We start from the raw sequence: 144,179 nt of genomic DNA, 5'->3' as shown, positions 1-144,179 counted from the left end.
GCCTATCTTCTTTTAGAATCGCGCAGATCTCATCATCTCACCACATTTCCTTTTCTAGTTTATAAATGAAAAGAAACTAGTGATACTGGAACTTTCTGTCCCTTTAGAAACCAACACAGAAAAAACACATGAATATAATTATAAAGAAAGAAAATACGCCCCACTCATTTCTGACATTGAATCCAACAGCTACTCAGTAAAATACTTTCCAATTGAGATGGGATCAAGAGGCTACATTACCCCGGATAACACAAAATGACTTAAAATGCTTTCAAATGAATTTGGCAAACCAACCCCTTACAAAATTTTCAGAGACAACCTTTCTAAATTGGCAGTGACATCATCTTTCGTAATATACTACTAAAAAAATAACGTCCAATGGGAAAATCAGATTCCTCTGCGTACATAGTGTAAAGTTGTACACATCAATTCAGAGTGTAATCATGCTAATGCATGAGTCCACATACGTCATGGTCTTATTTTTTTTTCTCAATGTCTGGTTTTTATCTAAAATGATTTTATCTACATGCCTATAATTACTTTAATTACAAATTAACTTGATGATTAACAGTTTATTATACTTTCACCGAATGTTCCATCTTATTTGGTATAACTGTAACATTATGTTAATCTGCCCTGCTTGTGTCAGTAATGTGACCATGTCCTGGGCTCTCTTTTATTCTGTAAATGTATATGTATTGTTGTCATTCTTACACTGTTCCTTTATTGCTTTTCGCACAATAAAGTGATGCAAAACAAATTTGAATATATTCTGCATTTCGATTTCGCATCCTGATAGATCACTTATTTCCTCCCTATAGAAACTGATGTTTTCCTTTTCAATTTTACACTTGAAATGCTAACTTAATTATTCTGTCTGCCTTGGCAGTTTTCTTGAATGTTCGTAATAAACAAGGTACTGTACATGTACTGTCATTTTTTTATGCATGCAGGCTCGAAATAGACCTGTTTTTTTCTCTTTCAGACAGGACAGGACAGGGTTTGCATTCCGAATGCAATTAAAAGCGGTTCACACAAAGACAAAATTGAGTCCATATAGCACAATAGACTTTCACATTTTCATGTACAGTATCATTTTCCATACATTTATTTTACATTGTCACTATTTTCATAAAATTTTGCCCACCTCCATGCTTGTACATACAGAGTAAGAACTCTCCAAATTTCAAATTAGCAAATCAATATTTATTTTACCTTCCTATTAATTTTAATCATGTGTATTTGCTTCCTTGCATTAGTTGCCATGACAACAAATACGAAGGTTATCTGTCAGTTGCAATTAAATTATGAGGCGCATTTCCATCTCCCATGTAATGGGATATTGATGACATTAATGTCTAGATAATTGAAAACATTTTTCCTACATGTATGTCAACAAATTCTTTTGTTGTGGTATTGTCTAAAGTGTTTACATACATGTACATAAGATAGGTCTTAAAAGTGGAATGATATTGATCCATTTTGTGTAGCTTTGATTACTTAGTTGATTTTCAATTGTTTCTGTTTTATAGCAACTGCATACGTACATTGTAGTACAGACCTTATTGGGCAAGGCCATTTTCTATTTTATTAGAGGGTGCATTACAGCATGAATGGGACAAAGTAAGCAAGGGAAAAACAATTGTCAAGTACAATGATAAAGGCATTCAGGCCAGTCAAAAGATCATCCAAGACTTCCAATGGCCTTTCATTAATTTAAAGGACAACTGCAACCCCAACATAAAGTTGATTTTAATATAAAACAGAAGAGAAAAATCCAATAAGCGTAATGCTGAAAATTTCATCAAAATCTGTTGTAAAATAAGAAAGTTGTGACATTTTGAATTTTAGCAGTATTTCACAAAATAGTTATGTGCACATCCTGGTCAGTATGCAAATGAGGGAACCGATGACATCACTCACTTTTTCTCTCGTATTTTATTATATATATGAAAAACATTTTCTCATTATCATGTGAAGCAAAGTTTTATTCCACCCTGAACATGTGGAATTACCATCGTTCTAACCTTTTCTTATTTGTCGTTCATTCAAGCTGGTCCTTGTTAAATCTGTAAAAATTGAAATATTGTATAATTCAAACAATAAAAAACAAAATAAATAGTATCATGGACTCTCTCATTTGCATATCATTGAGTTGTGCATATTAAACTGTTTTGAGAAAATATTCAAGTGAAACTTGAAAATGTCATAACTTATTTTACATCCGATTTTGATGAAATTTTCAGTGTTATGCGTTATGTTGAATTTTTTGCTATTTAACATTTTTCTGGGGTGGACTTGACCCTTTAAGCCCTGCATATTTTGTGGGTTTAATTGGCCTACATGTGTATATTGATAATTTCCCATATAGAGATTCATCGAGCTTATATGAGCCTAGTTAGTGAATTTTATAATAAACCACCTGTAGTACATGTGCATTGCCTTTGGGATGTAATGCATAGGAGATGCTCACAGTCCTGTTTATTAACATCCCCTAAAATTAGAGATTACACTTTTTATTTCAATTTTGATCTGTAACATGACATAGCGTTTAGGAATGTTCATTGCCATATGTATAGAGAATATTTACCTATATTAGCTATCAGCTATTCATACTGAAAGGATCTCTTTGTTGAGGCAACTATGTGCCAAGCTTTGAATACTACAGTTGCACAAAATGTAATCACCAAAAATGCAATATAAGTCACAGGATTTATCTATCATTCTATGACTATGAAATACATGCACAACAGCGTAAAGCCGGTTTGATGCATGTACATTTATAGAGTCATGAGTGATGTTATCTTGGCTCACAACCCGCATCAATTTTTTTTCAAAAGTTATACCAGTTTGATATCTACTAAAGATATCACAAATGGTATGAAATGATTAGCATTTTCCACACAACTCTTTAATAGTGCGTTATTAATCTGAATTTGTCAATAAACTTCACATACTTTTCACATGGATGTGTAAAGTGTAGCGACACAAAAGGTGATTTCAAACCGCCTCGATCACAAGAATCCCTGTTTGTTAAAATACAAGAACTTTTTCAGTCTGAAAAACACCTGTTAATCATTTTCTCACCTCCCCGAAACAAACCCTTTGGGATAAGTTCCTGAAGTTACGAGCATGCGCGGTATGGTCTGATAAGCTAGCAAGGCACGAGATTCAAAATCGCTAGTTCAGCACCTGCCCTTTTGACAAGTACAGGCTAAATAGGGGGTATTTTCTTTCATGGAGATTACTGGTAATGCTTTCACACTGCCAAAAATACCTGGAACTGACAAACTTCGAGGCGGTCTGAAACCACCTAACGAAAGTCAGCCGAGATGGGCCTGAATAATTCATGATGCATGTCACCCAGGCTAAAGCCCAATTTTGTATGGTTAACTCATCAACTCATCGCATATATCTTACTCCACCATCTCATCCATCATTCAGGCGGAAGAATTTAAAGGCATGACTAGAATAAATAAAAGATTTATGTCTCTGGAGAGAGGTTTAGAGCTTCATTTATTTATTTATTGTCCATTTGTTTGTTTATTAATTCTTATGTTTTTTGATTATTTATTTTTTCAGTCAAAAAAATTCATTTGATTTTATTCCTTTTTTCATGCATTCATTCTGTCATACATTCATCCATTCATCTATCCATCCATCTAACCCTCCATCCTTCATCCATCCATCCAACCTTTCATCCATCTATCCATCCATTCATCTGCCATCCATTCATCCATCCTTCCATCCAAAACTCCATCCTCCATCCATCCACCCATCCATCCATCTATCCAACCCTCCTTTCATCCATTCACCCACCCATCCATCCACCCATCCATCCATCCAACCCTCCATCCATCCATCCAACCCTCCATTCATCCATCCACCCATCTATCCAACCCTCCATTCATCCACCCATCCATCCATCCAACCCTCCATCCATCCTCCATCCATCCATCCAACCCTCCATTCATCCATCCACCCATCCACCCATCCATCCATCTATCTATCCAACCCTCCATTCATCCACCCATCCATCCAACCCTCCATCCATCCTCCTCCATCCATCCATCCTCCATCCATCTATCCAACCCTTCATCCATCCATCCATCTATCCATCCATCCATCCAACCCTCCATTCATCCACCCATTCTCCATCCATCCACCCATCATCCATCCATCCAACCCTCCATTCATCCATCCATCCATTCAACCCTCCATCCACCCATCCATCGATCCATCCATCCAACCCTCCATCCATCCTCCTCCATCCATCCATCCATCCATCCAACCCTTCATCCATCCATCCATCCAACCCTCCATTCATCCACCCATCCATCCATCCAACCATCCATCCAACCCTCCATTCATCCACCCATCCATCCATCCAACCCTCCATCCATCCATCCTCCATCCATCCACCCATCATCCATCCATCCACCCATCATCCATCCACCCATCCATCCATCCTCCATCCATCCATCCAACTCTCCATCCATCCTCCATCCAACCATCCATCCACCCATCCATCCATCCAACCCTCCATCCATCCACCCATCCATCCATCCAACCCTCCATCCATCCATCCTTCATCCATCCATCCAACCCTTCATCCATCCATCCTACATCCATCCATCCAACCCTCCATTCATCCACCCATCCATCCATCCAACCCTCCATCCATCCATCCAACCCTCCATTCATCCACCCATCCATCCATCCAACCCTCCATCCAACCCTCCATTCATCCATCCACCCATCCATCCATCTATCCAACCCTCCATTCATCCACCCATCCATCCATCCAACCCTCCATTCATCCACCCATCCATCCATCCAACCCTCCATCCATCCATCCTCCATCCATCCATCCACCCATCATCCATCCATCCACCCATCATCCATCCATCCAACCCTCCATTCATCCATCCGTCCAACCCTCCATCCATCCATCCAACCCTTCATCCCTTCATCCATCTATTCATTCATTTTTACTATTTGGTTGTTTCAGAACATTTGTGACTCATATACATGTACTTTTCATATTCATGGCCTCATGGGATACTACTGCTTTAACATCTTCTGCCCCTGAATACATGAAAGTACTACTTATTCCTATCCTCATACAGAATATGTATTTTTTTTGTACAAGCATAACATTTGGAATGCAATTCCATTTTGGCATCATTGCAGAATATTAATAGAAAATTATGCCAATCAGTGACTGATGTGTTAGCGCAGTTTATACTTTTTCTCTGCAGTTCTAGAAAGTTTGTCAAATTATTCATTAATCTAGATTCTCAAACTTTTGCACGCTATTGTGTTTTTGAAAGACATTTGCTACATGAATTTTGAATGGTTGGTTTTGTGATTTTTCACATCATTTGAGAAGGGATTCATGAGTACCACCAGTATTTCTTATGACTTAACTAATGCATTATGCATGTACATGTTTGCAAACATTGTATCTCTGCCATGTTGACTTAAAGAATGTTAGTTGCAGCAAACAATTATTTCATGAGAAAGTCTTTAAAATCAAGGTTAATTGTCACTGGTCATATTATCGATCTGGTACACTGATATAGACGTACCTTTGTGAAATCATGAAATCTTAGCTCAAAACAGATAATTTTGATTATCACTAACACAGAAATGCATATATGTGGGGCAGTGTGTTAATATGACTTGGAAAAATGCCTGACATTTGATGGAACATATCTCAGCAATTACACATTTACTTCCAGAACCACTTGGCATGTATTTTGTTCATACATACAAACACTAGGGTGGTAATTTTATTGGATTCTGTTCAAACTCATTATGAGGGTAAGTTGCCAATTCGTCCACTACCAACTCTTCAATTCACCACATGGTCTACATGTACCTTCATTTTATAGTTTAATGCCATTCCGTCCATCAACATTTCACCTTACAACCGTATTGTCCAATCATCACTTTGTCAAATCACCAGTCCGTCTATTACCATTTCGCCTAGTAACCAGTTGGTCTAATGCCCATTTTCTTTTCATTCATTTTGCACAATCAACACTTTAGTTCAATTAGACCAAATGGTATATGGACTAAATGGCTATTGGACCAATTGGTTATTAGACGGAATGGCATGAGACTATTATAAAATGAAAGTAGACCATGTGGAGAGTGGACATACTGAAGATAGACCAAATGATAGTAGACGAGTTGGCAATGGGACGAATTGGCATTAGATGAATTGGAAATAAACCATTGTGAGATTGTTGCCACAACTAGTATTTAATCTTTAACAGCCAATCCAAACTAATATTTTCCATACCATCAAGCAAGGTACTGGAGTATATCTTCCAATCCAACTATGAGAAGAAGAACTTCTCAAGTGTGAATGAGGGTGCGTTTATTCGACACTTTTTTACCCTAGAATCATGATTAGAATCATGATTCAAATCACGATTCTGCAGAATCACGATTGCGTTTAGTCGAAAATGGAAATAAACGTCTTTCAAATCACAAACATGAAACACGGAAAAAGGGGCGTTTGGAAAGACGTTTCTGTAGAATCACGAACGAAAAAGGTCGTATAAACGATATCGTGATTTGAATCATGATTCTATGACGTCATTGTGTCGTGCTTCTTCCGGGTTCGACTCAAAGGCGCGCGCTGTGTTTCGTGCAGGTTAATTTTCGTGTAGCAGTATTGCCAGTGTACTAGTACCGGTATATGCCAATTGTCACGTGCATTTAGGAATTATCATTCTGTGTATTGTACCCCCGGGGTTGTACTGTAGCGTCATTTGTATATTTCATTGTTTTCATCAATCATATCTTCAAGTTCCAAAGGCACAAATTGGACTGACGACGAACTCAGGGCTCTGCTTGTGCTTTGGCCTGAAGCAAAAGCATCCCTTACCGGGATTCACAGAAATAAGACGATCTATACGAATCCCTTTCAGCGGCGCTTGCGAGGGAGGGATTTCTACGGAGATGTGGCACCGCCTGTCGAGACAAAATTAACAGAATTCGTGCCCAGTACTACGGCTACCGAACACCATTTTCGATGAACCGACAAGATTTAATACAAGTAAACAAAAACAATACGAGGTACAATACACGGAATTCTGGAAGTAAAAGATTTATTTTTCGGAAGCCGAGTAAACGTTGCACAAACGATCGCGCGTTAGCTCGGGCAGCAGCAAAAATCTAGGAGCTGACTTGAAGTTAGAAACACGCGCGAAAATGTTGACCTATACTTCCTGGGTCAAACTGCGCACTGTGATGCGCACTGGATCGGCCCGAATTCAGGGAGAAACAGCGTTAGAAAGATGGTCGTATAAACGCTGATTCTGTCGGATCGTGATTCATGTTGCTGTTTTGAATCATGATTCAAATAGTGATTCAAATCATGATTCTGGGTTGAGGTCGCATAAACGCAGCCTGAGTGTAATCATCTTCCACATATACATGTACATGAATGTCAATGTATAAGACAGCTGTGTATTCATTTTAACTCTGCAAGTCCCAATGCTCGTGAAATAGAAGCATTATTAGATATCTGTACATGAAGGTCAAGTGCATCAATAACAGTCATTACTACTACAGGGGCCGCAGAACCACAGGGGCTGAGTGGGTTTCAACCGCTCCCCCTTCAGTTTTTTTTTTATCAGAAAACTTATATAAAAACACAAGATCTAATTCTTATTAAGATTATTTGCATGGTCAGCCCCCTCCCCCCATTTTCGCCTCAACCCCCCCACTTCCCTCTTCCCACTTACGAACCATTCCTCGGCCCCTTGTACTAGTACTACACACATGAAACTTGTTTTTGTTTACTGAATGACAAGATAAAAACAAGGCAATGTGCAAATCCAACTCCCCCTTCTCCTTTCTATCGCCTCTATTTGTGTCACACCTACCCACGCTTTAATCATTTGATCATCTCATCCATCGCTCTCCATCTCTGACGTAGGCTACCTTTGATGATTTCATCCTACTTCTGCATTGTAAAAACAAAATTAAACAACATGTATGAATATTATACAACATGAATAAATTCTATACTCCCTGGTATACTACATATATATTTACTAATACCATTCTTTTATGTTTAAAAAGAGTTTAAAGAAATGTTTTTTAAGTTTTATAACTACAATGTTCAGCAATAATGCAATAAATATTTGAAATTTGGCATAGCTATTAAAACATTGCATTTTAAACATTTTGTTTCAGATTTAAACAATACATGATCAGTTAAACCAAGTTGTTTATCAAGCATTTGCATTGTAAATGTACTTTGTTAATTCAAATGTGGACATCTACATATGTAGTTTGTATCGGGGCCTTTTCACACGGGAATCTTGAATCACCATTGTAATGGTGATTGCAATTCGTCTTTAGAATCATCAGACCTTTCACATGATCACTTGAAAACTGTGATTTGAGTTTATAAACTTAACTAGAATTCACCTCCGGACTAGAATTTGAATTTGTGATTAGCATTCCTAATTCTAATCATGTTCTGGTTTGGTTTCACACATGCTCAAAATTTGTCAATAGCCTTATTTTTGACGGGAATCATCATTCAAATTACAATTTTTTTTCCGTGTGAAAGGGAAGTAAATCTTAAATTTGTTTGAACTTGAAACAAATTTGTGGTTTTGAAAGTTGTATTTTTGGTAGCAGCATTAATGGGTGATGATGAAGATGGGAATGTAAAAGGTTCCATGACATTTGCTCCGGCGAAAATTGCTCAGATGGAAAGTCTGCATATTAAACGAAACATAAAACCTAACCTCCGAAACTAAATAACTTTACCCTAATCCTAATCTTTGCATTAGTCTGAACCAACACCTCTATTACAATCCTAGCTCTAATCCGATGCCTTCTGAGCTATTGAGACCGGAGCAATTGTCGCAGGAGCAAATGTCATGTCACCATGTACAAATATACAAGATGATGAATGTCATCGTCATAAATGATCTTGATGATGTGAATAAGGTTGGTGATGAGGATGTTGATTCTTTAGTTGATGATGATAATAAAGACACAACCAATTTTGTGATTGCCAGTTTTTCATTAAAAAAGTATGAAGAAAGGATGATGATAAATGAGAATTATGAGGGTGATAGTGGTGACAATGATGCCATTGTTGGTGGTCGTGATGATGATGGTGATGAGGATAATGGTGATGATTAGGGTAGGAAATTTCTATTTTTTAGGGACTATTTTTCTTTTCCACATTGGGGGGATTGCGGAATTTTGGGGCTGCATGTATTTCTTTCCCTTGAAGGGCTAATATTTAGGGGCAAAAAGTTAAATTGTGCAGTAAAAGCAAAATTTTTCTGCCACAGAATATTGATTTTTAAAATAATCTTGAATATTGTTTGAACAGATCTTGGGGCGACTCGGAAGAATGGTCGCTCCATTTTGGTGGAATTTTAGGGGCGATGTGGGCTGTCATGAGAGCGAAATTGCCCATCGCCCTCATGTATTCCCTTCGCTGGTGATTATGATAATGATGATAATGATTGTGAATGATGGTGCAGAATGGTGCACTGGTGATGATGGTGATTATGATGGTTATGATCATGGTGATGATGATGATGGTGGTGATGATGATGGCAATGACGATGATGCCGCTCAAACTATTCACTTATCTATCACTTCCAGAAACAATGGACATATTCCTGAAAATACCATTTTTCCTTTTAAATATTAAAGCCAAACCAGACTTGATTTTGATTTCAATGTCCCGATGATCCGCGTGAGCTCGTGCGATGTTTTGTTGGGAGCTCGTCAGCTTTGGGTCTTGAGCCGTGAATGATGCATGATCGCTATCAAGGCAAAGATAGAAGGAGGATGATGGAGTTGCCATGGTAACAGCACACTTGACACCCCTCTTATCCATCAACTGTGTTAGATGTGATGGTTCCCCAGCTGTGGTCAGCCCCAGAAGGAGGGGTGATATACCCTCTTGATATCATGCAGTAACAAGAGAATACATGACTTTTATTTGGTTGTCAATTTTGGGAGCATGGATTGTGATAACCAATTTCTCTTCCTAAAAATCAGCATCACTCTTGATATTAAAGGAGAATGAAACCTTTGGAACAAGATAGCATGTGTGAAAACAGAAAAATCAAAGAAAAAAGATCAACGAAAGTTTGAGAAATATCAGACAAATATTGAGAAAGTTATGAGCATTTGAATATTGCGATCACTAATGCTATGGAAATCCTCAAATTGGCAATGTGACAAAGATGTGTGATGTCACTTGTGAACAACTCTCCCCATTAATTTAGTATATATTTCACTTAAAAATCTTTAGAATTCAAAAACTTTATTTGTTATCCGATTTTGATCAAATTTTCAGCATTTTGCTCTGTGAATTTTACCTGTAAGATATAAATATCTTCAGCCTGGAGCATCCCTTTAATTATAAAGGATGCAAAAGTGCAGTTTTTTATGTCGGCTTTTGCTTCTGTACAAGACAAGTGCGTAGCATGCTATTACCCCGAATTTAACACAGCTACATGTACATGTACATGTATCCTGATCAGACCCTCGAGCATTCAAGGAATTCCTTCCTACCAGGTACCCATTTCCTACACCTGGGTGGAGAGAGGCAAATGTAGGTAAACGCCTTGCCAAAGGACACGAGCACTGTGGTGGGATTTGAACCCCAGACCTTGCGGTTCAAAGTCTGGAAACTGATCCACAATGCCTCTACAACAGTATGTTTTTGATTAGTGATTGTCTTTTCCTTGCCTTGACAGATGGTGTGAAATATATTTTTTTCATGACATTGGTTGTGCTCAGAAAGAGGCAAGATGTGATGTGAAATAGGATGGAAAAATTTAAAGAAATTGTTATTTTGTTGTGTATAAAACAAATAAAGAATTTTCCACAAAATTTGCCATTTTGAAGTACATTTGCCAATTTGAGGATCCCCATCGAAAGTGCAACTAAACTTTTTCAAATTTCTATATCAAACTCTTATATTTTACCGGTAATCGATTTTTGATAACTACTTTTATATTGATCCTCTTATTTTACTCATTCTTTGCCGATAGATTCTCTCCTTGTGAAATAATAGTGAGTAATGAACCAAAAGCTCTGGCCTATTAGCAGTGTCCAAGCTTCTCGATCGGACACTTTCAACTGTAAAACAAAGATGTCTTTTATAAACCGGAATCAAGCGAATCATGCGTATAATTCAGCAAGAAAGCAGGCATCAATTTGCCCTAGGGTAGATCAACATTGACGGTTACGTCTACACAGAGCTTCATTTCAGAAATGAAATGAAATATTGTGCATTTTCCTGAGTAAAATAGTAAAGTTATGCACTGTCTATTTCGGAAAGTAGGCATTAGTAGATAATGTACGCTGTATAGTACACATACTGATGATCTTGAACATACAGTTTTACATTCAAAGCTCATGAACTGATGACTTTACAAGCGAAAGTAAGGCAATGGCATCTTAATTCTTCATTTTAATCTTGATGTTAACAGCAAAACATGTACCGCATTCATCGGAATTCCTTGTATAAAAATCACATTAAAGGTATGTGTAAATTCTACAGTTGACAAAACAGTTTTATGCATTGTAAATCAAATAATTTTAATTTTTTGCACTTTAACATGTACCTTGTTTGAGAGTATCCCATAATTTCTATTACATTGTCTTCTTGGAGCATCATGTCTTGAGATAATTGTCCTTGTATGTCAGTCTTGACCTAGTATGCTATGTATGTATGGAATTAACAAACATCTCACAAGACTGACTTCAAACAGTTCGCCAAGTGAGCTCCCTGGGGGCCACAAAAGAGGATTTCACAGAGACATGTTCACATTAGAAGGGATTAGGATCGATTGATGGAGATCGGACCACTTCTAGTGGGGAAAGTACATGTAGCAATAAAAGAATCGACCTTCATCTTTAACAGTTCACTCTTGAGCACTTATAAAGATAGGCTGTAAAAGAGGTTGTGGATGTAAGGAAGTTGTTGTTATGACGAGATGAAGGTCAATCTAGATATGAACACCTCTAATGAGATGGGAGCGATGACTTTTGAACATTCTATGTACATGAATGTATGATGAAATCAACGAACATGAGACTTGTCTTATACCCCTTTCATAAACCCATCCTCCAATTAGCCGCCTATGAGTAATGCGGATAATTCAATAAAAGTTGCGTTCACAAACTCCGAAAATAATCCGCACCATTTTTACGAGCGCCCATCCTGAAAAAGGCGGATAATCGTCATGGCAACCGCACACACCCCCTCCGATGCAGTTGTGTTGGAAAAGGGTGATCTTGTGACTGCACCATGGCAATTATCCGCATTACTTTTGAAATGCATTCATAAAGTCAAAATCTGGTCCAGATGCTGCTATTATGCGGATAATTGCAGCATCAAAATAATGCGGATAACTCTGGTCCTCCTCCGATTTTACGACCAAATTATGCTGCTATTAGCCGCATAATTGGGTTATGAAAGGGGTATTAGAAAAATTGACCAAGTGAGCTCTGTGGGGTGCCCTGCAAAAGAGGATATCAAAGATACCCTTTTTAGACAGGCTAAAATTTCCTTAACCCAGTACTATTGGTGGGGCTAAATGGCAATTTAGCCCCACCTATAGTACGGGGTTAAGCTTAGCCCACTTTCGTTTTACACAGCGTTTTTGCAAAGTGGGCTAACCCCACCTATAGTACGGGATTATTTGGCCCTGCCAAAAAGCAGGGTTATCCCACCAATTGCGGTGCTAAGAGCAATAGTACGGGGTTAAGATCGCATGTGTAAAACGAAAGTGGGCTAAGCGCTCCCATTCATGCCCCGCAACAGAGCCGGCCCTGTTGTCCAATCAGAGGTAAGTATAATGAATATTCATGAACAGCGATCACGGCGATGAAAAAAAAAGCGCGTGCCAGAAGTCAGCGATTTTGGATATGACCCGAATGACCCCTCAGTGCGCTCGTGAATATTCATGAGCTACCAATAGTCCGGGGTTAGCGAGTTTCGTGTGTAAAAAGCAAGCATTCCTTATCCGGGGTTAGCAAAAACAATTTGGCATGTGTGAAAAGGAAAATAAATAGTACGGGGTTAAGGATAGTACGGGGTTAGCGATAGTCCGGGGTTAAGAAAATCCTGTGTAAAAAGCCTAAGAGATCATTAGAAGGGATGAGGATCGATCCAGATCTCACCAGAAAGCAGCGATGGCTTTTGAGAATTCTGTGAATATGTGTACATTAATGCATGAAATAAACCAACATCATATATGAGACTTGCCTTGAAAAAGTTGACCAATATGCTTTTCACACTGTACTTTTTTTCCCGGGCTGAGCTTAGCCCGCTTCATTTTCACACTACGTTTTAGCAAAGTGGGTTACATGTAGCATGGTAAATAGTACGGTACTATTTGGCCCTGCAAAAAAGCAGGGTTGGCCGGCTTATTGTGGTGCTAGCACCAGAATTGCAGTGCTAAGAGACGCATTGTGAAACAAAACCAGGCTAACAGCTAACCCCCCCCCCCCCCCCGAAAAAGAGGATTTCATAGAGATAAATTCTCATGTTCATGGGTTGAGAATTGAGATCAAGGTTGGATCCAGATTGGAACTCTAGTGGAAATGCTAGCTTGAGTGTGCTCTCTTTTAGCTATTAAAATTGGTACACTATATGTAGAATGCATTTTTAAAAATTGTTTCATTCTATTTGAAGGATTTGCATGATGCATCATTTATCTACCCACAAATATGAAGTCTTGTTTGGTCTGTTCAATCAACTTTGTTGTGATGAATATATGGGAAATGGGAATTAATCCATAAAAATGTTACCAGGTACATTTAAAAAAATTTAGCCGATGATAGCACTACAGTACCCCCTCTCTAATACCCTTTTCATAAACCTATCCTCCAATTAGCTGCCTAAGAGTAATGCAGATAATTCAATAAAAATTGCGTTCACAAACTCCGAAAATTTTTACGAGCGCCCATCCTGAAAAAGGAGGATAATCATCATGACAACTGGACACGTCCACTCCGATGCGGTTGTGTTGGAAAAGGGTGACCTTGTGACCGCACCATGGCAATTATCCGCATTATTTGGAAATGCGTTCATAAACTCAAAATCTTGTCCCAATGCTGCTATTATGCGGATCATAGCAGCATCAAAATAATGCGGATAACTCTGGTACTCCTCCAATTTTACGACCAAATTATGCTGCTATTAGCCGCATAATTGGGTTTATGAAAGGGGTATAAGACTCTGTTCTCATTACGCTTTCTAAAACTAGTTTTACTGGAAACCGGTTCAGGAAACAAGTCTGGAAGATCGCTTTGCTAGTGTACCCATTTGATCACACGAAAGTGGTTATCAAAATCACTTCACGTAAAGCGATCTTGTTACTATGGAAACGCTCTCAGTAGGGTGACACGATTGGCGCCAAATTTGAAACCGCAGCGTAGGCACTCTACACCTGTCGTGTGGAGTAGCACGCTCGAAATGTGCGATGATCGCTTCACAAAGAACGAATGTGTCCTCACTTGCTATAAAAACCAGTTTACTGAGGCAAAGCGATCTTGAAAACTACATCGCGAGGTGGTTTTCCGAACGGGTTTGGAAGATTGCTTCCAAGACCGCTTCGATCGTTCTCACTACACGTTAAACTAGGGACACTAAACTAGTTTCCAGTATAGTTTTAGGAATGTAGTGAGAACGGTGTCTAATATACTGAACCTCTTGTAGATGAAAGAGTCTTCGCAGTTGTCGAAGACATGGTGGCCTCTATCCCATGTACTTGTACATGTATATTGGTTTGTAGACTGCATCTTGAGTTTAATCAACAATTCATGATTTATGATGCTACGAAGTGGAATGATAAATATGTGCTTCTTTTGATTTATAGTGTATACAACTGACAGGAAGACAGTTAATTTGGTAAATGAGCTATCAAACGATGGCTTTTTCAATGTTATGAGAAAGTGAGAGAAGTGGGGTGGGGAGGCTCTACAGGTACAAATTTGCTCTTTCATCATGTGCACAGTTTTAAAATCACTCAAAAGAGCACCTTTTTTTCATTTCCTTTATTTACATGACGTGTTATTTCCCATATTTCTGAATTTGCTTGGTTACAGAACACCCACATTTCAATATCCATCTGGAGAATCTTTGTTCTGTTTATGGGGGGGGGGGTCGTGTGCCGCCACCTTGAGTTGCAGTTTCGACGCATAATGGCAGTTGTTTTTGCTGGATAACAGATTTGGGAAAGTTATGTAAATTTATACAGTAGAAACAGTGAAATCAAGACTTAGGTTTGCAGGAAATGTCTTAATTTGATCAAGATTGGCCAACTTACACAAACACTTTAGATGTCGAGGATAGATGTAAACTTGCCGTAGGGTAAAGGTTTTTCGTTGCTCAACAATTCAACCAAAACAGCCCCTATGCTAAAGGCCCTGCATTGCCTTGATTAGCATGTATTTGAGCTTCATGCATTTTTAATAGGTCAAAGAAATGACACAACCAGATCACCGTTTTTCAAGTAATCTTCTTTTTTCCCCTTAAATTTGGGGTGTGTGAGGGGGAGGGGAACTTGCTACAAGAAGGTCTACTTCATGTACATGCAGAATGTTATTTTGTTTGTAGAGAAATTTTGGTGAAAAAAAATAAGAGAATTATGATTGATAACAATAACATACATGTATATGATTTTGCATTTGTAGTTTTGTGATATAACATTTACAAGCTGCTCTTATCCTTTATATAGAAGATTCCATATTACTTTTGAAATATAAAAATGACATCTATTTTTTTCCACATTACGTCAATCCCTTTCCCAATTAAAGATTTCCACATCAATTACGTGTTTACAGCTCTCACTCACAACTTTCAAATGCCAAATCATCTCCTCGTTCATATTTTTTTCTGTTTCTTCTCTTGTGCAATGTTTTTGGAACTGTCAGGATCCGTGATGTCATTGGACATCATTTCTTTCTTTATTTGTCACTTTTTGTGTCTTGATCTGTATTGCTCAGTGTACTGTAAACAGGTGCAGTATAAGGTCGTGACTCGTTCTTCATCAGCCCAAGTTTATCTCAAGAGTCTCATCCCACATATATCAAGACATTTGCTCCTTTGGCGATTGCTCCTCCCCTATTTCTCTGGAGGTTAGAGTTGTTATCTATTTGGTTCAGAAAGATAGGGATTAGGATTAAGATTAGAGTTGCATGTAGGTTGTAAATTCAGGTCTATGTTTAGCTTTATAAAGTGTTTTTTTTTCGGTAGGAGCAGAGCAAAAACAAAAAGAGACCATTCTTCATCAGCCCAAGTTTGCTCAGTCTCAAGAGTCCACTCCCACAGAGCAAAATAACAAGTTATTTGCTCCGACAATTGCTCCTCCGCCAATTTCTCTGAAGTCTGAAGATGCAATACAGAAGTTAGGGATGTGATCTATATGTGGTTCAGAAAGATAGGGATTAGAATTAAACCTTGTGTATAGTTTTGGTAAATCCACCAAAATGCACCTATCACTATTCCAATTCATTGCTAGCTAATATGAATGGATATGCCCTATAACAGTTATGATGTGGAGGATATGAAATGAAAATGTGTTTTACAGGATAAATTTTGCGATTTTACATGGAAATTTAACTTGATCGGGTCACCCGATCAAATTAAAATATCCATGATATCTGTGTGTTTTTGTCTTTCAATTAAATCCTATTCCAAATCATGGAATGGGCTGAAACTTTCAAGATATGTTCTTTTTCTGTAACTTTTGGATATCTAATCACTAAATTTATAAGATAAGTGCTTGAATGCCCATTTTTTTAATTTAAAACAAGCACCGCCGAGAGAGGGCGCTATATATCCAAGATTTGAATATTTGAAATTTTCTCAGAGAAGTGCAGTTGGAAAAATATCTAACGGTCTCTATGCTTCAGTAAGACTGTCATATTAGATGATATTCGATTATCAATCACATTATTGACCCTTTACCAAAGCTATACACAGGCTTTAAGGTTAAAGTAAGGTTTAAAATTCAGGTTTATGTTTAGCTTGTTTTTGTCATTAGGCACAATGCAGGAGAAAAAAACAAATCATTCTTCATCAGCCCAAGTTTACTCTGTCAAAAGAGTTTGATCCAAATGTGGGTAACAAGATATTTGGTGACATGACATTTGCTCCTGCGACAATTGGACGGGCTTAATTTAATTTAAATGTAGGGTTATGGTTGCAATAGAGTTTTTGCTAGGTTTAGGGGTAGGTTTACATATCGGGTAGGGTATAGTGTTAAGCCAAGTGTTGAAGTTGGTCATTCGATCAACGTGTAGAATTTAGAGTGGAGCGATTGTCACCAGAGCAAATTTCATGGAACCAAATATTATGGAACCAAATATTTTGCTCCTGTGACAAATTCTCCACCGATTTCTCAGAAGATGAGATGTGAAGGTAAGGATTTTGTTTTTCGCCATATTGTAAAAAGCAGGGAATTTGAGAAGTTTGGCTAATGAAAACATGCCACATACGGTAACCAAGGAAGTCTGGGTATGCTTCAAATCCTTGGACTTGCCAATTTGTAAAGTAGAAGACAGATGATTGGGAGAATTCAAAATACCGCCGTTGTCGTGACGCCGCCGATGACAGTTCATCCAAGGAATGCACTTTACATTTGTCACTTTCAACTCTAAAGTTGAGTGATATGGTACATGGTGACATCTTTTAGAATTTTCAACACCTTTATTTTTTTTAGCTCCGTCAAATTATGAAAGATGATCTTGTCGATTATCTTCAGTATCAAATAAAAAATATGTAATGATAGTTTTTCACGAGCTTATAAAGCTCACTCCCTTTTTCTCACGTGGCAAATTTTTTCTTTGTGAAAGTGCTTTATAATAATACACAAGATTTTTTTGGCAAGTTGACAAATTTTATAAGCTGTAGTATATACACCAAGATATAAAGCCAGATATTCCCCCACACACTGAAATCGTGAATCAGACATCATATTTTCACCTTCAAGCTACATGTACACGTAATTTAAGCCTATTTCAGTGGCTGCGATTTCTGGCAGTATTACATTTCTCAGAGAAGATCCATTTGCCATGGATTAGAGATCATTTCATGTTTTTACACAAGAATTTTTAATGCACCCAGAGATTATAGAATACTATCATCTTTCATCGATCGACCGGATAAGGCTGATTATGTATTGACACACTCGCTTCATTTCATTTATACATGAAAAAAGTACAGTTTTGAAAATATATTATTCCTGATAGGGATCTCATACATATAGATGCAAGTCCATGGAAGCACGTACCCAGCGGAAGAGTTAACACATCTCTAGAGACTTGATGTGTGCCTAACAATCATTCCTTGTGGGTTTTGGATGGTACTTCAGGTCAATTTCTCCCTGTAGATTGGATTTTGGATATGATTTATTTGATTTTATATAGACAGTAAAAAACAACCGTTCAGTGCTATGCTTTTCACTCTGCATTTCATACTATCCTTAACCCCAGACCATCCAAAACCCCATACTATCTCTTTTTGGGGGGTTTAACACTGTCCTCCTGTAACCTTATGCTACTTGCTTAGCCGGGTTAATGCCTTCACCCCTGGCTATCACACAGCTCACAAATATTGATGATTTTATTGATGCGCAATTTTAACTTCTGTGATTGGTTAATGCTTCTCCCCTCTTTTCCTTTAATAGCCCGGTTTCGTTTCACACTGCATCTCTAAGCACTGCAATTGTGGTGTTAGCACCACAATAAGCCGACTAGCCTTCCTTTTTGCAGGGCCAGATACTAGTAGTACCATCCTATTTACCTTGCTAGCCCACTTTTCTAAAACATAGCGAGTGAAATCAACGTGGGCTATGCTTAACCCCAGGATATTAGTGGGGCTAAGACCCCCCCCTTAGCCCCACCAAATTCCCGGGGTTAAGGAAAATATGTGCATTAGGTGGTTTCAAACCGCCTCGATCACAAGAATCCCCGTTAAATTACAAGAACTTTTTAAGGCTACAAAATACCCGTTAATTATTCCTGCATTCACACCGCCCCGAAACACATCCTTCGGGAGATTAGTTCCCGAAGTTACGAGCATGCGCAGTATGGTCTGATAAGCAGGCAAGGCTCGAGATTCAAAATCACTAGCCCAGCAGCCTCCCACGCCGCCGCGCCCAACGACACGCTGGGCTAAAAGTTCCTGTAATTTGCTTTCACATCGCCAAAATACCTGCGACCTTGGAAAAATCCCCACGTAGGTTCTCGTAATTTCGCCAAGTACCTACTATTTAGCGGGTATTTTCCTTCGGGGAGATTACGCGTAGTTTGCTTTCACATTACCAAATTACCTGGTATTTTCTGATCGGGGTAAATTTCCCGATCAGAGAATACCTGGAACTGACGAACTTCGAGGCGGTCTGAAACCACCTAGTGTGAAAAGCACATTAGAGGCTGTTGTTACGCAAGGCCATGCAAGCTATGAAAAACAGTGCAAAATGAGAATATGAAAATGAAGCATGCATTTATATAGTACAAAATAGTACAAAAAGTACCCAAAGAAAAGAATTTGAAGCCAAAATGCAAAATAATAGTGATTAAAACCATAGGGAGCTAGGAGAGCATTCATCCGTCAAAATGTCATTAGAATAAAAGAGGATGTTCAGGGAGGAATTAATTGTTGTTTCCCTTGACAATGAGGAGAAAATTAGAATATTTCATATAATAAAATACAAAAGAAATAGTGGATGACGTCATCGGTCTCCTCATGTGCATACCAGCCAGGATGTGCATATAACTGCTTTGTGAAATTAAGTGAAACTTTAAAATGTCATAACTTTCTTATTTTCCATCCGATTTTGATGAAATTTTCAGTGTTATGCTTGTTGGATTTTTCTCTTTTTATTCAAATTAAATTTTTGTTGGGGTGGACTTGTCCTTTAAAGCTGATCCAGAGTAGCAGATCTAGGCAATAACTGGTGAAAGTTACCCCAAAAAATGAATTAAAAAAAAATTTGCCTGGAAGGCACATTCTCCCCTATTGATGTGAACATCTCCTTGCTCCAGTAAAAACTAAGAGAACTTTTTGTTTCATGAAGGTGTGAATGCCCTGTTGGTAATGTGAGGCCTGAACTGGGAATTTTTCTGATCGGGTGGGTGTGAATCCATTCCAAATCTGTAATTTAAGCATTTGAACAGACTACTTTCATTCCAACTTTTCAGGCAATAAGGACATCTCAGCCCTCTGAATGTGGGTTCATTCAATCCATGCATCAGCGTGGGACAATCAATGTAGCTCCCATATGCCCATTCCAGTATGCCAAGAAACCGATAAATATTGGAAGATTATTATCAATCGTATAAACCAACGTCAAATTGAAAAGGTCAGTGCGATATTGGTAGCAGAAAGTTGACTACTAGCTCAGACCAAATGCTATGGTTCTATAAAACCCTTCTATGAAAATCAGACTGTCTTTAACAGAGAACACTTTTGTCATATATGTAATTTTACTCATATTTATCACATTTTAGCTTGAATCAAACAAAATACATTTTTCATTACTCGGTAAATACTTTTCCAAATGAATTCAAAGGTGAAAAAAAAAATTTCTGCAGATTTTTCGAATTCCATACCAATTAACATATTTCCTTTTAAAAATTTTTGTTAGCAGCCTCTTAACTTGCCAACATGTGAATGGATGTGAAAATAAAACACTTGAGGCCCAGGGGAACAACCTCCAGACAAATAATTAATTTAGCAAATAACCCATGAGTGCGGTGTTACGTGACATGAAATAGCATGCAAAATTAATTACCGCCATGCTGCCCTGTACATGTAGATTGACGCAGTGATATTTGTTTGGAGCGTTGAGACTCTGGCATGTACATGGTACGTATGGATGGTAGATGTGTGTGCAAGTTGTGAGGCAAATCAATTAGGTGACCCATTTGTATAGGGGGGACCTGTAATTACTCAGTTTTCTTTGTGTTTCTGAATAGGATAGACATTAATTTAATTCTATTGCTGAAATTCCATGGAATCCACTCTTTTTTCTGTTGTTTAGGCCTACCAAATACCACTTTCATACTGACAGTCGAAGTGGCGTTACTCAGGAGTCCAGAAGGAGTTACTCCACTTTGGAGGGCAGTATGAAAATTCTAGGATTATATCGATCCGGATTCGAAGCAGATTGCTCAACCCCTCCAGACGAGGGTTACAAACGGAGTAAAGTCTGCACCAGGAGTACCGTATCTGTATCGTCTATCTTGCGCATAACTTCATCCATTTCCGCATGAGGGAAGATTCCTCGTGCCACACATGGCGCGAACTTGTTTGGAAACCTCAGAAACCACTGCGGATACGTCGCTGTGGAGCTTGCCAGTTTGAAAGGGGGTGCATGTAGATAAATGTCAGTCTGCAGTACAAGCGCATCAACTCCATCCAGAGTTACTCCGGAGTAACTTAACTTCGCCTTCAGTATGAAAACAGCCATAGAGAGATAGAAAGCGAGGGGGAGGATGGGGTAGTCTGTGGGCACAGACCCTTAATTTTCGCAATTCAATGCACAATGCAGAGTCTGAAGTAGTGAGACTAGATTCCCTCTGTCCTGTGGTTGGCTCTTGCACGTATTTGACAGAGAGGGAGAGAGAAAGAGAGACTTTTGAGTCTGTTTTTAACTCGAGACATGGTTTTAGTTTGAGTGTCAAGTCTGTGCTTTAAGACTAGGAGGGATGGGGAGGGGGGTGGGGAACATTAGGAAGACAGGGGAGGACTGTAGGGGTGTTTCAAAAAGATTAAGGATATAATTTTTCAAGTTTGTTATAGATGTTAGTTTATGAAAGGGGTATAATAGGATAGATATTAATCACTGATGTGGTGTATGGTACACCATGTGGAGTATTATAGAAACAGTGGATAGAAAAATAAATGGATAGGCGAAAAAGTGGAAATTTAAGAGTAGGGTAATCTTTTACCCCTTTCATAAACCTATCCTCCAATTAGCCGCCTAAGAGTAATGCAGATAATTCAATAAAAATTGTGTTCATAAACTCCGAAAATAATCTGCACTATTTTTACGAGCGCCCGTCCTGAAAAGGAGGATAATCGTCATGGCAACCGCACACACCCCCTCCGATGCGGTTGCGTTGGAAAAGGGTGACCTTGTGACCGCTCCTTGGCAATTATCCGCATTACTTTTGAAATGCGTTCATAAAGTAAAAATCTGGTCCCGATGCTGCTATTATGCGGATAATTGCAGCATCAAAATAATGCGGATAACTCTGCATGGTCCTCCTCTGATTTTACGACCAAATTATGCTGCTATTAGCCGCATACATGTACATGTAATTGGGTTTATGAAAGGGGTATTTCATGAAACCTATATTGCATGGTGTACAGCCATTGATCAGATCACGAAAGACATCTTCTTCATTCTCCCTCCTTACTGACCCAGAGCGTGCTGTGGCATCAAGATCAACTGTTAAACGATGGCAGCAAAACCAAATTGGCAGTAATTCACATCAGTCACAGATAGGTTGCTATAATTGCCACCCAAAGTGATGGACGTGATATAACGAGATTTATCTTGGCTTTGTGGATGTTGGTTGCAGATCTCACCAGCTTTGCACACAATATTTGTGAACTCAAGATGAGAATTTGATATGGAAATTGTTATTTTTGGATGGTAATCCCTGCATTTATGCTGTCTGCTGTGCAGAGGATTTAAAGCCCAGAGTTGATTGGGTGCCTAAAAGCCAATTATTAAAAAAAGTTAACAGCTCATTTACTATTCAGCAATCATGTAATAATATTACATTACCAAATGATGAAAGGATGTTATTTAGTTGAATATTGATTTGATTATTGCTAATTCTAAATTTTTGAAGGCCATAAAGTGACATTCTCACTGTAAAGGTACAATGTACCGGTAGTTAATTCCTCGGCACACTTCTACATGCCTTTTCTTTTTTTTGGTGCTGTCAATTTTACACGGTGAGTCTTTCTGTCAAGTTTGTACTGTGAATTCAACTTGACATCCAAAGCCTCTAATCGATACATACAGAAACGTTGAAGGCTGTATATTGTGTACGCCATGACATCCCAAAAGTTGGTCAGTCACATTATGCAAAAAGGACAGTCATGAAAAAAAAGCGACTGCTTACATTTTGATACATGTAGTTCTTCCAAATCAAAACACTTATACCAATTTATTACCTGCAAAACATTATGTGGAGGTCTCTAATAAAACATTGGGATTTTGTTAATAGCAACTTCAAGTTTCTTTTGTGGATAGAAAAACTCTGGACAGTTGCATTAACAATTAGTCGCATTACACTTTGTCCAGCACCACAAATTTGACATTTCTTTAAATCCTTCCCGCTGTTTATTTTTCAATATTTTCTTTTAATATTATGTAGAATGATAACCCTCAGATTTTTCAAACTAAAAATTTTCAAAACAATTGTTTTCTCTTTCATTGAAATTCAGTTAAAAATATATATATGTAGTCCCATATATATATAAAGGCATGGTCACACCGCCCGAGCGTTGTTGGAGCGGTCGTGGAGCAGAGAGAAAAAAAATCATCACCGCTCGCTACCGTTCACCATTTTCGATTTCGGTTGTTATTTTCTGTTTTCGATTTGTTTTCAACTTTTTCCCCAATTTTGTGAGCGAAATTCAGCCCTCTTTCCCTACTGCTCCACGACCGCTCCAAAAACGCTCGGGCGGTATGACCATGCCTTAAGTTCTTGTATGGTTCAGGTTCTCCTTTGAGTGTATGCGTAGAACAAATCTTTGAAGGTGGATTATGACCCCCCCCCCCCTTAGTATTTGTGAACTTCCATTCGAATTTTGATGTGAAATTGATCCAAATTTGAAATAGAGGATATAAGACTTTGGAAAATGTCAGCTTTTGCTTGGAATTGCCCATAATGCCATACATATATCTTACAGTTTATTTCAAATCAAGAGGTAAAACTAACTTTTAGGATATAATGAAATGTTTTACACAAATAAAATTGATACATGTTTTTAATATATACAAATCTTCTTTAAAAAAAAAAAAATCTCAACTCTCACAAGCACAGAATGCATTTTAAGTTGATTATTTGAAGGAATGGACTGAAAATATGAGGATATAATTTTTTTTCCAGTCACTAAAATTTTTGAGATGGTTCTCAACTGGCCCTTTTTAAAGAGAAATAAAAACAATATTGGGAGAGGGCGAGAGTCAACTGCTGAAAAAAAAATTGCCACTACACTTTTGTAGGATTGAATTTCAGATGATAGTCTACTTGAGTATGATTTAAGTATAAAGGCTTTAATCCTGAGATTATATCACTTTTGTACCCCAATAGAGCTGCTGGCTTATTACAATGATTGCAAGCGCAGGTGCATGATTATCAGTCTGTATTCTCATTGGATTTCTTGAGCTCTAATGAACAGAAATTAAATTGAAAAAACAGCCTTGATGAGAATCGATTATAGACTGTGGGAGTACAGTTGAATGTCTAGACTACCTAATCCCAAATGATTACTTGAGGACATCATGTTCTAAAACTTTTAAATCCATGCAATAATAATGATAATGATAAAGGGTATTCATATGTACAGTATTAATTGCGTGTATACATGTACATGCATTCACCTTCATGGCGACTGCACACCTTACGATTGGTCTGCGACCCGATTTCAGAATAAAATGTAGTAGAATTTGATGCTAATATTGAGACTTTGAATATCTTACTGTGTAATGTTCTAAATCATCATAAGAATACCTATTGTTTAAATCTGTGACTATGCTGTCATCCTTCTTAGAATAAAAGAAAATTTAGTATTTAGTCGTAATGACGTCATAGCAGTCACATGATTGGCTACGATTTTAAACTAATTTGGCCTTTACTCCAAAATAAAAGCTTGCAATCTTTCAAAGTGGTTATTAGTATTCTTTCAATTAATTTTAACCTCAAATAAAAGGATATGTTCCATTCACATTTTCAGAAAATGAACAAAATGCGATTTGTCCCAAAATCGGATCGCGAACAGTCGTAAGGTGAGCGGTGGCCTGTAGGTGCTCTGGGCTAAGCTAGGCTTGCCTTCTGGTAGCAGGAACAGACCTTGATTGAAACTTTGATCAACAAGTGTGTCTCCACACAAAGACTAGCACATACAAAACTTGCTGAATCAATCCTGAGCGAGAGCGCCTTCAGTACACAAGGCATGAGTAGGCTGAGTATCTGCTCAATGCAAGAATATTTTGGTCACTTTTGTTTAAAGGTCAAGTCCACCTCAGAAAAATGCTGATTTGAATCAATAGAGAAAAATCAGACAAGCACAATGCTGAAAATTTCATCAAAATCGGATGTAAAATAAAAAAGTTATGACATTTCAAAGTTTCGCTTATTTTTAACAAAATAGTTACATGTATATGAACGAGCCAGTTACATCCAAATGAGAGAGTCGATGATGTCACTCACTATTTCTTTTGTTTTTTATTGTTAGAATTATACAATATTTCAATTTTACGAATTTGACAATTAGGACCTCCTTGCTTGAAGCACAAAATGTTAAAATAATGGAATTCCACATGTTCAGGGAGGAATGAAACATCATTTCAAATGACAATGATGAGAAAATAATATTTCATATTTCATATAATAAAATACAAAAGAAAAAGTGAGTGAGTGTGTGTTGTCATCAGTTCCTCATTTGCATACCGACCGAGATGTGCATATAAATGTTTTGTGAAATAAAGCAAAACTTTAAAATGCCATAACTTATTTTACATCCAATTTTTATGAAATTTTCAGCGTTATGCTTGTTGAATTTTTCTCTTTTTATTCAAATCAAGTTTTTGCTGGGGTGGACTTGTCCTTTAAGGCCTCTTGACTCATATTATAAGCAAGCCAATTACAAATCAATCTCATCATTATTCTAAAGATGACAGCAGAATTAGAGGCAAGTTCGTCATTGTTCAAGGTAAAAAAAAAGAAGATAAAATTTTGTCAGTGTGTTAGGTTCTCTCATTTTATGAGCAAGGCAAGTATGATGAAATATCATTATTCTACCATGTGAGTAGAAAAAACTTGACACTTCACAAATCCAAAATATGAGGAAAGAATATTGCATGAACACAATTATTATTCATGGCCTGAAAGAGCACAATCTCCCAAATAATCTGATACTATCTTTATGTGGTATGTGTTAACACTTATATGCTTTTCACATTGCATTTCCTTAACCCCATACTATCCTGGACTATCCTTAACCCCATACTATCTTTTTTTCGATTCACACTGTCTTTCTTAACCCCATACTATCTTTTTTTCGATTCACACTGTCTTTCTTAACCCCATACTATCTGCTCAACCGTGGTTAATGCCTTAACCCTGGACTATCCCTCAGCTCATGAATACTGATGATTTTACCATACAGAGCGTGATTAATGTGCAATTCGACTTCTGTGATTGGCTAATGCTTAGCCCGACTTTCCTTAGCCCTGTTTCGTTTTCACACTGCATCACCACAATAAGCCGGCTGACCCTGCTTTTTTGCAGGGCCAGATAGTACGGTACTATTTACCGTGCTAGCCCACTTTGCTAAAACGTAGTGTGAAAACGAAGTGGGCTAAGCTTAACCCCGGGAAATTGGTGGGGCTAAGACCCCCCCCCCTTAGCCCCACCAATTTAGGACAAAAAGTACAGTGTGAAAAGCATATTGGTTGATCAGTAGGTACATGTACATGTATTCTTTGCAGTGATGCAAATTTTGATTTGTGGCGAAGTAAGGCATGATTGCAATGAATGAATCCAGATGTTAATAACGTCATAGTCATACAAGTGTTGCATTAAAATCCATTACAAAAACTTTTGAGTGATTTACATTGTAATTGTTTGATAAACAATTAGTATCAAATCTCAAGTTAATTTCATTGAAAAGACATTTGAAAATATGTTTACTATTAACTCGTGTAGATTTATGATATCATTTATATTTGGATTCATTCATTGCAGTCATGCCTTACTTTGGCGCAAATCAAAAATTACATCACTGCAAAGAATACCTACTGATTATCCATGTGTAAAGACATACCACATAAATATGGAATCAAATTTTTTAAGAGAAGATACTCATTCCAGCCATATGTAATGATTATGCGTTCAGGACATACTGATTTCTTAAAGGTAAATGCCAGTTTTGGTAACGATATCAAAATGAGTTCATACAGAATCCAATATAATGACCACCAAAGTGTCTGTTTGTGTGTAATTGCTGAGAAATCAGCAAATTAGCACAGGATTTGGGTCAAGCATCGGGCCGACATTCAAAGCAATAATAATACACTGTCCCACGTGTGCTTATCTGTGTTGGTGATCTTCAGTGTGAACATTTTTCAGCGTAGATTTCAAGATTTCACAAAGTTCAGTTTATGTGACTGTACCAGATCTAGATCCTCGACGATATACTGACAATTAAGCCTGGTTTTACAGACTTTCTCATGAAATCAGTGTTTACTGCAACTACTGGCATTTCTCTTTAAATTGGGGATATGTGAGGTGTCAGATTTTTTTTTTTACTCACAAGGTATAAAAGATGACAGAGGAAATTGAGGCGAATTCCATATTGTTCAAGGCAAGAACAAAAACAAGCAAATTTGTCATGGTGTTAGGTCTCATTTCTTGAGCAAGCCAAGCACAATGCAATCCTATCATCATTCTAAACCTGGCAGAAGAGTTATGAAAGCTAATAAATGGGCAATATTCTCCCCTTTGTAGCCTCGGGAATTACATTTTTATCATCACTATTCTAAACATGATAAAAGATAGGTGAAAGCTATTAATGTGGCGAAATCCACCTAGTTTTGCCTCAGCAATTGTGTTTTTAATCATCATTATTCTTAGGAGAATGTGAAAGAAGATACATGAGAGCTAATTAATAGCAGTAAATTTCACCTTGTTATGCCTTGGGAATCATCATTTCATTATCATGATTCTAAAGATGATATTATGAATGATAAACACAGTATGAGAGCTAATTAGTCGCAGTAAATTCCGCCCTTTTTTGCCTCGGGAATGAAGATGATGTGACGGAAGATGTATGAAAGAGCTCTGCTAATTAAAAGCGGCAAACTCCACCTTGTTTCACTTTGGGAATGATGTGTCTTAAACCTTCATCCATTCATCATCGTCTACATGTACTATTGACTCTTGGGACGGGGGGGGGGGGGGTGGTAGAGAAATGCATACAGTACTAGTAGGTAGAGAGAGATAAAGAGAAAGATAGAAGAAAGAAAGGCGGGACTGAAGATGAGAGACATGCTTCTATCTGAAGAGTTTTGAAAATGGTCATGAAACAGCTCATTATAAAGTAAAAAAATAGGTTTTATTATTAAAGGTCAAATCCACCTGAGAAAAAAATAAAGATTTGAATCAATAGAGAAAAATAAACAAGCATTACATTGACATGGCATTTTAACATTTCGCTTATTTTTCATAAAAAAATTATATGCACAACTCAGTGCCATGCAAATGAGAAAGACGATGATGTCCCTCACTATTTCTTTTGTTTTTTATTGTTTGAATAATACAATATTTCAAATTTTACAGATTTGATAAAATACTAAAATAATGGTAATTTCATATGTTCAGAGAGGAATAGAACTTTGTTTCACTGGGCAATGAGCAGAAAATTGTAAATTTCATATTTTTTATAATAAAAAACAAAAGAAATAGTGAGTGGGATATGTCATCAGTCCCCTCATTTGTATACTGACCAAGATGTACATATGACTATTTTGTGAAATTAAGCGAAACTTAAAAACATAAACTTTCTTATTACATCTTATTTTGATTAATTTTCAGTGTTATGCTGGTTTGATTTTTGTCTTTTAATTCAAATTGACTTTTTGTTGGGGTGGACTTGTCCTTTTAAAAAGTTTGCAACTATGTAGTTTGATAGGTCGGCACATTAAAAAATGATTTTGTTGCAAGCATTTGCTGCTCAGTGAGATCTCGGCAAACAAAATGTGCGCAATTTACATTTAAAGGTTATCTCCAGGTCCTTTGTAGTCTGTGAGTGCATTTTATAGGTTCAGAAAATGTCTTGCAAGTTAGGTAAGACACTTTTTCGAAGTGCAGGAATAATTCACTCAGTGGAAGTGAATGAAATTCATCAGATGAAGAGTGACTTTCACATGTTGTTGAGTGAATTTCCCCCCTTTTTAAAGTTAAAATTTGTGTGTAAAATCCATTTGTTCACTCTAATTTCACTCCGTAATGAGTGACCCTTGACGTCACTACCAAGGAGAGTGAAAAGGGAGTTTAAATTCACTCTTTTCAGAGAGATAGGGGGGGGCAGTACGAACGTTGACATTCAAATGACAGGTTCAGGCAAATGAGCAGCATGAGGTATAAAGGGTTGTTTGTCTATCTCTCTGTTCATCTTTGGGGACAGATCAAGGTTGTGAAATGAGATACTTTCAAATCAAGCATGTCATGGTCGAATTAATCTCGGAGTGATTTACAATCGCCAGGCGTAGACTTCATCGAGTAGTGAAATGGAATACCTGGGCTTTATCGATTTTAAAGGTAAAGGGAAGTAATTGCAGCAAACAATTATTTCATGATCCTTTAAAATCAAGGTGATTACCACCGTATCATCACAGATCTAGATTATCTTTGTGAAATTTTAACTGAAAACCTGATAATTCTGATAGTTCTATTAAATACAATAAGACATATGTGGAACAGTGTTTTAACTAATTTAACATTGCTTGGAAAAATACCCATTTTGTGGAATACCGTGCTTATTTTGCTCATTTCTCAGCAAGTACACATTTTTTTCAGAGCCAATTGGCGCATATTATTTTTTATTTATACATACAAACACTTGGTCATTTTATTGCATTCTGTTTGAATTCATTGTGAGATCATTGCCACAACTGGTATTTATCTTTAATGTGACTTGAATTGTGATTCAGAAGTCATCCATCTGTGGCTTGTGCCATATTTAACTCTGAATGGGTAAAAAAAAATTGGTTAAAAAAGAGCTTCCTTTATGGGCATCAAATGAACCAAGATGGATCGTGCATCCTGGCTATATATGTCCTGAAATAGCAACCGGCAACGCGAAACAAAACACTTTTAATCTAAATTTTTGGTGGTGGGAGTGTTGGTTGCTGTGTCAAGCCGATTTCCACCAGCCCGCATTGTACTTTTTCATTTATCAGCAATGTAATCTGATTTTGTGATGATGTGAATAGACTTTAGGGGAGTTGAATGATATTGGTTTTTAACTTCTTGTTTTAAAAGTCCATAGGCCTACATGTATTTCCACAACCATGAGTTCTACTTTTTGGCATATTTTAATCTGATTTTGTGATGGTATGATATGTTGGTATTTGGTCTTCTCAAGCCTATATGGTCCATTTCTACTTTCTCAAATACTACATCAACTGACCAGCCTGCGTTTGATCTATTCACTTCTTTTATTAACAGTTGAATCTGAATTTGTGATCGTACATCACATGGGTGGACTCTAATTGTGGGTGTAGATTCCGGTTAATTCCATAGGCCCATTTCCACCAGCCAAAATTTGACTTGTTATTGTGTATTCATGTACAATGTTTCATCAGGACACCCAAGATACATGTACCTGCTTTGCGTTGGGGTCCTGAAGTACTTTATACAAGATTAGAAAGTAGGATATTTCATTTACTTTATAATCTTGTTTACAATCCTGAATCAGTGTAGAATTATTCACAAAGTATTGAACGAGTTTGCGAACTATCCAGTGACTTCACAAGGTGGAGTCCCGGGTTTGGCTGAGGCTAATTCATTCACCCGCCGTACACCATCGCTTGAACTACAAAAACGGCATAGTGTTAACTAAACACTAGCCTGTTTTACAGTGTTGGCTTTACTCAGTGTTGATTTGTGTAAATTTAGGCTCACACCAGTCATTTCACTCCCGCGTTAACTTCTTGGAGTCAGTTCAACACCAATGGGGTGTTTTACAACATCACTTTTACACTCTTTAGTGTGTTATGTTTAATCTCTAGGGTGTAATTTTAACACCTCAGGGTTGGGTCCTATAGGTGTGTCCAACTGGTGTAAGTTTAAACACCACAGTGTAGGCTTACTTCCACCCTGGACTGATGGAGAACCAACCTTGGACTGATGGAGAACCTTCCCCATCTGATCTAGTTTCTAGCTTTCTACTGCTAATCAATAAAGAAATAGATATTACGAGGGGAGGTCGTGTCTTTATAATGAATCCCCATTGGCAAGGGCTTGGGAAATGAAACAGAAGGCTTAAAGCCATAGTTTTTGTTTTTGTCTTCGTAATAAACAGTGGTATATCCTGCCTAAAGATGTGTAGCATCTCAAGGGATATATTGTACAATAAAAAATATGAAATCATAAAGAAACAAGAAAGATAATTGCGTTTTGTAATAGATATTGTCATATTACATGTATGATAATGATTATTTGGGTATGACTGATATTTATTGAGTGTTGATTTTAAAAAAAATGCATTTGGTATTTTCTGTAATTGAGTAAATATGAAAGCACCTACATGTACATGTCTCTTTCTCCCAGAAGTTCACTTAAATTTTAGTTGTCAGTTTTGATCTTGACATCTGTCTTTATCATCCGTCTGATTCTCTAAGACGCGATAGCTCAGTCGGTAGAGCTGGGGATTCATATTCCGGTGACCCGGGTTCGATTCCCACTTGGTGCGCTAGTGCCCTTTGGTAAGCATTAATCCTCAGTACCAGGTCCTTTGATCGGAGAGGACCGTAAGTCGTCGGTCCTCTGGTTGCTTGCTTACAAGCATTCATGCTTTCTTAGCAATCAGGTAAAAAATCCACACCAATCTACCAAAATCAGAAATCAAGCAGTGACATAGACGATTTTCAAGATTGATTGGATCAATTGCATTTATTTGTGAGTCGGGGCCTGATCAGTGTTCTTGAATCTTGACATATGTCTGAATCATCTCACAAAATCAGAACTTGGCATGAAGTAGACAGACAAGAGTTACATGTATAGCTTTCATCAATTTAAGATTGATTGGATTAATTGCAACTCCTTGCAAGGCAGGGTCTAATGAACTCTTGTTCTTGAAATCTATCTCTAATACTCATTCTTAAAGTCAGATCTCAGCAAGCAGACCAGGAGCCCGTAACACAAACCTTAGAAATGATCTTAGCACGAATTTTCACGATTGATTGCATTCACTACAATGTACTCTCTATTGTAAAAATCAAGCATACGATCAAGCGTTATGCTTTGTGTAAATACGGAGCCCAGAATTATGACCTCTACAGACTTCCATCTTTGAGATGATCAGATTTGGAATTAATCAAAATTCTTTGTAAAACAGGGCCTCATTAGCCGTATTCTTGACATCTGTCTTATAATCATCTCTGAAACCTGAAAATCGAGATGAGGCTGAGCAGAATTTTAATATTAACGGAACTTAGGGGGCCAATCCGCCATCACGATTTGAAACCCCGATCATTAGATCGGCGACGAACCAGACAGGAATCCGTTGAAATCGGGAGCAGCATGATAACAATGTTATGAAGATGTGTTAACAGCGGGCATTTCATTCAGATTGGCGTGATCGGCCAAAATTTTTTTAAATGTTCTAAATTTCATGCCAATCTTCCTGATCAGAAAACGTTTTGAGTCGTGGGGGAAGCAGGAAATCATAAGCAACATGGTACGCAGTAGTGGGATGAGCATAATCAGGTTTTTCCTACATGTAGCATATTAACAGCAGCACATGAACATAATTGATCCCCCATTCCCTTGGACTATTTTTATTTCTGTAAATTATTTTTCACTGACTTCCGGTAAAATGGCTCATTTTCCGGCTCATTTTCCCCGATCCTGCCCAATCTGAAGGTTTGTCAAACCGTAGCCAAATTGGCATAGTGGCTTTATAGTTGAAATTGATTGGATAAACAACAACTCTTGTATTAGACAGGGCCCCATCAGTTGTACCTGTAAAGCCTTGTACTGACAACCATACCCAACATTGATATTAATTCTAAAAGCTGAATTCATTGCTAATTTGTGACTTGTAATTCTAATTCTTACATATTGTATATATTATGTGAATCATGTAAACCTGGGTGAAAGTTTTTTTCCTTGGGTTGACATGTAATCATCAATTTTTGTTTTTACAAGTACATTGTATAGTATATGTAAACCAGTGAAAAAAAGATTTCCTTTCTGGATTATAAAGTTATTCTATTTTATTTATATCATTTGATTTACAATTTTTTGCTAGGCAATTTAGCTTACTGCAAAAAAAATGCTATAGAATGTTATATTGTTTCATGTTTTACATAATTCTTTTTTTGCTAGGCAATTAAACAAGCTTTCTGCAGGAAATACTTTGAAATGCTGTTTCATGTTTTTCATCAAATTCTACTTTGACATTTCCACCTTTTCTCATCTTGTCTCTTCTTTCTTTCTCTCTGTATAGAGATGTCTCCATGCTGCCTGACCAATCAAGCCTAGTTCCATGTGGAAAGCCTTACAGGTGTGAATGATGCCCAATGTCACGCGTACATGATTCTGTCATCCATCTGTGCCTAGATCCTCCAGGGAGAAACGTGAACGCATCCTCATGACACATTTAGTCTCGCATTCAGACTCCCATCCTACATGTACCTACGCTCTCCGATCAGGTTCACGAACGAGCTTCCACAGACGATGTCGGATATGAAATAACAGAACTGTCATCGGAAGTTTACCGTCTTTTTGAAGGAGTGGTGGATGTTTTCCAACAAATCCTCAAGAGAAGGAGATGCTCAATTTGCTGGTGGCCCTACGTGCAGGTCATGTGACTCGTTGATCACAATTGCTAGCTTGAGGTCCTAATTTGAACCAATCCCCTCGCTCGCAATGCATGATTGCTTTTCATCTATGTTGAATATCGTGTTGCTTTAATTCAACCGCATATTTTCAGTTACTTCCCTTCATCCCTCTTCCATTTTTTGGTCATCCCAGCCACAGATTTGATTAAAAGGCCCCAAATTAGATTTGATTTTTCCATTGCCGACGGGTATGCAATCCAGGAAATCAGATGATTGCTTGCTTGTAAATTGAAGCAGAGATGTATTAAGAACACTTTAATTTCTATGGACATCCTTTTGATTATCGATAAGTGCGTGTTCAGAAGTAAACATCCGCATGCTTGTGTTTACGGACATGTGTTTTTAACCCCTCAAGAATAGTCGTCAAGTTTAAAGCATCAACACACCCTCGACTGGTTGAAACCTGGAAAGTTGCGAGGGTTCAACTGAATTTCATCGGGATTTCTATCTCCTGTTTGCACCGTCAATCCTAAATGGCAACCGAGTGAGGATTGTAGGAAATAGATTGTGTGATCAAGAAGTGGAATTTCAATTCTCTCATCCTTCAAAGCCAGGTAAGTGAAGAAAGAAACTGCAATTATCCTTTTAATGCATCTGAAAGCCTTCTGTTTAGATCAGGGATAAGTCTAAATGAGATTTGCATCATTGTGTGGGAGGATGTTAAAGCCTGTTCTTCACACGCAGAGAAGGTTTAGATTAGTGGGGATCTTCGGAAACTCGATTTGATCTTCATAGAGGATTTCTGCAGAGAGCTGCTTGGAATAAGTTAAAATGATTGATTTTCACGTAGTTTGTGGAAAGATATGATAACCAAAATACATCAATAATCCTGTGATATACAAAGAAGATTTAGATTAGTAGGGATTTAGGGACATTCAAGTGAATATTTATGGAGGATTTCAGCAAAATGTTACTTTGAAATAACAGCTACATGTATATTGATTGATGAAAAGGTATTAAAGATGTACCTAAGATCCATCAAATGTCCTCAGAAATAGATGTAAATTGCAGACTTGCCTCCTCCCTTACACATGAATGGAATTTAATTTACACTTTGGTATTGAAAAAGAGGTAACTACCATGGCAACAGGGCTCAGCAGCCAATCAAAATCAAGGTTACCATGGTAGTTGTCATAATGGCAAAGTTACAACAGTTGAAACTGTAAATGAAACAGGGCCCTGGTCTTCTCATCCTTTTTATGGTGACTTGATCAGATCCAGAATCTTGCCCTCTGGTCTTCTCATCATCAAGCTGATTTAATGAGATCCAAAATCTTGTCTTCTGGTCTTCTCATCCTTATCAAGCTGATTTGAATGTGATCCAGAATCTGGTCTTCTCATTCTCATCAAGCTGATTTAATGAAATCCAGAATCTAGTCTTCTCATCTTTATCACGCTGATTTAAATGTGATCCAGAATCTTGTCTTCTAGTCTTCTCATCCTCATCAACCTGATTTAATGAGATCCAGAATCTTGTCTTCTGGTCTTCTCATCCTTATCAAGCTGATTTGATGAGATCCAGAATCTTGTCTTCTGGACTTCTCATCAAGCTGATTTAATGAGATTCTGAATCTTGTCTCCTGGTCTTCTCATTCTTATCAAGCTGATTCAATGAGATCCAGAATCTTGTCTTCTAGTCCTCATCAACCTGATTTAATGAGATCCAGAATCCTGTCTCCTGGTCCGTTTATCCTCTTCCAGCTGAGATCCAGAATCTTGTCTTGTCTTCTCATCCTCATCAACCTGATTTAATGAGATCCAGAATCTTGTTTCCTGGTCTTCTCGTCCTCATCAAGCTGATTTAATGAGATCTAGAATCTTGTCCTGTGGTCTTCTCATTCTCATCAAGCTGATTTAATGAGATCCAGAATCTTGTCTTCTGGTCTTCTTGTCCTCTTCCAGCTGAGATTCAGAATCTTGTCTTCTGGTCTTCTCATCCTCATCAAGCTGATTTAATGAGATTCTGAATCTTGTCTCCTTGTCTTCTCATCCTCAAGCTGATTTAATGTGATCCAGAATCTTGTCATTCAGTCCTCTTCAAGCTGATTTAATAAGATCCAGAATCTTGTCTTGTGGTCTTCTCATCTTCATCAACCTGACTTGATGAGATCCAAGATCTTTTCATCTTGTCCTTGTACACGTATGTACATATTCTTGCTCTTTCTACCTGAAATTTCTTCTCATCTTGGTACACTTCAAACATGAAGCTTCATCCATTTTGCTCTGGTAGATTATTTTACCTTAATATATCGTGCAGAGCTCTCCCTTACAGATTCTAGGAGAAGGGGACACTGGAAGGGCAGGGGGGGGGATAATATGGTAGTCTTTTGTAGTATCCTTTTTTTTTTTGCTTTCTAATCTTTGATGAGTCAAATTGTTTTTTTTTTGTTGTTGAGCTAGAATCCCCTTTCATTTTTTCGTGTGAAACCAACAACTTTTCTTTTTGCTCTACTCCTCCCTTTCATAAAAACCTCAATCCACCATCGTACACTTCCCAACACTCTTTGAAGTAATAGCTCTTTTGATATTAAATTATTCCATTATTTATGTGTTTATTTCATGTTATTTTATTCTAGATAGCACTCTATTCGATAGGAATGATGAAAGTAATGATTTTGACACCTCCGATATAGTGCAATCATCCGCTTGGTAATGAGTAACACTCATCATGCTAAATTATTGATCGTTGATAACTCATTAGGAAAATTAATTCAAATAACGGTGAAGAATATTATGACTATTGACTTGAGCAAAGCACAGGAAATTATGAAGTTACAATGTATGTTGTCAAGTTGCCATAATATTGTGCACTGATAGACATGGTTAGCCTTCTATAAATAAGCTTGACTTTAAACCAGCAGCATACATGTAATATTTATACACTGTAAGAACTGCGGTGTTAAAACTGACACCAATTGGTGTTAATAGAGGACCACACCCTGAGGTGTTAAAATTACACCCTAGAGATTAAACATAACACCGAAGAGTGTAAAATTTAATGTAACAACAAAAGGTGTTGTAATTAAACAGTATAAAACTAACACCAATTTAACACTGGTGTAAAATAACTGGTGTGGTCCTCTATGTACACTGGTTAACACTACAGTTTTTGCTGTGTACATACTCCAGGGCCCCGTCTTACAAAGAGTTACGATTGATCCAATCAATTGTAGCTCTTTAGAAATCCAACAATGTTTTTCTTTCAGAGATTTGTTTGATATCCTTTGAAAACAAAAAGAAGCATACTGAATTGTCAAGAAAACAGATAATGTATGAATATACATGATTTCTAGTAATTATTTTGAACAAACATGCATTTTATATGTTGACTTTGCTGGCTTTCCATAGTTGAAATTGATTGGATCAATTGCAACTCTTAGTAAGACCGGCCCGGATGACATAATTACTATTTCCAAATCAAATAGAAACTGCCATTATCTGCAATTTGTTTCCTTTGATCCGTCAGTGATGCAGTGGAGAGGAAATTCACCTTATTTAGTTAAAATTCCAGACAAATTGTCTAGATAATACATATGTCAACTGCATTTGGTCCTCATGTTTTTTCCCCTTGTCATTATTATGCGGACCTCTGTGATGAATACCTCAACCAGAATCATCATTAATATTTGATTATTATTTTGGAAAACACATCAGCAGCAATTATCTTCAGCAGAGGAAGAGGAAGAATTTATTTTATGTGGTAAAATATCATTTCTGATTTTAACTTTTCTATTTTCTTTTTTACAGGCGTAGGTTTTGCAGTTCTAGCATCTGGGCCCCGTCTTACAAAGAGATGAGATTGATCCGATCAATCACATCTGTGGACGGCCAGCAACGTCAACATCTAACATGCAAATTTTTTTCAAAATATTTCCTAGATATGATGTATATTCATGCATTCATCTTTCTTTTTGAACACTCAGTGTGATTCTCTTTGTTTATTATTAAGGAAATTGTGCAAATTTCCTGTAGAAAAAAATATGGTATGGATGGATGTCCATACAGTTGAGGTTGATTTGATCAATCGTAACTCTTTGTAGGACGGGGCCCTGGGGTCCGTTTTTATAAAGCTGTTTGTAAGTGACTTTAAGAATGACCAGTGATCCTTTCTTGTGGTAAATGCTATTCACCATTAAATGTTCATTGGTGATTATTTAACGTGTAAGAAATGTTTACCAGTCGCTCTTAAAGGTTAAGTCCACAACAGGAAAATGTTGATTCGAATAAAAATAGAAAAATCATATATTGCGTAATGCTGAAAATTTCACCAATATCGGATGTGAAATAAAGTTTTTCTTTTGTTTTTGTTGTTTGAATTATACAATATTTCAATTTTTACCAATTTGACATCAAGGACCAACTTTACTGAAACATAAAATATAACAATGGTGATGCCACATGTTCAGGGAGAAATAAAACTTTGTTTCACAGGACATTGAGGAGAAAATTAGAATATTTCATATAATAAAATACAAAAGAAATAGTGAGTGAGTGATGTCATCAGTCCCTTCATTTGCATACCAAACAAGATGTGCATATACATTAACTGTTGTGTGAAATTAAGCGAAATTTTAAAATGTCATGACTTCCTTTAATGTTTCACATCCAATTTTGATGAAGTTTTCAGTGTTATACTTGCTGGATTTTTCTCTCTTTATTCCAGTCAACTTTTGTTGGGGTGGACTTGTCCTTTAACTTAGAAACAGCTCTGTGAAAAACTCAGTCTGCTTTATTTTTTGAGATGCATGTACAGTTCATCAGGGCCCTATCTTACAAAGAGTTACGATTGATCCGATCAACCATAGCTCTGGATGGAAATCCATTGTCATAATTTTTTTCTCAAGGATATTCGCACTATGTCTTTTGTAAGAGAAGCATAGATACAGAATTCTCAAGAAATTCATGAATGCATGCATAATTCAGAGCTGCCAAGTAGTCCGGATTTTCAGTATTTAGTACTGAAAAATAAGAATACTGATGGTTTCATGCAAAATACTGATTTCTAAAGTTTCTGTTTTATTTGTTATCTTGTGGTATTTCATTGAAAATACTATTAAATGTCATACTGATTGTCAGCTTTAAAAATACTGAACTGTTCTCTTTCAGGTTGGCAGCTCTGGCATATGCATCATTTCTAGAAAACATTTTGTACAAACATGCATGTTAGATGTTGACATTGCTGACTTTCTGTATTTGTGGGTGATTTGATCAATCACAACTCTTTGTAAGACTGGGCCCAGATATAGGATTTTTAATTTGTATTTTTAGGTTGAACCTAATGAAATTTTACTGTTTTGGTTTTCTTTCAGCTTGTAAAACAAGACAACATTCATGCGATGATAGGTACCTGCAAATGTTCAGCTGTCAATTGAAAAGTATATTCTCCTTTGATGTCTGTTGGATCAGTTGCGCCTGCCGCCACCGCAACAGCTTTCAAATTATTGAAATCGACTTTTATCTGGCGGGAATATATTTATTGAGAAGAGAGAGAGGAATACCAGGAGACAAATATTTGTGAACATTTGATTTTGATTACAAGTGCCTTCAACAGTGGAAGTGGAGTGGGTTATATTGTCTTCAAAATTGTTAGCCTTTGGAGTGGAATCTGGGGATCACGAGGAGAATATAAAAACAGATTTTATTAAAGGTAAGTGAAATGTCTTTTTTTTTTCAATGATTACATATGCTTTTACACCCACTCGATCTTGGAAATTATGTGACCTTGTTCACACCTCAAACTACCAAATTAAATCGGTCATTCACACTTGCTCGAACCAGATAATATTCCCATAGTTAAAGGACAAGTCCACCTTAACAAAAACTTGATTTGAATAAAAAGACAAATTCAACAAGCATAATACTGAAAAATTCGTCAAAATCGGATGTAAAATAAGAGAGTTATGACATTTTAAAATTTCATTACGAGCCTTATGCATAATTAATTTTTTCCGTTGATTCAAATCATCATTTTTGGGGGGTGGACTTGACCTTTAAATACAATAGACTTTCAAAGACTCTACTGTCATTTCTACAATTGCATGCTTTAAACCATGGTCACATTTGCTCTACGGCGGCCGTACGGCGAGTCGAAAACAGCCGTTTTATTCATTCTTATTTAAGCCACCTATATTTAGCTGGTACAAAAATATTTAAACGGCTGTTTTTGACTCGCCGTACGGCCGCCGTAGAACAAATGTGACCATGGTATTACATAGCTCTCATTCATGCACACCCAGGGACAAAGTTATTGAACTTCTTCTTAGGGTAATCTTCAAGATCAATGTTTGCAGTATTTTCCCCCTTGGACTGACCTAGGAAATGTAACATGAACAAGGTCTTGGTATCCAGTAATACAATACAGGCGGTGCTGCACCATCCAGAGTTTGCTCAATCTCGAGATTTTAGACCGATCGGCCCTCTTCGCGATTAATCTCGAGATTCAAGATACCCCGACTCCACCATCGCAAGAAGAGCATTCCTGCTCAAGTGAGGCATCGATGCATTATGGTCTGATGCCGTGAATGAATAATCCTGAGTGCATCTGCACCTACGAATTAGCGCGATAATTCGTAAAATAGCGCGCTATTTTGCAAATAATCTAAGTTGACTTGGGATTGCAATCTCGAGATTAATCCTACAAACTAGCGCGATAATTGCGTCTCCATTGCAAATAATCTAGAGATGGTTCAGATCGGGATAATTTGCCGGATCAGAAATAGCGCGCTAATTTGAAAACTCGGGATGGTGCAGACGGCCCTTACATGTTCACTTTGAAATGCTTTCCTGCCCTCTTTACATTATATTACTTTTTAGAGCCCAAGAGTACACACCCAAAAGATAATCTATTTCCTCCCTTAAATCAATCTCCAAGATCAAAGTTGGCAGTATAATTTCCTCATTTGACCAACCGAAAATGACTGTGAACAGGGTGGTATACTATACACTTTGAAACATTCATCCATCCTCTTTACAATAGCATGCTTTACAGAGCTCATGAACACACCCAAAAAGATAGAGTTAAAGAATTTCTTTCCATCCTTTATACATGCATTAATCTTCAATATGAAATTTCCCAAGTAAGAAGAAGGTTTTTTACAGAAAAGACTCCAGGCTTGTCTGTCAGGTGATCTGTTCAATGAAGTATTCATGAATGTGACAAAATAAAAGGGTTAAGCTTGGATAGAAAGAGACGTTTGAATCCAAAGGCCAATCTAGGGATTTCCCCTTTATGAAGAAAGATAGGGTTTCGTTCATCACAATTTGTGAATAATATATCATCTTCAAATAATAGCTGTTCAGGTATTCATGATGGTGATACTAGAGAAGGGGTTTTTTTCTCCAACAATCCAAATACATGGAATATTACAAAATCTTAAACGTAGTAAAGGAAAGACAGCAATTTATTTGCAAAGTAATATTAAAAGTTTAATTTGAAATAGTGTAGCGAAATGGACTATTGTTTTATTGTTTTGCTAAAAAGACAGAAAATTTCTTTTCGTACAGTTAATTAGTTTTGATGGGTTTCTTTTTTAAGGGCAAGTTTACCCCCAACAAAATGTTGATTTTAATGAGAAGAGAATTTCAAACAAGGTTAATGCTGACACATGTAATTTCATCAAAATTAATGCTGACACATGTAATTTCATCAAAATTGGACTATTTTTCTCTTTTTATTCAATAGCAAATCCACCTCGTTGTTTGGGTGTACTAACCCTTGTATAGACTGTTTCTGCATAACATCCTAGCTCTATTGTTCTATTATTGTTCTGCCATTATAAATAAGGAGAAAAAGATATAATGTAAATTTAGTTGCTATTATTTTCACAAAACAGTTAAATGCACAGGAACGGTGCTATGCAAATGAGGTATTAAGGGATGACAGGTGAAAAATTATGTTAGGGGCTGCGGCCATTTTGCCTTCAAAAAGCTTGAAAGAACCCCAGAAAATCCTTCTCTGAGACAATGTTGAAACTTATCCAATGCAGTAGATTTAGCCAGTAGCTTGTGAAAAGTAGCCCTCGAAAAAAATTGAATTGCCTGACCAATGCCATCACAAAATCACTATTTTCTCTTTTCCTCCTGTAATATTAAGAATTATTTCAATCATTTGTTCCACCTTGAACATATGGAATTGCCATTATTGTAATCCATGATCACAATTCAATCTAGAGATTCATATTCAAATCTAAACAGATTAAAAGTTAATTCAAATTTCATATAATAAAGTATAAACTAAACAGTGAGTGTGTGTGACATCATCAACTCTCTCATTTGCATATCTGTGATAAGCCAGGGCTCCACACTAACCCTTTATTCCTGCTGGTACAACCTATTCATGTCGGACGGTACATGTATATACCCAGTTTTCATTTTGTTGTTAAAAATGGTAAAGGGGGGGGGGTAATAAAATAATGTAAAGAGCATCAGTCATCATGATTGTGTGTGTAATAGAACAAAGCTGGCTTGATGGGTTGGACATAGATGATTACAGATGTTTTTCCAAAGTGAGCCCTCTTGAGTTGAAATAGAGCACAGTCTTTCTCTGTTTAAACTGTCTTTCTGTTTGCAGTATACAGATTTCTGACTAATTCATATTCAAAGTTGCATTGAACCTTTACCCAAAAGCTGTATGTGGGCTTTAAAGCCCATCTGAAGCCTTTGTAAAGGTTTCATGTTAATTAAATGTATATTCATTGGCGTACCATGATCATCTAGATCATGGCAGTCTTGCAAAAGTTTCTTGACCTGAGAATCTATCGTCATGCATTCATTCATGAAGGTTTTCATGGAAATTATAATTTTGCATTCGAGGATGTTGAGTGGCCTCACTTGGTAATAATTTGGTAAATTGTTTTTCCCTTTAAAAATGACCAAAGCTACATTTTTGTCAGGATCCCAACCAAACTTAAATTTCATAAAAAATTTAAAAAAAAGAACATTCATTAAAATGTATTTTTTCTTTTATTTCATGCCATTTTCACCCTTTTTTTTTGTAACAGAATCACAACCAAAGAAACTTATTGTACATGTACATTTAAACTGCAAAATGCATCCATTAACATTTTTTTTTCATATTATGCACATGATAAATTTTTAGGACATATTGGATGTTTAAATCAATAAACTTCCACCTTCCTTTTTTAAATGTAGCAAGGCACTAAAAGAACATGGCCAAACACTTATTATGGTGGAATTTTCCAAACCTGAGGAATTGAAGAGAGGTCTGTATAAATTTATAAACCACTTCATCATGGAAAGACTATATTTTCAAAGTGAGCCCTCTGTAGTTTGAGTTGTGCACAATCTTTGAATCTCCCTGTTTTCTGTCTGATGCCTCTGATCTGTATCCTGTTAAAAAAGAATTGTATCCTGGTTGGTATGAAAACGAGGGGTATGATGGCATAAGCCTCTCACTATTTTTAAATTACATCTATATTATATGAAATGTGAAGCAAAGTTAATGATGTCCCTCCCTCACTATCTTTTTCATTTCTATTGTTTGAATGAAAGTATACATGTATTTCAATTTTTACAGATTTGACAATAATGACCCTCTTGATTGAACCACAAAATGTAATAAAACAATGTTACCTCCACATGATCATGGAGAAAAGAAAAAATTGAAATATTCTTGACAAGAAGGAGCTCAGATCTGTATGTTTAAAAAAAATTGTATCCTGGTCGGTATGAAAACGAGGGGTATGATAGCATTAGCCACTCACTGTTGTTTTTAATTACATGTATGTTATATAAAATATAATATAATTGCAGGGGGGTGTGAAATTGCTCTGAGCCCTTAAGGAGGAGGAAGAAGCAAAATGTTTTCTGTCTATGGTTATTTTTACTGGAAGTCATTTCATTTTTAAAATAATATAAATTTGAAATTGAAACTTTATTACTGGGGCTTCTATTATTTGGACCTTAATGCTTAGGAGGGCATTTTCTCTTTTTATTTTTCATATTAAAAACATTTGTTACATTGCCCATCCAATTTCCTGCAAGCTAGATTTTAGAAAATAATTTTCCATAAATAAAATTGAAATTGATGATCTGCCATTTTGCATAAAAATAGTTCTATTTTGAAGGAAACTTTGAGAACTATCAAGAAAAAAAAAACCAGGCTTTCATAACAAAAACTCATAATGCATTGTATAAATATTATCATTTGTATAATCTGAACATTGATTACATGTAAATCTATTTTTATATTGGAACTAAGTAGTAGATAGGAAAGTTATGAGCATTTGAAAGTCCAAATTTCTAATGCCAATGCTTGGCTGGGATTCGAACCCACGACCCTCTGTTTCAAAGTCCTTAGACTAATCCACTAGGCCACAAGATCATTTTCCAGAGGATACAGTGCACAACTATCGTAACCCTGGCTTTACCTAGAGCTGCCGCTTCGTCAGAAGATCTCAGGGCCTTCTAGGAATGAAGCATTCCTTCTGGGTACCCATGCACCTCACCTGGGTGGAGTGAAGCACAATTCCTTGCTGAAGGAAAACTTGCTCTGGCTGGGATTCAACACTATGACTATCTGAAGGTATATAGCGATGTTTAGGATGTCAAGTTTTACAGTGTAGGGATTGAAATGAATTACATGTATTGTTTTATCTTCATCATGGGATGTCAGTCATAAATTGATGAAGTGGCTCGAGTTTAGACTGGCTTGCCTTTTAGCGTGGTGCGGTCGAGAGTAGTGTAATGGGAACTGAATCAATACAGACTCTTTAAGATATTTTCGGCTTTCTTGGCAGATACGTTATTAAATTAGGGTGCGTAGCAAAAGTGCATGCTTGATCAATACGCAGAGTTTAGTCACCTATACCATGGACCTACATTACACCAGTGAAGGAAAGAGAGAGAGAAAAGCAAAGATAGAAGATGGGGGCCTCTATAAATAGCAAGATAATCCTTTCGGGATAATGAGTTGTCTTTAGCCTTATTTGATCATTGTTTTGTCTTCAAATTGGCAACATATACATGTATTTTTATATTATGGCATCTTATTTTTCATTTTTGAATTTCAAGGATTGAAACAAAAAGGGTTGACACAAAATGCTTTCAGAATTCAGTTAATTACAGCAATTCAGACTTTGAATTTTAGCTCCCCTCCCCTCCCCTCAAAAAAATATAATAATAATTTTATACGATCACATTGCACATTTTATTCCAATCTGTAATGTATTATCCAACAATGAAATCATGATTCAGACAGTATTCTACTATAACCCAATTTGGGTTTTTTAAACCATGTGAAAATAATTTTGCCGTAGCTTTGTAGGGCCAGGACTGGAGTGAAATACCCTACATTCTTTTTTTTTCTAGATTGTGAAATTTTGCTCAACTTTATTTGATTATCTTCTCTTTATGATCTCACGACCCGGTATACTTTCACAAATATGACAGCTGCAAGACAGCAATTCTGTCAATTCTGTCTTTTTTTAGAGTCATACATAATTTTAGTGTATTTTTGCACAGCAATAATAAAAACAAATATAGAGTTTATACACCAAATCCACACTGATCATGTGCTCAAGGTGCTGAGAAAAGGAAATAAGGAGGGAGAGACAAAGGTTATTGAAGGGAAAGTACACCCTGACAAAGGTTTATTGTAAAAATAGCAGAAAAAATAATAAATGTTGCTGAAGGTTTGAGAAAAATCCATCAAAGTGTAAAAAAGTTATTAGAATGTTAATTATTTGATTCAGACATCATATGCAAGCATAAACGTATGGTTATAAGAAATCAATGATGTAATTTTCTCAGAAAATTGATGATTTTTACTGTACCTTACAGTATACAATAGTCAAATAATTTCACACCCGTTCCAAAAAAGGAAAACAAAAATAAGTCCTCATGAACCATTAAATATTGAATTTTATGCATTTTACATATGACATATGGGGTACATGTAGCTGCTCGTTTAAATCCAAAACTTAAAATTTTAGTATTTGATCTTCAAACATTCCCATATTTTCTCTCTTTTTTTCCGGCTATTCAGACTTTTATTCAGGGTGAACTTCCCCTTTAAATGAACAACAATCATGACAATGAAAGGAAACGACTGGGAGGCGATTTTAAACAAATTGGTTTTTAGAGCAATTTTAAGAGAATCAATACATGTATATTGAATATTAAAACTGTGGTTTTAATTTGTTTACATGGAGGGCAACACCGGTCATTTTACTATTTTACTCAGGTGTTAAAGTTTTTGGTGTTTTAGTTCAACACCTATGGTGGGAACAGCGATTTTCTGTTTACCATTAGAATCAAAACAGAAAATCTGTTCTGTTTTTCTATCTTTTCATGTAAAAATTCATTGAATTATGAAGTATACATGTAATACCCATAATAAGTATAATGTCATATTTTACCCAGGGTAACAACTTCGTTCTCTCAGCAAGCCCTGCTTAACATGATAATGTTATTATTCACATTTGAAAAGAGAGAATGCATGTTTTGCTGTGTACATTTTCTATGACATATTGAACAAATTATTTAATTTTTAGAAGGTCGAGTTTGAAATGGAATTACAGGTTTTCAGAAATAGAAAAGACCTTTTTTTTATTCAGGAAATCACTCTCGTCCCGTCTATGGATGTTATTACAACACCTTTGGTTGTTACTTGTTTGGTGTTATCTTTAATCTCCAGGGTGTAACACCTCTGGGGGTGTCCATCTAGGGACACCAACCATGTTAATCGTAATACACCCCTAGTTTTTACAGTGTAGTGTTGTGAATTCATCCTCTGAATTCAGAAAAAGAACAGAATTTTATCAACTAAAGGCAAAAGGTGAAAACAATTCCTCTTAAAGGGATGGTCCGGGCTGATAATATATATAGCTTCAAAATAGATTAGAATCCACTGAGCAAAATGCCGAAAATTTCATCAAAATCGGATAACAAATAACAAAGTTATTGAATTTTAAAGTTTAGCAATATTTTTGAAAACAGTCGTCATGAATATTGATTAGATGAGCTGATGATGTCACATCTCCACTTGTTCTTTTGTATTTTATTATATGAAATTTGGGTTATTCAAATCTGTTTCTCCAAGAACTAGAAAATTTGATTGACAACTGAATAGTGCATTAGATGTTTATTGCTGCAACTTATTTCATTATAAAGGAGACATATTATTCACACTTGAAATAATGCCAAAAATACGATTTTATGTAATAACATAAGAAACGGAAAGTGGAGATGTGACATCATCAGCCCACCTAATGAATATTCATCAAGACTGTTTCTACAACATATTGCTAAACTTAAAACTTCAATAACTTTATTATTTGTTATCCGATTTTGATGAAAAATTCAGCATTTTGCTCAGTGAATTCTACTCTATGTATTTAGATATAAATATTTTCAGCCCGGACCATCCCTTTAAATTCACTTTTTCTTTTGATTCTTCTGTTTATAATTTTTTTCCACCTCTCATCTATTGGTTTCTATTTTTTTAATCTGAAAACATTTGATCTTTAAAAAATATGTTGATACATAATAAACATATTTCCACATACTGTACATGTAATTTTCCCTATTGTTAACCATGCCCAGTGACTTTGTGAGTTTGTGGTTTGTGTTTGTGACCATTGAATAAAATCTGTTTACACAGTGACAGCTTCTGTTCTTCAATCATATTTACTCTTCCATATTTTCGTTTTTTTTACTGCATTCTGAAGGATGTTCGATGGAAATATAGCATGTAATATAAATTTGAGAGCGACACGTTAGGTTATCAATTTCAAGGGGTTTTAATACTATAACTGTCATTCTGAAAAACTGATTTTCACAGTTAACATCATAACCTGGGAGCAATTCCCTGCCCTAACGATACTGTATCTATCAGTACCAACAAATCCCACCAAGTGAATTTATTTGTACATGTATTATCATCTATCAATAAGATTATAGGATCAGGATGTATTCACAGAAAAAACTCACAATGTGATATACTTTTTTATGAATGGAGATTCGTGGTCTTATACAATTGATACTTTTTCAATAGCAATTTTATACAAAGTTTAACCCTGATTAACTCCACCAAACCACAGAGTACATATAGATGTTGTTTACTTTTTAATAATGGAATGAAGTGAACTGTGGTCTGAATTTAGAGGAATTTTTTTTTAAATGTGTCTGTTTGAAGTAGCGCATAGAGATGCATTGGCAAGAATTGTTGTCGTCTGTTTGGCAGTGTCTGGTGTTACCCTTAGAAAACATGCTTAAGTTCAGGTACGTAAAGAATTCTCTTATATTTTCAATACTAGGGGGTCGTTTCATAAAGCTGTCCGTGAGTTACATGTATGCACAACTTTGCGTGAGACTGGTGATCCTTTCTCGTGGTAACTGATATTTACCCCCAAAAAGGCCGTCTGCACCATCCCGAGTTTTCAAATTAGCGCGCTATATCTGATCTGGCAAATTATCCCGATCTGAACAATCTCGAGATTATTTGCAATGCAGACGCAATTATCGCGCTATTTCGTAGGATTAATCTCGAGATTGCAATCCCAAGTCAACTTGGGATTATTTGCAAAATAGCGCGCTATTTGACGAATTATCGCGCTAATTCGTAGGTGCAGACGCACTCAGGATTATTTATACACGGCAATGCATGGATGCCTCGCTCGAGCAGGAATTGCTCTTCTTGCGATGGTGGAGATGAGGTTTCTTGAATCTCGAGATTAATCGCGAAGAGGGCCGATCGGGCTAAATTGGGCAAACTCGGGATGGTGCAGCACCGCTTAGAGATTCATTGGTGTTCATTTGCCACGCAAGAAAGGGTCACCCAGTCATGTGAGGAGTCTTTGTGAATTCAATACAGCGTTATGCACAGAAAAAGACACTTTAAAAATTTATACATTGCTATATGAAACTTACAGGTGGTTGTTTAACAGTTAACACAACCATGCTTTAATTGAATGAGATTTCAATACCAAAAATTTAAACTTTAATGTATGAGTCTGAGATTTCAAAGACTCGTTTGAACTGATTTAAAAGGTAAAAGAAAGTAGTTGCAGCAAACCGTTATTTCATGAGAAAGTCTTTTCAATCAAGGTTAATTGCCACCATATTATCATTAAGTTTATATCTTTGTGAAATCATGAAATCTTAGCTCAAAATCGATAATCCTGTTGAACACTAACACATAAAAGCAAATGTGCGACATATTGCATGGAAAAATACCCGATATTTGATGGTATTCTGTGCTTATTTTGCTCATTTCTCCGCAATCACACATTTTCTTACAGAGCCATTTGGCACATGCATTTTATAATATTGGTAATAATACATTTTAGTGAATTGTTGAATGTTGATAGGTCAGGAACCACTTCATCTCATTACCAATTAGTCTCACCTCACATGGTCTTAATCCTTGGTTACTCCATAGGTGGTTTCAGACCGCCCCGAAGTTCGCCAGTTCCAGGTATTCTCTGATCGGGAAATTTACCCCCATCAGAAAATACCAGGTATTTTGGTAATGTGAAAGCAAACTACGCGTAATTTCCCCGAAAGAAAATACCCGCTAAATAGTAGGTACTTGGCGAAATTACGAGAACTTTCGTGGGGATTTTTCCAAGGTCGCAGGTATTTTGGCAATGTGAAAGCAAATTACGGGACCTTTTAGCCCAGCGTGTCGTTGGGCGCGGCGGCGTGGGTGGCTGCTGGGCTAGTGATTTTGAATCTCGCGCCTTGCCTGCTTATCAGACCATACTGCGCATGCTCGTAACTTCGGGGACTTATCCCGAAGGATGTGTTTCGGGGCGGTGTGAATGCAGGAATAATTAACGGGTATTTTTTAGCCTTGTGATTTAGGCGGTTTGAAACCACCTTTTGTTTGTTTACATCCCAGTTGGTCTACTAATCATTTAGTCTAATTGCCATTTGTCCCATTTACCATTTTGTCCAAGGTCAATTATTAAAAATGCCATACCGTAAGGGCACTAGTATTCAACCCGTTTTGAGAGTTTCCTCAAATATAAAGAAATTATAGAATTTACCTGAATTTCTGACTCGTCTTATTTCAAAGAGCAAATGCTGGTTATTCTTTTTCCGTTATTTTTTTCTTCAACCAGTCGACTGTGTGCGCGGGCGATCAAATTATACGGCGACAGTTTTTGGCACTAGTATTCGATCCGTCGGCACTAGTATTCAACCTAGCGATGAAAGATGGCCCTGTTTCTCAATCTGCCCTTGTCCCATCCGAATATGGACTAGACCATTTGAGATGAGACCAAACGGAATTAATCGAAGCCAGAGACTTACATAGATCTAGATCTAATTTAGCAATCTAAACCCTTTTGAGATTTGCTATCTATCCTCACTAGGTTGAATACTAGTGCCATTCAGGGCAAAAGGCCATCGCGGCATAACTTAATCCTCTGCGCATACAGTCGACAGATTGATAAAGAAAATACCGACAACAGATTACCCTGGAAATAACAAAGGTATGAAATTAAGATAGATTCCATATTTCTAAGTATTTTGGGGAATGTGTCAAAATCTTTGAATTATGCCGGGTTGAATACTAGTGCCCTTACGGTACCCATTTTGTCTAATATCCACCTGGTTGTACACCACCGACATGTAGTCTTATGTGGCTATGATATTAAAAAAGCTGTTATTAGAAACATATTTCCATTTGAAATAGTAAAGAGATAATGATTAAATTAAGAGGAAATTAGCCCAAGTGGGTGATAGACTAACTGATGATTAGACTAAATGGGTATCGATCAGACCAGGAGTAATGTTGACTACAATGCAATGGGACTTAATTATTAAGAGTAGACTGTCTTCTGAACTCCAGTTTAACAAACATATAGACCACAGTCTGAAATTATGGAAAGCCCAAAATAATAATCGGAAATTCTGTTAATATTGAATATTTCTAATATGTTTACTATTTTGTTTCCCCTTGCTTTCATGATGAAGAAAAATACCTCTTTTATTTTCCAAACAGGTATGAATGATTTGAATGTCAAATGATTTGATAAATTGAACATGTACCCCTTGATTTGTATCACAATCAGCTATCTGTAGTTAGACCACAACTTTAGGCAAAAGTTTAATTTACACCCGAGTCCAGAATACAGGCCAATGGGTTATAGAGACTGAGTAGCAGACAAGAGAAGTGCCATTTTGTACTTCAAAATGTATACAGATTTGGGTCCTGTTTCAGGAATACTTGTTATAATAGTAACAGATGCCCAATATCTAATAACAAATGTACTATCAGCTAATCAGATTGCAGGATTTCAGTAGCTTTTGACTGTTTAGTGTAATTCTTTATTCATAACAAGTTTTGTGTCAAAACAGACCTCTGGGAAGATCCGCAAATAGTATCATTAAGGAGGCGCGATAGCTCAGTCGGTAGAGCGGGGGATTCGTATTCCGGTGACCCGGGATCGATTTCCACTTGGTGCGCTAGTGCCCTTTGGTAAGGTATTAATCCTCATTACCTGGTCCCTCGTAGAGGACCTTAAGCCGTCGGTCCTCTGGTTGCTTGCTTACAAGCATTCATGCTTTCTTTAGCAATCAGGTAAACAATCCCCACCAATCAATCAAGTAGGTACATAGGGTCACACTGAAAATAAAAATACCCCTTTTCATTGAACTCAAGGAGATGGAAATCGGATATAATTGCACACTACACTGATTTCAAAGAAAAACACCTTGCTTTTGTAGGAAAACTCCTTGGTTTGGATTTCTTCATGGATGAAGCCATGCTTCAGGGGTAATTCGATTGCTGCTTTGGACGCGCGAGTTGGATCATGGTCAACTTGCATGGAGATTGTTTGCTCATGTGCATGAGTTGGTGATCACTGTTTTGGCATGGGAGACATGACTGGGTATTGAACCCAAAGGCCCTCTGTTTTAAAGTCAGAAGACAAATCCTTGTACTAGAAAATGAAAAAAAATTAATCATTGACACTAATTAGGGCGATTCCTTGCTTGAAAAATAAACTATTTTCACAACATTTTTCAACCTGCTATCCAGACGAGCAAATAACTTCAATTTGCTTTGTGGTAATATTAAAGAACTACTGGGTAGATATGCAAAAAAACTGACAACCAACAAAAATACGTTGTCCATAGCAACTCCCATCGTTTAACGCTATTGGTCTGACACGGCCGGGGCTTGAACTCAGGACCTCTCGGTTGTGAGATGGACGCTCTACCAACTGAGCCAACCCTCCGATACAGTCTAACTATAATGGCCACCTGTCTGTGGTAACAACCTGACTGGTGGCCACCAAAATTGTCCCCATTAATCGGACCTTTTTTTTTTCGGCCACTTGTCTCCAGTGGTTACTTTATCTGTTCCCCGTAATAGGTGGCCTTTATAGACAGGTTTTTGTTAAAATTTTTGTTCTTATTATTATTAATATAGTGCGTTTATGTGTCAATGTTTCGAGAATGCTAAAGAAAAGGAATACCAACAGTTTTACTCTTAGATAGACTTTATATAGCATCAGTTATACTGCTGGAAAAATATATTATCAGAGCACTGGATCACAGCCTTTATGCAGGCATGAGCAACTCGGCGTTGCCTGTTAAGATACATGTATAACCAACTCAAAATAGATCAGTTGATACCAGCAAAAAAAAAGAAAAAATACAATCCATTCTGTCAAGAGTTATGGGTTGTCTTTTCCAAGATTCAAAGGTAATCAAGCATGCAACTGTCATTCTGGCATGGTGGAGAATCCTCTTCTTTATAGCCTTGATTGTATTACTGCTGTATTGGGATATACAGTTAAACTCTACTTTCATTTATATAATCGTTTGCTCTCATTCATGATCATGCCGCTGAATCTTCTGAAGATAAGAATAAGGTAAGAATCTGGAAGTGATTTACTTCGTATTGTCAGTTGAGGTATTGCATTAGAAAATATTTGTACAAAAATATCATAAAATGGTGATATAAATCTTAATCTAATGATTGCCTAAAATATGACATGACCAGTAATTTGTTTTTGTTTACAGGAAAATTTACTAATGACCAGCTCTTGGTTTAGAGTTGAGGATGGTTTTATATTGAATAACAAGAATCCATATTTGTATTCATTTAAATATAAAACAAATAATGCACATCACTTTGCTCTAGAAAGTACATATAGATGAGAATGGGGTAAAGTTATATCATCACTGGTCGGACGTAAGGGCATCCGTAACCTACAAACAGCTTAAAGTGATTGGTTAACATTGGTTTGACTTTTAAAAAATCTGAGCTAGAAGGTCACACTTGTCACCTGTGTCTGTGATATGTTCCAAAAATGAAGCCCAGAAAAAATTGCGTTCGAAAATGATTATTTAGTGCTTCAAAAATTGAAATATAAAGTGACCGGAAACACCGTCTTAATTTCATCCCATACACTTATGTGTACTATTTAGGTGTCTATAAGATGCCTATTTACAAAATCGGGGTTTGCCTTTTAGTTTTAGCTTTTCATTTTCAATAATGGTTGTTTTCAGGGTTTATTAGTTCTAATACATGCACTTGTACAAATGTTTCATCTTGGTTTGAGAATTTTTTAAATCGGCTGCTCACAAAGTTAAACAATACCTTTAATGAGGCACCCACCAGTTCTTGTAATTCAGGAACACTCAGGACGGATATGAAAACTAGAATGTTCGGACAACAAATCAACTTCACCACCAAACCCATTGTTTGTGAGATTTAAGAAGTATCCTCTCAAATTCTTAGTAAATAGATACAAAAATAAAGTTGAAACTCTAGGCATATTACTTGAAGTATTTCTAGGACATTTAGATGATATGAAGGCGGATGTGAAAATTAATGAGACTGTTTCGACGACAAAACAATTTCACCACCTAAACCATTTTGTGAGAACAAAAGAAGAATCCCATCAAGTTGATTTCTTAATAAATAGTTACAAAAAAATAAAAATAGATATTCTGTAGGCGTACATATTTCATAAAGTAATTTTGTGTGGTTCATATCGGATGTTTTCATATTTGTGATACTTCTTCTGTCTTGTTTTTTTCCATTTCTGTTTTATTTTTCCTGAAATGATAATTCATATACGGCAGTGCCGCACCCGGTAACAATTTTGTTGATGGTTTTTGTTTTCAAATTTTGATCTTTAAAACAAATTAATTTCAATATAATTTGATTACTGGTTCTTAAGATGCTAAAAATATCAGAACTTTCAAATAGTAGAACAGACATAGAATTAATAGAAATATTTCACTTTGAATTACAAGAATTTTTGAATGAATCTCGAACAAGCATCGTGACATCTGGATGGTTTTATTTACATTTTACATCTTAAAGATGTGACTCGAAATCATTGTGATTGAAAATAAGTCTTTTAAGATTTAGTGTGGAATCAACATGTATATTTCACTTGGTCATTAACTGCAAATATGCTGGATGTATAAAATATGTTAATATTTGCTTTTTCTGAATCAATTTGTTCTATTGTTTTAAAAAAAGCTACAAAGAGTGCGGTCAAAAGAAATTAAAGCTACAAAATTTGCAGTCAGCAAGTGCCCATCACCTTAATTTTCTTTTCATAGATCAACTTTTGGAATGTGTTGACGACAGCTGACTCCAAAAAGTACAAATAGTCGTTTCCTAATTCTTTGGCCATTTAATCAAATAAGGTCCAGGTGTATAATCGTAGTGAGCGATGTTTTTTAATCGATTGCAGTGAGACCAAAACACCTGATCACATACTAGACGTTGAAAAAAAATATGTATTAGTGAAATGTTCGTCTTCATCAGCCTGAGTTTACAGATCATCCCACTTATTTGAATTTGGCAAATTAATCCGATGAGAACGATTTAAAAATTATTATTATTGTGTTGCACTCAAGTCAAGTGAGGTGAGTGGGTAAACGGCACGATTAATTCTGTGAATTCACTGAGCTCTAGACTCTAGAGACTAATGATTGGATAATATAGTGCACTATAGAATAGATTATATACATGTGTGCATATATATATATATATATATATATAGTCCGTCAGTTTAATACGTTTTAAATCAGGTTTCACTAGCAAAGCAATTGTCCAAACTGGTTTCCTGAACCAGTTTCCAATGAATCCAGTTTTAGAAAGTATAATGAGAACAGTGTCATCGAGAGAGTAGTGCTCATACTCAATGACCCAAAGGCACGTTCCACACTGAAGCAAGAATTCCTGCCCATATTTTCCCCCGTAAATATTGGCTGGTGGAAATGAGGTTGCTCCTTTATCTATTTACAGTGCATTTGGCTTGATTGATTACAAAAAGTCTCTCGTCTGAAAGGGTAATGATGATACTGATATGACGGTATTCTTCAGATGTCAGCCCTATCTTCGCCATGCACAATGGACCATACAGCTCTTAGCGGGAAATGTTTTTATCCCAATTTTAATTCGGAGAAAACGGGTCCTGCTCAGTCGTAATAGGAGACATTGTGATGGGTTGTGTTATCAACTTCAATAATTGATGAGTGATGATCGACAAATTTTGATGATGATATTAGTGGTAATGATGATGATAACAATGATTCATTTTTTTTTGGGGGGGAGGGGGGAGCTACTTTTCACAACTTATACTGCCTACAAAATCCTGCAACATTCAAAAAGCTTTATGACATTGCATTGAATGGGGATTCTCCAGGGCTCTTTTCAGGAATTTGGCGTGACATTGCTGTGAGCTCCCATGTAGTTCATGTAGATTTTCCCTGGATGATGATGGTGCTGTTGATGATGATGATGATGATGATGAAGATAAATGATGATGGTGATATTGAAGTTGATGATGATGATGATGATGGTGGTGGTGATGATGGTGATAAATGATGATGGTGGTGGTGATGATGAATGATGATGATAATGAGGATGATAGCAGTGGTAATTATCATGATGAAGAAGATGATGATTATGATCATGATGGTGATAAAAGATGATGATGATATTGATGATGATGATGATTATGATGATGATGGCGATAAATGGTGATGATAATGATGAAGATGAAGATGATGATAGTGATGTTGATAATGGTGGTGATTATCATGATGATCACAATGATAATGATGGTGGTGGTGATAAAGATATTAGGATGAAGTTGAGGGATGTTAACTTGGACATTCAGATACACAATGAAATTTGGGTAATTCAATTTTGGAAGAGGGTGATTATCTTCAAAACTAAAGGAAATGAAGATATATTTGGGAGGGGGCGATTATAGGCAAAGGGAGTAGGGACGGAGGCATCTCATCTTCAAGATGCATTCTCAAAGGCATCTTGTGCTGTTATCGTTGGCTGGAGTCTGAGCAAACTTTGTTCAAACCAGTGACAAGTATATTGTCGTCTACCAGATACCAGTGATGCATTCCTGAGATGGTTTAGGCCCAGTTTAAGGGATCAAGATAGTAACAGGGTTAAAGGATGTCCCCCATTACCATAATTTTGTTGATGTTTCCCAAAAAATTTCATTTTTAAAAGCTAGCGCAGGGGCATTCAGTCATTTTTTCAACCTATTTACCAATGGTAATTAATAGTTGATCAGTGCTGAATATGAATATTGAATTCTTGTGCGGTTTTAATGGGTGAGTCTATACAGGGGGAGCATTTCATGAAATAAGAGGTCATTGATTTTCACTAATGACTGTGAAAAGCTACTGGAATCTTTGCATCTGATTGGCTCATGTCAAATTAGTGAAATTTATGAATTTAATTGCCTCTTCAAACATTCCCTAAATCCCATAGATTTGAAACTACAACTCATGAAAAGATGCATCTGTTAAATTATGTTCTGCAATAAAATATGGACCCTGATTACTCCTCACGGTCCTCTCCCTAAAAAATGAAGAATACATCTCTCAAATACTACAAACATACATAAGCTGTGTATTGATTCCATTTTCATATTTTTTCTGACATTAGTAAAAAGTATTAGCTTGGAAAGCAATATTTCCATCCTTGTCATTATTATCCCTCCCATTCTTCTCGCAGAAGAAGAGATGCAGATAATATTGTTCTTTATTCTGATGAGTCACTGTCTCACTGATCATAAAGTATTCTCGTCACAGTGAATCATGTGCGAACATCAATATGAACTTGAAACCTTGTATATACCATTGACATGAGAGGGAGCAGGTATCCATTCACAATGGTAGCCAGTACAATACCATAATTCATGCTCTTGAGTCATTCCTCTCGGTAAGCGATGATTTCATTTTATATTTGAATGATGTGAAAAAGGACCAACAGTTTGAAATTAGTTTAGAAAATAATTCCAAGGCCGAGTCCAGCTCATCAGCAAAATGATTCAAATAAAAACTGGAAATGTACTCAATAGGTGGTTTCAGACCGCCTCGAAGTTCGCCAGTTCCAGGTATTCTATTACCCCGATCAGAAAATACCAGGTATTTTGGTAATGTGAAAGCAAACTACGCGTAATTTCCCCGAAAGAAAATACCTGCTAAATAGTAGGTACTTGGCGAAATTACGAGAACTTTCGTCGGGATTTTTCCAAGGTCGCAGGTATTTTGGCAATGTGAAAGCAAATTACGGGAACTTTTAGCACAGCGTGTCGTTGGGCGCGGCGGCGTGGGTGGCTGCTGGGCTAGTGATTTTGAATCTCGCGCCTTGCCTGCTTATCAGACCACACTGCGCATGCTCGTAACTTCGGGAACTTATCCCGAAGGATGTATTTGCAGGAATGTATTGCAGGAATAATTAACGGGTATTTTTTAGCCTTAAAAAGTTCTCGTAATTAACGGGGATTCTTGTGATCGAGGCGGTTTGAAACCACCTACTATAGGATGTGAAATAGGAAGAAATTTATGAAATTTGTAAGATCTGACTCATTTGATTGTATAACAGTAGCACGTCGAACCTTGGTAGTATAGGGAATTGGTGATTTAATCTTTAAAAGAAGTGTAGGACAGAATAAGCAGACTATAACAGTTGAGCTGAAAATAAAATATACAATCCAGTTCTTTTTCTGTTTGAACAATATAGTCAGTTATTAGAACTTCTAAAGATATTTGTAGGTTTGTTTTCATGCTGCATATGATAAATGATTTAGATTTAATAGGGATTTCAACTTTTGGGCAAACTTAACTTTTCCAGGTTGTAGAAAAGATCTTGGAGACATTTTTTTATAGATTTACCACCATCTGATCAACCCTTATTAGTAGCCGAATCACTTTATTTTTTGTGATGATATTTTTTCCAACTTAAAAAATCAATCCATATACACACATACACTCCATTCTAGTCATATGACACCATGCAAAACTAATTTACTCATTTAGAGTACATTTAAAGTCTGATAAATGTGATCATATTACTTAATCCTAACACACGAGTTCAGTTTCAAGAGCTGTTAGCTTTAGTTAGTTAATTCACTGGGATCAGTTTCAAAGCGTTTCCAACTATAGCCGTGTCATGTGTATGTTCATATTCCTTAGTAATAGTATCAATAGCAACATTGTGTTGGTATGTCTGGCCATGATTACGTGTGGTATCGTATTGGATGTTTGAAGAGTTGTCCTCGTCGGTGTCTTTAATCTTCCATCAACCATCCAGCTGATTAATCATCCTGTTGAAGACGACACAAAAGTTTCCTCTGTGTACTCTCTCCGTGCCTCTCACCTTAAAGCGTGTCACGCTCTCCGGCGACTGTCACCTCCCACGGTTTATGCCACCGTCCCACGGCAGACATTCTGGACATTCATACCTTCGAGAAAACAAAACAAGCAAGTCAGTTCCTTAGGCCCTATAGATGCATAAGTCATTCATGATGCTTCTTCATCCAAGGTCTGCTATAAAGATCATCTTATGACATATTTCCCAGGTAGCAGGCATGATGGCCGCGATCGAACGAACGCTGAAACTCGAGAGCCTTTGCGTCACTGAAGATTCAGCTTAATTTGTTTTGATTTATGTCCTCTCCTGGAAATCATGCTTTTGTGTTATCCTCAAGATTATCTCTTCTGCGAATCAGTCATAGCATCAGTTGGAGTGCATCATGGCTATTATTTATTGGTAGTACATTCAGCATGGACAGAACTTCAAATCAGTTCGTTCCATCTTGACAGGTGAAGTTTCTCATATAAAATAGCAGGGGATCCCATGGAGGACATTTCTCTTGTCCTGAATCCTGATAGATCTCTTATTGTTGGACCGGAGTACCTGCTCCGGCTTTCTTGCATTTTAAATTTTGTGAATGTGATCTGGATGCTCCAATTAGTGTTCCGAGCACATGTAAACGTGGGTCTGCACATATGATATTTCATACATGTATATCATATTTGTCAGTCACGTTATTTTCTACAAGTTCCTGGGAATTGCATTTCAGGAAGATTGTCCTGCAGAGTCTGCAAAGTCTCTGTATTTACCGAGATTTGTTGTCAAGGATATCTATACAAACGCACTTGATTGGTGTCTTCCAGAAAGTTATTGCGCTGAGTCTCTGTAAAAATAAATGTATTTTACTGGGATTTCTTGTTAAAGTTGTCTGCAACAGTGATATCTCCAAGGAGTCACTCTGATCTGCAGTTTGTGTGTTAGTAATTCCATGTATTCCCTGGAATCATACAGAATGTCAAGGTGGTGCTGGTCAATGCATGGTGGAACAAAGTCTACAAGGAGTTCATATTCTGCAGGTTGTGTGTAAAGTTTATGTCTTCACTGGGATTGTTTGTACAATGTTCATGTCAATGTGACCATAGGGTACATTGGAACAAAGTCTTCAAGGGGGTCATATCCTGCAGATTGTGTGTAGAGTCTTTGTATTTACTGGGATTTGAAGGCACATTGAGAGGGTTGTTAGTAAAGGTGCTTTCAGCAGAATTCACAGAAACACTTCCTTGATAAAACTTGAAAGAAGCAGTTTCAGTTATTTGCTGTGAAGCTCTTGAGGTTATCAAATAGGATGGAGTGAAATTATTAAATAAGGTTGTTTATGCAAACTGGAATGAAACTAATTAGATAGTCAACTAGTCATATCTTCTTTTATGGTTTCTTTAAAAAAAAATATGAAAAAAAATAATTTGATAACTTTTGATGAGTGTCCTCAATTTACCAGATAAAAATAACCAGATTCCCTATAAATAGTCATTACATCAGAAATAACATTCAGTGGGTTTGTTTGTTATCTTCTTTTGAAACAAAATTGCAAATAAAAAATATATATTTAGAAAAGTCATATTGACCTTTTTAATCCATATTTGTTTTTAGATATGTATAATATGTATTAGTTTACAAAAAACTTCTAAAATATATAAAGCTCTATTCATTTTGTAAAGATGTACATGTACCATGTCTTTGGGAATTACATGTACAGTAGATTATTTATAATGTGATATGATGTGCAGGGATTTTTCTTTTGTATGAAATGAATGGAATTATCCACAGTCCTCTCAATGGATATTATTCCAAGAGACATATTAGATAATGAAAATTATGCTTTATCGAGAACACTTGATACACAAGTATATAAATAATTTGATTGAAAAAAAAATTGGTAGGGAAATAATAGTTCTTTGATTCTATTCCAAAGTTTTCATTTTGAAACCTGCCAGTTTCATATTTATGTTTGAATTACTTGTTTCCTTCCTTCCTTGTACCAAATATATACATTATTACTGGCAATGATTCCTACATAAAAATGAAAATAAAGAACAAAATACATGAAAAGGGATGTAGTGGTTATTAAAATATTTGTAGATTATATTTCAGTCATAAGGGCAAAAGCATTTTCAAAGAAAAAATCATTTGTTAATTATTTGTTGATTTATTTTTCTTAGGATGGCGGTGGGTTATATTGTGATGCATGCCATACTTCATAAATTACGACCTGCCAAGTTGGCATTTCAAAATATATGTTTGATGTATATTTGACGGTAATAATAATTTGATAATTTGATGGAAGGAAATAACATTTTCAGACCGTTTTTGGACCCTCTTAAAAATCTGAAGTACAATTCAAGCAATGGATCTATTCATAAGTTAAAAAAATAACATAATAGAAAATCTATTATTCATACTATATTCTTTGCAATAAAGAGTTTTTGTGATGGTGAAGTTTGGTAGATGAAGTCGATTAGGTGATAATAAAGATTTATGTAGTTTCAGTTTTGTGTGGGATTAAGTGCAAACCTGCATTGAATTTATATATTTTATCACATGTGAAACTTTCTTGCTTTTATACATCAAAGTATACAGCAAATTTGTATTTTGGAGAGTCTGGAGGTAGTATAGTAGGCTCCCATATTTTGTAAAGAAAAATGAAGAAAAAAAGTCAATTTTGATTATATCTCGCATGCACACTGCTCATCATCTATACCACTTCTTTATTGTTGAATATGTATGTATGGTATAAAGACTGCATACACTATAAATTTCAGTCTGTAGGAGTGTTTCATAAAGCTGTTCGTAAGTTAAGAATAAGAGGGACTTTGAGAATGACTGGTGAACCTTTCTTATGTGCTATATAATCACCAATGAACATTAATAATGGTGAATATCATTTACCACAAGAAAGGATCACCAGTCATTCTTTTGAACAGCTTTATGAAATGTCCCCATATATCTCAATCTAAGTTTGTATTAATGAGAGGGGATAATTGAGATCGCCATCGATCCAGCATCGAATTCCATTCAGCACTAATTGGATTGAACTAAAGTGCCCACCAATCATGGACGTACTATGATTTAACCTTGATTTTGTTATTCCATGTGTGTACAAAGTTCTAGTTCTACATGGATCATAAGTGACTGAGATCTTGTGAGGAGCTACTGATCATTATTTTGAGGAGATCATTGTGAAAATCCATTCCCGTCTCTTTCTAAATTTGATATGTGCATTGTTCAGGGAATATGTTTTGTATTTTATTTCTTTCAGTCATGTTCAGTAATCTTTATTACTGGTTTGTTGTTTTCTGTTTCTTTCGAGGAGATCATTTATTGTCTCTCGATGCTTTCTAGTGGTGGACATTTTATCAGCTACCACCCTTGCATGGAGTTTATGGGTATGTAAACTAGCGGACTATCAGGGATTAGACGTAAACATTTTCATATCATTTTCTTTCCCCTATAGCATTCTGCAATGTAGTAACTAGCTCGTGGCTCACTAGGGCCGTCTGCACCATCCCGAGTTTTCAAATTAGCGCGCTATTTCTGATCTGGCAAATTATCCCGATCTGAACAATCTCTAGATTATTTGCAATGCAGACGCAATTATCGTGCTATTTCGGATTAGGATTAATCTCGAGATTGCAATCCCAGTCAACTTGGGAATTATTTGCAAAATAGCGCGCTATTTCTCGAATTATCGCGCTTATTCGTAGGTGCAGATGCACTCGGGATTATTTATACATGGCAATGCATCAATGCCTCGCTGGAACAGGAATTGCTCTTCTTGCGATGGTGGAGACGGGGTTTCTTGAATCTCGAGATTAATCGCGAAGAGGGCCGATCGGGCTACTAAGACCTGTTCTCATTGCAGTTCTAAAACTATTTTTTTTACTGGAAAAGAGTCTTGTGGAAATTAGTTAAACTAGTGCTAATGGGAACGCTCAAATCGGTCTTAGAAGCGATCTTCCAACCACCTCGCGATATAGTTTTGAAAATCGCTTTGCCTCGTTATTAAATCAGGTTTTAGCATAAGTGAGGACACAGCTGTTCTTCAAGCGCGCTACTCCACACTCTGTACATGTATGTGGAATGCCTTCGCTGCGGTTTCGAATTTCGCACGAAGCATGTCACCCCACTGAGTGTTCCCATAGCAACAAGACCGCTTTACATGAAGTGGTTTTGAAAACCACATTCAGGTGATCAAATGGAAACGCTATCAAAGCAATCTTTCAAACTGGTTTCGTGAACGGTTTCTAGTAAACCAGTTTTACAAATCTAATGAGAACGGTGTCATAGTGATCTTCCTAACAAGCTTTAAGGGAAACCAGATCAAAAATTTGTACTAAGAACAGGGTCTTTATAAGGATTACATGCCTCCCTGACTGATATAATATCTACCAAATAAAAATTGAAAAGAAATAAAAATTGAACCCAACCTAAGGGCCTAAAATGAGACAGACTTCCCTTGTGGAGGCACACCCCCCCCCCCCCAAAAAAAAGGTAAAAACACACTTGAAATTGTGATAGACTATCTAGGGAAAAATAGCACTAAAAAGATGAAGAAGTTGTATCTGTATGACATCACAAATGTTAGTTTAATAGCCAATGAATGGGAGGCTCGAAATAGCATTAGTGATCTCAATTTTCGAATGTTCATAATCTTTCTTTTCATTTTTTTCAATGCTTCTTGGAGCTTTTATTGATTTTCCCTTCTTTTTTTTCTGTTTCATTTTTTAATTCAACAGGTTTCAATGTTTTCTTTGATGCAATACTCACTCATAGATAGCCTTGAATATATCCATCCTACTCATTTGTTGTCGGTTGTATCAAATACAATTATGGCCCAGTATACTGTAAAAACACTGTTTGAAATTTTATGCATGTTGTTTAAGCTTTAACGACTATTGTTTAAAGTTTTAACAAGTTGTTTAAAGTTGTTTTAGAAAGTTTAAATGATTTTGAAAAGTTCATACAAATTCTTGTCTAAAATGGAATGGGCTTTATCTTTAATTGTTCAATGGATTCTATTGATTATTCTGTTAAAAAATAGTTTAAACCCTATTCTAATCACATTTCTCAGCAGGAAGTGTGAACAAAGAATTTGTTTTTTGCAACCACCCGTGCTTTGCCGAAAATATGTCTTAAAATAATGACTTCATCTTGTATGGCTGCACAACGAAAGTGTCGAGGCATAATTCTAAAGATATTGATCTCATGTCACGCGTTGCATGAGAGTTATACCTAAAATGCCCATACATGTACAATAGACAGTAGGATGGGACATCAATAAATAGAAAACTTTAATCGTTCTGAGAATTTGAAGCCATACTCTATTTCCCTGACTCTAAATTTTCTCCCGTTATAGTTTTTTTTAATCTTATTTCTTTGAAGGAAGAAGCCTGTCCCCTGGTTTAACTTAAACTATGCAGTGATGTAAGTCTTCCAAATTTTTCTAGAATTCCAGAATACGGATGTGACTGTTAAAAGAACATGTTTTTTAAAAAAAAAATTTATATGAGTGTTGTGATAGGGGTAGGTATTCACATATATATAAAAATATCAAAATTAAAATTTTGATATATTCTGGGGCCCAGATCTTCCAATAAAGGTATGTGCAAAATCGTCAATATTTCTCACACATACATACTTGTTTATCATAGGACACATGACATGACTTGTTTCGAATATCCCTCACTGACCCAGCTCTCATTACCATTACTGGAAACTAGCGTAATGGGTAATTAGAATCGTCGAAGCGATCTTGAAGCCAATCTTACAAACCGGATCGAAAAACCACCTTGCGATATAGTTTTCAAGATCGCTTTGCCTCGTTAAACTGGTTTTAGCATAAGGGAGGACACAACCGTTCTTCGGGAAGCGATCGTCACAGATGTTGTGTGCAGAACGCCTATGCTGCGGTTTCAAATTTCACGCGAACTGAGAGCTTTTAGTTTAATACCCATGGCAACAAGATCGCTTTCCTAGAAGTAATTTTGAATACCAGTTTCAGGTGATCAAGGGGGAACGCTAGCAAAGCCATCTTCCAAACCGGTTTCCTGAACCAGTTTATAGTAAACTAGTTTTTAGGATTATAATGAGAATGGTGTCACTGATTCATCAGGGAGTTTTTGCTCCTGTGATGTACAGTGGATTTGATAATATAGAAAATGTATTTAGGGACAGTGATTTTCCGTTTCTAAAAATTGCCTTTTCCGTTTCAGAAAATCTCAAATTCCGTTTCAGCATGTCTGAAAACGGAAATTCCGTTTCCCCATAGACTTTGTGTACAAGAAAAATTGACAATTCCGTTTACATAGAAAACTAATACGCAACGAGTTGCGATGTCAAAATGCTAGCGCTGCTCAAAATTTGCATCTACCAATGTACTAACATCGCTTTAAAATCCATATTAATCGAAGAGATTCGAGCTCATAAAATATTGAGGGAAACATAATCAACATGAATATATTCTCACCTTTCATATTATTAGCATTATTTTATTGTTAAATGGGATTTTATCGCTGATTTGGGGACTTTTCGGACATCGTTTTGAGCAGTCGACGACTTCCGAATATCCGCCATTTTGGATTTGATGAATCACCGTGATCATTATATTATGACCGAGCGTAGAGGGCAGCAACACACAGCCGGATTCTGCCTTCTATGCGGACGTTAGTGTAAACTAATTTGGATACGATCGAGTGATGGAGAGGCTCGAGTGTAGTTACGATGTGTTGATTGTCATGATTGTTGTTGCAAAGTGAGATGTGTTTTTCAGTTGATATTCGTATTTTGTTGAGGATTTGGGATTAATTTCTGTTGCTTTTTTGTGCATTTTGAGAAAAAACATGTTTTCCGTGATTTTCCGTTTGAAAAGCCACTTTCCGTTTCAAACAGCCGATTCCGTGAATTCCGTCCGTTTTCCGCGATCGCGGAAAATCACTGACCCTATGTATTGTCAAGTTCCATTCAAGACAATAAGGTCTTTGTCAAAAGTCAGTGAATCAAAACAGCAGTTTTGTCCTGGACTCTTGGACGGACGATGTTTTTGTAGTTTTTCGTCAGCTCCGAAACTTAGGATGATCTTCTGTTCTGGTTCACCAATTTTCGACAAAGACCTCTCAGCCGTTCATTGTGATTATTGCAATTTCTTTGAAATATGACAGGCTTTTTCATTATATTTTCTGTGTTTTAGAATTTGTTCTGCGTGGCCATGAGAAAAACTCTTTATTCTGCTGTGATGTTGTGAAGATGTAAAAAGTGATGAACTAAATGATGAATCAAAAGTCATACACGGATCAGAGTTTTAAAAAAAATTGTTGACTCAGTTTTGGAGTTGATAAATCTTTGACTTGTCGGAAACTAGAGCGGAGGAATAGAGTGGTTCATATGTCTAAATGTGTTTTTGTTTGACAGCGAAATTCTTTGAAGTGTTTTTGACAAAGGCATCTTTAATTAATGATTGCTTTTCTAAAGCACCAGTAATGAATCCCTTAAGGCGACCGGCCGACCGCACACCTTACGCAGTCCTTCACGTTTATAATTTCGTGGAGCTCAATAAATCGCTCTCCTTATTTTTTTGAGGAGCTCAATTGAGCTCCCCAGAATCGCTCTCCGTGAAGAGCTCAAATCAATTCATTACAATACATGTAGAGGTCTATGATAAATTGTAGATTTTTCTTAACATTGTATATATGCAATAGCTATGTTAGCTATTAATCAGTGGTGAAACTAGGCCTGGGTCACGTCAATACGTTTACAAGATGTCGTACACGCTCCTCAAAAAAAAAATATATATTAGCATTAAATCCTGCACCATTTTATTCTAAAAATCGGGTCGCAGACCAGGCGTAAGCAGACCTTCATTTTTGAGGAGCGCGATCGCGCCGGCGCTCCTACCGCGCTCCTTAAAAAAAATAAGGAGAGCAAAAAATCGCGCTCCTCAAAAAAAAAAAAAAAAAATTGGAAAAAAAAAATAAAATTTCACATTTCACATCTTCAAATCCATGAAATAGCCTTCTTTTTTCATAATTCCTTGAAATTACTTTGATTTAGTTGAAATCTATCAGAAAAATGAAGAATATTCATCTCTTTCCCGACTCTGATTTTAATTTAATCTCGGTAAATATTGTAGTCCCACATGTAGACTTCCATGGTGTTGCCATGAATATCTACATATGGGACTACATGGGACTGCAATATTTACCGAGATTAAATTAAAATCAGAGTTGGGAAAGAGATGAATATTCTTCATTTTTCTGATAGATTTCAACTAAATCAAAGTAATTTCAAGGAATTATGAAAAAAGAAGGCTATTTCATGGATTTGAAGATGTGAAATGTGAAATTTTAGCATTTTTTTTTTTTGAGGAGCGCGATTTTTTGCTCTCCTTATTTTTTTTAAGGAGCGCGGTAGGAGCGCCGGCGCGATCGCGCTCCTCAAAAATGAAGGTCTGCTTACGCCTGGTCTGCGACCCGATTTTTAGAATAAAATGGTGCAGGATTTAATGCTAATATTGAGACTTGGGATATCTTACTGTGTAATGTTCTAAATCATTGTACGAATACCTATGATAAAATTTGTGACTATGCTATCATCCTTCTTAGAATAAAAGCGAAATTAATATCTAGTCGTAATGACGTCATAGCAGTCGTACGATTGGCTACGATTTGAAACTAATTTGGACTTCACACCAAAATACGGGCTTTCAATCTTTCAAAATGGTTATAATATCATCATTTCAATAAATTTTACCCTCAAATAAAATGATATGTTCCATTCACATCTTCAGAAAATGAGCAAAATGCGATTTGTTCCAAAATCGGGTCGCAGACCAGTCGTAAGGTGTGTGGCCTCCTTTAGGTACTCCAGGTATAAATAACTCTTAGAAATATTGTACTGACAAGAATATATTTGCAAGGCTCAATATTGTTCACCTGGAAGAAACCATATAATTTTAGATTTCCAAGCTATATAAACTTGAAAGGTAAATAAGATATTTCATTGCTGATTTGTAGTCTGATCACTGAGTTTGTTACTCTTTCTTACTCACTGGTATTGAATGGCCTCTTTATTTAGTTTTGAAGGCAGTAGATCTTGAAAGAGATAGCATTTTTATGACTCTTGGAATTGTTTTCCTGTTCATTTCCACCAGAGCCTCCCGAGTGGATTGATCCACAAGGCTTTGTTGCTAGATTCTCCAAAAAGGTTTTCAAGAGTTAGGCTGTATGAGAACTTCCTCAAGCAACATTTGATATTGTGTGCTGTGGATGTAAAGTATCTGTAGTTCTACAAGTCTTCTCTTGTTTTTTTAGCTAGACACTGTATCTTTAGCTTTCTATAGTATTATACACAACATTTGATTCTTTTCTGGAAGATGTGAACTGTTTCTGATTGTGTAAATTTTCTGGGAGTGTAAACTTCCTCAAATAAACTTTGACGTCTTATGGATAATGAATGGGTTCTAGTTGTACAAGCTTGATGTCTACTTGAAACTTCCTAAAGTAACTTTTTGCCGTTTTATGCGATGGGTGAAAATGTTTTCTGGTTGTACACGTTTTCTCTGGATGTTCAGAGTAATGTAATGATGTCTTTTCTGCTTGATGTACGTGTAAACATTTTTTTGAAGTCTGAGTTTTCTCTGAATGTTTAGCTATTTGGCATGTCTACAAAGCTTCCTCAAGTAACCTTTCATGTCTTTTGCAATGGATGGAACTGTTTCTAGTTGTACAAGTGAGATATCTACTTGAAACTTCCTGAAGAGACTTGACATTTTATGAGGTAGATGTAAGTCATTTCTGGTTGTATGAGCTATCCCTGAATGTTTAGTGAGACAGGATCATGTCTCAACTTTCTCAAGTAACTTTTGACATCTTATGTGGCGAATGAAAATGATTTCCAGTTGTACAAGTTTTCAATCTATGTTTAGACAAACATCATGTCTTTATAGCTAGACATCTTCTCTAAACAAAGTAATATGTCCTCAAGCTGTAACTCAGAACCCGCAGAAATCACCAATGGGGATCGCGTAACACAGGTTTATGCCACTCAGCTGCAAACTCTCTTGGGTTCTACAAGTTAATGAAATCTGTGAAGATAAAAAGAATCATCATCGGTAGATATGAACTTATGAACTTATTCCATCACTCATGTAGCCAAATTTGAACAGCCCAGTCTCACCGCCATACTGCCGTATAGTTTCCTGAACAATAGCCGTAAAATCGAAACATTTTCTTGAAGGAGAAACTTTGCTCTACTTCTTTCTTGAGAACGATATTTTGGGAAAAGCATTAATCCCATTTCTCTCTCATGTGGCTTGATGTTAACATTTACATGTGCATGTGACTCAGCCTGTCATCAAGAGTGGTGATTCGCCTAATTGTAGATTGACTGAACGAAAGATTTTCTTGAAAGAGTGGAATTGGCCTTCGTTTTTGGTGAAGAATATTGTGGAAAAACTTTGCCAAGATGAAAGGAAAAGGAAAGCTGTTTTTGAGACCTTCTTTGGTGACAAGACTCCGGAACAGGTAAGTATATTACATCTTTATGATGTCAGAGCATGTCTGGTGATAATTTTCATGTTTTTTTTAAATAATTTCAACTTTTTTCTACTTTCAAAACAACCTTATCCTGTGCAAAAAACGTTTGTGTAAAGTCCATATTTGCTCCGATATGGTTTTGTACAATGTTCTATTAGACAAAATGAGAACAGTTATAAGGAAAAATCTGACCGTCATCTGATTCAATGGCTGAAAGTCTCAGATTATTTTAAGAGTGGATCTACAAACTTCTGTTTCTGTTATTTGCATTGTTTTGATCAGGGGTGTGTTCAGGATTTTCAAAATGGGGAACTAAGGGGGCTTGTTCTGAAAAAATTGGCAAGCAAAACCAAAAAAAGGTTTTTACCCGCTATATCTGCCCAGATATTGTTTGGTAGGACTATGTTATGAATGTCATGGATGCGGGATCCAAACCAAGGGTGGTGCGAAGGAGATTTTAGAGGACGCAAGGGATGGCTTTGTGAAAAGAAATACTGCAGCTGTGCAATGTGTATCCTGCAGTTGTGATCTACAGCGATGAAAATGTTATGGAAGTCATTGTGCAAGACTATGTCATGAATGTCGCGGATGCGGGGACGGTACGTGCGAATGAGGATGCATTGGTGGATGTGAGGGTTTGGAGTAGAATACCAGCTGGCCCTGGAGAGATGCGGAGAGATGTCAGTCAGGAATTTCATCTTCAATTTTCATCCCATCGCGACGATTGATGTTAAATCATCTGGTAGATAGACTGGAATGCTTACTTGTAGGAAGAACCCCGTAAAGTCAAGTTCTCCAACGAGGATGTCCCTCGTAGGGCTTCGGGCATATGTAAAGGCAGAATATGCATTTTGACACTTACGTGATAAAGTCTGCTAATCCTTGATTTTCATCCCTTCTGACGATTGATATGATGTTAAATCATATAGACTGGAATGCTTACTTTTAGAAAGAACCTCATACATGTAAGTCAAGTCCATGTTAAGGGTGCCTTTTGGCTTAAGTTAAAGGTAGAATTTGCATTTTGACATGCTCTTGATAGTTATCCCCCTATTCTCATCAACATCCATTTGACGATGGATGTTGAATCATATAATAGACTTGAATGCTAACTTGTCTTGATAGTCAGGTTTGTGTTGAGAGTGTCTTAAGGCTTGATATGTTAAAAGACAAGTCCACCCCAACAAAAACTTGATTTGAATAAAAAGAGAAAAATTCAACAAGCATAACACTAAAAATTTCATCAAAATCGGATGTAAAATAAGAAGGTTATGGCATTTTAAAGTTTCGCTTCATTTCACTTGACAGTTATATGCACATCTTGGTTGGTATGCAAATGAGGAACTGATGACATCACTCTCTATTTTTTTTGTATTTTATTATACGAAATATTTTGATTTTCTCGTCATTGTCATGTGAAATGAAGTTTCATTCCTCCCTGAACTCTGGAATTCCATTTTTTTTTATATTTTGTGCTTCAGGCAAGGAGGTCCTAATCGTCAAAGTAGTAAAAATTGAAATATTGAATAATTCAAACAATAAAAAAAAAAAGGAAATAGTGAGTGACATCATCCACTCTCTCATTTGGATGTTACTGGCTCGTTCAAATAACTATTTTGTTAAAAATAAGTGAAACTTTAAAATGTCATAACTTTCTTATTCTACATCTGATTTTTATGAAATTTTCAACATTGTGCTTGTCTGATTTTTCTCTATTGATTCAAATCAACATTTTTCTGAGGTGGACTTGACCTTTAAAGGTAAAATATGCATTTTGGCACGTAAGTGATAAATTCAGCTTATCCCTGATTTTTTATTCCATCGGATGATCTAAAATGCAAATTTGTTCAAAATATTTTCTCAAAACTGTATTTCTGATGTATATCCATACATTCATCGCTCCCTTGAAGATTCTGTGTGATTCTCTTTTTTACTAAGGACATTGTGCAGATTTCCTGTAGAAAAAATTATGGTATGGATGGATTTTCATACTGTTGAGATTGATTGGATCCATCGTAACTCATTGTAAGATTTTCACCCCATCCGAGGTCCCTGCTGTATGTTTGATGCAAGGCTATTTTGTATTTTGAATTGATATTTTCCATTATGACAATTGACATTTTTTATTGATATTATCTATTATAAAAATTTACATTGTTCTATTCAATGGTCAGTTAATAATTTTTATAAGTTGAGATAGGTTGCAGAATCAGAAATAGCAGGATCTATAGTGTGACACATTGGGCTGGTGAAGATGAGCCTATTCACAGTACGGCGACATGTACATCCATCTTTTACCTGTCCATACCTGCGGGGGGGATGGGGGGCAATATATTCTTGCTGTGAGAACAGTCCTTCCTGAAGGTGTTATAAAAGTAGCTTTATCACCTGTACTGGGTTCATTCTAATGGAAATGAGAATGTAATTAATATTTGAATCGTCAGAAGGTGTCATGCAATGTCTGAGTGAAAAAAATAGAGGCTTTCACATCATCCTTTGTTGGAAAATGCCTTGTATTTTTAAGCAGGGTAAATTTCTACAAAATACCAAGTACAGCCAACTTGCTTTTACAGCACTATCTGTAAAGTTGTCTGCAAAGATCTGATTTCTCTTTAAATTAGTACTTGTATTTCATATTGAAATTTATTGTAGAACCTGTTTTTAAGCATCAGCTGCTCATATAGAATTTTTCTTTTATGTTACTTGGTCTTTATATACAGGAAAGAAATTGTAACTTTGACAGTTTTTTACAGGGATTTTATGGAGGTCCGAGGCATGATAATTGGAAAGCAAATTTGGGAGGCAAAAAAAGTGCACCCTTTGCCATGGGAACACTATAAAGTCTTGTTGCAAGCTTGTTAAGTGTGAGAACATCATCTGGTAATGGTAGGTTTGAAATGTGTTTTGAACGTTTAATATGCAGGTGAACAAACTCTTTTAATTCACGCATATTTCACTGATTGTACAGGTGTGAATGTGCCCTGTTCTTATATTAGATGGCACTTGTTTTTTTCCATCATAGTAAACTATGACATCATGTACAGTATTCTACGTTCAGACGTGTTGGAATGACGTTGATTCACCAGTATGCTGCCAGTAATTGGTTTAATGTTCTCAGTCTTGATGAGCAAAGTCTGAGTGAAATTATTTTCTGTGAAATGAACATGTATAGTATAGTATGTATGACGTCACATCTACGGGATAGGTTTGCAAAATGCTATAATCGTTTTCATTATTGTGGCATCTCATGAACAATGAAACCAGGTATAGTTTTCTTTGAATGTTATGATTGAACCTTCTTAATGGCTCGTTCAGATGATTTCTTAACGATCCTCTCCGTATATCACTTGTTTGTGGAATTAAAAGAATTATTTTTTTGATTTAGAGTCTGTCTATTTGGTAAATTTTTAATAATAGGCACTAAAGCTGTAAAGCATTCAAGGAATACATGTAGGTCCTACTGGGTACCCATTCATCTCACCTGGATCGAGTGCAGCACATCGTTGGTGAATTTCTTGCTGAAGGACAGCATGCCATGAAGAGATTTGAACCCACGTATCTCTGATTGAAAGACAAGAGTCGTAACCACCAGACCAAGACTAATATCTAAAGTGTTGCGACCATTTATCAATCTATTAGTTCTTTTATGAAATTTGTTGCCCTCTTTTTTGGTAAAGAGGTCCCTTTTAGAACTTCTTTAATATGGTGGTGTCACACCTTGGCGTCTTAGACAGCGTATGCCCGATGTATCAAAATTTCTCTAAAACGTCGGCATACACTGAACTTTGATTTTTTTTTTCCAACTCTGGGCGTATACTTAGCGTATTCATAATGAGTTGGACGTATACATAACGTATTAGTAACTTATATCGAACGCTTCGTTAACTTATAAGTAACGTATTCCAACGAATGCTTAGCGTATTGCTGGCGTACACAACTTTTGCCCTACGATAGCCTAACTTACGCATAGCCTGCGGCAGTGTATCGCTGACGAACACGTGTCGTAGCCTATAAGAAGACAAAGTTTTGTCTTGATGTCCAAGAGGAGCAGTTCATGTGCCAATTCCTTCGAGAAAACGCCATGATCTGGGACATCAAGAAGACATGAGTTCCTCCTGTGAACCCCACCTTTATATACCAATTCCTATAAACGTTGTCAATACGCCATTATACGGTAGCTGTAAGTTATAAACACATTCAGTAAGTTTTGTGGTCGTCTGGAGCACGTCTTCATTCGTCAATATACGTTGGAGTTAAGTTACACATACGTTCAAAGTACGTTACTCATAGGTTAGAAGTAAGTTTTAGGGTACGCTGGACATTATCTCGATGTACATCGACTTATGAGTAACTTACGAGTAACGTGTGTCAACGTGTATCAACGATCGCGTAACTTGCCTACAACTTATGGCTGGCGTATGCAGGACGTATGAACCATACGCTGGCATACGTCGAAAAATTTTGTGCTTGCACAAAATTTTTCGATGACCTCGCCGTATGACGACGTATACCAGCGTGTTTTAGCGTACTCTTAACGTATGCAAAACTTACCCGTAACGTATTCGACGTACGCCAGCGTATTCACCAAATTCCTCATACATCGGGCATACGCTGTCTAAAACGCCAAGGTGTGACAGCGCCATGAGTGATTGAATATTAGAAAGATAGTATTCAAAGGTTGTATCCATGCTTAAGGTGTACACTGTAAAAAATATGGTGTTAAAACTGGCGCCATTTGGAGTTAATAGAGGACCACACCATGAGGTGTTAGAATTACACCCTAGAAATTGAACATAACACCAAAGAGTGTAAATGTAACAACCAAAGGTTTTGTAATAACACCTACAAATGTATAGGTGTTAAACTAAGACTGTCAATTTAACATCGGTGTAAAATAACTGGTGTGGTCCTCTATGTACATTGTACACCGGTTAACACCAGAGTTTTTGCTGTGTATGTAAAGAAAAACTGCTGATAGGCCTATTTCATTTTGATCGGGCATGCTGTCAAAATAAATTTTCATTAAAATCACAAAATTTATTTGATAAAATACATTTCTTTTTCATATGATCCACATTATAACAGTTAACAGTGCTTACTTATTCATGTGGTCTAGTAAATGAAGTAAAATAGTAACAAATGATTTGGCAGGGGGGGGGTATACCAAAACTTAAATAAGCTTCATTAAAGGGGGATTTCACCCTGACAAAAGTTTATTGTAAAAAAAAACAGAAAAAATATTGCTGAAACTTTGGGAAAAATCAATCAAGGAATTAAAAAAAAGGTTATAGAATTTTATTTGTCATAGAATTTTAATCTGTGACGTCATATGCGAGCAGCTTTCCCCACATATCATATGGCAAATAATCAATGAAATGTCATCTCAGAAAATTGAAAATGGTTTTCACATTAGTTTTTACTTTACTTTCAGTAAATCATTTCATGCTTCTTAAACAGAATACAAAAATAATTCATCACAAGTCCATTAAAAAAATGAATTTCATGCATTTTATATTACGTAGCATAGGGGGCAGCTGCTTGTTTACGATGTCACAAATCCAAACATTAAAATTCTAATAGCTTTCTTAATCTTTCATGGATTTTTTTTCAAACCTTTACCAATATTTCTAATTATCTTTTCTGCTATTCATAACAAAATATTCTTGAGGGTGAACTTCCCTTTAAAAGAAATGGACTAAGAAATAATTTATTTGGATTGCAGGTGTATCATAAATTTTCCATTTGATTGAATCAGAAAACAAATTGTGGACTACTTTTACTAATGTTTGACACAAACAAGGCATTGAATCAGGTAGTATATAGTAAAGTCCTTATAAGGGAAGCTCTCAGCAATTTGTGGTTTTTATTTCCTCTGTAAAAGACAGTCTGTTGATCAACAAGCCAAGTGGTATTTTTGTTATGACCACCACTGTCAATGTTTGTGTTATTATTATGTTTTGAAATGAGAGAGAAAGAGAGACAATTGAAATTTCTTTGTAAACATGTACGCAATGGATTTCCTACTCATTGCTATGGCAACTTGTGTGTGTGTTTTTGTTTGTGAGTGATGTAAAATGTAATCTCCTGCTATGACAAAATTTCCTTTTACGTCTGAGGATGTGACTGCTCCCACTCTCTCTCCTAATGTTTCTTTCTTTCTCTCCCCCCCCCTCTTTCTTTCTTTCTTTCTTTCTTTCTTTCATTTGTCTCTTTCTTTCTCTCCCTCTCCCCCATCCTATCACATTTTTCCATTTATGAATCAGCACTTTTCTAATATGTACATCAGTGTATCCGTATACACCGCAAGTACATAATATTAACCAAAGTAATGAGACATATACATGCCTTTGTTCAAGTATGGATTGCATAGTTTTAAGATTTCAAAATGAATTGGACAACCATACAAACGGATAATTTTCACTTTCAATGATGACATCAACAAGCCTCATACAGATATGTTGAGTCACAGGGTCACATGTTAAAAAGTGTTTCATTTGTGACATTTTCATCATTCTCCATCCCTCTCAGAGTTTCATTGGTACCCATTCAGACTGTAAATATCACTGTGAACAAATATGTACCCTTGCTGTATAAATTGAAAAAGTGTACTTTTTAAATACATGTAGTTTGAACTTGTCAATAGGCCTTTGTCTACACAGGAATCCATGTTGCTTATACCCCTTTCATAAACCCCATTAAAATGAATTAGGCGGCTAATAGCAGCATAATTTGGTCGTAAAATTGGAGGAGGACAAGAGTTATCCGCATTACTCTGATGCTGCTATTATCCGCATAATAGCAGCATCGGGACAAGATTTTGAGTTTATGAACGCATTTCCAAATAATGCGGATAATTGCCATGGTGGGGTCACAAGGTCACCCTTTTCCAACACAACCGCTTCGGAGGGGGCGTGTCCAGTTGTCATGGCGATTATCCGCCTTTTTCAGGATGGGCGCTCGTAAAAATAATGCGGCTTATATTCGGAGTTTATGAACGCAATTTTTATTGAATTATCCGCATTACTCTTAGGCGGCTAATTGGAGGATAGGTTTATGAAAAGGGTATTATAAATGCATGCTCACTTGCCTTGCTTGAGCATATAGCTTACATAGTAAAAAAAATATAGGAACTTTATGGTGATCCTTTGTCAAAGCATAGGGTCCATGGTCAAAGGAATAGAGAGATGTCCTTGGTCTATTGGTTATGCTTGGGATATCCGGGCTGATGTAGAAATTTATTCAAATATTCGCTGAAAGCGATGCTCAATGTTTAAACTTTTTTGTGTGTGATGTTAAAATGACAAGCATTTGGTGTTGTAACTTCTCGACTCACACCAAATTGTTTTAGAATTCTCCTCCGAATTCCATGGGCATAGCCAGAAAAGCTTGCCCCACATGGCATCTTAATCAAGATCAAGATAGAAATTCTCTGAATGTTATACGAGAAATTATGCTAGTGTGAATGCACATGTAGTGGCATTTTATCTTGACAGTTTGAATATGCCCTGTAGTTTTCCAAAATGATTTACATCCTATTAGATGGAGTGATTAGGAATTACAACCCTTGCTTTCTTTCTACCTCCATGCTTCAACGAGGCAAAGTTTTACTTCACAGAAAGCAGATGGGAGCTGAAGGTTCTTACCATAACACAGCCTGATTTTAAGCAAATATTTGGATGATATGCCAGGCAATGATATATGGAATGTTTTGAAAGCTTCAAAATTGGGGCAAATTTGTGGTTTGTTTTTCCATTTTTATTGCTCGTAGATGGATTAGTACAAGTGTATGGATTTTATTGCTTGTCAAGTGTGACAGGAAGACACAAAAATTAAGAGCACAAATTTGTCATTTAGAAACACAAACTTGAAACACACATCGAAACGCAAACAATCCAAAACAAAAATGAAAAAAATTCTTTTCCACCAAAATTCAGTATAATAATGTATCTATTCGGATTAACTCATTGTTGATTCTTCATTAAGATCCAGTCAAAAGGTACAATGTACATGTATGCTGGTAGATGGAAGATAATTATCTTTCAAAATTCATCCTGTTTAGATTCTTTTACAAATTGATTATTTGAGCAGAAAACGACTGAGCTAGCATCGGATTAGTAAACTATGATTGCCTTTGTCAATTCCAAAATGAATTTATATTCAATTATTGATGTTTGACTTGATCACAATGAAATGAAATATTGTGCAATCATCTGTCTATTCAGTCGGGAAATTGAAAATGGTTTTACAATTCATTGAGTGTTTTTTTTTACTATCCAATGAAATAATTTAATTTTTTTACATGTTTTGTCAATTCAAGTTGATCCCTTTGTCAATATGGCAAATGAAAATAAAATGTAAAAATATGGATTTGAACCTGGAAAAGAATTGTTGGGCAAACTTTTATATCTTTTCTTTTATGCGTGTTTTGTAACTAGAGAGCATGTTGGCTCAGTGGTAGATGGTCTGCCTCATGAGTGTGAGGTCGTGGGTTCGATCTCTGGCCAAGTCGTGATATCATAGAATTTTTAAAAGTTATTAGAATAGAGAGGGAATAATAGGTGGTTTCAGACCGCCTCGAAGTTCGTCAGTTCCAGGTATTCTCTGATCGGGAAATTTACCCCGATCAGAAAATACCAGGTATTTTGGTAATGTGAAAGCAAACTACGCGTAATTTCCCCGAAAGAAAATACCCGCTAAATAGTAGGTACTTGGCGAAATTACGAGAACTTTCGCGGGGATTTTTCCAAGGTCGCAGGTATTTTGGCGATGTGAAAGCAAATTACGGGAACTTTTACCCCAGCGTGTCGTTGGGGGCGGGAGCTGTGGGTGGCTGCTGGGCTAGTGATTTTGAATCTCGCGCCTCCTGCTTATCAGACCATACTATGCGCATGCTTGTAACTTCAAGAACTTATCCCGAAGGGTATGTTTCGGGGTGGTGTGAATGCAGGAATAATTAATGGGTATTTTTTAGCCGAAAACAGTTCCCGTAATTTAACGGGGATTCTTGTGATCGAGGCGGTTTGAAACCACCTATTGATGTTACGCAGGGCCCCAGGGCCCACACTAAACGGTCTCCGCACAAAGGACTAAGCATGGGTCTGAGGTAATTGCAAGGGAAAATACACCCTAGACAGTCTAGCACAATCGCAAGATCACACGGCGTGATCCACTGTTGGACTGTTGATCTAAACGGTCGCGGCATGAACTCGGCATTGAAAACGGAAGTCCTTTTTCTGAGCGCATGGCCGCGGGCACTTTCTCTCTTGGTTGGCATTTTGCCATGACAACGCAAAGGGAGATAATGTACCTCGCGATTACCGCGAATGAACTAACGGCCCTTCGTGTTTTAATAAAGAATTTCATCCCGCGTTCGCTCCAGACAATTGTCTAGTGTGACATGGGAGAGGGATAGATCTAATATGCTTTCACACTGTACTTTTTTTCCTTAACCCCGGGAAATTGGTGGGGCTATGGGGGGGGGGGCCTTAGCCCCACCACTTTCCAGGGGCTAAGCTTAGCCCACTTCGTTTTCACGCTACGTTTTAGCATAGTGGGCTAGCAAGGTAAATAGTATGGTACTATCTGGCCCTGCAAAAAAGCAGTGCTAAGAGATGCAGTGTGAAACGAAACTGGGCTAAGAAATAGTGGGGCTAAGCAATAGCCAATCACAGAAGTCGAAATCGCATGTTACTCACGCTCTGTATGGTAAAATCATCAATATTCATGAGCTGTGGGATAGTATGGTGTTAAGGCGTTAACCCCGGCTATAAGCAGATAGTATGGAGTTAAGAAAGACAGTGTGAATCCAAAAAGAGAGGGGTTTAGGATAGTCCGGGTTAAGTAAATGCAATGTGAAAAGCATATAAATGGGGTATTACACCCCACAACTCACTCTGTTGATTGTATGTTCACTTTGTAGGAATGACTTCGTACCATTGTAGCCCTATCCAATTACAATCAGACACATGTTATTATGTCTCTGTCCTAAGTTTCAATCAATCAAAATGATATAGCTCCATGCAATATAAGCAGCTGGAAAAGACACGCACTTTAAATTCACTAATTGAAAATTAGTCTCTTCACTCAGACATTTATGTTGTATAATAATGTAGAGGGTTGACAGATTCTGGGGGTCTAGCTGATAATGCTTCCATAGATCATCTTTGAATGAAGTCACTATTGGCTATTAAACCGTTATGATCAGGGTATGAGATAATTTGTATTATTGACATTGTAGGGGTTATTTTTTTCAAATTGGGGCAATTGGTTCTAACATTTCTCGTCTATTGGACATCTATTCATACTCTTTGCATTTAAAAGATATGATTGAACTTAATGAAAAAGGGGGCCTCATTTACCCCACCTCCCCAATCCTTACATAAATGTCAATATTTTTATGCAAATCTTCTGTTTTAAGGGATTCTTTGAGTTGTCGTAATTCCTGTCCATCGACTTCCTGCCTGACCATCCTTGTTGATCGGTTGCTATGGGGACAGTCTTGGACTTCAAAAAATCATTTCATACCCAATATTTCCGGTGGAATGGGTCAAGGTGGCTTGTTATCATATTTCAACATTTCTGTGGCTGGAAATCTGAAGTCTTGTTTGACTTGGCAATGGTCTAAATCTCTGCTAAATTTATGGGAAGCTAAATGCGTAAAAAATTATTGTTTAAATTGTATTTTTCTTCTGATCAATGTGCTCATTCATGGGACCATGATGGCAAAGAATATTAATTCATTTTATTCCAAGACGATAATGAATGATCTGAGTAAAAGAGTCGAACCTGTGCTGTCAGAGATTTGTGAAATCGCTCCCACTTCCCTGGTCAAACCACATTTTTTTAAACCCAAGTTCAGAATTTACTGGCCTATGGGAAAATTTGCATGCAGGTCTTTATATACTTATAATTCATGTGTCAGCTTAATATCATTTAACACATACCAAAATGGTGGAGTGAATTCTGCTCCCTGGTGTTCACCTGGGGCCCTGTTTCATAAAAGACTTGCAACTGTTGTAACTTTGCCATTATGGCAACTGACATGAAATCCTAGATGCTGATTGGCTGCTGAGCCCTGTTACCATGGTAGTTGCCATTATGGCAAAGTTACAAGAGTTGCAAGTCCTTTTATGAAATGGGCCCCTGGTTCATCCTGTCGGAGTAGTTTTTACATCACTAATTCTGTAGTGCAGGGATTTTCGGATTCCGGCGAGCCAGGTTCGATTCCCACTTGGTGCGCTAGTGCCCTTTGGTAAGGCATTAATCCTCATTACTAGGTTCCTCGGAGAGGACCTTAAGCTGTTGGTCCTCTGGTTGCTTGCGAACAAGAATTCATGCTTTCTTAGCAATCAGGTGTTACAAGTCACCACCAACTCCAAAGCAGTGCATATTAAATGTATAGGCCTGTAGGACTTCAATGTATTTTTTTGTCTGATGAGGTCGGTGTGAAACCAGCCAATTGTATGACGTGATGGATTGATATCCATGTACCTCTGACATAATTCATCCTGTGCGCTGATGGTATACCCATCAACATTCATGTCTTAATGTAGTCTGGGAATAGCCTTAAAGGTATTCCCCAGTGGTGGCATATCTAGAGAAAATAACTTTTTTTTCCGGGGGGGGGGGGTGCAAGAACAATTAGAATTGCTCTTTTTAACTTGTGATTCTGGTGGGTGTTTTTTTTTTATTTTTCCATCAGATTTAGATTTAATCTTAAATTTTATCCCCCCCCCCCCCTCAAACATCCCCTGGAAATAGTACCTAGATGCACAGAGCCCCCTCCCCCACCCTCCATGATTAATTCATCACTGGATAAGCTTCAATACCATAGGTAACAATCTGGTACTTATACAGGCCTATATTTATCATGTGCAGATTGCCCGAATGCTGTTCATTGGGTCAAAAATATTTTATAATAGTGGGCATCACTCCTTTTTAATGACATCTTGGGGAAATATAGATAATATTCAGCTGTTGATTACTGAAGAATCGCCCTTCAAATGCCATTTCATTGAAAGAAAATGATTTAAAAAAACCTCTGCTGAAATCAAAGACTAAATAAAAACCTAAAACCTTGGCGAGGTTGTTTAGTCTCATTTGATTGGGCGGAGTAATATCCCATTGACTACCTTATTAGTTGCGTTATTTAAGCTATGATGTCATCCGAGAGACAGCTGCTACTGTCATCTGCTTCGAAATTACTAATTACATTGCCTAGTCTTCATTTTCAGCCCTTTTTAGAAGATTATCCCCTTACCCACACATCTTATAGTTTTACCTGTTTATGGGGGGGGGGGTAATGGATTAATAAACCTCACTAGAGTGAAACTTTGATATGAAATAATATTGCATACCATTTCCCCCCCTGTTCTATTATTGGAATTTGTATTACCATGGAGTTGTTTATAGAGATGGGCCTATATTTTGGTCTCAAGTGTTGCTATTTGTATACATGTACATGTATATTGGTTTTGCTTACATTTTTACTTGTGATGAAATAAGGAAACAAAGTTTTTTTAATACCAAAAATTGACATCCTGAATCCTGATTGCAAAAAAATAAGCTTTCTCATAGCTGTTTGTGTTCATTTTTTTAAAAAGCAAACTTGTTTTACCGTCATATCTTAAATTCTTTGTAACATATATTCTTCTTAAAAAGACCCATGTGAATTATGATCAGACATGTGTGTGTGTGTATTTTGTATACCCATAGTGGGGACATAGGTCTTCATAAGTTCTTCTCTATGTCCTTGCATAGGCCTGTATATAAAAATTAGGTCTAAATGTATACCACACAGGGATACCACTTTTCAGGCTCAAGCCTGAATCCGGGTGAAATTTCATTATTTCCAGGCAGTAGAAAATTGTTTTTGTGCTAAAAAGGCTCATTTCTAGTGACTATCATACTTTCATTATTTTCATATTAAAATTATAGAGTGGCAACCTTGAAGAAATAGAGTCTGATCAGAGCAGACTACCACGCTCAAACCTGGCAGAGCATCTGATGATGAAATGCAGTTGTGAATGTGATACCACAATGACTTGATAGAGTATGACATCACTGTTACCATGGTAACTATGATGTCATAGATTGGAATGATACTACGAAGGATGTTTGTGGGGTGGTCAATCTAGGCATGTCCGCTCTGTTCTGTAGGGGAGGGAATAAATTCTCATCGCTTGATAAATTGAAAGAAAATTTATAGTGGTCATGGAATAGAGATACATGTAAAGCCTGCTCCTTTTTGCTTTTTAGTCTGCATTGATGGGGGGGGGTAGGCCTAAACAAATTGTTTGATTGCTGGAGAGAAAAATAAAGAAGGGTTGGTCGCAATGGTTGGTCAGTATTCTGTTGTAGAGCTCCTAGATCTCAGAAGTTAGATCTAGGTACAATATAAACAATGTTCCACTGTACCATTTGACAATTTGTCAATTTCATGTCATTTTTTCTGATATATGAAATGTGGACAAAAATGTATGAAATTTTATTTATGGTTAAGTCATCACATTTCCCCCCAATATTGTATAAAAGTAAAAGCCAGCATGTTTGCTATGGTCAGTCGGGATGCCACAAACAATTTGTTTTTAAGTGCATCTGGGGAGAATGCTTGATGTAGTTTCACAGAAGGCGTATATATGTCATATATTATTAAAAGAATGCTGTGTTTGTTGTTTGAAATCCTAAACTGTACATGTTCATGATACATCATTATAATGAAGAGATGATGATAGTAGGTCAAAGTCTTATGTTGCAGTGCCCACAATTATGATTGATGGTGATAACGAATATATTCATTATTTTCGAAAGCACTATTAAAGATTGAATGAATATATATTATAGCTTTCTTATATGGATTGTTTAAATAATGGCATGTTTGTGATTTTTTTTTCATGGTGGTTGGACCCTTCAATTCTAAAGGGTGTCCTAAAATGCAGCAATTTATAATTATAGCTGTGGCAAGCTTTATTTTTCATGCCTAACCTTATGCCTTTATTTTATTCTAGTACCAATTTAAATCAGTCTTGTTTTGTATGTGCCCGTGGTGAGCACGGAACATCGCATGGAATTGGTGTAAAGTTTCAGTCAATATGCATATGGGCCTTATTACATCATGCTCTTGCTTTTTTTATTATGTCTGTAGGCGGTGTAGGATTCGCCACTACGTGATCAAGATTGCAAGATATTATACACCGCGATGTAACCCAAGAGAGTTCAAATATGTCTCGATGTATATTCATGCGTTGCCTTCTGAAAGCAATGTGATTTAGCTATCTTCGTGTTCTGTTCAATCCACTCTCCAACGATACTGTCACATTGACTTTCTAAGGCTCTATACCTGATTTTGTCAAAAGCAATACTAGCTTCTGTGTTTTATAGCTCCATGCTAGCTGGTTTCTTCATTTCTCAAATAAAAATGCTGGTGGAAACAAAATGCTATTTATTCCTTTTTACAATACTAAGTGAATTATATTAACCAAACCATTGGTTAGAAATTTATAATCTACCACATTTGGGGTTTATTTTTACTATTATTTTGGGTTGGATACATTAACACCATTATCTATCTCTCATCTATCTATCTGTTCATTTCTATCTATCTATATTTTTATCTATCTATCTAATCTACATATTGATTATTTTGACCAATCCTGTTTTGAAAGAGTAAATTAAATTTGAAGTTATTGATGTTTTATGAAATGTATTTTTTTTTAAATATAGATATATATTTTTACACTGTACATATATTCAGGCTGGTGAATGTCCTCAATGACCTCTCCTTACACTCTCCTATTTCTTATCAAGTCAATAAGAGATCTCATATCTTTATTAAGAATGTAGACTACAACATCCGCATGCATCAGTAAAACCAGGATGAATTCCCTGGCGAAACCACAAGTCATTGAATCCTCCGTCTCCCCGATTCAAATGACTCTCCAAGCGCTCACTTAATTTGCCCCTTGTCATCATTTACGATACCTTCTGCTTTCACAATTGCTGTATGGTAAACTGATCCCGTTCTGAAGTAGAATTTGCAAATGAAATAAAGTACCAAAGCGGATTTTATGACTGTTTTGCATGTTTTATTTTACGTCACCAAGACGAGAATGGATCTGGCTTGCCCAATCTCGGACTTGCGCATGGAATCTGAAAGCAATAAAAGGTTTTGCTTGCATCATCAGGTGGTATGTACCTCGGCAAAGTCACAAAAGCATATCTGACTTCTATATCATATGAATCGGAAAATAAATTTTGGAGTGTACTGTCGGAAATCACCAATCCTGACCGGCTATATTCCAATAATTGGTGAGAAGCATAGGATAGGAATAACCATAGTAATATCATTTTGCTCAGTGCTACATTCTCACCAACAAAACCCGAACAATAATGTAATAGCTTTGATTGGTATGATGCAGTATGAAATCAATAGGGCCGTCTGCACCAGCCCGAGTTTTCAAATTAGCATGCTATTTCTGATACGGCAAATTTTCCTGATCTGAACAATCTTGAGATTATTGGTAATGGAGACGTAATTATCGCGCTAGTTAGCTGGATTGATATCGAAATTGCGATCCCAAATCAACTTGGGATTATTTGCAAAATAGCGCACTATTTTACGAAATATCCTGATAATTTGCAGGTGCAGACGCACTCAGGATTGTTTACTCATGGCGTCAGACCATAATGCAGTTGATGCCTCGCTCGAGCAGGAATCACTCTTCTTGCGATGGTGGAGACGGGGTTTCTTGAATCTCAAGATTAACTGCGAAGAGGGCCGATATGGCTAAAATCTTGAGTTTGAGCAAACTCAGGCTGGTGCAGCACCGCCTAAAGATCAGTTGCTATAAACTAGATTAATCCCTCTCAACATCCTTCATGATTCCCAACTAGTCCCAATACACACATTAATCATCCATGGCGCTATGTCAGTATAACATATACAATGACTGTATTGTGATATACTACTTGTGCTATATGAGAACTCTGCCCATTAATACTTAATACACTGAATGTGATAATTCTGCCATTAGTAAAGTCTATGGGGAAACAGAATTTCAGTTTTCTGTCCTGCTGAAACGGAATTCGAGATTTTCTGAAACGGAAAAGGCAATTTTTTTAAACAGAAAATCACTGTCCCTAAATCTGTGTTTCGGTTGCCCTTTTGTTCGTGAAATCTTCCAGTTTAAAATTAAGAGGGAATCCTATATCCATCACAAGACTGGATATTTATGTCCATTTAAGGTTATTTGGAGGGACTTGGCAAACCTTGCAAGAGGTGTTTTTCCAGACTATGCAATGAAAACATAAATGGAAGAGGATTGTCAATCCATTTGTAGAAATCCCCCGCTTTTAGAAATCCTTTAAGTGGTACACTTAAGATATCTTTAGCACAGCACATAGTCTTTGGTTAGTCAAAGTTTTAATGTGTTGTATCCCTCCCTCAACCACTCTTAATTTGTTTTTCAATTCACTCAGATCAAGTTGCTCTAGGAGTGGACTTCAATCACCTTTTTATCGTTAAATTTCATTTTTTTTTATACTTGTGTTTTTGATAGAAATACAAAAGAATTCCTGTTCGTTAACAAAAATATAAGGCCTTCAATCAAGGCAAAATATGACATGAATGATATCCAGATCGATATTACCAAATTGAATCATATTTACTAGCAATGCATGTATATCTCTATCCGATATTCTATTTCTTTCATGTGTATAATTTATGTTTCTGCATTGGCATGTAAGAGCAAATTTCACTATGAATTCACAATTGAATTGGAATAGAATGACAGAAAATCATCCATGTTTCTCTGCAATCAGGTTTTGGTTTTGCACGTATCCTCAGCTCTAGTGTGGTTTGCAACCCAATACAAGGAAGGAATTTGAGAAATTAAAATTGTAAAAGCATGTGAGGTCTTGGATATGTACGTAGTTGTAAACGTCTGGCTAGCGGTCGGCTACCTATGACTGTTGACTGGGCGCCTGCCTGTCGCTGTCGCGTGTGCACGTAATAGAAGTACACATTGGGGGTCTGAATCTAGTCTGCTGTGCAGACCCTTCATTGTGGGGAAAGGTTCGTGCCAGTGACTTGTGATAAAGAAGGACCCTCTCATGGAGCAACAGCAACGTATTCATTTGTTTATTTATTTATATTTTTGTGCTTGTCTTGTTTAAAGACCAACTCATTGACAAAAGTCTCAATCTGGGTCTGTGCCTGCAGACTAGTCTGAAGCTTGGAAACAATGAATAGTCTACCACTTTAGACTCTTTACTCAGCCTGCTATCAACAGAACAGGGAAATCCAATAATATCATCAACCTTGAATTATAATTGACGTCGAAATGATGATGTGTTTTAGACTGTGCTAAACTGGGTCATTACACCAAATCAGATGTGGAAATGAGGTCATGTCAGACTCAAAGTTTAGTTCTTTGAGAGGAAAAATATTGCTTGGCAATTTGCCCATTAATATGAACTCTATGTAATTTTTTAGATCGGTGTGTATACTCACTCCCAAGTCATTCAAATACGGAACTGAACTCTGGAGCAGCTCTCATACAGAGTGAATCTCCTGCCATACATGTACACATGTAGGTCCATGTGTATTATGATAGTCTTGTTACACATACCCTTTCATTCATATATATGTTGTAAATACAAGTACTCGTATCTGTTAAAAGAATCATGATCAATATTTAATATTCATCAAAAATGGGAATGCTTGGATTCATAATACTGTATACTTTTCTTTCTTTTCAAATATTTTGTTATATTTGAAATAGAGACAAAAATATATCATAAATTTGGAGAAGGCATTTAGGCACATTAGAAGACTACATGATTAAAATGCTGCATCCGAGATACAGGTCCAGGAATAATGAGTCGGTTATGTGCATGTAATGAACTTATGCTGGTGCATTAATAAGCATTTTCTGTTTTTACCTTTAAAGATAAATACCAGTTGTGGTATTGACCTGAAAATGAGTTCGGACAGAATCCAACAAAATGACCACACAAGTGTTTGTACGTATAAATAAAAATTAAGTCCAATTGGCTCTGGAAAAAAATTGTAATTGCTGAAAACGAGCAGAATAAGCATGGAATAGCCATATTTTTTTAATCAATATTACATGTAATACACTCATTACACTGTCCCACATATGCTTTTCTTGTGATAGTGATCATCAGAATTATGATTTTGAGATAAGAATTCATGACTTTACAAAGATAAGTTTACATTGATGCACCAGATCAACCTTGATTTAAAGACTTTCTCACAGAATAATTGCAACTACCTCTAATATAAATAGATATGCCACAGGACCATTTTTAGAGCCATATTTCCAATGTTCAGATTTGAACACAGGAAGTGCAATGTCATGAATGAATATGAAAGTAAGTGGTTAGGATAACATCCATGGGTAATCCCCTAAGCATTAGGACATTGAACTAAAGTACACCTGTGTATATTTCTGTTGCAAAGGCAGTGATTTTTCATTTTTTTTGAAAACTTAGCCACAAGTTTGGAAATTACCCAAAATGTTGACAAATTGTCATCATTGCCGTCTATGAGTGATAATGAAACAGTTTTATCTGCAATTAGGCATGATGCAGAACATTTGATTTTATAGGGGCCTGATGGTGAGACTATCACTTGAGCATTGTTTATAAAGCATGAGTGCATATTGCAGAATGCTATGCTTTGTCAGGGTCTGGTGATTAGACCATCCAATCCAGTGAGCATTCACAGCTGAATGGTATGCATATATAAACTAAAACAACATCATTTATAAGCATGAATACTGCAGAAATCTTTGGATTTGAATGGGTCTGGTGAATACTGATTAGACTATTCATTCCGGTCGTCATCGTTTATGAGCATGAAGGCATTATGCAGAATGTTTTGGTTTTGTAGGGGGTCTGGTAATTAGACTATCCAATCCAGTGAGCATTGTTTATAAGCTAGCAGCACTGCTCATCGTAGTCAGATGTCACGTGTACATGGAACGCACCAGAGACTTGCAGCTCCAGCCAAAACTCAATACTTTCGTCACCGAGGCATGACTCCTCTGCATTTCTGATTACACTCTTCTCTCTCATTAGTCGATAAGTGAGGTTCTTCAACTAAGCGAGGCTTCCCCGGCGCTCTTCTCTCGATTAAAAGCTTAGGAATGTCATCTGGAATTTCATTCTTCTCAAATTGGCCACAAAGCGAGCTTGAACTTTGATGACTGAATAAGCATTTTGGCTCTTACCTGCGAGTGGAAAAATTTTTGTTGCGGGATTATATCTGAATATTTTGAAAGATAAGCTGCTTATCCTGCACTTTGTGTCTTTATTTTTTCAAAGTTAACAGAGAATCACTTGGAAGCTTTTAGACGTTACAAATGTTCCATGATAAATGAAACTTTTCTGCTTTCGCTGAATACTTTCCATCATCATCAGGCAAACCAAAGAGTCAAGCAATATTTCATATCCACTTTTCAGAAGCAATATTTGATGTTGCGGGAAGCAATATAGTGTTCATATTGTTGCAATAAGAGTTTATCTGCAGAATAATGCTTGTTTAGTTTATTTTTCGTCACTTTGTGTTGATATTCGAGAAGTTAAGTTGGATCAGCCAAGTGCAATTCAAAACACAATCATGCGTGGGCAAATATTGTGAGTATCTCATCAAGTTTTGATTGTTAATTTATACTTCTGATATGATTTATTTATTTTTATTCTACATAACAATATGATGTGGTTACATAAATAATAAAAAAAGACATTTTAAGATTTAATCAGAAATATATATCATTGAACATGAAATAAAATCACTTGCAGAAGATGAATTGTCATTGCAAACTTAACCAAAAAAAATACTTGAAAATATGACAAACCAAAACATATTAAATATATAATGATATTGAATGAGCAAATTGATGGCTTCATGTATGAATTATTATGAATTATAACATTTCAACTAAGGAAGAAGAAAGAAATAAAATATACACTTGTTATAATCATGAAGATGATGTTGGTGAAAATGATGATGAGGATGGTGATGATGGTGAAACTGATGATGATGATGATGGTGAAACTGATGATGATGATGATGATGGTGAAGCTGATGATGATGATGATGGTGAAACTGATGATGATGATGATGGTGAAACTGATGATGATGATGATGGTGAAACTGATGATGATGATGATGGTGAAACTGATGATGATGATGATGATGATGGTGATGGTGACTATGATGATGATAATGATCATGATGATGATGATGGTGATGGTGAAAATGATGATGATAATTATGATGATGATGATGATGATGAAAATGATGATGATGATGATGTTGATGGAAATTTAATAGTTGTTCTCCCAAATGTATCAGAATGTGTATGTCTTGTTTTCAAACCTAATCATCCGTGCATAGCTTTAGCAAGAGAATATTGACTATGATTATGAGCACGAAGTAAATTTTCCCGATGGCATTCAGGTTTTGAACAAATGAAACGACGCAATGAATGAATGTTTGTGTCCAGTTCTTTTTTTAATGTGTAATGAATATTTTTTCCTGTCTTGGCAGCTTTCTGCATCCAACACTCCCATACTACTGTCACATTTATGATATATTAACTAATTATTAATCATTTTTTTAGAAATTGAATTTAGGGTGAAAATACTTTAAAATATTAGCCTGTAAGTTTCGTAATAATAATAACTTAGTCTTATATAGCGTTTTTCATGAAATCATATCAAAGCGCTTTACATTGTAGAACACAAGAAATATACAAACAAAAAGAGAATTAGAAATTTTTTTAAAAATAAAAAAAATAGCATCATGAACATTCAGTGCTGATCCCGGTGAGAGATTGCGCACTCTGTCCTTTAACCCCTAATGTCCCGGTCACACTGCCCGAGCGTTGTTGGAACGGTCGAGGTCGTGGAGAGAAAAAAATCATCACTGCTCGCTACCGTTCACCATTTTCGATTTCGATTTTTTTTTTTTTTTCCCCCAATTTTGTGAGCGAAATTCGACCCTCTCTCCCTACTGCTCCATGACCGCTCCAACAATGCTCGAGCGGTGTGACCAGGCCTTTAAGTCTTTAATTCTTTAAGATGATGACAGGAAGATCAAATAATGTAACTCCCTAAAATGGTTTCTGACTAAAAACATCATAAAAGGGTTTTTAATCACAATGTCAATTTTAAGTTGGTTTTCTGAGAAACTGTGTGATGTTTATGGTTTAAGTCAGATCAGTGACGTCAAGATTTTTTTCCAGAGCGTGTTGTTGTAGAGGATTAATTGGATTAATAGGGAAATAGAAAGTGAGAAAATTCTTAATCCTTGTGAGTTGTGAGTGAGATTTGTAAATAGGAGATTGCTGGATTAAGATATTCAGAATAAGAGATAATTATTATATCATTCAGATTCTGTAATGATATGGATATTTGAAAATGTAAAAAGGATTTTTTTTGGTATGACTATGATTTCAGCATAAAACCACAGTGTTTCATTGAAACAAACTGCCATGACACTACACTATTTTTCACTGCAGAGATTGTGTTGTTAGAATATACACCAACAGTGTTCAAAGAGAACCTAACCTGTGTTAGATTTCTTGTGTAATATAGATAAACACAAAATATGATAATATGTGCGTTCTGTTGTTATTTTAACACTGTTTGGTGTAATTATGTTCAACAGGATCTAATTACAGTGGTGTCCTCTTCTCAAACTTTATGTAGACCAGAATTTTTTTTATGAAATTAGATTTTTTTCACTTGAGTAGGTTTAAGCCAAAAAACCTACATTGTGTGGAAATGATGGTATTTTATGAGTTAAAATATATTAGCAAAGGCACTAATTGTACAGTGTCTTATTACTACCGTCATTACGCTCTAATATTACCATCAGTAGCCTAGATTGAGGATCTAACATGTACATAGGATCTTTGAGTGAGAATTTATAAATTGAGAGCCAAAAGAAATTCCCTCACATTATCTTATGTAACAATTTTTTTCCCCAATTTGACTAAATTAACTTTTGAATTTAATAATCATAATTTATTTTAATGATTTAAAGTGACTGATTGATACATGTGTAAGTAACAAGCTCCACTTCCTGTCTTAGTATTTGTTTTCACGATTACATGTGGTTGTCATGGTAATAAGCTATTTCCACTTGCCATGTGTTCATCGTACTTTGATGCTTCCAAGGTCAAACATAGTGAAAGGTTACAAAATACCTTCAAAGACCATGAAATCAAGAATATGATAAATATTTTCTCACATAGTCCCACCCAACGTTAGTCCCACCCACATGGTATGACGTCGTCATTTCAATCAAAACTCCCAGACCGATAAACCGTAGCCGGTTTTTTTTTTACCAATTGTTACAAGGGTTGAATGAGGCGAGGTGAGTTGGTTGATTGATTTTGTATTGTATGGCTCAGAGTCAAGGGTGTGTGCAGCTTAATAGAACTTTTATGAATGAATGATATTCATCCATTCATTTACCAATGTTCCTGTTTATGAAAGTCGCACGTCATGCTTTTTCAAGTGAGGTACAGATCGAGACGTCAACATTGGGTGGGATATCTAAAGTATGTAATGAGCATTCATGGAGTACATAGCTGCATTATGTGGCAAAAATGGTATTAATGATTTAAAGATTTAGAAAGCACTATTTTATAGATTGGTGAGCAACATATAAAATGCAGTTTAAAATGTGCATGTTGTGCTGGTATTGAAAAGTGCTTGTAACCTTATAATAGAGTGGGATTTTTATGCATATGTAATAAAAAAAAAACCATATATATATATGTTTCAGGGCCTCTTGAGAAACTGGCATATTGCTGAAAGAGCTACCATCATAAAATCATGGAGCTATTAGTAGCTCCATGATAAAATAGAAAAAATAGAAAGTAATGATGCAACCGGTTTGAAGGGGCTGAGTTTACATACAGAGCACTATTTTTGTAAATTTGTTGAGTAAGCTAAAGAGCAATCATAATTTATTTATATTTTAATAGATTTTGAGCGGTAAATCATCAAATTGGCTATATTTTTTAGGAAATTAATTGAAAATCATGTACAAAATGCAGGTCAATGAAAATATACAATTTTAAAAATTGTAAATTCTCATTACATCTCGCTCTCTTTCTCTCTTTATCACCTCTCATCCAATCTTCATTTATCTTTCTACATATATTTTTTATCATGTTTTACATCTATTAGTGAATAATTTTTCCATTGCCTTGATATTCTATTTTTATCTCACATCAGGGAAAACACAAATTAATTTTTTAGTTTTGAGTTTTACCTTTTTGCATCTGTGCGATCAGTGAATCTGGGTATAACATCTTGGAACCATAAAGGCATATCTCCCGTATGTTTTCATATCAACTGAATTTTTTTATGTCACGCGATGATTGATATTCATGCCGATAACCGAGCCCACCTTCTCAATCGAATGTATTTTTAGCCATTGCATCGCTAATAATAGTTCTGTTGTTTATCTTGTGATCACAGATTGAAACCGCCTGAAATAGCGCTGAACGGCGTGCGGCAGACCGCCATGGATAGCGACTGGAATGAAATCAAACACAGATACCATCTGAAGGAGACCATTGGGTCAGGTAAGTCAACAGGGTGTATGTTCCCTTGGACCCCGTTCACATTGCAATCCTAAAACTAGTCCAGTGGAAACCGGTTCAGGAAATCGGTTGGGAAGAAATGCTTCACTAGCTTTCCCATCTGATCGCCCGAAAGCCGTTTTTGTCTCACCTGCGAAGCAAAGTGAGACTATAGGCGCCGCTTTTCCGACGGCGGCGGCGGCGGCAGCGTCAACATCAAATCTTAACCTGAGGTTAAGATTTTGAAATGACATCATAACTTAGAAAGTATATGGACCTAGTTCATGAAACTTGGCCATAAGGTTAATCAAGTATTACTGAACATCCTATTAGAGTTTCATGTCACATGACCAAGGTCAAAGGTCATTTAGGGTCAATGAACTTAGACCATGTTGGAGGAATCAACATCGAAATCTTAACCTGTGGTTAAGTTTTTGAAATGTCATCATAACTTAGAAAATATATGGACCTAGTTCATGAAACTTGGACATAAGGTTAATCAAGTATCACTGAACATCCTGCATGAGTTTCACGTCACATGACCAAGGTCAAAGGTCATTTAGGGTCAATGAACTTTGGCCGAATTGGGGATATCTGTTGAATTCCCATCATAACTTTGAAAGTTTATGGATCTGATTCATGAAACTTGGACATAATAGTAATCAATCATCACTGAAAATTTTGTGCAAGTTTCAGGTCTCATGATTAAGGTCAAAGGTCATTTAGGGTCAATGAACTTTGGCCGAATCGGGGGTATCTGTTGAATTACCATCATAACTTTGAAAGTTTATTGGTCTAGTTCATTAAACTTGGACATTAGAGTAATCGAGTATCACTGAACATCCTGTGCACGTTTCAGGTCACATGACCAAGGTCAAAGGTCCATGAACTTTGGCCGAATTGGGTGTATCTGTTGAATTACCATCATAACTTTGAAAGTTTATGGATCTGATTCATGAAACTTGTACATAAGAGTAATCAAGTATCACTGAATATCCTGTTTGAGTTTCAGGTCACATGATCAAGGTCAAAGGTCATGTAAGGTCAATGAACTTTGGCCATGTTGGGTTTTTTTGGTGAATAACCATCATATCTCTGTAAGTTTATTGGTCTAGTTCATAAAAAGTGGACATAAGAGTAACCATGTATCACTGAACATCTTGTGCGAGTTAGAGTAGTATTCAAAGTCAGCACTGCTGCTATATTGAACCGCATGATGCAGGTGAGACGGCCAGAAGCATTCCACTTGTTAGAAATATTTCATGGAAAGCAATCTTGTTGCTATAGGTAGGCTTTCAGTTTCATGGAAATTTGAAACAGCAGTGTAGGCATTCTGCATACAACATGTGCAAAGATCGCTTCCCAAAGAACGGTTGTGTCCTCACCTATGCTTAAACTAGTTTATTGAGACAAAGCAATCTTGAAAACTGCATAGCAGGGTGTTATGCCAGAGTAAAAAGAAAGTACTTGTAATATTCCCCAAAAAGTAAACACCAACAAATTAACAGGTACAAAATTACAAGAACTCTTGCAGAAATTTATTTTAAAAGAGAAAAGATTATGGGGGATGTCCTTCCAATAGGAAAGTCTTGGCCACCAATATCAGCTCTTTACTGATCTTGCGAGTGACTACGCTCAAAGTTATCATGAGAAGAAAAGTTACTTGAGTGCTTTAGCCAAGGTCCTTTTTGCTTTGTGTTTCTGAGGGCACCTAAGATTTTTATCCACCCTCCGAGAAATATTTATGTCTATTAAATCAAGATTGGAGTATTGAAATGGACTTGATCAAATGATAAAGCTAAAAGAAAATTGTTTATTACCCTTTATCTCTCAGTGTACCCATTGGCAAAATTTATGAAAACATATTGTAAAAAATCACCAATAGTTTGCCAAACTGCCAAAAACACATTTTGAAACCCCCAGAAATGTCATGGTCTGGTGGTACTGGTAGCATTCTGCTGGTGCAGACCATTTTCACTTTACCAAACAAGTGTGTTTGGAGACAAGCCTAGCATATGTTATTTAAGTGTCAATATAGGTATGGCATAGAATACAGAATTCCATTAAACCCCGTGTAGGCTAAAAATGCAGACCTTATATTAGAAACAATCCAACATAAATTGCTTTCTTGAATGCACAAGGCACCGGAATGCCACAATGCAGTGCACAGAGGATTGTTTATCAACCAGAAACTGATAAATACATTTGATGGATGATGTGATTTCTGTGAATATGGGTCAGGTTTTTTTTTCCTCTGGTGTGCGATCAATAGGTGATTTCAGACCGCCTCGAAGTTCATCAGTTCCAGGTGTATTCTGATCGGGAAATTTACCTGATCAGAAAATACCAGGTAATTTTGGCAGTGTGAAAGCAAATTATTTGTAATATCCCTGAAAGAAAATACCCGCTAAATTGTAGGTACTTGTCCAAATTATGAGAACTTTTGTGGGGATAATTCCAAGGTCACAGGCATTTTAGCAGTGTGAAAGCAAATTACGGGAACTTTCTTAGCCCAGCGTGTAGTGGGTCTGGGTGCCGTGGGTGGCTGCTTAGCTAGCAAATTTGAATCTCACGCCTTGCCTGCTTATCAGACCGTACTGCGCATGCTCCTTTGAGAACTTTCTGCGAAGTGTATGTTTCAGGGTGGTGTGAAAGCAAGAAAAATAACCGTCGAGTATTTTTGAGCCTGAAAATGTTTTCGAAATCTAACAAGGATTTATTGCGATTGAGGCGGTTTGAAACCACCTAAATGTGGGTTGTTTATTTGACTACATCCCATCACCCTTCTGAGGCCTGTATGATGCATGGCATACCTACAGAGAGATGTGCCGTCCATGTCTCCCTCATGAAATTCACAATCCCCAAGAATTATTAATGAAGCCAAATTCATGATGCGACGAATATTAAACTCGCTCCAACCGTGTAATAATTCTCATATCATCCTCATTATCGGTGATTAGGCCTCTTTGTAGCCTGGTTTTGCTCAATCATTTTTCTTGTACTGCATGGTTTGAGGCTGTTCCATTTCTCTCTCTACACCCCCCCCCCCCCTCTTTATTCTCTATCCCGCCCCTCTTTCTCATTTCCAACGTGCTGAAGTTTTATTTCTGTTTATAAACTTACAAAGAGTACCAGAGAAAAGGGAGATAAAGCTTGGAAAATTGAACTTGATTCTCATCCTCTCTATAGCAACAGCTGATATAATGATGTTTAATACTCAATTTGATTTATTTTAAAACGGTTATTGCTGTGGTGATTTTTCCTCCTTTCCCGATATTTCCCCTACCTCTATATTCTTTTCTTAATGAGCTGTTTACATGTTCTTGTAGAAACTCTCGTTAAGTCTCTGATTCACTGTTAGACAAGAGAGTACCTGAAATTAATCATTATCTCTTTATAACCCTTTATAGTTTTGCTTTCTGTGCGCATTATTCAAATACAATTACAAGCTTTCTCTGTGTGTGTACAGTGTACTTTCACTTTTGTTGTAAACGGGTTCACTAATGTCATTTTCTTTGTGTGTTGAACAAAACTCAAGGACGTTAAGTTTCAAATGACAAAGAAATTTGTCACAGATAATGGTAGCTTCAAAATCTTTCATTCAGAATATTATGGTATCTATGAGGCGCCATTTGTACCAATATTATATAGAACAATTATTTGTTATATAATCATTTATTGAATAATAACAATTATTTATATCTAAGTTACATCTTATTTGTAAATACTTAGTATTATATGAAATGACATACTTTGACAATAGACATTCCATTATTTACAAATAATGATTATTTGTTTTTCATTATTCATAAATAATGATTTTTTGTTTTTCATTATTTATAAAAAATGGCAATAATTTTTCATCATGCTTTATTATTTTCTTCACTCCCTCAGGTGGTTTTGCGAAAGTGAAGCTAGCCACTCATCTACTGAGTGGTCAGAAGGTAGCCATCAAGATCATGGACAAACATGCCTTAGGGGTAAGTTACAAACACGTTCTAATGAACGTTGATATATTCTTTTAGAGTGTTTGTGAAGCATGGCTAAAAAAATCGGCTTTCACTGTGAAAACTGGAGAGACAATCCATTTACAAGATTACTATGATTTAAGTCAGTTTGAACACTGCCGGGCTAGTCAAATGACAATCCTTTCCTTGCGAACAATGTGAATACCGCAGGAATGGTCCATTTACAACACTTTTAGTTGTGAATTAAAGCAGTGTGAACACTGCCGGGCTAGTCGATTGACAAGACTTTGATTGGGTGGTCTCCCTGTGACAACATCTTCCTTTGAATGATGGATGAAACACTCTTAAAGGAGCATACCAAGAAGATGGAGAAGAGAAAAGATGAGACACAGACCCCATTCACACGTACTGCACCAAGTCTGTGCTTCCGTTTGTCAGTTTTATATTCAATTGGTCTAATGCGAATTCGTCCACTATACAAGGGTCTAATTGCCATTTAGTCTAATAACCAGTTGGTCCAATAGCCACTCAGTCCATATACCATTTGGTCTATTTGGACTAAGTGTTAATTGGAAGAAAATGGGTATTAGACCAACTGGTTATGAGACTAAATGGTCATAGACGAACTGGTGATTAGACGAAGTGATTATTGGACCAAATGGTTATTGTTTATTAGACTATAAAGGTAAATGAAGTTAGACTACGCGATGAGTGGACGACTTGGCAATAGACAATTTGGCAATTTACTATCTATCGATCCATAGCATCCACCTTAATGCGGTAAATTGCCATTTCGTCCACTGCCAACTCATCCACTCACCACATGGTCTACCTTCATTTAGTCTAATGCCATTCCGTCCATCAACATTTCGTCTAACAACCATTAGGTCCAATAACCACTTGGTCCAGCCATCACTTTGTCTAATCACCAGTTTATCTATGACTATTTTGTCCCATAACCAGTTGGTCTAATATTCATTTTATTTTCATGAATTTTGCCCAATAGACACTAAGTCTAACTAGACCAAATTGTATATGGAATAAATGGCTATTGGACCAACTGATAGTAGACCAAGTATTTGTAGATGAGTTGGCAATTGGACAAATTGGCATTGAACCAAATGAAAATAGACCCTTCATGCTACAGTAACATCACAGAAACCTACTGCAAACCGACTTATGGTATTTAAGTGGAAGTAAACAGTAGCTGTGGTCAGTTTGAAGGGATCGATTTTGCAGGTATAGGGTAGCCACCTCAGTTTAGGAAACTGCTCTACCAGCGGGCCCTGCATAAAAAAATATATTATTGCCCTTCACAATCTAAATGCTGAGCGCCAAGCAAGAATGTGGATGGTCCCGTTTTTTAAAAAATCTTTGGTATGATTCGGCCAGGGATTGAACCCACAACCTGTGGTTCATGAGGCGGGTGCTCTACCACTTAGCCACCATGCCCGGTACTTGTAAACTTACGCTCTCTTTTGGGTGTTTTATAAATCTGTTCCTAAGTTAGAATGGACTTTACTGGTGACTGGTGATCCTTACTTGTGCTAACTGATAAACATCAAATTTTCATTAATTTTGATTTAGCACCTAACAAATGATCACCAGTCATTCGTAAAGTCACGCATAACTTACAATCATCTTTGCGAAACACCTACCGGGAGCTTATCAGTGTCGTCTTTTGCGACACTCTAGATTAAGAGATGCCTTTTTGGAATTATCTGAACCTCAAGATGTCGAACAGACCAAGAAAAGAAATGGAGAGAAAGAGAGTGGGAATGCGGAACAATAGAAGCAATAGGAGGAAGAGATCAAGGATAGAACTAGGAGAGAGTGATGGAGGGTAGGAAGAGACAGAGATGTTTTTAATTATACGCTTCTTGAGTGAGGAAGTCTGAGACAAGCGAGCACTTGGCCCACAGAGTGCAGAGCGATCTATTTTTAAAATGTTGAAGGAGTTGATCTAAACAAAGTCATGTTGCCATATAGTCCATGATGCCGTTCTCATTACAGTCCTTTAAACCAGCTCTCTGGGAACCAGTTTGGAAGATCGTTTTACTAGCGTTCCCGTTTGATCACCTGAAAGTGGTTTTCAAAGCCACCTCACGGAAAGAGATCTTGTTGCTATGGGTAAACTCTCAGTGAAACCCCAGCGTAGGCATTCTACACACAACATGTGCCAAGATCACTTCTAGAAGAACGGTTGTGTCCTCACGTTAAAACCAGTTTAAGTTGTTTAACAATGCAAAGCAATCTTAAAAACTACATGTACATCGCCAGGTTGTTTTCTGAACCGGTTGGGAAGATTGCTTCCAAGACCCTTCGACTGTTCTCATTACACATTAAACTAGTTTTAGGATGGTAATGAGAACGAGGTCCATGTTCTTTCCAACATACTGAATCCTGTGATTGACAGAGGGTTTTTACAGTACCCAATCTACCCAACTTGTCCTTTTTAATTTCAAAATCAAGTGCTGCTTTATATCATTAAATACTTGTTCAAAGTACCTGATTCTTTTGAATAATAAATGGTATTCACGGTTGCCCTTTCATCAAATACCTGTAAATTATGAGATACTTATTCAAAATACCTAATGATTTATTCTTATGAATAGCAAAGGCTATGCACATCTGCCAATCATCAAATGCTTGTAAATTATGAAGTAATTGTTCATAATATTTCATCCTTATGAATAATAAGTGGTTTTTCAATTCTGCCTATTCATCCAATACCTAAGGCTAAGAATTATGAGATATCTGTTCGTGCCTCAATTTACCTGATAATCCATTTGGCACATGTACACTGTCCTGAAACAGGTACAAGACTATTGCATTCCTCTAGCAAATGATCTGCATACATGTACTCTGATGTATATATTTAAAAAAATGTAATTTACTTTCACATATCCCAGCAACCTTTACTTGGGGAATTTCCTGTTAAAGTTCTCATACTTTTGAAAATACCATCAAGTCACGATTGCTTTCTGTCACACACTGCATCCCAGCATCTAGAGGAAAATCTCTGTTCAAGTTCTAGTGGGTTTTTTTTTTGTTGAAAAATACCAACAAATTTAGTTGAGATTAAGTTTGGTAAGTTCCCTTTGCTTTCATTGTCACTTTTGAAAAATACTTTATTCCCCCTAACTCTAAATTCTACTCTCGTATTAAAACATCAGGTATTAAGTGTCTATAAAAAGCACTTGGTGCTTCCAAGGTAATCATTATATCATGGAAATGACCAAAATGTTATTTGTGAATCGAACACATTTTTTTTTTCAAATCAGTGATCTAGGTGATCAAACTTTGAAATGATTCATAATGTTCACGTATTGTAGATATTTATTCGGATATGAAGTATTTTCACTCTGCCATAATTATTTGTCATCTTGTGAGATAGCATCCAACCTTTAGCATGATAATCATTATGTAAAGACTAACCTGAATCAGGTTTATGGTATCTTTGAAATTGTTCTTGTTTGTTTTTATCCTTCCTGAGATTTGTTGCTCAAATAGGATACCGGAAGTTGTAACATTGTTTGTGTACACACAAATTTGAAAGAAGTATCGGTGAACTCTCAACATTGACCTTCAAGTAACCGAATTCATAACTTTGTATCATTTAAAAAAATGCATAGGCCTATGTAGATTGCAGTTGAAAACTGTAACTAAATTTAGTTATGTCTAAAAACATGTTTAATTTAAATAATTGATTATATCGATTTATTTGTTTAAAATATGTTGCAGTTGAGTTTCCCAGCTGTTGATTTTCAATATCGAATAGTGATACTTTTAGTTGCTTTTGTTTTTACTTTCAGTGGTATATTTGTAAATTAAGTTTACCACACCTACCTACCTGTAAAATATATTTTTCTTTTAAATTTTAATCTTGAAATAGCCTCTACAATAAGAACACTGCATGCAGGTCACTCTAAAAGTTCAACATTACATTGTAAACCTGCTACCCTCCCACACACTGGCTATTAAAATGCATTGTTGTGTATTTATTTTTCTTGATCTGTTTTTAGTGGATTGTGTGTGGGAAGGGGTCGTGTTCAAAACAACCAAGAGTAGTACCCTCTTTACACAGGCTAAAAATTCCTTGACCCCGTACTATAGATGGGGCTAAATTGCCATTTAGCCCCACCTATAGTACGGGGTTAAGCTTAGCCCACTTTCGTTTTACACAGCATTTTTTGCAAAGTAGGCTAACCCCACCTTTAGTACGGGATTATTTGGCCCTGCCAAAAAGCAGGGTTATCCCAGCAATTGCGGTGCTAAGAGCGATAGTACGGGGTTAAGATCGCTATTGTAAAACGAAAGTGGGCTAAGCTTAACCCCGTACTATAGGTGGGGCTAAATGGCAATTTAGCCCCACCTATAGTACGGGGTTAAGGAAATTACGTGTGTAAAAAGTGTACGAATGATCGACAAAAACCACTAGTCAGGGGTTAGCGACTTTCGTGTGTGAAAAGCAATCATTCCTTATCCGGGGTTAGCAATAACTAAATAACAATTTGGCATATGTGAAAAGGAAAAAAAAATAGTACGGGGTTAAGGATAGTACGGGTTAGCGATAGTCCGGGGCTAAGAAAATCCTGTGTAAAAAGGGTATAGGTTACATTTCTTTCAATGTTCAATGAATGAAAAGGTCCATATCCAGAAAAAATATTAAAGAGATTTTCCCCTGGCATTTTTATTGATAGTTGCTCATTGAGTAGCAAAGATTGTCCATTGAAGCTTTTTCTTCTTGATGAATGCGATGACATTTCCTACATTTTCATTTTTTCTGTCAATGCATTCTGAAGTGATTATTGAATAGGATCCAAATCAAGTATTGAAAATATAGGGACCGGTGTGTTGGCTCAGTTGGTAGAGCGTCCGACTCACAACCAGGAGGTCGAGGGTTCAAACCCCGGCCGCGTCAGACCAAAAGACGTTAAAAGATGGGAGTTGCTGCTACCCTGTTTGGCGTTCAACGATTAAAGGGATAGAGCCTCGTTGATCTGGCGCTGCACAGTGGCTGCCCGGCCCACGATCAACAGGGCAAAGCAAATTTTCGGAGTATTTCATTTCATGTCTTTTTCGAACAATGCATTATAAATTTTCATTTTCATAAGCTTCTATTCCTTATCTGACTCTGCTAAAGATTGAATAAATCCTACAGAAAATGAATTGGATCGTCATAAAAGAAATATCTAAACATTTCTTTCATTCTTTTTTTCTTTCTTTCTCTCTTTCATTCTTTCTTTCTTCCATTCTTTCTTTCTTCCATTCTTTCTTTCTTTCTTTTATTCATTTATTTCATTCTTCCCCGTCTACAGGACGACCTTCCCAGAGTAAAGACAGAAATCAAAGCAATGAAGGAGTTGGTTCATCAGCACATCTGTACTCTCTACGAGGTTGTAGAAACGAAAAACAAGATTTTCATGGTTATAGAGGTAAGAGCTTCAGATTTTTATTTTAGCTGGACCAATTTCTCCCCCTTTCCACCCTTTTCCCTCTCACTCTCTGACTCTTTATCTCTCTTTTTCATCCCTCCATCTCTCCCTCCTCTCTATATTTCTGCCTATTTCTCAATCTAACTATCATTTTTCTTTTTCTTTCTTACCCTCATTTCACTCAGTGTATTCCTGGTGAATTTCTTTAAGGCTACATGTATACGACCTCAAGCCAGAATCATGATTTGCTTCCAGAATCCAGTCTATTATACCTCATTTTGTTTACTTCTTTTCGGTTTATCGAAAATGGTGTTCGAAAGTGAATTTCAGTGTAGATCCAATTTAATAGTATTGACACTGTGAACTCAACAACAACTGAGGTCATTGTCCAAATTCAAATTCAGATCATGATTCTAGGGTAAAGAAGAGGCGCATAAATGCACCCAATCAATGATAATAAGTAACAATATTTGTATAGCACCTATCACACAACATGTCTCGATAAAGCACCTCAGAAAAATAGAAAGAGAAAAGGAATTTCAGCAAAAAGGAAATACATGCGTAGTTCACCGTAGAGTAGACAGTTGAGGGTCTGCATATGCTATGGGAAAAAACTTTTTAACAAAAATTCATTTTTAAATGGATTTGAATTTGTCTGTTGAGTCTGCTTGTTTTATACTTTCAGGTAGATCGTTTCAGAGTTGGGGGGACCAATTTAATGTCATACAATAGTTTTCAGATTTTTATTTTTTTTTTTTGGGTGGGGCATTATTTCACACTTCTTACTACTTCACCCAACCCCTATCTCCTCTAATCTCAATTCTATGCGTCGGTCTGTTGATTAACAGCTTCCCAATTTGTAATATCACTCTCGTAGAAAAATTTTATTTTAAGATTTGAGATGAAAGATTTCATGGAAACCATCATTTTGTATTGATGTGTTTTTTATCGAAATTCCAGGAAAACTGCATTACGCAGGCTTCAGGTCCAGGTGTCCACTTGTGTGTTTTTAATTTCCCCTGGGAGTTCTCTATCAAATAAGATTGATTAAATTGATTATATTGGCTTATTTTCTTGTTTGCTTCATGCCATACCCCGTGATTTAAGGCTGGGTGTTTCTTGTACGTTCGAATCCATCCCCCTGTTTTCAGATCTTTGACAGATAAGATGGGTATTGGATGATTTTGAAGTTTCGGGAGGAATTCCTGATTTGTAGGATGCAAGTAGCGGTTGCCATGGCGATTCAAGCACGAGGTTGTTTGTCGGCAGGATATGAGGGAAGTTGATATTTTGAATTCCAGCCGAGCTTCAAAGAAGCCCGTCAAATAATAAGATGGGGGCAGAAATATGTGGGTCACTTTATTTGATGTATATTTGACTATTTATTTATTTATTTACAATTTATTTGTCTTCATATTTATTTATGTTTTCATTTTCAGTTATTTGTTTATTCATATATTTATTCATTCATTTATTTGTTTATTTATTTTTTTATTCATTCATTCATTCTTGTTTTATTCAGGTTAGCTGAAAAAATGATGATTAGCCATTAGGCCCTGATTATTATTTTTTTTCAAACTAACTTAGGAAGAAATGTCAAAATTGACACATTTAATATAAAGGCAAAAAGAAATAACATGAAAATAGATAACATGCATAGCATAAAACTTCATTGAAATTAAAAATATATTAATATACATGCCTGAGAGGCTTATTATGGCATTAAAAATGGTACATAATTTACAAACAGCACTGATGATAACGGATAGTATGAATTACTATGCAGCAATCTATTGTGAATTGTTGATATAAGTTATTTACACCTGCGAAAATGAATGTTGTAAAATCAATTGTATTTTGCATTATTTAACATTTGCCAAAGCTTTTCAGACAGGCTTTAAACATTTATCTGTCACACTTCCAAGGCAAGTGTTTGGTTTTTTCACTTTGAAGAGTGATGATTACTTGTTCTTGTGGATTTATTTTGAAGGCCCTATTTCTCCTTCCTCGTCAAAAAGAATTGACATTTCCGAGGCCTTGTAGAGATCCAACTTTGAACTGTGTGTGGGAGGAAACAGTGAGAGAAAGTGCACTTTTGGAATTACTGAAGTGTCGCCCATTTCATTGCTTCTGAGCAGTATTCGATTCACGGAGGAATGGCAAGCTTTTCTGACTGCTAATGAAATCATTGCATTGTCTGCACGTAGTCTTCTCTGTATCTAGGTCTGTCCCCCCCCCTCTTTGCCTCTCTTTACCTCTCTCTTTCTCTCTCTCTCTCTCTTTCCATCTGCTCTCCTCTTACCCTCTATCTCTCTATCATTCTCTTTTCTTCTCCTTTTAGAAGCTTAGTTGTCCCCATCCCCCATGATTTTTTTGCGGGGCTCACATACGTTTGTTCATTCCTCTTTTCACCCCCTCTCTTGTTTCTTTTATTTGCCCTTTCATGATAACATGTTGACTGTGCCCATCATTGAGCAACGGTTTTGTGGCATAGTAGATCTGAAGGTCCTAGGATTTGTGGGTCAAGTCCTGACGTAGCACCACCAGTGTCCTTTGGCAAGGCATTAAACTAGATCTTTCATTCTCCACCCAAGTTTTTATTTTGTGCTTGTCGGGAGGAAATCCTTTATTGCTGTGAATGCAAAAATCAATATCCCTATAGAAATGGGGTAACAAAGTTTAATAATCAATGTCCAATGGAGCCTTTGTGAGCTCACTTTTTTCTGTGAGAAATCCACTTTGCCTGAAGCTCAGACTACCATTATCTCTGAATGGTGAGCTGTTATTACCATGGTTACGATTGAAACACATGGTGAACATCTTAAAGACTGGAGGCTTACTAAGCTCACGATTGTGAAATGGTTTTGTGACATAGTATATCTGAAGGTCATGGGATTTGTTGGTCAAGTCCTGACATAGCACCACAAATTCCCTTTGGCAAGGCAATACAATAGATCTTTCATTCTCCACCCAAGTTTTTATTTTTTGACTGTCGGGAGGAAATCCTTTATTGCTGTGAATGCAAAAATCAATACCCTTAAAGAACTGGGGTAACAAAGTTAAGTAATCAATGTCCAATGGAGCCTTTGTGAGCTCACTTTTTTCTGTGCAAAATCAACTGTGCCTGAAGCTTAGACTACCATTATCTCCAAATCGAGAGCTATTATTATTATCATCGTTATGATTGAAACACATGGTGAACATCTTAAAGACTGCGAGGCTGATTAGCTCTACCCCGTAATGAAACTGCTCTGTTTATTTCCCCAGGCAAGACGTCATAGGAGTGGTATGTGAATGAACCAGGCTTCGTCTTGGAGTCGTCTATTTTGTTACGTCTTTCGATGATTTCCTAAAATGTGATCCTGTTTATTATCTGAACTCATCCATTAAAAAAGTTAGGTTTTTCTTTAAAATGCAAAGCTTCGTGATATTAGATTCGTGGAAAGGTACTGATAAATCGTTGCTCTAAATATGATAAGAATGGCATTTGGTTTGAGATGAAATTTTCACACTGATGGATATGATCATCTGTTCTTCAAATTGGCAACTATAGATATATGTGAAGTCTTTGAAAGTTGAATGGAAAAATTTGAAAGTCTTAATGACTTTTAATTTCATAATATTTACTTGTCAGTAAGATATAGTTAAGTTCATTTTCATATTAAAGCCTGATGTCATGGTTATAATGACGATGGCGATAATGATGATAACAAAGATGATGATGATGATGGTGGTGATGATGATGTCGATGATAATGGTATTGATGAAAGGGTTGATGATGATGATATGATGATGATGATGTCGATGATAATGTTATTCATGATAGGGATTATGGTGATTATTGTGGTGGTGATGATGATAATGAAGCTTGCTTATGTCTTCCAACCATGACTTAATATCCAAACCGTGCATTGCTTTGTATCTGCAAGCTAACAGTCCACCCCTTTATTTAACACTTCTAGTAATATACTCCTCAAATCTAGTCTAATCTAAACATCACACCATTTTATTTCCTCTTACAATTCAGATTCTCAGTGCCAAAGAATTTATCCCACAAACACTGTGATCACGATACAAATTTCTTGTCCATGGTAGATGTCATGTAATTTACAAGACAACCTTCCCTGGGGAGTTCCCCCAGATGATGGATGACTCCAATTTCGTGTGTACTTTTCAGGGCAGAAAATTGCACGCTTGACGCCGCTTGCTTTCCCCTAATTTGTTTCTCTCACTCCGCTTTCAAGGGGATGCCTCGGAAAATGCAAACAAGGCTAATTCACTCTCTCTCTCCATTAAAAGCAGCCATGAATATTTCATACCTCTGACAATGGACGCTTGGATGGAGAAATGGGAATCTAATTTACAGTCGTCTGGCTGTCAGGCTTATTTGCTCATTTGCGTTGATTGCCCCAAGCCTGTTTATATTTATGTTTGTTTTACCCCTTTACTATAATCTCATGAATGGATGAATATAAGTGTGGACCTTTAACTAAGCAGGCTTGTCAGGATATACAGGGTAGGCGAGGTGGTCTTGCACGATTTCCTAAGAACTATTTTTTCCTCTCTTTCCTTTACTTTTTTCTACCTGGTATAGATTCAACAAAGAAGTTATTGTTATGGGAAAAAAAAGGGAAGCAAATAAACAAGGCATAAATAATCAAAACCGACTAGTGTGCCTATTCAAAATAACAACAGCAGCATAATGCCCAGGTTGAATTTTGTCAACATCTTTTACTGCTCAAATTGAAAACATATTTCACAAAGAAGTTCAATTCATGGTTGATTTTAAAGTAATTTTCTATTGGTTGTCAATATAGACACTTTTCAAAACTTTCCTGTTGAATTGCTATTCTGCAGGATACGTGAAGATAGAAATTTGGTTTAGTGCAAGAGAGATCTCATCATGATTATGTAGTGGATCTGCAAAAAAAAGAAAGAATTTCAAAGAATACAAAGCATTTTACTTCCATATAGAATTGGTTTTGTGAATTGTTCAGTGTCATCTGTTATGTTGAATACCACACCCCTGTTACATAAAAGTTACCATTATGGTAACTTTACCATCCAATGGTGACTACCATGGAATCCTTGATTCTGATTGGCTGTTGAGCATCGTTACCATGGTAATTACCATTGGATGGCAAAGTTACCATTATAGTATAACTTTTATGCAGCGGGGCTTTGAATGGGAAAGTAAAAAAAATGATCCCAGAATCTGATCATATTGGATGCAGCGTTCTAGCAGAACAAACTCAGATCAATAAGATATATATTTCTGCCAACTTCAACAAACCACTATTTTCAGACTTTAAAGTGTTTCAAAGTGTTGGTTTTTTCTTTCTTTATTTGAAAAATATATTCCTCCTTTTATTAGTCCCTATATCCTGTTCATAATTAAAAAATTGTACTATGAAATAATATATGTGCTGGAAAGGTGTGGGAGTTTATGATGCTAGTTTAGATTTATGAGTTTCTTGTAAGCTTGATAAAACCCTTCATTTTAAGAGGGTACTTCAGACAGAGAGAGAGTGAAAGAGTGAAAGAGGAAGAAAGATTTTCTTTTAGATGTTCAATAGTTTTGAACAGGAATGCGTGGGCGATTATTATCGAGATGCACTGGGGGAAAGTGTGGGGGAGTTTAATTTCAAGGGGTATTTCGCAAATAGTCGAGTGTAACTTATCGTCATTTCACAAATAGTTAAGTGTAAACTTATGTCATTTCACAAATAGTTGAGTGTAACTTATCGTCATTTCACAAATAGTTAAGTGTAACTTATGTCATTTCACAAATGTGTAATGTTATGTGTAACTTGTAGTCATACTTACACAGCAACTTGAAAATTGTAATTGTACCTCATTTAATTATCAAAATAATTGCAAACGAAAAAGTCTTCTGATTCAACAATCTATTTGATCTCTTTTTTGATCATATCAAAATAATTATTTTTAATCACATACGACCCAGGTGAAATAATTGGGTACCCTGTAAAAATGTATTCCTTGGGGGAAAAGCTGCAAGGCCAAGCCGGGGTTAATAATATGCAGTACTTGGATTAAGCACTATAGTTAGATTAAGCACTACCATAAATGTGGCATATTATCATTTATTTATCATTTATGCTTATTATTTTTGTCATTAATCAAATTTTGTTTCTTTCTTACTATGTGCAGTACTGTCCTGGTGGGGAGCTATTTGATTACATTGTCGCCAAAGACCGTCTCAAGGAGGCAGAGGCCCGAGGATTCTTCCGCCAAATCATTGCAGCTGTCGCTTTCATCCACCACGAAGGGTACGCTCACAGGGACTTAAAACCGGTAAGCATTTATGGGAGATGGTGTGCAAGAGTTATGCACATGGGGAAGTAAAACCTACAGTGGCAGATTGAAGTCCCCGTGCAAGGGGTGCAATCCCCCTCTAAAATTTGAGAACTGCCTGTTGGAAATACAGTTTGGGAATTAATGATTAGACCACTTTCCTCTTAAGCTTAAATGTTGAAGTCTAATGAATATTTCCCCAGCCGTTTATAGTAAACATAGCTAATTCTTTTTTTTTTAATTGTCACCCATGCCCCTGCTATTCGCGCCCCTCTATTTCAAAATCCTGGATCCACCATTGAACTTCTGAGCATTTTTGGAAGGGTATACTAGAGGTATATATTGGGATTCCATAGGCATTAGAACAATGATGCGAGTGTATAAAGGGGGCAGAGGGACCTTTCAAAGGGGAAGTGCACTCTGACAAAAAGTTCATCGTAAATAAAGACTAAAAAATAATAAAAATATTGGTGAATGTTTGAGAGAAATCCATCAAGGGGGAGGGTACCTAGACAAGCAAGGGGAGGGGGAATAGTGAGTGCTTTATTGTGGTAAGGTCTTTCAAAAGGATACAAACAAACCCTGAACTAACAGTCAGGCAGGGTGGTGGGATGGTAGCCCCTTTCCCATCAAAGATCCTGGCCTTTTCTTAATATCATTAAACTTCTGCAATTCATGAAATTATTAAGATACATTCAATTATCAAGGAATCGCTCTTGTTCAATCACATGTACTGTAAATACTATGGTGATCTTGTGTCTGGTAAGATTGATTAAAACTAAAGTTACAAAAATAAACCAGACAAATAGATTAAGAGGAAAGTGAAAGATACAAAAGATGTAGTTATGGGATGCCATAAATCATCCAGGTCTGTAATCAGTGAACAAAACTAAGTATAAAATTTATCGTTAGTAGAGGTGGCTAGCTCTTGAGCAATCAGATAAATTGACCTTATGACATTTATCGTAGAGAGCTGGGGGGATGTCTAATCACACGTAGTAATCTCAGGGCACAGATTTCTTGTTTACAATTGGCTTCTGTAGACTTAGACCCCTTGTACACATACTGTACGTCAAAAGCCTTGTGCATGCACTCTGAAGGATCCGATCTGATCCGGTCGCAGTCCCATTTAGGAAAATTCTGTAATGGCATTTTATATGAGCATTCCAGCCTTTATGAATACTGAAATCGAAATTCCATTTTTTGCGAGCCACTATGTAGGAATAGGAAAAAAAAACACTTATTCAAATCCAAACTGTTTTGAGGTCCTTGCAGTGTTGCTTTTGGCTCTGAAGCTGAATTGAATTGTATTCTGACCGCAAGGCTCACAGACAAGCAGAATGTTGATTTTAGCATTCCTATCAATACTCCGCACATCAAATAAAATGAATTTGCTTGTTTTAGATTCATATTTAATGGAAAATCTGATTTTTTAAATAAATGGGTTGCATCTGATCGCATACTGTGTAGCTGGCTTTAAAAATGGTTTGAGGACACTTAAGTGTAACAACCAATTTTTTGAAAAGCCGGAGTGAGACCGTCTCCATCTCACCCCTCAAAGTGGTTTCAGGCCGGCCTGAGTTGGGACTTCATGAAGTATAATAATTATGTAAGAAGAATGTGTCATTATGGACACTTTATGTCTTCACTGAGGTGTAAAAATCTTGAATCTTAAAATTAAAGCTAAGAAAACTTTAATTTAGAGTTACAACGAAAGTAACAACCTTCGGTGGAGTTCTCGAGACACAAGTGGGAGACAGTTTTCAGCATTATGAGGTTGCCTCCATTGTCACTTTTCTAAGAGCCACCCTCGATTGTTTTAATTTCAAGAATAAGGCAGTTTTTTAACACCCTAGCAATGATATACGTAAACTAGTTTTTTCTACGATTGATTGCTTAGACTGCAATGTAAAATCAATCATAAAAATCAAGCCTACAATCAGTCGCTAAGCTTTGTGTTACGGGACCCAGATGGAATTCCTGGAGGCCCATTGCCATCTGATTGTAACTTGTATGGATTCCTTGATTTTGATTGGCTGCTGAGCATCGTTGCCATGGTAGTTGCCATGGAAAAGTAAAATAGTCATGATCAGAGAATATCAAGGTTTTCTTGTGATGGGGTACATGTATATGTATACGTAAAAGCACCTTGTAATGAACCCAGTCCTGAAAAGCTGACATAACATAATTGATGTATTTCATTACAGAAGTGATGCTTTCTATATACGCTATACAGGGTATCCCAGAATGCAGTATGGTGACTTTTACATACTTTGACTTCTTAATTGTTGTCTTCTTCTTAACCAAATTAAATAATATTAGTATCATTCTCCTTGTCCAAAGATGTTTTAACCAGTAATCCAAACAAACTTTTTTGACATTTTATCTGATGATGCAAATTATAAACATTTAAAATTATATCCAATGATGCAAACAAACATTTATACTTTATCCAATGATGCCAACAAACATTTGATATCTTATCCAAATATGCAAATAATTTTTATCCAATGAAATCAGGCAAACACTTCACGCTTTATCCAATGGTGCAAACAAAAACATCAACATTTAAAAGTCAAGGCACTTCAAACTCGCCACTTCGTTTTTTTCTAGGACATCCTGTATATGTATTATTTTGTAGTAATTGGATTTGAAAAGGTGCTTTTCATTAGCCTAAGCTAATTGAGTCTCTTAATGAGTGATTTACGAGTCGTCTGGGAATGCTGTAAATGTCAACATAAAAGGGTCTCGACTTCCTGACAGCGAAATGAACACACGAGCAAATTACATCGGCAAAAGCCATATTTTGACAAGATTCACCTGCTGGATTTGGGATTTTCTACAAATTATGATTAATGGTACAGGTGCAAATTGTGGACATTCCTCTATAATTCTTTTCTACAGAACCATAAATAAAAAGAATTGTCTTAAAATGTTTATGTCCATGAAGATTGTAAAAGAAAGGCAAGCAAAGGGTAAAATGAGCCATTCAACTCGTTGGATACTTAGCCCACATTGATGGAGCCATATGAGCTGGAATGTATGGAAAAAAGGATTCAGTCCTATACAAGTTCAAGCTTAAAAGGGGAAAATAAATTATAATTTATGATTTGAGCTTTTAATTCAATCCAATTACAACATCATGGTTTTGCAGAATAGCCTTACTTTCAATACTCGCCTCTTCAGCCCTTCATTTTGAGATTTGCAAGACATTTGTATTTCACAACTGATGAAGCATCACTTGAATGCAACCGTGGTTTGCGCGGAGAGTTTTTCGAAACTGGGATTTCTAGGGTAAAAATTTGTCGATTGAACACAGCTATAGATCCACTTAGCTCACTTATTATACCAGATGGTATACCCATGGGGTACCCTATCTGATCCCTTGTGGTCCTCTAAGAGTACCTTCTACAATCAAGATGATGATGGCAACTCTCCTATTTCTTTCCTTGTCTAAGCTTTTTACCAGTCTGCAATCGCAGACTCGCATTTGCCACTTTAACCGTAGGGTCCATGCTTTAACAAATGATATAATGTCTAGGGTTGTAGACTAGGCTCCTATTAATGCTATGTGTGGTAGAAAGCAGCCACGGTACAGGAGTGAATCTAGTCTCAATATTCATACCCTGCACCATGCACAATATATTTTAACAAAAAAAGGTTTTTGGCAGATTATGTTATAAGTGTTTCTGACTTTCTACTCTTCCGTCGAGTCATGCTTGAGTATGCACAACTTAAATGCAAAACTGGTAACTTTCCAAATTTTCATGAGAGACGTTATTTTACATCATATTTAAAGGTCAAGTCCACCTCAGAAAAATGTTGATTTGAATCAATAGAGAAAAATCAGACAAGCACAATGCTGAAAATTTCATCAAAATCGGATGTAAAATAAGAAAGTTATGACATTTCAAAGTTTCACTTATTTTCAACAAAATAGTTATATGAACGAGCCAGTTACATCCAAATAAGAGAGTCGATGATGTCACTCACTCACTATTTCTTTTGTTTTTTATTGTTTGAATTATACAATATTTTGATTTTTACGAATTTGACGATTAGGACCTCCTTGCCTGAAGCACAAAATGTTAAAATAATGGAATTCCACGTGTTCAGGGAGGAATGAAACTTCATTTCACATGACAATGACGAGAAAATAAAAATATTTCATATAATAAAATACAAAAGAAATAGTGAGTGAGTGATGTTATCAACTCTCTCATTTGGATGTAACTGGCTCGTTCATATAACTATTTTGTTGAAAATAAGCGAAACGTTAAAATGCCATAACTTTCTTATTTTACATCCGATTTTGATGAAATTTTCAGTGTTATGCTTGTTGAATTTTTGTTGAATTTTTCTCTTTTTATTCAAATCAAGTTTTTGTTGGGGTGGACTTGTCCTTTAAAGATAGCCTGAGTGATAATCATGATATTACTTTAAATTTATAAGTTTCCAAAATCGATTTGTCCTAATAACTTCAGGCATTAATTTAAAGCATAAAAAATGTCAAAAAGTTCCGCTAACCATTTCATGAAATCCTGTGAGAAGTAATGAAAGTGATCAGCCTCTTGATACCACTTTCACACCCGTCACGGGCCACATCTTTGAAACTGTTTAGATGTAACATCTGAACACAGAGCTCTGTTATGAAAAATAGTAAAAGACCCTTAATAGATTATATTTTTAATACTTTCACTTTGGACCGAAATTTAATGAACAAAACTGTGAATGGAACTGCTGTGAGATTTAGTCAAATGTTTCAATTCTTCTTTATAGGGATAAATATCTGTTGTGGTAACAATCTCAGAATGATTTCGAACAGAATCCAATAAAATGACCACCCAAGCGTTTGTATGTATGAATAAAACAATATGAGCCAAATGGCACTGGAAAGAAAATGTGTTAGTCTGAGAAATGAAAAAAAGTTAACACGGAATTCCATAATATGTTGGGTATTTTTATAAACAATATTATTCATTGTCCCACTTATGCCTTTTTGTGTTAGTGATCATCAGAATTATCGGTTTTCAGCTTTAAAGATTTCATGATTTCACAAAGATAAGTTTATTTCAATGTACCCGAACTCGGTCTGTGATAATATGGTGGCATCTAACATAGATGTTAAAGACTTTCTCATGACATTTTAAGATCAAGTTTATAGAATGCTTGAATTAGATTTGGAATGTGAATTGGGTGTATCCCCTGCAAGATGAAATCCAACACTCGCTCGCTTAGATGATGCAACTCAAAATCTATTCCAAACTTCTTTCTCAGATCTTTCCATCAGTCTTGATATCATCCGTGGGCAATCTCTTCTAAGAAATGATATTAAAACTATTTTTGCCTCGCCATCTGCCTCGCAGCTGCAATTGTCTTCTGCATAGAGGGGCAAATCATTTTTAGGGGCTCTCGGATTGTTTATCCGGTTTCTCTGAATGTTCAAGTAATTTCATTCATTTATCCTTTTTCATTTTGACATTCTCCAATTTATTCTCATTTTTCATCAGTCTGTCCCTGCTATTCCTCCCCCGTTTCATGTTTTTTTCATGTTTATCACTTATTGAACCCACATTCAAGAAAATTTTTCTCTGTTATTGTCTTTTTATATGTATAAACAGTTTACTCTATTTGATATTTGATTATACATTTTCAGTCTTTTTCGTCTTGCAAAAATTAATGATTAAATCTCTTTCTCCCTTCTCTTCATAATCCTTTTTTTCTTCTCCTTCCCCTCTTTGTTCTTTTTCTCTTCTCCTCGTTGTTTTTCTTGTTCTTCTCTTAATCCCTCTCCTCCTTTTCTTATTTTCTCATTTTCATCCTTCTTCTGATTCTGCTCCCCCTCCCGTCTTCTACCCCTTTTTCTCTCCTCATCACAGGAAAATCTCCTCTTAGATGAAGACCAGAGCTTAAAGTTGATTGACTTTGGCCTTGCAGCGAAACCCAAAGTAAGTAGTAACCACTTCTAATGTACCATATTCGCTTACCCCCCCCCCCCCCTTCAGCGCATCAGAGAAGTTTTCCCCTATCCTTTCCTCCCTTCATCTAGAGCTTCGTATAATTTGAAATAATTCTGCTTGCTTATAGTGCCTTTATGGCTCTTAATCAGAAGTATCTAAGCACTCTACAATCTATACAGCATAATTACCCTCGGCTTATGATTAGCCAAGCTACTGTTGCTCAAGAATTTCAAGGAATAAATTCCTGCCAGGTACCCATTTACCTCACCTGGATTGAGTGCACTACAATGTGAATCAGTTTCTTGCTGAAGGAAATAATGCCATGACTGAGTTCCAAACCCACGACCCTCTGTTTCAAAGGCTGGAGACTAATCCACTGGGCCACAATGCTCAGAAGCATGACAAACCTTCTTATGAACAAGCAAAGAAAGTTTTTTTCTTTAATAGAAAGATCCCAGAAAAAAGGGGATTGGCATAATTCTCTTTAAAATTGCCCATCTCATGAATTTTGATATATATGGCCATATTCCAAATATTTCTTGACAGAAATTCCAATGACAAATTGGACACCAAAGGGATAGTCCATGGAAATGCAAAATATCATTCGCACGAAGAAATCTTGTTGGCAAAAGTAGGCTGGTTCATATAAACGCCGATGATCTCACCTTTCTCCCCCGAATACGTTATTTTCTCGTGATATTTTCATGTTAAATTCATCAGTAGAGTAATGCACTGGAATCAAATGAACATGAAATATTCATTTTTGTCTGTAATGCTTTCAGCTAAGAACACAGGGGGAAAAAAACCAATCCTCCTTAGTTGTTATTCCAGAATCCAATTCGTAAAAGGAGTGGATTTTTTTCTCTCCCTCTCTCTCTCTTTTATATCACTCTCCTGAGTACTGGAATAACTATTCTGCATTTTTTTTTTTCAGTTTCAGGTTTTTTTTTTCTTTGATTATAATGAATATTCTCTTTGGGGAGTGTTTCATGAGTGACTAATTGTATTTTTTGAAACACTTGCTCTAAGACAAATTAGCCAATCAGATGCAACGATTATAGTAGCTTATAACAATAATCAGCGAAAAAAAATCATTTTATTTTTCATGAAATGCTTAATTCCCCATACATGCAGAATGCTGTATATTTTACACCTGCTTTCCTAAAGCTTATTGAAACCTGTATATAGCAACCATAAGGGACAACCTTCATGAACATGTGGTCTTTGCTACAGGGTTCCTATCCTACATGTCTCAGTGGGCGAATTGTGGTCTATCGAATCCAAGCCATGGCATGTTTTCTTTCAGCAAGAAATTTATCCAAACTGTGCTGCACTCGACCCAGCCCCTACAGAAATTTAAGCGTGCCGCTTGCTAGTAACTAGCAGGGCGCTCGCTTAATAAGCGAGTGCATGCTAGCGAACAGTCCCTGCTCGTTAAAAGCACGGTTGGCGATTTTTTTGATTTTTTTTAAAAAATAAAAAAAATCGGATTTATTTGATTTAAATCAGATTTTTTTTATTTTTTTAAAGTTCCTTCGAAAAAAAGGGTAATTATCCCCCCCCCCCCTTACTCTTACAATGACATCAATATTGATGTTATACATTTCACCCCTAATATTGTTCTTAACCACATATTTTGTAATTAAAATCCAGTAAAAATGGACAATTAAAAATAAATTTTAGGAATCATGTATCTGAACTTAATTCTATCATACATAGGCCTATGAAGGAATATTCCATAGGGAATTCCCAGTGAGTAGAGAAAATTCCCCTCTGGGATTTTTCATTCAAATATTAAAAAAAATCCAAGAGAAAAAATCCCTTATCAAAACTGCCAACAAACCCTTTGCCAATTACTAGTATTCATGTATATTGTAAGAGAAATATTTCTCATCAATGATTTTTTTTCAATTAGTCACAGCTTTACAATAGTCAAAGAGAGACTACAACTGTATATGTTAAGGATCTTTTTGATAAAAAGCTCTTCTCTTGCTACAGATATAGATGCAAAACTCTCAGTTTTGGAGAACAATATAGGAGATAGCTTAGTCAAAGGGTGACTATACTACATTCTGTTACTGTGATTTTTTTTACATTAATCTACAATTTTTATTCCCATATTCTCTACAAAAAATCTGTTTGATCCATGAAGTATGAAAAAAATCTACTTACTTTTAACTTAAAGGATAAAAACTGCAAAACTGCTTAAATTACAACATATGTATTACAAAAAGAAGTATTTTATTTTAAATGAGACACAGCTTACAACTGCCAATGATTGTAACTGAAGTACCTGCATCTTAACGTTAAAATACAGTGTTAAATGTTTATTCTGAGTTTTGCAAATTGTTGTTATAGAGCTCTTTCCATTATTACATGCAGATACAAAACTTCCATTATTTGTAGCACTGAACATAAAATGGGCTGCAGTGACTTAAAAGGTTTATAAGAGAAAGCTTTTCTCAACAGTCAAATTATGACTGTACTACATTATGTTAGTGTGATTTTTATAAAATGTTATTCAAAACATCAAATGTAACAATACGAAATAAGAGGCATGTTAAATATGTTGATTACATGCAGGTATCATTTTTTATTTTACATGACAGAAGTAGTTATGTGTAGGCGAAGGATCAAAACTGGAAAACTGCCAACAAACCTTTTCTCATCGACTTTTATATATTATTTTTTTTTTTTACAAACTGCTCTCTGAAAAGTCTTTGGATTATGTGAAAACTTTACGTTAAGAAAGAAATTGACTAATAATAACTGACAAAGAATGTAAAATTTCAGAAGAAAAACTCGACATAATTTACAAACAAGTGGAATGCCTCTGGCCGTCTCACCTGCATCACGCGGTTCAATATAGCAGCAGTGCTGACTTTGAATACTACTCTAACTCGCACAAGATGTTCAGTGATACATGGTTACTCTTATGTCCACTTTTTATGAACTAGACCAATAAACTTACAGAGATATGATGGTTATTCAACAAAAAACCCCAACATGGCCAAAGTTCATTGACCTTACATGACCTTCGACCTTGATCATGTGACCTGAAACTCGAACAGGATGTTCAGTGATACTTGATTACTCTTATGTACAAGTTTCATGAATCAGATCCATAAACTTTCAAAGTTATGATGGTAATTCAACAGATACACCCAATTCGGCCAAAGTTCATTGACCTTTGACCTTAATCATGAGACCTGAAACTTGCACGAAATGTTCAGTGATGCTTGATTACTATTATGTCCAAGTTTCATGAATCAGATCCATAAACTTTCAAAGTTATGATGGGAATTCAACAGATATCCCCAATTCGGCCAAAGTTCATTGACCCTAAATGACCTTTGACCTTGGTCATGTGACGTGAAACTCATGCAGGATGTTCAGTGATACTTGATTAACCTTATGTCCAAGTTTCATGTACTAGGTCCATATACTTTCTAAGTTATGATGACATTTCAAAAACTTAACCTCAGGTTAAGATTTCGATGTTGATTCCTCCAACATGGTCTAAGTTCATTGACCCTAAATGACCTTTGACCTTGGTCATGTGACATGAAACTCTAATAGGATGTTCAGTAATACTTGATTAACCTTATGGCCAAGTTTTATTAACTAGGTCCATATACTTTCTAAGTTATGACGTCATTTCAAAAACTTAACCTCAGGTTAAGATTTGATGTTGACGCCGCCGCCGCCGTCGTCGGAAAAGCGGCGCCTATAGTCTCACTTTGCTTCGCAGGTGAGACAAAAATGAGTACCTATTGACAACATACATCTGTAGTTTTTAAGGAATTACCTGATTTTATTAATTTGATTTTAATTTGTTTTAAGTAGATATGAAGACTTTGTTGATCTTTTATTGATATAAAGTTAATTCAAAGTTTTTCACTTGACTTGAAGAATTAAAACTGCATTGAACAAATACTTTGTCCATGATTTGTACATGTTTCAATGGAAGTGATTTAAATCAATGATTTTTTTTAAAAAATCATGGTGATTTAAATTGCGATTTAAATCAACGTGATTTAAATCCGCCAACCCTGGTTAAAAGATCGCTTAACTATTACTCTGCACGCATATTACACGCTTATTAAGCTAGCCGCAAGCTTGAAAATTTCTGTGGGGGAGGTGAGGGGATTGGGTACTTGGCAGGATTAATTCCTTGAATACCCGAGCGCTGAAAGGCAGCTTGAGCTTAAGCCAGGGTAATAGTAATAGTAACAATGCACCTCAGATCGTTTCTAGATAGATGGCGCTATGCAAATGCCTATTATTATTATCATTATTAATGCGAATATTACACTCCACTCTAAAATAAGGATTTCAAGTAAGTCCAGATTTACTGTGAATAGTGACCAGCCAAAAATTTTTTTTTTATTCCTAAGGATTTGTTTTTTTAATATCAAAGGATTTAGATTCAAACTCGTTAGATTGAAATTCAAATCCAGAATGGTTATTTCAAAATCTAACATTCCCGCTGGTCACTAATCACAGCTGATCTGGGCTCTGTAACACAAAGCTAAATGGACTGACCAATCAAGATCAATGATACACGCGCATTTGGTTTAAGATACTGACCAGGAACCAATCAGAAGTGTTCTTTCATATTTGCTATTCATCGCTCAGCTTTGTGTTATTGGACCCTGGATTTATTCTAAATCCATGAAATTTAGAGTGTACTCAAGAAAAACATAATTTGGAGACTGATGGTCCTTCTCTCCACAGGGCCACTAACACCGCTTTTAGTAATTCGCTGATCCAGGCCAATCCCAGGCTCGTAAATCTTTTAGTTCATGAATGCACTGTAAAAACTGTGGTGTTAAAACTGACACCAATTGGTGTTAATTGAGGACCACACCCTGAGGTGTTAAAATTACACCCTAGAGAATGAACATAACACCAAAGAGTGTAAATGTAACAACCAAAGGTGTAATAATACCTATAGGTGTAAAACTAACACCACCAATTTAACACCGGTGTAAAATAACTGGTGTGGTCCTGCATGTACACCGGTTAACACCACAGTTTTTGCTGTGTGGCGCGGGCTAAAATAGCCCGCGCCCTGCCCTGGCGCTCTTGGTGCTGCTTTTATCAGCACCAGGCCATCGTCATCGTAAATGTAGCATAATAGGTAGCGTGGATCTGCTACAGTTACTGAACGCTTGTGCGGACCAAAAAATCATAGGTTACTGAAAATGGTATTACAGGTTCAACTGCATTTGTAGATATTTCTTTTCGGGGAAAAAGTGAAATGAAGTCATCCCTTTGTTGCATGTAAATGATTTCTTTAAAAAAATTCAGGGCAGAGCCATGACAAAATATAAAAAGAAATCCCTAAGTTATCAAAAGCATTTTCCTTCTGTGTTTTTAGTTGAGCTCGAATTATATCTTTTTCATCACTCCCATTTGGGCTGTTGTTTTCAATTTTCCCGATATGAAGCGTTGTCTTTCATTTAAGTCGTGTAGAATTGCTGATCAGTTTATCTGACTTGTTCAGTCTCCTCAATATACAGTGTTTTAGCTTCCAAGGTAGTCAGTGTTGCTATGGTGATGTAAACAAATCGTGTGGAAGCACCAAGATGTGTTCCTAGGGACGTTTGCTTTTATGAAAGCGAGACCTAGGAAAATTGGTTCAATATTTGTAGAAGATGTCTGTTTTTTTTTTCAAGAACATAATAAGGAAGTTGGAAAGAAGTATATATGGATCCAACATGTCCTGAACTTTTTTTTCTTTTAACCAGGGCCGTGTAACATGAAGCTTAGTGATTAATTATAGGACTGATTTATATTATTGATTGCATTGGTTATTGTGTATGATCATTCGTAAAAATTAGCTCTCTGATTAATTGATAAGTTTTATGTTCCAATTCCCGGAATCTTATACTATATAGGAAACTGGTTATAATCAATTTTGAAGGTCTCAGTTCAATATATGCAAGTATTTTCTTTGTACTTAAAAGTAACTGATGGAACATGATTTAAATGTAGTCATCCGCAATAGTAAATTACACTTTAACTCCTTTGAGTTTATAAGAATCTTGCAAGATTTTGATTTCTGTAATTTGCTCACTTTTTGTTTGAATAAAATGTGAATATAATATGTGCTATAACAAGGGATAAGTATTTTTTAGTCAGATTTTGAATTTTAGTTTGTGTTAGCAATTCTCATTTTGAAAGCTAAGTGGGTTTATTTTTAGACATATTATCTTTGGACTCATTCCAAATTATGTTCTATCCACCATTCATTAACGTATGATTTTGATAGAGGAATTTTTTTTACAACTGAACGATTAAGTACAGATATGAAAAATTATTTATTCAACCAGCTTAGGCATAACTCTATCTACCATCTTGCCTATCTTCTTCTCAAAGTTAAAACTTTCATCTTTGCGACCTCCTCAAAGATTCAATTACCAATTCCATGCTTCCAGTGCAAGTGCACAAAAATTATCCCCTGTTGCCCGTAAGCGCTGGGTATCTGTTACGCATAGGGGTAATATGAGATGAAAAACAAGGATCTTTGGTGGAGAAACCTTTAGGTGTGAAAAAAGGCAGGGGCTGGCGTCGAGGTAACCGTAGACCAAATTCATGGCATGTTGTCATCTAGATATTAAAGCTAATATGATCAGGTAGTATTCAAAACTCTGCACGCAAAAGTGCAGGTTAATATCGGGGCGGGGGGGTGAGGGCTTGTGCCACTTGAAGGGAGCCACCCCCCCCCCCCCCGGAATACTTTGTTGAAAGTTATGAAAATTGACAGAAGACAAATAGTATTACACAAGACCAGCCACCACAAAACCAACAAAAGTCGGCAGAGAATGTTCTCTGAAAAAAACCAAAATATTAATTTGGTCTTCGAAAATCAAGAATAGAAGAAAAATAGCTTATCTGAAAGAATAACTCTTCTTTTACAAAATTCAAAATTTCCAGTTGAACAGAAAAAGGCTTTCTTTTACATTTTTTTTCAGACTACTTGGGAGTTTCACTGAGATTTTAGTTTAAACATATGCTTGAGTGAACCCCTTCAGTACTTTAATTGTGTTTTCTCCTTATTTTTTATCTCTCTCTCCCTCTTAGTCTCTTCTATTCCACGGGTATTTGCATGGGTTATTCTGATGAAAATTTTGACAAGTTATACATCATTTTAAAGCCAAGGATGTGCTTTTTCAAGCTCTGTGGAAGTCTCCAAACTTCATAGCATAGAGCTGATCAAATGAAGTTTACAATAATCTTATTATCTTAAATTGGTTTATTATGCAAGGGACATGGTATCTTGCCTATTTATAGTTCATCTAGTTCTGAAGTTGGAACTACACATACAATAATAATATTCCGCTTTGTATTGCACTTCTCACATTGGAACAACACTTCTAATCGCTTTATACATATATTATTATCCTGGTCATCAGATCCAGAACACAATGTATGCATTCCAAAGAGAGTTTTCAAACTCAATTGCCAGGCATACTAAGTATTTCCATTATTAAGCTTTTGCATCCTACCATATACCCATTTAGCACCTGGGTGGAGAGTGACAAAGTGTAGATTAATGCCTTGCCAAAGGATGCTAGGCAGCAGTGAGATTCCAACACACAAGAAGACAGCTACATGTACACCATGATGCTTTCATGATATATAGTAACAAAGTTACACATCTGAAAGTTGGTGCCAGGAAATTACGTTTTAGGATAAGTGTTTTTCTCCTTCCAAGTGACAGCTCGAAAATGTCAGCTCAGTCCCGGTGTTTATCCTTAGAACCATGGTACTAATTAGGTTTACAATGATTTGTGTGTAGGTGTTAAGTCATCTTGTCCAATTCTCTTTCCCTTTCTTCTTGTCCAATTCTCTTTCCCCCTCCTCCTCACCCCCCCCCCCCCCCCCCCCGCTTCTTATCCCTTCCCCTCCCACTTCCCTTCCCTCCCCTCCCCTCCTTCCTCCCCCTTTTTTCCTCTATCAGTTAAGACTTGCTTGAGAGAAAAGGGGGAGGCAAATTCATTTTATCGAATGTCAAAAACCCTCTTTTTGTATAATTCAAAATGAATTTCATGAACATTATGTAACAATCCTTTCATTTGTTGAACACATATCCTCATAGTGAATTCTAGTTCTTTTCTTCCACTTAAATTTTTTACAAGTATTTCATGACCTCTCCATTTTCCCCCTCTAACCGAATTTATGTACATGATAAAATGTTAATATCAAAAGCCTTTTGGCCGAGGGTAATGGTTTGATTCTATTAGGGTGGATAATTGTGGGGGCGTTTTCTTAACGTTAGTAATTGCAAATCACTTCCATTCCTTGGAGCACATCTGCGCTCAATTACGGGTGAAGCGTGGACCATTTTAAGAAAGGACCGATCTCACTGCCACACCAGTCATCATGCTTGCATTCCATCTCAATGCTGGCAGTTGGTAACCTAATGCAACTTAAAAAATTACCAATTTGTCTAATGCCTTATTCTATCTCGTAAGGTCTATCACTTTTTGTGTATTCTTAAATGACCCATTGTTCTCATTTTCATTAAAGCCAACCTCAAACTTGCCAAATACCTATGTTATTAAGCCAGTCCCTATTTTTAGGGCAAGAAATCATCACCCATAATGCACTGGTGTGCAGCGTTGTTGCCCAGTGGATTAGTCTGTGGACTATGAAACAGGGTCATGGGTTCGAATCCCAGCCATGGCGTGATTTCCTTTGGCAAGAAATTTATCCACATTGTGCCGCACTCGACCCAGGTGAGGTGACTGGGTACCTGGTTGGAAGAAATTCTTCAAAAGGTAGCCGTGCTAAAGCCGGGGTAATAATAATAGCAGGGCCCGCTGGGAGAACAGCTTTCGGAACTGAATTGGCTACCTTGGGCAAATATGCCATTATTATTATGTGTCTCACTGATTTTCACTGACTATTTGTTATAAGCTACTGAAGTCATGACATCTGCTTGGCTCAGAGCAGCATTATCGGTGAAAAGCACTATTTCTTGTTGTGAACTGATCCCCCTTGACTGGGTGCTTTCATGTGCAACTGTAGGATGGCAGTAACTTCAAGGAAAATCCATTTGTTGTGACACACGAGTTACTCTGCATGGCTGTGCACTACATAGAAGCATGTCATGCCCTGTCCGTGATAACAACCCCGTCGCGTGCCCGCGCACCTCCCCGCATGAAGTCCCCTCCAAGTCTGCTCGCTCGTGCCGCTCCATATTGTGTCGTTAAGATTAACAGTAACATTGGTTGCATTGTTGAGATGGTCCTAGTCGCTGGGCCGGCTCGATGTAAACACTTGAAGCTTTGCTGTCATCTCTTCCTTTTCAGCTAAGGAATTTTACTTGAGTTTGTGGTTATTGGGCAACTTAGAATCCTTTCTCTCCCTTTCTCTGTCTTTCTCTTCTTTTCTCTATCTCTCTCCTCCATAGACAAACCAACGTTATGTTGAGTACTGATAGCATTCCTTATTGTGTTTAGTTTATTTGAGTCTTCAGATTATGTTCTTAATTATCAGGATTATTATTGTGTTTAGTTTCTTTGAGTCTTCAGATTATGTTCTTAATTATCAGGATTATTTGAGTTTACTCACATAATTATCGACCCGTTGTATTTATAAAAGTTGTATATTTACCGATTATCTCTATATTTGTTTGTATAAATATATTTGTATCGTTTGTTTAAGGCCCCAGATGAAACTTTTGACTATAAATAATTTCAGTCTTCACTTCTTCTGATTGCTAGTGTTGATCTTATTTCTAGAATATTCATGAAAGAGATAATGTGCTATTTTTATCATTGCATATTAAAACCCTTTTACCCTTTTTATACCAAATTTTCATCACATGTTTACAATGATTTACTCTTGATGAATGAGATGCCAACTGCCAAGTGGTGCTCTTAAAAGTGTGGTCCAAATTAATCTCAGGTTTACTTAAAGTGATTGGTTAATATTGGTTTGACTTTTAAAAAATCTGAGCTAGAAGGTCACACTTGTAACGTGTGTCTGTGATATGTTACAAAAATGAAGCCCAGAAAAAATTGGGTTCGAAAATAATTATTTAGTGCTTCAAAAATTGAAATATAAAGTGACCGGAAACACCATCTTAATTTCATTCCATACACTTATGTGTACTATTTAGGCATCTATAAGACGCCTATTTACAAAATCGGGGTTTGCCTTGTAGTTTTAGCTTTTCATTCTCAATAATGGTTGTTTTCAGGGTTTATTAGTTCTAATACATGCACTTGTACACATGTTTCATCTTGGTTTGAGAATTTTTTAAATCGGCTGCTCACAAAGTTAAACAATACCTTTAATGAGAATACAGACAGTTTCGACTATTGCTTGTTCGGGTACCAAATGCATTAGAAGCTATAATGCTTTTCAAGCTATTCTTAGCTGAATGAGAGGGGGAAAAAATCATATAGAAAGGGTAGAAAAATCCTGTGCCTCTGAAAGTGGGAAAAAATTGACAAAAGAAATTTTCATTTCTCAAGGATCTGTTCTATATGATTGTATTTTCCTTCAAATGTCATGTCCCATTAGCACAATTGTCTTTTCAAAAAAGAGAAAACAAATAATTTTAAAAAGAAAATCAATGAACAAGAATTCAAGGTAGCCTTGAATTACTTTAATTGTATAGGTTGTGAGGCAAATATTACCAGTAATCATTGATGCTACAAAATGATGTCCTAGAATTATAGGAGCTATAATGAGATCATTGAATTCAAGCATTCTAAAGAAAACATTCCAGACTGAAACATTCACAAACCTCAAGTAGATCAGGGCCTCATCCAGAGCTGCCAATTGAAAGAATTTATTCTATTTCTTAGGATTTCTAAGGGGAAAGTGACACAAAATAGAATTTTCCCTCTAGAAATATAAATTTTTAAACTTGTAGGAATGATGTTTCTGGTATGTTTTTCAAAACTTTATAGAAAATTTGGATTTTAAGCTTGAAAATAGGATAGAAAGAAATAAAGAATAGGTTTTTTCACGATTTATGTTGGCAGCTGTGCCCGTCTCATACAGAACTTCTGATTACTGTATTTTCACCATTATTGTACATTTGTAACTACCATGGTAATAGGGATTCTGTAGCCAATCAAGCTGAAGTCTTTACGAAAATGAGTCGAGCTTCTGTAACTACTTCTAAAATATTACAAATTCTTTCATAGGAAATACAGAAAAAGTTGTTTCACTTGGGATTTTGATGTGAAATAAATCTGTAGGATTCCAGAATACATGGCTTTTGTTGGGTGTTTCATAAAGCTGTTCGTAAGATACGAATGACTTTACATACGACTGGTGATCCTTTCTTGTGCTATCTGATATCCCTATGTAATTGAGTTATGACCCAAGAACAGGTTCCAGTCATGCGTAAAGTCATTCTTAACTTTACGAACAGCTTTATGAAACACCTACCAGTTTGTAATTTGCTTAAGATCTTGGGCTTTGATATTAAAGTAAATACCTTTCATTGCCAAGAGAAGTTGCTCGATACAGTTTCTTTTAAGATTCTTCTAGTCATTCCATGCCTATATTTTTACTTTCTCTCAAGTTACCTATTAGAGACAATTTTTTAAATCACTGAGATCCCTAAATTGGCAATGCAATTAAAATGTCATAATTACCACTTTTCTGGAGATTTATAGCAAACTTCTTGCAATCAGTGATTGCTGGATCAGATATTACACTTTGGAATTGAATTCATATTCTTTCCTTTGCATGAAGCAGACCAGAAATCAATCAAGTGCAATCAAATGTAAAGGCTTACGATTCAATTTTATTCTTGACTTGCAATCTATCGCTTGAATTTTGGGGTACACCATGTTCTTGGCTAGACAATTAGGCTAGTATTACAGTCAGGAAGTACAAGAACAACCCTTAAGGCCTCACGAAGTGTGATTTCTCTTGCTGTTAACATCTCTGTATCTCAGTAATATTAATTAAAACCAGCCTTGTCCTTTCACCTCTGGGATTCCTGTGGCACTCTTCCAACACCGCCTGACCACTGGTGCGTTGTGCGCAGCCCCTCTGCTGTGTACGAATAATGCATAAAACATTGTTTTAGCTACCAGTGCATTGTACACATCCCCTTGCAGTGTCGACCGTGACCCGTAGGAGACAAAGCATTGGAGGGCACAGCATTGTTCACAAAAAATACAGTGCCAATCATTGTCTCTCCTGGCCACGGTCCGCCACTGTCCCCTTGAATGTGTTTAAATACAAACTGGGCAGTGTGAACATCATTTCTATCTTGTTGCACTTATCCAAAAACAGATGCCGTCTTCTTGCGTTGAGGGTATGGGGTGTGTTCCCACGACACTCTCACAACACTGCATTGCTATCATGGTGTGATGTCTGCCCCTATGCTGTTATGTGTATCATTACAAAAGCGGCAATGTGCACAGTATTTCTTTCTTGTTGCACATATCCAACAGATGCAGTCTTCCTTGGGATGAGGAATGCCTTGCCCTCTGGGTGTATACCCACGACACACACACACACAACATTGTATGGTTACCAGTGTGTGATGCACAACCCCTCTGCTGTGTATACTGTACATGCTTACTGTGCAGTGTGTACAACATTTTTAATTTTCACATATATGTATCAAACAAATACATCATTCTTCTTTGAGGACTGAGGAATGCAAACAGAATTGCCTGTGTGTTGATACTTGAGATATCAGACCCGATATACTATGTCCATATCTTCATAAGATAACACATGATAGAATGCTAATCAAATTACCCCCGTCCCAGTAAGGTTAGTACACGGCAGCGAAAGCGACGGATGGGCGCAACGCTAATTGATCCTTGAGGATACTCTGTGGACACCCTCTTCTGTTCCAATTAATCTTCTTGTTCAATGAGGCTTGAACTACAGCACCTAATGCTTTCAAGAATGACTCTAGACTCAAATGCTTGCTTTTCATATTGAGAGAGCATGTCAATTGTACACTACTGTAGGAGGCTCTCTACTGGAATTGGGATGGTCTTTATGTTGCTGGCGATGGAGGCATTTATCAATCTAAGAACTAGACCTGGTACATGTATATTTATTATTGGTGTCATGTGTGTACTTAAAACATGTAATCAGGGATGCAACTTTTTAGACTTGAGTTTGAATTCAGCACTTTCTGCACTGAATTTCAGACTTAAGTCTGAATTGAGACTTTTTCACCATATTGTTTAGCCATAGAAACAACTAGTTTCATGTAAGAAAGTGGTCATCGACTTTTTTATCAATTCTAAGAGACATCCTAAATACAAGGCATATAGCATAGGAGTATGATATAAATTATTTTAATATTTGACTTTATTCATGACAAGTACTGTATGTTTCATACAAAGATTAGAAATGACAAAAGATTAGACAAGAGTAAAAATAAATGATTAATTAGCACAGATGTATTTAAGCTTCCCATTCTCAGACCAAAATAAGGCTTTTCTTTCCCATTTTGTTGAAAACATGTTCGCATCCATTCTCATTTTCAATTCAACGCCAATCAGAAAAACAGAAAGGTGCGTTTACAATCGACATTTCTCCAAATCGATGGTTTCTCTAGAAGCATAAATACAACACAAATTCTAGAGGCATTTAAAAGACATCATTATGAATGTATACCCATTTTAATTGATATCTCAACATACATTAGCATTTACACACAATTTCTACCTCTCCTTCCAGGTCAGTGTTGTATTTGCTTAAAAAAAAGAAGAAGCATACTCAGTACTCATTGGAAGTGCATTTAAGATTAGAATTTTAAAAAAATGCTCATTCTGCCTTTGTAAAGGAAGCACACACTTGCGGGAGACGACTCACTATTAAATACTGAGAATTGTTTTTGTTTACGTCGTCGTCGAAGGAAGAAGGCCTTTAAATTTGCAATCATCCCTAGCAATAGATCACTGCACCTGCATCTCTGACCTCTAGCATGAAAGAATTCTGCCCCCCAATCCTGCCCCACCATTAAGCCCCCTGGTTCGTCTGTTCTTGTCAGTCACTGGAGAGGACTAGGGGGTATTCTTCAAATTATTTTACAGTCTACCGCATCTTGGTATTGTCTTAGCAAGCAGGGCTGTAGGGTTTTCTCGGAAGCTATTTACGTGGCCTTTTCACTTTTCCTTGGTGGACTGATGTTGATGGTGGTGGTGGTGGTGATATTGATATTGATGTTATAAGTGGTGATGGTGGTGTTGATGATGTAAGTGGCAGTGATGATGATGATGATGATGATGATGATGATAATGATTAAGAAGATAATGATGATAATGATGGTGATGATGATAATGATGATGATGATAATGGTGGTGATGATGATGATGATGATGATGGTGGGGATGATGATGATGATGATGAATATGAAGGTGGTGATGATGATAGCAATGATGTAAATTTATTCATGATGGTGATGTTATAAGTAATGGTGTTGATGACAATGTTCTTTGTGTTGTAGTGGTAATGATGTGTATAAGCCTGGTGTTCATGACGATGATGATGACAATTATGCAACATGTATGTCATTCATGATGACAAAATTGTACAATTCATTCATGGTATTTTTCATGGTGGTGGCGATGACTGCGATGATGATGGTTTTTTTGATGATAATGATTTGTATTCTTTGGTTGACAATGTTGATGATGGAGTAGAAGAAATAATCATTTTTCTCACGATGGATCAAACATTGTTGGAATGCGACGTTTCGTCCGCAATCTGCTAGTTTTTGTAAGGCAATAGAAGCTGCTGTGCACGTATTATATAGCATGCTGCTTTGCGTGTGTTTTAAAGCGTCGGCGAGGGGAATGGTGATGAATTTTTTCCCTACTTTCAGTTGCTCCTTTTTTCATCCCCCTTCTGATTTCAAGACAATGAAAATCAATAATGATATAACTAAACATACACACTCTCGAAGGAATCTCTCTCTTCTTCTTTAATGATCAAAGCTATCCCTATGTTTATGTTACAAATTTGGGAAATCTTCAATAATGATATATGAAGCATAGAATGTGTGGAGCATTGTGGTCTAGTGGATTAGTCTCCAGTCTTTGAAACATAGGGTCTTGGGTTCAAATCCCAGGCATAATGTCATTTCCTTTGGAAGAAATTGATTCACATTTGTGTCTCGCTCAACCCGGGTGAAGCAAATCAGTACCTTGCAGGATTTATTCCTTTAATGCACCAAGCACCTTTAGCAGCTCGAGCTAAAGCGGGGTAATATATTATTTAAATAATCACATATTAAAGCGAGTGCATGCAGGGCCGAATAAAGAACGATGTGCAAGAAGAGCCAATGGATATACCGCACCGAGGTCCGGAAGACCGAGTGCTGTATATCCATTTGGTGAGTGGAGCACAGAGTTCATTATTTAGGTCCTCTATGCACAAGAATGTGTCCATTGTTTGTTATTTACAATCCCTCTCCAACGTTACCCCGAATGCTATATTTGATCTAAATTCTAGATAATTCTAGGTGATTCCAGACCTCGCGCTATCCTGCACTCTGACGTCAGAGTGCAGGATAGTTTATTTTGGATGCCATAGTGCAATTCGCTGAATATCATGTGATCCGATTTGGACCAATCAGATTACAGAACATTCTTGGGAGTTGTATAATGTGTGCCATTGAATAGGAAAAATCTATGTGTTATAAATGCTATAGATTTTTAATAATTATCCTCTCTTTTTTTTCTCTCTTTCATTTTCTCACCAGGGAGGTATGAAGGATCATTTAGAGACCTGTTGTGGGAGTCCTGCCTATGCAGCTCCTGAGTTGGTTTCTGGCAAGGAATACATTGGCTCCGAGGTTTGTAATCCTATAATGTGTTTCTTCAGTGAAAATAGTTCATATATTCCCCTATCAAATTGACAACAAACATAATTATAGAAAGTTGGGGTTTTTTTTCTCTAGTTGAGCTGTATTGTGAATGCAAATTATTCCATGAGCAAAAACGAATAAAAAATATTAGATGAAATTGTCAACTTCATTTGGTAATTCCTTAAATTTGAATGGTAGCAATAATTTTCTCTCAAAATTCAAATTTGCAAACAATTTTCTTCTTGATTTGATCATTTTCCATTATGTAGCTTTTTATAGGAATTAGATGAGTATTTTATGAGCCTTTTCTCTCCTACACTTGTACTTGTCATTTCTTTTTATTGTTGCTATATTCATGTCTTTTATCACTTACACTTATTGCAAAAGTAAGACAAGTTTTTGTTATTAGCTATTAACTGAGAGAATTGTTAGAGAATTTTGTCATTTGTTATTGAAAAGTTAAATGAAAAAGAACTTAAAAAACTGGGAATTATTTTGCCAATTTGCAGATCCATGCAATAAGGGAAGGATTATCACAAAAATGAGTAAAGGAAAATAAATGAATGGATTTACTTCCAGGTGTCAGGAGGAAAAGTTTTAATCCAACTCTGCTTGAAGATTTATGTGTCTCAATTTAAGTGCTTTTTAATACCCTTTTTAACTGTGCTTATTCAAGCCACTCCTTGAATATGTAAATACATATTCAAGGAGTGGCTAGTGTGTTAGCCCTGAAGATATCTAAACATCTCTCTCCACTTTTTCTGTAATTCATGCTTTCGTTATCATTGAAATGTTTTTTTAAAACACGCCATTCACCCAGTCGTGTAGATCATTTTTTGTCAGGATGGACCACAGGCAATTTGTATTTGCATGAAGTACATGTATTTGTTTTATGCATGCACTCAAAAGATTTACCGTGGAAGGTTGGTATATTCTGTAATGAAACATGGGGAACAGTCACGAACTTTGGAAAAGGTGTTTTTTGGGGGAAGTGGGTGCATCACCACCACCCTTGTAACACAAAGTTTAGCATTAAATCCATACAGTGGATTTGTACGATGGATTGCATTAAGCGATCAAATTAATCAGTCATAAAATCAAATTACTCAGAATAAAATCTGTGTTATTGTGCAAAGTTGTTCTAAAATTTTATTTGTTGTTGTTGTTTTTTTTGGGGGGGGTTGAGGAAGGCAATAATAATGATATTGATGATGAAAGTAACAATGAAATAAAGACTGGGAAAGATTATCTTTCTCATTCCAGGAACATTTGAAATCATTAACATCAAACTCAAAATTAGCTTCTTGAATTTTGAAATTTTATTTAGGAGCCACCTCCCCCCCCAAAAAAAAATGAATAAATAAATAAGTAATAAGAATAGATAAATAAAATAAAGTTGGGCAGTAAAAAGAAACTGGTTAATTTGCTAGGATCATCCTTGGTTTTTAGATACTATCACAAATTTGAAAAAGATTCAACACTCTGAATTTCATTGAACTATTTCTGTAATATTCAAACCTTTTGTAAATACATGTTTTTATTATTCTTACAATGATCTACATTTGAATTACTATCCTCCCATACAGGCTGATATATGGAGCATGGGAGTGTTACTATATGCATTACTATGTGGCTTTCTTCCTTTTGATGACGATAACGTGTCCCTCCTCTATCGTAAAATTCTTTCTGGTGTGTATGAAGAACCGCCGTGGCTTTCAGACGAAACCAAAGATCTTCTCAAACTCATGCTTCAGGTTAGTAGGTCAGGTGACACCAACCTCATCATCATCTTAATCACCATCATCACCATCATCACCATCACCACCATCATCACCACCATCATCATCATCATCACCACCATCATCATCACCACCATCATCATCACCATCATCACCACCATCATCATCATCATCACCACCATCATCACCATCATCATCACCACCATCATCATCACCACCATCATCATCACCATCACCACCATCATCACCACCATCATCACCACCATCATCATCATCACCACCATCATCATCATCATCATCACCACCATCATCATCATCACCACCATCATCATCATCATCATCACCACCATCATCATCACCATCACCACCATCATCACCACCATCATCACCATCATCATCACCACCATCATCATCACCATCATCATCACCACCATCATCATCATCACCACCATCATCATCATCACCATCATCATCACCATCATCATCATAATTACTATCACCATCATCATCATCTTTACCACCACCATCATCATCTTTATCATCAACATCAAAATCACTACCATTATTGTCATACAATGTTGGATGAAGCATAATTATTCGATACATTTTATTCGATTTTGTCCTTATTTTTTTGCAAAATTTTAGATTTTGATGGTATCTTCTATTATTATTGTATTGTGTGCCTTTAAAAAAATATACCTCGACAAGTTTGTATTGATTATCAGTGTAAAAGAAAATAAAAACAAAACAAATTTACCTTCAGGAGTAACATCATGTTATCAAAAATAAGAATTTAACTCATTTAACTGATTGGATGCTGAATTCTCTAATTCCCATAGACTCTATACAGGTGCCACTTTCTTCCCGTAGCCTACAGGTTAATTCATTAGGTCCTGTACTTTGCAAGGAAATTAAATTAATTCTTGCAGTGGAGCTGGTGTTGTCTTTAAGAACCAGATTCTCTGGGCATAATGAGACACAAAATTTAATGATAATTTATAATAATTTTTATAATAATTTGTTTTAAAGAGTATTTTGTATTTTATCAGTCTGAATTCTTAAAAATCTTTCATTTTTCTATCTCTTTCATGATCTAGGTGAACCCAACAAAGAGGATCAAAATGAAGGAGCTTATTGTCCACCCTTGGGTCGTGAAAGCATTCGGTACACCTGTAGACTGGGAGAGTAAATGTGAGGTAATTACATTGCCAATTTAAAGAACTTAGTGATTTGACTATGCCGAAGTCATCACTCAGACTTCAGATTGAGAGGTTCCTATTGCCAATTTTGAGATTCATTGATTTGACTGTAAGAAACTACAATGGACAATGACTGTGAGAAAGAAATTAAATTTATGATGCTGTTATTGCTGCAATCTGTTAACGAATGACATGATTTCAAATATCTCTGAATAATTTTGAGATAACATCATCAGGTATTGTGGAAGTTTCCATCAACAAAGAATTTTGATTATCCCTGAAGATACTGGGAGTAAATCACATTTGATAATTTAAACATGTGACGGTTACGGTTGGCGGAAAATGTCATGGGGCATACGTAAACATTTATGGATGTGCAGAGATGAATTTTTCTCATGGAAATGGCAGTGTGTGAAATAATTCTGTTTTAGATGTGTATATTGTAAAAATTCATGACAATCATAGTGTTTCTTTTTAGAGTGCCTTGCATCAAGAATTTGTCAGGATTTTCAAAATAATAATAATAGCCAATTTTTATAAAGCGCTTTTCCCAGAATGGCCCAAAGCGCGTTACAGCATATTATTACCCCGGTCATTGGATTCATTTCAATCCCGCACGAAAAGTGCACAATTTCCACTCCCTGGGGAGCATTCCTTGCATTCATCGCAGCCTCATTATGGCGCTGGCAAAATCAAACATACAATATCTTTCGCATCCTACCGGGTACCCATTTAGCACCTGGGTCGAGAGTGGCAAAGTGTGGATTAACGCCTTGCCAAAGGACGCTAGACCGCGGTGGGATTCGAACACACGACCCTCTGTTTACAAGGCGAGAGTCAGAACCACTACACCACGGCTCCTCCACCCCTGCTTTATTGTTAAGATCCACAATCATAGATCTTTATTTCAAATGTTCTTTGTCTATGTCTCATTTTCTACAGAAAAGTCAGCTAAATGTGGACTGCGTCACAGAAATGGCAATGCACTATGGGAAGTCGAAGAAGGACATAATGTCAACGTTAAAACAGGTCAGATTATAATCATAATCTTTCTGTTCCAAAAACTTGTAAACATTTTTAATACTCTATAAGACAAAAAAGGCAAAGTAGAAGGGATATGCCTTGCCAAAGGATGCTAGACTTTGGTTAAATTGAACACATGTTCTCCTTGGCCCCGTCTTACAAAGAGTTGCGATTGATCCCATCAATCTCAACTGTATGGAATTCCATTCATACCATAATTTTTTCTACATGAACTTGACACAATTTTCTTAATAAACAAAAAGAATCACCCTGAGTCTTCAAGAGAACGATTAATGCATGAATATACATCATATCTAGGAAATATTTTGAACAAATTTGCATGTTAGATGTTGACGTTGCTGGCCGTCCATAGTTGTGATTGATCGGATCAATCGCAATTCTTTGTAACACGGGGCCCTTATTACAAGATGAGAGTCAGAACCACTGCTTCACAACTTCTAGGTTTGCAACAGCTCGCTCTTTTACTTATAGAAGTGTTGTGGTCTGTGGTTATGACTCTGGCCTTGCAATTAGAAGGTCATGAGTTTAAATCCCAGCTACCGCATTTACCAAGGAATTCGTCCAAGCTGAGGTGCACTCGACCTGGGTGAGGAAACTGGGAGCCTCAATAACCTTCTTGCACCAAAATCAGCAGCGTACATTAGCCAGGGTAATATCTAAGCACCTTCAGCACCTAAGAAGGTTATGTGTGCAATATGAATACCCTATATCTATATTACTTAGTTTTCATAATAGAATAATCACCTTTGAAACAAGGTTTTGACGTTTGTGCTGTTTTTTTTCTATTGCAGTGGAAATATGACCACATGACAGCCACGTATTTCATCCTACTAGCCGCCAAGTATCGAGGTAGAACGGTCAGACTACCGATGGCACACAGACCACTTACAGAAAAGGTAAGGAGGATTGAATTAAAACAGAGAAATTTAGGGTGTATCTAATTACCACCAAATTGAAAAGACATGCATACATGTAAAGTTGTGATTAAATTACAAATGGCTTTATTGAATAACTAGTCTATTGATGAGGGGCATGGACTAAACCAGTTCTCAATTATGCCAAGGATTCGACTACATTTCAAAATCGAAAGATTTTCATTGTCTTGCTTCAGATATACACAGCCAAAACATTTTTTAAGTGCTGAGTTTTAAGAGTGGAATCGTAAATTGACCGATTATATGATTATTCAATGAGAATCATGATAGGATAATCAGTTGATATAACAGTAATAGGGCAAAAAAACTGTACAAAAGTATCTTTTTTGTATGTTTTTTTCTGCAGAATCAAACTGACAGTGCAATGAGATTCCAACATCACCATCAACATCACCATCCGCAGAATTACCATGACAACCTGGAACCGCCCACCAGCTCGCCCTACATGTTCAGTTCAATGGAAGACGGCTTGGAAGACGAGGAATCCTACATCATCTCGTCTCCGCACCGACGGACCGCGTCCGAAAGGCGCCATTCCGGGGATCACAGAAGGCCACGCAGCTCCCAGAATCCGCGAGAAAGACCGGTCAGTACGCATTTAGAAGGGACTTACGTGAAGCCGGGCGGAGAGGACACGTACATGGTGTCGACACCGCTGGTGTCGGGGAAAGAGAATCATAGAGACGATGACGGGTTCGTGAAACCCACTGGTTTGCCGTTAAAGACTCCTGTAAGGAAACGGAGTAAAAGCGACGCCAAGGAGAAGACGTTGCAGAAGACGAGAGCGGCGGCCGTGAAACAACCGGTAGTTCCAACATTATCGCTTCCTCCCGTAGTAACGCCTTCAAGATCCATGGATGGTGATCTTAATAGACTTACTGTCAACACTCCACATAACAATGGTGCCTTAGACATCCAAAAGTGAGTGCCATAAGTATTCCATTCTATGATGTCTCCAAGAACAAATTAGTTTATAAAGTCTAACCTGTCTATAGTGACCACTAAATAACCAATAACCAACTTACTCACCTAGTTGAAGATATTATTATTATTGCCATATAAAGAAAAGCTTATATTATTAGAGAAGCAAATAATATTGCTCCAAAATTCCTCATAGATCAAGAAAAAGCAACTTACAAACAACATTGAACTCGTTCAAGGTATTCAAATAAGAAACAAAGTTTACTTCTGTAATATTTACAAATCATGTGAGACAGGGCCAACTGTAGTGGTTAGCCTTGGAACAATTCCTCTTCTCCTCCTCCTTCTCTTCATCATCATTATTACTAATATTTTGTATTATGTTTTGTTTGATTGTAGAGCTGTCTCCATGGAGGATTCGTTAGACCGAGTAATGATGGAAGACGGGGAGATGAAGAGAACCGGTCTGAGTGGATCAGCAAAGAAGATCTTCGGCAGCTTTGAGAAAGGAATCGACAAGATGATCGATCTGCTATCACCGAGAAGAAGATCCAACGCTGGCATGGATGAACCTAGGAAGGTCAAGGTACGGGTCGAAATTGATTTTTCATTGTAGAGGTGTTGTGGTCCAGTGGTTAAGTCTCCGGCTGTGAACCACAAGGTTCAAATCCCTGCTGCAATGTCTTGGGGGAGACTTTAATTCACATTGCCACACTAGCTGTTATGTGTTATGCACTATATAAAAACTGACTATTATTATTTTTTTGTAGAGGTTATTGAATCATTGTAGAGGAGTTGTGGTCCAGTGGTTAAGTCCCGGACTTTGAACCACAAGGTACCAGGTTCTAATCCCTACTGCAGCACTAATGTCTTTGGGCAAGTCATTTGCCATGGTCTTTAGTGTCAAGGTTATTGATTTATTGTAGAGGGGGTGCTTTTGACCATTCAGTGACTGCGACGGTAGATATAATGGTAATGATATTTAGTTCCTGTATGGTGCATATCATGTTCCATTTAACATCTCTAGGTGCTGCCAAAGGCAAAGGACTTTGATATCATTACCTTGGCATTTGCCCAGCTATGATCTTTAAAAATGCAAGTTATTGGATAATCAAATTAAACTTTAATCATCAAAATGAAATCAATTATGTGTAAATTATCTCTTTTATTTGTTTTCAGGCTCTGTACAATGTATCAACAACATCAACACTCCCTGCCGATGTGGTAGTGGAGAGATTAAAAGAAGGCCTTATGTATAGCAATATCGACTCGTATAAACAGAAGGGGTGAGTTGGACTAATGTCATTGCTTACGATATGTGACATGTATCACATTGAACCAAGTTGTGCAAAATGGACAATGTCTGTCATTTTGTAGCTGCTTTATGAACTCATCTAAGGGGTGTTTCACAAATAATTAGGTGTGACTTATGGGGTATTGCAGGAAACTTACGATCAATTGCTAGTTTACTTTTGCTCCCTCAATCAATCGTATCTCTTGTAATCAATTGTAAGGTTGTGATTGATTGCTTATCTGCTTCTTGCAACAAGGAGTATAATCTGGGCCCTGTCTTACAAAGTTACAATTGATCCGATCAATTGCAACTATGGACAGCCAGCAACATCAACATGTATTACTCCTGGTTCAAAATATTTTCTAGCTATGGTGTATATTCATGCATTCATTGTTTCATTGAAACACTGTGCTACTCTTTGTTTGCAGAACATTGTGCCAATTTCCTTTTGAAAAAATTATGACACTGATGGATTTCCATATAGTTACGATTGATTGGATCATCGTAACTTTGTAAGGTGGGACCCTGATTTGCTACAGCTAAAAATTATCCATCAGTTGCAAACTTGCAACAGAATTTTTGCAATTGATTGCAGATATTTTCTTGAAACACCCCTCAAGGGTCACATTTAAATATTGATATTCTGTTGCAATTTTACGATTGATTGATCATTTTTAACTATAGCAAATCAGATTACACTCCTTGTTTCATGGAGCAGATTAGCTATCAATCACAAATTTGCAATTAAATACTTGATTTCGGGAACGAACGTATACTTGCAATTGATCGTATGCTTCTTGCAACGCCCCGTTAATCACACCTAACTCTTTTTTAATTACCCCTTGATGTAGACATCCAAATTAATATTGCATTCAGCCATTTTTCGACTATATAATGAGATACAGAACAGTGGCAAAATGACTACAAACTGGCAAGATACTCTCTGTGTATTTTGCCTCAATACTCTGTGAAATCTATTGACAATCGTGTATGCTGTCAAGAAAATAAATTAGGCGGTTGATTTCTTAGCCCATGCTGTATTACAAAAATCTCTTTTGAAAGGGGTTCATGTGATTTAGAACATTTGCAAAGTCTTTGAAAATGCAGGCATTGCATAAAAAGCTTGCTCAAACATGAAACTTAAGGCAAAAATTGCAAATATAGTTTATGAATTAAATAAAATATTTATATATTCACTGTAAACATGATTTGTCTCGAGTAAACATTATTAACATCTGTATTTCTAAGGGAGCTATAATAGAGAATTGGCAACTGTTAATGATTAGTTCTGTGTAGGATGTACATGTAGAACCTTGTTCATCTCTCTACCAGGCAGTATTGTATCTTGACAAAAAGTCTGTGCTACATCTTTTTCCTGTATTCCCCATTGTTTTGTCTGTAATGAAGTGTGAACATTCGTAACGAAAGGCCTCTTGGGATTCCTGAAAGACTCGGCTCCGATTTTTTACCATGGTCCTAAATATTCAGTTGCATCTGGAACCTTTTTTCAATATATCTTCCTGTAGGTATACCCTGCGATGCAAGAAGCAAGATTCCAAGGGAAAGACTGTCCTATCCTTTGACATGGAGGTCTGTAGGCTGCCCCAGATGGACATGGTTGGGATCAGGAGAAAACGCCTCAAGGGCGATACATGGGAGTACAAGCGCATGTGTCAAACCATCCTGGAACACTCGAGACTCTAGCGCCCTCTCCAGGCCGCCCTATAGAGTAAGGATATTTGTCAGCTGCCTAGATGGACATAGTTGGAATCAGAAGGAAACTCCTCAAGGGTGATATCCGGGAGTATAAATGCATACTGTGTCAAACCATCCTAGAACACTTGAAACTCTAGCGCCCTCTCCAGGCCACCCTACAAAGTAAGAAGGTCTGTCAGCTGCCTAGATGGACATGGTTGAAATAGGAAGAAAACTCCTCGAGGGTGATACATGGGAGTTAAAACGCATGTGTCAAAACCATCCTGGAACACTCGAGACTCTAGCGCCCTCTCCAGGCTGCCCTACAAATTAAGGCGGTCTGTCAGCTACCCAGATGGACATGGTTGGAATCAGAAGAAACCATCTGTCGAGACAATTTGCGCCCCCTGTAGGCTGCCCTATGAATAAAGGAATCCTCTATTGTGCATTCATGGCCTATCATCATTGTGTCTTTGATCAATGTGCTGGATGAGCTTTCTGCTTAAACGAAAGTGACCCGAGAACCAACATCTCCAAGGGACTTGAGGCCGAGGATAAACAATATGGTTTCAACCTCTGGTTATTGGTTTGCTTCCCGTCTCTGCTTAAGAAGCATCGTAACAAGAACTGTAACTAGAACAGCACTTCTTTGCAATCAAATTCCTCTGACATCGCTGAGGTCCAATGCAGCCCACTCTGTATCCATGCAGCACCATTAAAAGAGTTGCCTAATTAGAGGTACCAGTGTGTGTGTGAAGACACTATATGATTATAAAGATAAGACCTTATGATGGATTCAGAATCTGAGTTTCATCAAAATATGAAGAACATGCTGCAGAAACAATGGGCTGGCTGTTGCGGTATTGAGATCTGCGAAAGACCATTGCAAGAAGTATGTCACACAAATTGTTCAATCAAGGATCTTTCAGTGCATTTATAGTAAGCTGACATTCACCACACACCCTTTCTGAGGTTGTGAAAATGACTTGTAAAGAGATTTGTCTGAACGGATGTAGCTCTTAAACACCCATGGGTCACCAACGCTGACTGAAAACTCGCTAATTTTGTATGATTTTGGAGAGAACGGCCATGTGAGTTCAAAAGTTAAACCTGACATCGTAGATGAAGATGCAGCCTGAGTTCCACCAAGTATGGTAGATGTCAAACTTGTCCTACTTCAACGGTGATGGTCCTCAATGTAACTTTTTTTAACATGCGTCTGCGATAGGCCAATAATTATCAAGTGCCATTGTAATCAAATCTAGTATTTTATCAGTGATATATCTCATTGAGGAATGTTATGTATTTATGATGATGAGTGACATTGTTCTTTGCAGCAAATGGTCTTAATGTTTTATCTATTTTTATGGTGAATTGGTATGATAGGAATTTTCATGCGCTGTTGATCAGCTCTGGGTTAAAGGATACTTTGGGGGTTTTCCACGTTGGAAAATTTTGGTAGGAAATGCTGTTGGATTCTATTGATGGTGAATTCATGAAAGGGTTGTTTTTTTCAGGAAATATTGGATGTAGAAAATATTGCAACTTGTACATCCCACCTGTCCTGTGCTTTTGAAATTCATTATGCAACAGTTATTTCTGTCTTTTAACAATCCCTTTCTTATAGTGATTATATTAGATTATGTTATGTATTGATGTAAATTGTCATTCTTGAAAAAAGATTTACAGATACATTTGGGTTAAGTAACTCATTTAGATTTTATGCAATTTTTTTTAAATCAACAGATGTTCTTGATAACTTGGCAAACTTATATTAGGGTCTGCCAGCGTTGACAATCATTCCCAGATTTTACTAGAAGGTAAAAAAAAAACCCACCCCTGGCATTTGATGATTCCTGGTAAACGTTTCATGAAAGGACTTGTCAGACGTGTTATCCGACGAGTCTTACGTTTTCCGACAGTTACCGTGGTAACAGTGCTTCTCAGCCAATCCGACAACTTAGTTGGACAAAAAAGGGTTGAAAAAATGCTCCCTTGACGTCAAGTGTCACTGTGGCTTGTATCCTTGAAAGAGGTTCCAATTATACCATGGTACATAGCCACGGGCTAGACAGATTTTGTGAACATAATTATGCTTATTTCATTGCACACATTAATTAAAATTATGAATGTGCGCTTTTGGCAAATTCATGCCTGAATGAAGTCCGATACAAGAAATCTGCATAGTTCGTGGTATAATTAAAACCACTTCTGAGAATACGATCCTTTGCGGACTGTCGCTCTGTCACACTCCCACACTGATTCCCAAGTATACTTGGGGTTTTTTTTATTGATAAACATTGGTTGGACATCATGCCTCCAGTTCCTCAAGAAAACTTGTTTTTCAGAGAGTCCCAATGATTAAGTAATTTCAATTTTCATACAATTCACAGTAAAATTTGTAATACTTGCCATCATGATATTTCATTATGATATGATACAGGTGTAGACAAACCAGGAAAATTCTTTAAAGTTATCGTTTGTATATTACATGGTTAATATATGTACAGTACAACCATGAATCCGATAAGATGTGAATATCAACATCATCATGTATGTTTTGATTTCTATATGTTTGCAGAAAAAGCATCTAGTCACTAAAGTTGTGGCATGAAGTATAAAGCCCATGAATTGATTAAATATCTTTTAGAGTAAAAGTTGGCTCGGGAAATTAACAAAGGATACATGGCAAATGTAGGATGTTTCGATTTCTTTTTCAATTTAATTTATTTCCAATGGAAATTCAAGCTCTTAAATCTTTTTAATGAACCGACCATGAATAGACAAGGTCTATTGCTTGGGACAGTCGTTGGGATACGACTTATTGAGTATAAGTATTGTTAGAGAAAGGGATTACATTGTATGAAAGAGAGAGAGAGAGTTCATTAAAATACAGGGGACAAAATTGAAAGTAAAAGAGAGATGTGTGAGAGGGAGAGAGGGGGGGATTTAGAGATGGAATAAAAGAGAGAGAAGAAGAAAGGAGATAATGCGAGTGAAACTGTTGAGGTGAAAGCGGGGGAGAGAGTGGGGAGGGCAGGGAGAAAAGGAGTTATTTTGAATTTTAGGAGAGAAGAGAGTTGAAGATAATGAGAATAGAAATATTTCTGTAGTTGCAATAACAAAGCAGGCCTTTTATTATACATTGACTTCAGGAAGGCGGTTTTTAAATTCTACGAACAAACTATATATATATATATATTTCAATGTAATTCATCATTTAAAGAAATATTTTTATCATGCTTTCGTGATCGTATGTATATATGACCTTGTGCGGTATTCTTAGTTCATTTGCATATGGATTTCTGTACAGTTTTTATTACCTACTGTGATAATTGTGGTGTCTGTAATATTCTTTATTCAGAAGAAAAGAAGACATCTTGTTTTTTAGATATATATTTAACAGGGGTGTGCAAAGTGATTATCCGATGATGAAGAAGAAGAGGTTGGTGAGAGCGATGATTTATTTTCATTATTTTTATTATTGTGCGGCTGCAAGGGGACCAAGTTTAACCCAAAAAGAGGTCAAGATTTATTTGTGGTGCAATGCCTAGAATCGATCGGAACGTATTTGGGTCGCACCGAAAACTAGCGTACGTACACACTAGCCAATAGCACTCTATTAAACCAATAGGATCACGCCTACTCTTCTCTTCCTACGGCTAAAGTAGCATTCTTCATTCAAAGAAAAAGTTTCCTTCTTTAAAAAAAAACAGTTTCCTTCTCTCTTTTACATTGATGTCACTCAAAATTGTAGTTGGCACTTACAATGTTTGTTTTCTTGTATTTGATTTTGTGATTCAATGTGTAGGTTGTTTTTGTTTAAATGCTCACAGATGTTCTTTGATTTGCATAATAATGATTTTTTGTTTTTTAATCATTTTCTGATTTATATTGTGCCTCTTGCCAGTCAGAGGAAATGGTTTGTGTTATGATAATAGCAAGGTGCATTGTGGGTAATTAGAAATTATTTTAAAGATGTCATTCATTTCATTCAAGCCATCACAATGCGGGTGTCACAGACACAGTAACTTTCAAACTTATTCTTTCTCTTTCCTCTTTTTTCCCCCTCATTGATTTCCTAGACTTTTTTAACTGTTGATATTCACAATGTCTAGGTCGCTAGAAGTTCAAAACTATTCTTTCTCTCTGTTTTGTTTTTCGTCATTGATTGACTTGGCTTTTTAAAACTGTTAATATCCATTGAAAACTCTTTTTAAGCACCATCTAAATATCTGTTTCAATTGTAATCTGTTCCAATCCCAGTAAATATTCCACAGATATATGGGCTGTGATACAATTGACAAGACAACTTAAACAGAAAATCATGAAATTTTATCAAGTCCGCTTGAAATGCACATAAAGATTAGATTTTGAACTTTTTAAGGTGAAATTTTTAACTACTTCGAATTCTGTCCCAAAGGTTCCCAGAACAAAAAATAAAAACTTGAACTAACATGAAACGATAGTGATTAAGGGATAACTTTTTTAAATGAAAAGTTGGAGGGCAGTCTAGTCTTCATTAACATGAGAAGTGAGTGTGAGAAAGAGAGGAAGAGAGAGAGAAAGAATGATATTACAGTTTGAAAATAAATTATATCACTTTAAGCAGAGTTATAAGATGCAGATTAGTGCATATCTTATCGGTAGTGTCGAGGATGTGATGAAAGGAAAAGAGCATGACCCCTCTCCATTTTTTCACTTATCAGATTTTATATTTCTCTTCATCCTAATTAGTTGATCAATTACAACTTATAAAAATCATATTTTTCTCATTCCCTTTTCTTCAATTTTTAATTCAAATATTTACTTATTTCTTAAATTATTTGCTTTTTGGCTCAATCTGCTGCTATTTATTGTTGCCAATAATGGATTTCGTTCTTTCAAAGTGAATGTATAAATTGCAGGTAATTGTGAATATAATAAGTTAACAAAATTATTCTATTTCTTTGAAGTATATTTACCCCTTCATTGCAAGCAAATGCCTTGAGTTATTTTTCAGTCTCCATATGTGTACATTGAGTGGGAAAAATTGTATTCTATATTGCATCATGATTAAACAATCAAACTTTGATCATGACTTGAATTTGAGTTATTAATTCATTGTGATCTATATTTATACATAAACTATGATACGAAAACAGTTATTGCAATTAAAAACATATAGG

General features: G+C 36.5%; 1 protein-coding gene and 1 long non-coding RNA gene across 3 annotated transcripts; both read left to right on the top strand.

Annotated features, from left to right (window-relative positions):
• Positions 1-33,509: 33,509 nt before the first annotated feature.
• LOC121432050 lies at positions 33,510-48,304 on the top strand. Its single transcript, XR_005972176.1, has 3 exons — positions 33,510-34,453; positions 39,209-39,546; positions 48,058-48,304. It is a non-coding gene; the product is annotated as an uncharacterized LOC121432050 (long non-coding RNA).
• A 20,537-nt stretch (positions 48,305-68,841) lies between these two features.
• On the top strand, positions 68,842-143,672 carry LOC121405607 (maternal embryonic leucine zipper kinase-like). Of its 2 annotated transcripts, none has more exons than XM_041596539.1 (15): positions 68,842-69,041; positions 92,577-92,683; positions 96,575-96,660; positions 101,970-102,086; positions 108,258-108,401; positions 114,281-114,349; positions 130,080-130,172; positions 131,771-131,938; positions 133,021-133,119; positions 134,065-134,151; positions 134,958-135,062; positions 135,448-136,022; positions 136,422-136,608; positions 137,202-137,308; positions 138,843-143,672. In XM_041596539.1, exons 1-15 carry the CDS (start codon positions 68,983-68,985, stop codon positions 139,018-139,020), a joined length of 2,181 nt encoding a protein of 726 aa, XP_041452473.1. In that variant the 5' UTR covers positions 68,842-68,982; the 3' UTR covers positions 139,021-143,672. The 2 variants fall into 2 exon arrangements, with proteins under 2 accessions (XP_041452473.1, XP_041452474.1); XM_041596540.1 differs by lacking the exon at positions 68,842-69,041 and adding an exon at positions 88,026-88,712.
• Positions 143,673-144,179: the final 507 nt, after the last annotated feature.

This window comes from Lytechinus variegatus, chromosome 18, assembly GCF_018143015.1.
Source record: "Lytechinus variegatus isolate NC3 chromosome 18, Lvar_3.0, whole genome shotgun sequence".
Lineage (NCBI taxonomy): Eukaryota > Metazoa > Echinodermata > Echinoidea > Temnopleuroida > Toxopneustidae > Lytechinus > Lytechinus variegatus.
This window is presented reverse-complemented; position numbering and strand designations above follow the sequence as displayed.

Coding starts and splice junctions, on each gene's coding strand:
- LOC121405607 (XM_041596539.1), top strand. CDS start 68,983: ATGAAAGGAAAAGGAAAGCTGTTTTTGAGACCTTCTTTGGTGACAAGA. Junction 130,173..131,770: donor AGGAATACATTGGCTCCGAG/GTTTGTAATCCT, acceptor CCTCCCATACAG/GCTGATATATGGAGCATGGG. Junction 136,023..136,421: donor GGTGCCTTAGACATCCAAAA/GTGAGTGCCATA, acceptor GTTTGATTGTAG/AGCTGTCTCCATGGAGGATT.